This window comes from Rhinatrema bivittatum, chromosome 1, assembly GCF_901001135.1.
Source record: "Rhinatrema bivittatum chromosome 1, aRhiBiv1.1, whole genome shotgun sequence".
Taxonomy (NCBI): Eukaryota; Metazoa; Chordata; class Amphibia; order Gymnophiona; family Rhinatrematidae; genus Rhinatrema; species Rhinatrema bivittatum.
The window spans coordinates 278501253-278605032 of record NC_042615.1 but is presented as its reverse complement, the minus strand read 5'-3'; the positions used below and the strand labels follow the sequence as shown (position 1 = coordinate 278605032).

Here is a 103780-nt window from a genome sequence, read left to right as displayed (position 1 = left end):
GAGATTGAAGGATCTATGTATACACTGGAGGAGAGAAGAGACAGGAGTGATAAATACAGACTTCTAAATATCTGAAAGGTATTAATAATGGGAACCCCCCCCCCCCCCCCAAAAAAAAAAAACTGTAAACGTAGGGGTCATAATATGAAGCTCCAAGGGAATCGAGTCAGGGCCAATGTCAGAAAGTATTTCTTCACGAAAAGGGTGGCGGGTGCATGGAACATCCTCCCGGAAGAGGTTGTGAGGACAAGGATGGTAATGGAATTCCAAAGGGCATGGGATAAGTACAATGGATTCCTAGTAGGAAGAGACGAAGAAAAAGGTAACTTGTGTTGATTGAATACCCTACACAGAGCAACAATACCCTCAGAGATATTTAAAAAAAAAAAAAAAAAAAAAAAAGCATGCTGGGCAGACTGCATGGTCTCCTTGAGTCTTTTTCTGCTTACATTTACTGTTACCAGTTCAGTTGGCACCGTTTTCTCCCATCTAGTCATCCAAGTTACTTGTGCATACTGGCCACTGGAAAACATGCAGCACAATAACTTTGTAAAATTTTACAATTTTCTGATTGCAATTTTTCTTTCCTTGCCTGGAATTTGCTTGCTTGTAAAATTACATTGTACCCTTTTTATATATGTTTGTAACTTTAGAGAAAGTATTGTTTCTCAGCGTAGATCTTCAACAATGCTCAGCAGACATTTTACATATAAATAGCAATTTCCTTGTGGTTGTTTTCACACACACACCAAACCGTTCTGTTTTTTCTCTCTGATTCTTCCTACTTCATCTCAATACAGAAGGCTGGGGGAGAGGAAGGGGTTTGAGATACCCTTTGGACAGCTCAGGATTTATATGCACTATAGGCTTTGTCCACACAGCTGTTGTATCCATTTGTGGTATATGTTCCTTCAGGCAGTTATATCTTTTGTTTGGAATCTGCCACGGCTGCTTGAGGCAGCTGGCTCTTCATAATAGAATAGGAAAATATTTTAAAAACAGGCAGAACATACAAATTCATTTTTTGCAATATTTTACCACAAAATATTCAAAGACATAAAATGTTGACATAAGTACAATGAGATACGAGTTTTCTAGGCAGTGGGGATACCAAAAAACAAGCTGCACTATCAATGTATCAATACCATGACTGGATAGGTTTTTTTCTAACTCAGCAGTTACAAAACTACAGGTCAAAAGGGAATATTCCATGAGCTCCCAAGAGGAAAATCCACAATATAATCCCAGTCTTAATCCCTCTCCTCCCAGTCTGATTAGGGCTTAAATGCAACCACCCACACATGTGCCATCTAGAGTGCCTCTCACATGTAAATAGCTTGACAGCCACTTGAACTGGAAGCAGAAGCTTTTCTTTGCATTCCTCTAGCGTGAAAATGGGGATAAGGAACAATAGAATTGTTGACCACTTCAATACAGAGTAATGCGCAAAAAAAAGCAGTATGTCTGTTCTGCAGGAAATCTTATAAATCTCTATTGTATCTATAACAGAGTCATTAGGAATGGAAAGATTCTGCAGGAAAAAATAGAGAAACGTGCATGAAAAAAAATTATAATGGAGGCCACAGACTCGTATATATTGACATAGTACAGGAACTCTTAGCAATCTGTGTTAGATGCAATGAAGAATATGGTCTCCAGAAAAATCTGAACTTAAAAAAGCAAAGTTTATAACTTCTTTCTAGAAAAGCTGCTTCCCTGACTCCCAAATTAGGACAGTAGCTCATCTCCTTATCACCCTCCAGATACCAGTCAATCATAAATGTGCTAGAATCATTCAGTGGCAGAGTACTGCTTGCAGTTTTTTATAGCAATTTGTTGATTAATTAGCAATTAGATCCAGAATAGCAAAATTTGTTCTTACCTGATAATTTTCGTTCCTGTAGTAGCACAGATCAGTCCAGACAAGTGAGTTTATGCATCCCTACCAACAGATGGAGGCACAGTACAAAACTTTAAGGCACTGCTACTTATCCGAGAGTGCCACCTGTAGGCCCTCAGTAGTGACCAAGATGATCAAATTAACAAACCCTAATCAACTAAGGGCGAGCAGAGAATAAAGTTGGAGTCCCCTACAACTAAGACCCTTTGCATCAAAATCCTAGGAACATATTAACTTATGCACACTTTCAGTACCTCTGCATGTGTCTACATACTGTCTCAACATCATCCAGAAGCGAGAAAGTCTTTCGAAAGAAGGGTATGGATCTCTAGATTGATCTATGGTATCACAGGAATGAAAATTATCAGGTAAGAACACATTTTCCTTTCCTGTTCATACGCCAGATCAGTCCAGACAAGTGGGATGTACCCAAGCTCTCCTACATTGGGCGGGAACCCGAAAGACCTGTGCGCAACACACTTTCCCCAAAAGTCACCTCATCCGGTGCCCACACATCCAAGTGGTAATGTTTGGTAAAAGAGTGAAGCGAAGACCATGTCGTCGCGTGACAAATCTCTTACGGATTAACAATTGACACTCCGCCCAGGAAGTTGCTTGCGCCCTAGTAGAACGCCCTTGCAACCCTTCCGGAGCTAAACAACCCTTACCATAAATAAGTTGAGCTTATATAGCCTCTCAGCCATCTCACGATCATGCCCTTGGAAGCTTTATTTCCCTTCTTTGCCCCACTAAAAAGGACAAACAGATGATCCGACCTCCGAAAGGCATTTATCACCTTGAGATACTGCAAGAGCACTCGCCACAAATCCAAGAGATGCAACTCCTTAGCCACAGGATCGGTCGGAGACAAATTCAGAAAAGCTGGAAGCTCAACCGTCTGGTTAAGATAAAATGATGAAACCACTTCAGGCAAAAAAGAAGGAACCATACACAACACCACCCCATCCTCCGAAATCTTCAAAAAACGATTTCTACACGACAGCGCCTGTAGCTCAGATATCTTTCTGGCTGAACAGATAGCCACCAAGACGACAGATTTCAAGGTTAGATCCTTCAAGGATGCCCTTCTAACTGGCTCAGAGGATCACAGAGAACTCCAAGCACCAGGTTAACGTTCCAGGCCGGCAGACCTTCCGGACCAGAGGAAGTAGATGTTTCGCCCCTTTCAGGAAACACACCACATCCAGATGAGCCACCAACAACCTTCCCAGCACCTTACCTAGAAGAGACCCTAAGGCTGCCACCTGAACCCAGAGGGAATTATGGGCCAAGCCCTTAGACAGACTGCTTTGCAAAAAAGATAAAACTTGCGGAACCTCCACCCTTAATGGTTGCCAACTATTCTGCAAGCACCAAGCTTCAAATACCCTCCAGACTCGTACATAAGCCAGAGATGTGGAAGTCCTTCGCGCTTGCAGCAAGGTAGTAATCATACATTCCGGTACCTAAGCCGCTAGACAAAAACAATCTGCCCGGTTTGAAAATATGGGTCCCAGCCGCAACAAACCCGGCAGATGTGCTAGACACATGGGTCCATCTACCGCTAGATGAACCAGGTACACAAACCACGGCCGTCATGGCCACTCAGGTGCCACCAGAAACACTCTGCCCAGATGAAGCTCAATGCGACAACACTCTCCCTACGAGACACCTCGGGGGGGGGGGGGGGGGGAGAAACACGTACAGCAACAGCCCTGTTGGCCACAGCTGAACGAGGGCATTGATGCCCTTTGAAGCTTGCCTCTCTCCTGTGACTGAAAAACCTGTCTGCCTTCGCATTTCCTGGAACAGTCATGAGGTCCAATTCCGGCCTCTGCCGACAGCTCCCACTGCCCAGGATGCAGTTGTTGTCTGCTGAGATAATCCGCTTGTACGTTGTCCACTCCAACCACGTGCGATGCAGCTATTCGTACTAGATGGTTCTCTGCCCAGGCAGACAGGTCTTATGCCTTCTGTGCTACCTGCCAACTCTTCGTCCCGCCTTGATGATTGATATATGCCACCATTGTCGCATTGTCTGAGAACACCCACACTGACCTTCTGTGAACAAATGGGAGAAATGCAAGCAAGGCTCTGTGAACTGCTCTTGTCTCCAAACAATTGCTGAACCAAGATGCCTCTTTTGGCGACCACTGACCCTGGGCTGATCATCCTTGCAACACTGCCCCCCATCCTTTGAGGCTGGCATCTGTGGTCACAACCACCAGCTGGGCACCTCCAGGTCCATCCCTCTCTCCAGATTGGTCGGAGACAGCCACCAGGAGAGACTGGACCTGGCATCCCCCTGAAGCGGTAAAAGAAGCTGAAATTCCTCTAAAAGTAAATTCCAACGGGATAACACAGCCCTCTGCAGGGGCCGCAGGTGAGCAAAGGCCCATGGATCTAACTCCAGCGTAGACGCCATAGAACCCAGGACCTGAAAATAGTCCCAGACTCTGGGAACCAAAAGCCGCAGAAGTCGGAGCACCTAACTCTCCACAGACAGAAATACCTTTCCTACCCGAGTATCGAACTGAGCCCCCAAATATTCCAACGACTGGGAAGGCTCTAAATGATTCTTTGCCAGATTTGTAACCCAGCCCAATGAGTTCAGGAGCTGCATAACCTGAACTGACCGACAACACTCTACTTCTGAGTTTGCCCCGATGAGCCAATCGTCCAGGTATGGATGGACCAGGGTTCCCTCTCTCCTGAAATAACCGCCTCCACTACCATCACCTTTGTGAATGTCCATGGAGCCATGGCCAATCCAAAGGGAAGAGCCAGAAACTGGTAATGCTCCCCTAGAACCATGAATTTTAGGAACCTCTGGTGATCTGCCTTTATGGGAATATGGAGATAGGCCTCATTCAGATCTAATGATGCCAGAAACTCCCCTTTGCGCACTGCCGCTATCATGATCTGCAAGGTTTCCATCCCAAAACGTGGCACCCAGAGGGCAACATTGACCCTTCTGAAGATCGAGATTGGGCCGAAAAGTCACCATCCTTCTTGGGCTCTACGAGATATACTGAGTACCTTCCCTGCCCCCTCTCCTTAGGGGGCACTGGAACGATCACTCGCAGAAGCTGCAACCTTTGTAGTGTCTCGCACTACCTCCCACTTGGAACGGGAGACACAGCAGGAGATCACAAAGGTATCCCTTAGCGGCTGAGAAAATTCTAAAGCATAGCCATCTCTCACCACCCTTCAGTACCTACTGGTCTGACGTGATCCTGGTCCACTCCTTGTAAAAAAAAAAAGGGACAAAACCTCCTTCCAAAACTGCCAGAGAGGAGCGGACCAGCTGGCCTTCATTGGCCAATTTTACTGCCGCCTCCCCCCAGGGTGCCACCATCCCTGGGAGGCTGACATTGCATTCAAAAGGACCATTTACACGAATCCTTCTTTTGTGCTGCGGGCGCAGAACTCCTGTTTTTCCAAAATCTCCTTCTGTCTCGAAAACGAGTACATGGTGGAAAGGACTTCTGGTCGGTCTTCTTGTCCTCGGGCAACTTATTTCCCTTCGACTCCCCCCCCCCCCTAACTGCTTTATGAGTTGTTCTAAATCCTCTCCAAACAGCAGTTTGCCTTTGAAGGGAAGGTTACACAGCTGGGCCTTCCACCACACGTCCGTGGACCAATTTCGCAACCACAGTAGCCTTCGAGCTGCAACAGCCAAGAATCAGTGGAACCCTGATCCTGATCAGCATCCCCCTGTGCCCCCTCCCCCTCCCTGACACTTACAGGCACCTGATCCACTGGAAAAAATTGGGGGAGAGGAATACTGATGCTCCCCACATGGAGCTTGGTTCCTACCACGAGGAGCTAAAATGGCCACCGTCTCTACAGGCCCCCCCGGGGCCTCCTGCACCAGCCCCAATGACCTTGAGTCAGCACAGACTCCAGCAATCCTCATGGAGGTCCCAATCCCCCCCCCCCGCCGGAGACGCAAGCAAAGCAAAACGCAGTCGCGCTGAGGCACACCCACTTGGCTTCACAGCCACGGGAAACTTTCCTGTATAGCACCTAAAAATAATCCAATTGTAGCACTGTTGGCGGCGCTGTCCAGTGCTGATCAAGCATCCTGCCCCAACAAACGCGTGGATTCGGTCCTGCTCACCTGGAACTGCCTCCCGGCAGAAAAACTGCACTCAGCTACCCTAGCTAGCACTGCCTAAAAGCTGCTCCTGTCGCTTCTTCCCTTTTCTTTTTTCTTAAAACTAAATCAAAGGGACACACACCAAATAAACAGAGAAATAACTGAAATACTTCCCTGCTTCTGGTGAAGGAGGCTGTGCACTGGAGGTGGCAGGGACCCAGAGGGGATGAGGGAACCGGAACCACCAGCAATCACCCCCCTAAAAACAAGAGCCGAGCTGGCACAGGGATCACCAACACCCCATTCACCCTGCTCTACCCGAGGGATGGCCCACGAAGGAATCTAACACTCTGGGGAGCTGTCTATTTGGGAGTCTTCTTTCTTCCTATTAACTCCAGACTGCAGGTTTTGCATCTCTACCATCTGCTGGAGACAGAAATACTGAGGGACTGTAGGTGGCACTCTCAGATATGTAAGCCTCAAAGTTTTGTTTTCTGCCTCCTCCTGCTGGTAGGAATGCATAAACCCATTTGTCTGGACTGATCTGGGGTATGAACAGGAACTTTTCCTCACTATAACAAAAAAAATAAATAAAAGCTATAGTTAGGCCAACTTAGTAGAAGTGCTGTGTGCTACCATGCAGAAAACCTGGATTCAATTCCCGAGCCAGAATTCTACTCCCAGGGTTGGTCTGGTGGTTGCAGAAGTGATGCTCACAGCCCCTGAGGGAAGGGAACTTCTGTCACCACTCAACAGCAACACCTAATGGCTGGACTTAGGATTCGCAGTAGTGGAGATCTGAAGGGAGCCATGGTCTGTGGTCCTTGGCCAAGAACTGTCACTGCGACGGCTGGGCTTAGTTAGATGGGAGAAAACCGCTGAATAGTTACAAATGAAAGAGACTGATACCAACTGAGCTGAAAGCCCAAACTGCCAAGCCAAAATGAAAAAAATTGCATCCAAGTTACCAAGGCTAGAAAACAAAGGGCATTTTTAGTGCAAAAGGCCATCAAAGCCCAAAAAATGATTCAGTTCCAAATAGGGGGTACATAAACTTTTACTTCTGAAATTTATGGAAGAGAACGGCAGCTTGTAGAATTAATGTTACCATGAGCCTGAGTATACAGTAGTGTGTCCTGCAGCCTAGACCTCATTAAATTTTGGTATAAGGTACACCTCTACGGAGCCAGTAATTAGGATTATTCCAGACTAACAGCTTCATCTCAAAATGATTCTCTTTAGGGGGGGGAGGGGGGGAGGGAAACAAAACACCTTCTGTGAATAGTATTCAATGAAATACAAGAAACCTCATCCTTCAAAGTCCTCATAGTTCGTTACTAACATTTTTATTATTTGATGACTGCAGTTATCCTGCAGCTTGCTGCAGTAAGTTTTTCCTGTAGCATTCCAGGCTGCACAGGGGCACGCCCGTTTTAGAGCAGGAGTACCTCTTCAGATTTAAGCAATTTCCAACTCCGCAAGTCATGGCTGCTGGTGTCAAAACTCTGGGCTCAGATGGGATGGGAGTGGGGACACCCAGGGGAAAGGAGACTGTGATTCTCTCCACACTGTTGGAGTAGCGAATCATCGGGCACTGGGCTTGCCTCGCCTTCCTCTCTCGCAGAGTCTTCACCTTGGCTTTGTTGGTTTTGGTTAGACGCTCAATGGTCTGATTTTTGTTCTCTTCTGCTTTCTTGGCAGCTTGCAGGCGCCGTTTCCGTGCGCGCTCCTCCCGTTTTATCATCATCTCCTCGGTCATCTCTTTCTCCTTGTAGCCCATGGGCAGCTCCAGCAGGGCAGGGGGTTGCTGGCTCTGCTGTTTGTGCAGGAGAGCTCTCTGAGGAAGGACAATGCACACCAATCACTCTTTCATTCCATTCACCGTTTCATTTATTTTCAGAAAATAAGAGAATCAAAAGGGAGAAAATAAAAGCATTGGCATTACATTCACATCCATAGAACAAAGAAGACTGCTGCTATGCTGGTGGGCCTGCTGGTCACATAGCACCTGAGAGGAAGTGGTTACCTAGTGCTGTCTGAATATGCCCTTTTGGGGGGGGGGGGGGGGGAGGGAGGGAGAAAAAAAATCCCCCCCCCCCAAAAAAGCATAGTTCTGATCATATTTCCCCTAGTTGCATTCAAGTCCCTTTCACCCCTCTGACTGGAGGCATCACCCTTTACTTCTAACCGTAGGCCCTCAAGTCTTCCCATTCTCTTCCTTACTAGTTGTGGCTGGAATAGTCTCCTTATTCTCACCTGCCTGGCTGTGAGCAGTGACTCATCAATTGTTTTCTTCAGTTCTCCATTATCATCCAGCTCGCCCTTCTCCAACGCATCCAGCCAGCGCTCCTCCTCATCTTCCTCTGGTCCCAGAAAACTCTCTGAGTCCATGTCTGGGAGTGGAGATGGGTCCAGGTTACTATCTTCATCTGAAAAAAAAAATTTCAAACAGGGTCTTCATTTCAAAGTAGGCCTCTAAAGGCCACCACAGAAATTGAACTATGAACTGTCCTATCACCTTGCCTGTGTGTAAAGAGGGTGAATGTACCAGGAGTGGCTGGAATGAGGCAGTGGGTAAGGTAAGCTGTCAGGCCTCAACTTGCAGAGGCTTCATTAGACCAGTGGTTCAAGATAAATTCAAAAAACAGTGTAATGTAAGTTGAGGTGGAACGACATTGGCTGCTCAAGGGTTAATGCACCTCAGGGTTGCTTCTATTTAATAGGTAAGGCCCGAGTACAAAGTTGGAACGCAAAGCCCCTAGAAAGTTGGAAAGAAACAAATGAAAGTGTGTAAGAACATAAAAATTACCAAGCTGGGACAGACCAAGGTCCATAGAGCCCAGAATCCTGTCTCCAAAAGTGCCGACCCCAAATAGTTGTTCTATTTCACGCCCAGAGATAAGCGATGGCTTTCCTAAATCTACCTGGCTAATAACTGTTTATGGACTTTTTCTTCAGCAAATTGTCTAACCCTCTCTTGAATCCCACTATGCTAGATGTCTTGACCACATCCTCTGGCAACAGATTCCATAGGTTTTTAGTTACTAGTTTCATGGAGTGTCCCCTAGTTCTAGTGTCATCTGAAAGGGCAAATAACCACTCTCTATTTACCCATTCCACCCCATTCATGATTTCATACATCTCAATCATATCCCTACTCAAGCATCTAGAGCGTTCTAATCTGTTCAGCCTCTCTCAAAAAGGGAGCTTTTCCATCCCCTTTATCATCATTTTTGTTTCCCTTTTCTGACCTTTTTATGCCTATGTCTTTTCAGATGGGGCAACCACAACTCAAGGTACAATCGCACCTTGGATCTATACAAGAGCATTATGCTATTCTCAGTTTTGTTCTCTCTTCCTTTCCAAATAATTCCTTTTTGACCACCGTCACCCACTGAAATAAAGATTTCACACTATTGTCCCCAAGGACTCCAAGGTCCTTTTTCCTGGGTGATGACTCCTAATATGTAACCCAGCACTGTGTACCTGTAGTTGGGATTATTTTCCCCTGCATGCATTACTTTGCACATTTTCACATTAAATTGCACTTGTCATTATGCAGTTCCTCACAATCTGTGGCTGTTTTAATGATTTCAAACAATTTTGACACACCTGAAAATTTGGTCACCTCACAAAGTATTTGGTAGATTTTTACCAATACGTTTGTACAGATGAACTCTCTCAAACAGGAAAAGCTAAGTGAAAGCGATCTGCCGAACACTCAAGCACACTACCCCAAGCTACACGGTTATATATTCTACTTTTGTAGTTAAGTCTGTATAAGCTCTAGATTTTAAAATCTGTTACAATAAAGAATGGACATGATATAACACTGCCAATTATGAATATTTTATGAGCTATGTTACCGTTAAGTCTTGGCACTTGTTTAGCACTAGAATTTATTTTCTGTTTCCAATATTAATATTTGTGCATTATTGTAAACCGTTAGGATGGTACCTAGCTTAATGACGGTATAGAAAAGTTTTTAAATAAATAAATATTTCAGGCTGCTGAGCAAGATTTTCTCTTCCCTATCCATCCCTGCAAGTTCTCAGCTGGCGGAGGAGGAGAAAAGGGGAGCATTTACACTAGAACAAACCCCAGAAACTCTACCCGCCGCTAGGTATAGAAAGTGCAGGCTTTTTCTGTTTGTTAAAAGTAAGGTCAGGAACAATTTATTTTACTTTATTTAAGGTTCCTACCAGTACAGACTATGAAATATTTCTGATTTTAACTCACATTATCATAAACCAAACAAACTCTGACCACTGATATCTTGATTCTGCTACAGGCAAAACATGCACAGAGCAACTGAAAAAGGAGAACAGAGAGACTAAATCCCAATGGCCCAAGAGCTCATGGTGATTTTCCCTTTAGCGCAGCTAGAAGCTTTGGCCTGAGTAACACATGATCTCTATAAACCCTCCCCCGATTCAATTCCCAACAAGCCCATCCGCAAAGACTGTCAAACAAACTGGAAAAGTATTAAACAGCTCAAGTGAAAAATCTCCCCCCCCCCCCCCAAGTCGTCACACGTCAGTTAAGGAACTCCATAGGATTCAGATCACTAATCACAGACCCAACCCAGCTTCAAGTGTTTACATTTCTCCTCCTGTTTCCAGCAGCAATGAGGCTGAACGCTAAAGAAAACAGGACATTAACACATCAACATGACAAGTTGTGTGGGGGTCACAACAGTGAACCATGGATGGCAACTCAAGACCCCCCTTCTGCTTTTTAGCTAGTGGTGACATTCCCAGCCCTGGCCATTGCAGGGAGCAGAAGCTGGGTCCAAGAAAAGAAACCCACACTCTGCGCTGCTACTGAGCCTCCAGGCTAGCCAGAAGGGGTTTTTTTCCCCCTCTCTTTTTTAAAGAGAGATTCCAGTTTAAATTGTGGTAACTGGAAAATTGGACCCAAAAGGAGAGAGAAACTAAGCCAGCAGCATAACTAATCAGAGTTAATATGAATGCCTCTTTAAGGAACTAAATCTCAGGGTTAAACTGAAGACCAGCAGGTGTGATTTACCTAGCCCCTCCTGCCCATTACAGCTCCAGAGTCAGCGCTTCTGGTTCTGGAGTGTCCCCTCTTCACTCGTAGGATGCTGGTAGGAGGTGCCATTCAGCTGCCAGCTGTGGTGTCAGCAGGCCAGTCGTTGCATGCCTCCAGCTGGAGAGGAAATTGTGGTGCTCTCTCCAGAGTCATGGTGGGTGGGAGGGTGGGAGACTGGGGATGCCAGGAGGGCATCACAGGAGGGATTTGGTGGGTCAAGGGGAGCCTTAGGAGTTTCATTGGGTGCTGGAAATAGGGAGGAGGAGGAAAATTGGAGAATTTTTTTCTTGGTGTATTGGGATAAGGGAGGAAGGATAGCCAGCTCCAGGGGAGTCTGTCTAAGGCTTTGCCAGTTGGTGCTGATTTTCAGCACTAACTGAGTAAGTCTGGAATACAATCCAGCACACAAAGAGCTGTGAAAAATCTAGTCAGTAAGGTTCAGCTGAAAACTGCCCTAAAGATAACAGGGTAAAATTAACCAGTTACCTTTGCTTTTCAGCAGTTTTTTTTTAAAATTGACCTGTTTGGTTTCAATCCTTGGGGCTTCATTTACTAAGCATTTTTCTCACAGACACAGAAAAAGCCTTAGTAAATCAGGCCCTTGGATTCCCTCCAGAGGAGCTATTCCAATATGTGGATAAGGCTATATTAAAGCCTCCCTGCCCTCACCATTCTTAAATTACACAGAAGCAAATTCTGTTTTATAAGAGTATTGTACAGAATTGCCAATGATTTTAATTTGTCCCATAAATATTCACAGTTGTCATAGGTATCTGATTATTGTAATGACAACTTAGGAATTTACATCTCCCCTGTTTGTCCCTTTCTATTGCATTTACCATACTATTTGTTTAGATATCAACACACCCACTCTCTCAAGTGGTGAAAAATCTTCAGGATAGCAGTGTTAGTCTGGAGTACCAAAAATGACAGGACTCGGGTGGCACCTGACGATGTGGACTCTGTCCTCAAAAGCTCATGCTTCAATAACTTTAGTCTATAAGGTACCACCCAACCGACTCCTGTCATTTTTGCCACTCCAACAAGTCATTCCTTCCATGTTTTTAAGAGGACATAACATCTGTCCTGTAGTGCAGTAGTAACCAGCTAAAAGGGTAGGAAACAAGAACTAGGTCCAAATGGGCAGTTTTTCCATTGGAGAAATGTAATAGTGGAGTGCCCAAGGAATCTGTACTGGGGCCCAGTGTTTAACTGGCACATGTCACCACGGCACAGCAGGCAGCAATCTGCAGTGACATAGCTGCCACATCAAATGACTGTTTAAGGATGGATTCCTGATGCCTGTCCTGGGCATCCTTGAGTGCTGCTAGTGCACTTTGTGACCGCGCAGACCATGGCGTCCACTTTGGGAAACACCAAGCGTTCTTTGGCTGGGGGATCCAGTGGGTATAGGGCTTCTAGGGCCTGTCCTTTCCAACTGGCCTCCGGAGCATTCCATTCCAGGTTGAACAGTTGTTGTACGGCTTGTAGCAACGGGAAATAGCGTGAGGCCTGACGGAGCCAGACCAAAAGAGGGTTCTTCTATGGTTCCGCCGTGGAGCTTGTGCCTGGGATGGCCAGCGTCTTCAGGCTCAGAGTCACGAGGTCTGGTAGCTCGTCTCTGGAGAAGAAACGCATCATGGCTTTGGTTTGGTTCTGTTCCTGGAGGGATTTCCCCCTCCTCCAGGAGGTCTTGATCTTCCTCCGAGGTGTCCGTGTCCCTTAAGGTGAGGCTTTTGTCCTGGGGGGGGGGGGGAGCACATCTCTGGGAAGCTGGGAGGGGCCGGGTAGGTTTGGGTCCTCTGGTGGAGGCTGTGGCTGTGTCCCCGGTGGCGCCGATTGCACCTGGACAAAAGGTTTGCAGGCCTTTAAAAGAATTCCACCCAGGAAAAGGTTCCTGGGTCCATATTGAACCCAGCGGCGTTCCCCGAGCGCCCCATGTGAGGAGAGACCGAGCTGGGGACAGAGAGGTCCAGGAGCCGGACACCTGTACTGGCGGAGGGGAGCCTTGTCCTGGTTCCCCCAGGGCCGCCTCACACTGTAGGCACAGGGCAGTATCCTCCTCGTGTTGCGCAGCTCTTAGGTGGCAGGCTGGGCACAGGAATTGTGCCTTGGCTTTCTTGGCCGGTGGTGCCATGTCGTTCGAGACTGGCCTGTGCGTTTATATGCGCGTACTGGGTGGCTTAGATATGCGCTCCAGAGCGTCAAAGATGTGCGTGCAAACTGCGAAGATATGAATGCAGACCGCTATGTGTGCTTATGGAGATGCGCGCACCGCTGTACGCACAACTAGGTTATGCGTCTGGCTCGCTGCTGTGCGCACGGCTCAGTTAAGCGGACAGTATGGCGATCAAGGGGGGGGGGAAAATGGCGCAGACGACCACGTGGGCAAGATGGCAAGCCCCCCCCCCCCCCCCCCGAGGGTCTCCACGTGGGAGGACCCTCGTACCGGATCGGGGTCTAGCCCGTATGGGGCTGATCAACCCGATAGGACAGACACCGGCTGGCGATCTGTGCAGCTATCCGAGCCTCGGAGACCGGAGACTTTAAGAAAGTTTTCTACCTTACCTTGTCTCGGCGTTTCCCAGTCACAGGCTGGGCAGTCTCCAGCTGCGGGGGGAGGGAGGGAAAGGTACCTTCACCGCCGTTGCTCGGTATTGCACCCGCTGCCTCTCAGCCTCTCCCGTTCCTGGGGGCTAAGTCCACACCAGGAACCGGCTACCGGACCGAGGCTTTACCTCTGAGGGATCTCAGAAATCACCTTAGGAATTCTCGACTAGGAGAGGGACCCTTAGGTATCGCAGGAGAGTGGGCTCGTCTGTAGAGGTAAGATTATTTCTTCTTTGTTTTGGATTTTCTAACGCTGTGCAAGCGTGTGTATAGTCCCGAACTGCTAAGGAGACAGAGAAATACTGAAGAGCAGAGCTTCCTGCACAGGTATATGTAGTGCTGACGTCAGATTGAAATCTGACTCAGTCTCCAACTGCTATCAGGAGCACACTATACCCATTGGTCCTGAGTCCATCTGCTACACAATAGGAAATGTTAAATTAGATCCGCTTAGGAAAGTATTTTCAGAAGAGCTTAATAAACAGTGTAGAAGATGAATCATTTTTAACTTTTCAAATACATTATTTATAATTGTATGTACCTTTTCCCAGAATTCCCTCATTTTAAGACAGTGCCAAATCATATAAATGAGAACCTTTAATCTTTTCTCTCATTTACCATACAAAGAGGAGGGTAGAAATAAACAGAGTCTATAATAAATCCTATCTAACAATTTAAAGCAGATTAATCTAAGATAAACATTGATCACAATTTGGGGCTTCCACATAACACAAGAAATTGCTATGCTGGGTCAGACCAAGGGTCCATCAAGCCCAACATCCTATTTCAAACAGAGGCCAAACCAGGCCACAAGATCCTGGCAAGTACACAAACACCAAGATCATCCCATGCTACTGATGCCAATAATAGCAGAGGCCATTCCCTAATTTCAACTTCATTAATAGCAGTTAATGGACTTCTCCTCCAAGAACTTATCCAAACCCTTTTTGAACCCAGCTACACTAACTGCACCAACCCAATCCTCTGGCAACAAATTCCAGGGCTTAATTGTGCGTTGAGTGAAAAAGAATTTTCTCAGATTAGTCTTAAATGTGCTACTTGCTAACTTCCTAGCTGATGCTGCAGTAGGTAGCCCCAGTCCACATCTGGAAGACTGAAGTCCCTATTTCTTTGTTTCCTAGGGAAATCTCTCTTGATCTCATGGGCACTTAAACTGGTTAGACTGCAGCAATTTATTGCCACCAATACAGTTATGCTGTGTACTTCTTTCAGATTTTCTCATGAAAAATAGTAGGTATTTTATGGACATAGGGTGCCACCTTGCAGACCTAGCCCTTTGCTTACAATCACAGAGTTACAAAAGGACATGCCCCATTCCAGGTTCTGCTGTATAGGAGAGTGGTAAGATCCTGCTGTAGGGCCACCACAGACAAAGCACTTTCATCAGCTGCTCACCCAGTATGGAGGCCGATCGCCTGTACAGGGCCTTGGAGGTAGTGTGAAACTTGGTTGAACGATCTGCTCTGCCTACTGCAGGAGATCCTGAACTGTTATACTGCAAGACTCAGCACTGCAGCCCCCAATGCAGCGTGGTTCAGCAACTGAAGGCAGAGAAACTGTGGCTATGAAGGAGAGAAAAACTTTACTCTGGACCTAATTTCAACTCCAGAGTGACAGAAAGATTGCAGACTGCATTCTTAGAACATACAGAAAACCTTACAAAATTAAACCAAAAATTTACATAAAAAGTAAAAATCATAAAAATAAGTAACAGTCCAGAGGGAGAAATGAAAAAATTCTAAAGCAACTGCATTCTCAGCTTGTTACCTGACCAGGATGACATCATAATCTTGGTGATGCAGTAATTCTGGGAGATAGGAATCTAGAGTTTTAGATGTTTCTGGTTGACTTTATCAATGCTGCTGCTTTGTGTATATGTGGGACTATTATTAGGGTGGATAAGCAGAACACAAGGGAAGAGCAGTTATCCTAAAAGTGAACTCTACCAGTTTTTATGATTTTAGAATATTTTTAGGTATATTCACATTTTTATAATATTTGGATTACTTTTATGGTAAAATGACTAAAGATAAAATAAAGCCAATCATCAGCTTGTAAAAGGTAACTATTTTTCATTATCAGGTTCCCAAATTGCCAGCAGGCTTCACAAAGAATGGAGAAATTACTTACCTGATAATTTTGTTGTACTTAGTGTAGACAGATGGACTCGGGACCAATGGGTTTATGCTCCCCTGCCAGCAGATGGAGACGGAGTCAGGTTTGAAAGCTGACGTCACCCTAGATACACCCCTGCAGTGACCTCAGCCCTTCACTATTCTCTTCAAAAGCCACTGTGGACATACTATCGAAAAAACTTGATGAAAAACGGATAACCGTAACTGTACTCAACCAAACACTGAACCCCAGTAAGATTATAGATGCCCTGATCTAGGGACTGGATGACGGCTCCCCCATAATCTCTTGAAATCGATATCCACTCCACAGGTGAATCCTTTGCACCATTCTTGGGCAGCCAGGGGCGGGCTGCTGAGTCCATCTGTCTACACGGAGGAAAATGAAATTATCAGGTAAGTAATTTATCCATTTCCTAGCGTGCAGCCAGATGAACTCAGGTCCAAAGGGATGTACAAAAGCTACTCTGATCAGGGTGGGAGGCTGCCTGCAGTCTGGTTAATATCGCTCTTGCAAAGGCTGCGTCTTCTTGGGTCTGTACGTCCAGGCGACAGAACCTAGAGAAAGTGTGCAAGGAGGATCAACTCACCGACTGGCCGATATCGACAGGGGACAGCAGTCTAACTTCCGCCCATGAGACTGCCTCAGCTCCGGTGGAATGAGCTTAAACCTGAGAAGGTAATGGCTTTCCTGCCTCCACATAGGCTCCCGTAATCACCTCCTTAAATCCATTGAGCTGTGGTAGCCCGCAAAGCTGGTTCGCCCGCTTCCTTCCACCATGAAGGACAAACAGGCGGTCTGTCTTTCTGACTGGTTCTGAAACTTCCAGATACCGCACCAAAGGTCTACAGACTTTCAAATGACGTAGGAAGTGGTATTACTCTGCATCCCTGTGCTGAACTAAGGAAGGCAATGAAATGGACTGATTCAAATGAAACTCTGAGACTATCTTGAGCAAGAAGGATGAAACAGTACGATGCTGTAACGCCCCTGGAGTCATCCAGTGGAACGGTTCCAGACACAACAATGCCAGCAGTTCAGAGATGTAACATCAAGTATATAGCTACTAGGTTAATAAATGCAAGAAAAGACCGTGGAGCGGCCAAAAGGATGGCCTTACCAAAAATTGCAACCCTAGATTAAGATTCCACAAGGGAACCGGTCACCATAGTTGTGGTCAAAGGTGCTTCACCCCTTTCAGAAAATGGGCCACGTTCGGATGAGCCAACAGGGAGGTTCCGTTCACTTCGCCCCTGAAACAGGAGCGAGCAGCTACCTGCACCTTCAAGGAGTTAAAGGCCAAACCTTTATTTAAACCAATCTGCAAAAATTCCAGAATAAGTGAGATTTTGACCACCCGAGGAAAGACCTCGCTCCAGGCCTCAAATACTCTCCAGACTCGCACCTAAGCTAGGGATCTACAGAACTTCCGAACACGGAGTAAAGTGGCAGTTACCACCGCAGAATATCCTCGCTTCATCAGACAAGCCCTCTCAAGGGCCAGACCCTAAGATAGAATCGAGTCGGATCCTCGTGAAGGACTGGTCCCTGCTGTAGCAGGTCCCTGTGCGGTGCAAGGCACAGGGGGGGGTGTCTCCAACTGGAGTCTCCACATGTCCACATACCATGAACGCCTGGGCCAATCTGGAGTTATTAGTAGAACTAAACTCCTGTGGTGCTCGAATCTGCGAATGACCCTGCCCAGCAGGGGCCTCAGAGGGAAGGCGTATGACAACTCTTCTTCCGGCCAGGTCTGAACGAGAGTCTATCCCCAGGGACCACGGATCTCTTCTGCGACTGAAGAATTGGGGAACCTTCGCATTGTGAGTTGCGGCCAGCAGGTCGATGGATGGGAGGCCCCAGCAATCTACTATCAGTTGAAAAGCTTCAGCCGACCACACCCTCTCCTAGATCCAGAATCTCCCTGCTTAGAAAGTCTGCTCTGACGTTGTCTTTTCCTGCGATATGTGAGGCTGATATCATCTGTAGAAGTATTTCCGCACATTCCATAAGAAGGTCTGTCTCCTGAGACACCTGCTGGCTCTTGGTTCCTCCCTGGGGGTTGATGTAGGCTACTGACGTTGCATTGTCCGACATTATGTGGACCGCTTGACCCTGGAGTCTGTGGCTGAATTACAAGAACGCCAGCCTCACTGCCTGAGCTTCCATGCAACTGATGTTCCAGAGGGCCTCTTCCTCCATCCAACATCCCTGGGCCGTGAGTTCCTGACAGTGAGCTCCCCAGCCCGAGACTTGCATCTATTATAAGAACTAGCCAGTTCGGGGAGGACAGGGACACCCCCCTGCTCAGATGAGCCTCCTGCAACTACCACTTCAGGTGAGAGCAGACTCCCATCAGTAAGTGGAGCCAAATCGAATAGACTTGAGACTGCAGGTTCCAACATTGACAGCAGCGAGTGTTAAAGTGGGCACATGTGTGCTATTGCCGCCGGCACTACTTCCAAGGTTGCCACCATCAAACCGAGAACTTAAGATACCTCCACACTGTCAGGTGAATTGTGTTCATCAACTGACACACCTGGGACATCAACTTCTCTATCTGTGTGGTTGGGAGGAAGACATTGCCCTGCCTGGTGTCGAACCGGACTCCCAGATACTCCAATGAATGGGAAGGTTTGAGACTGCTCTTGTCCAGGTTTACTACCCAACCAAGTTCCTGAAGCAAGGAGGACTGCCTGTTGGTCACCCAGAGACTTTCTTCAACAGACTTGGCCCGGATCAACCAGTTATCCTATAGGCATACTAGGATTCCTTCTCTTCTCAACGCTGCTGCCACAACCACCATAATCTTGGAAAATGTTCTTGGGGTTGTGGCTAGGCCAAAACGCAGTGCCTGGAACTGATAATGGTGACCCAGTACGGCGAAGTGTACGAAGCTTTGGTGTACTTGATGGAGTGCAAAATGTAGTTAGGCATCGGATAGGTCCAGGGAGATTAAGTGCATTATCACGGAGCATAAGGTTTCCATGTGGAAATGAATCACTCATAGGTGATGGTTGACACTCTTGAGGACCAGGATGGGGTGAAAGTAACCTTCCTTATTGGGTACGATGAAACAGATGGAATAACACTCCCTATTTTCCTGGAGCATAGGTACTGGGATTTCAGCCCTCACCCTGAGGAGCCTTAAAACAGTAATCTCCACTGCCTGCTTTTTGTGCTGGGGGTGGCAAGGAGACATCATGAATATGTCCCGAGGAGTACTGCGAAATTCCAGCGCATATCCTTCTCATATGACTTCCAGTACCCACTTGTCTGAAGTGAACTCGACCCACCTTTAGTAAAAGAGAGACAATTGACCTCTCTCCTCGTTCTGAAGATGGGTCAGTAAAATTTCATTGGGAGGTTCAGGACTATCCTGAACCCGAACCTGCCCCTCTCTTGGGCTGTCGACTATGAAAGGTCTGAGTTCTTCCAAAAGGCCGAGACCTCTGAAATGTCGAGTTTCTGTAGAGGTGGAAACATTGAGAGCTCCTGGACTGGCCCCTCATAGGTGAGGGGCACTGCAACTGCTTCCTCATCTTCTGGTAGCTAGGGAACTGGAGATCTGCCCCATTTACTGGCCAGTTTTTCCAATTCGTTTCAGAATAGGAGTGATCCTTTAAAGGGCATCTTTGTAAGGTTAGTCTTGGAGGTTGCGTCAGCTGACCAATTCTTTAGCCATAGCTGTCTTCTGGCCGCTCCCACTGAGGCCACTCCTCTGGCTGAGGTACGGACTAAATCCAAACCCGTGTCTGCTAAAAAAAAGCAGCGGTGGGTTCCATAGCCGCTCTGGGGTTCACCCCCAAGTCATCCACCTCCTGGGAGAGAAGTAGACATGTACACGCTACCAGGGCACAAGAAGAAGCAATCTGTAAGGTCATTGCTACTGCGTTAAAGTCTTGTTTAAGGATAGATTTCAACAGTCTATCATGCGCATCCTTTAAGGCCGCTCCTCCCTTCACTGGGATAGTTGTTCACTTAGAGAGAGCGCAGAACAGTGCATCCACTTTAGGGAAACCGAAATGTTTTCTCACTGCTGGATCCAGCGAGTATAGAGCTTCTAATGCCCGGCCCCCTTTAAAACTTGCTTCTGGGTCATCCCATTCCAGGTCAATCAACTCCTGAATGGCTTCCAGTACTGGGAAGTAGCAAGAGGCTTTGCGTAAGGAAATCAGAATGGGATTCTTCTTTAGTTCCGTCTTAGATTCCGCTCCAGGAACTTCCAGCGTTTTCAGGGTCTGGGAAACCAAGGCCGGCAATTCATCTCTATAAAAGAACTGTAACATGGTTCGATTCGGTACTAATCCTGGGGGAATTTCCCCCAATTCCAAGGGATCTTGCTCTTTTGTCTGTGCCATCACGGTCCGCACTAGGGATTCCCTTGGTCAGGCGGGGCACGCTTCGAGGTCTGCCAACAGGAAAGGGAGAGGGGGCCGGCTGGGGTTCTGTCCAGACAGGGGCAAGCAAGGAACTAGACTGCACCTGTACAAAGGTCTGTAGTCCCTGGAAAACTTCCACCCAAGAAAAGGCTGCCGGGTCCATGCCTAGCCCAGGGGGAAGTGGGGTGGGCCCAGCCAAGTTTCCCTCTCCCATGGAAGACCCAGCCAGGGGGTTACTCAAAGTACTTCCAGTTAAGGCTGCCAATTCATCATCTGAATGAGAGAAGCCGGGCTCAGCAAAATCTGGGGAGGCCAAAACCGCTTGGGCTTCCTCACAGTGCTGACACAAGTTGGAATCCAGGTCAGGCTGAGAAGCCCTAATATGACAAGCAGCGCAAAGAGCAAGGTGATGTTTTTTGGCTGCCAGCGCCATTGACAGTGGGAACTGTGCATTCAATTGGCTCGCGCTTAAAAATTTATGCGCACAATTTTGAGCGCCAAGGCAGGGCACGGCAAGGTGCATACACAGCCCGTGCACCCAGCTTTTCCTGTATTCTGCGCTTTCTTTATTGTGCGCATAAATACACACACGTTATGCGTGTGGCGCATAAACAGAGCTGACGTCCTATGGAGGGCAATACGAGACGCACAAAGATGTGCGCAAGATGGCACCGCCGCAGTCTACCACATGGTGTGCTGACCAAACTTAAAGCTGGGCTAGCCCACCGGGGGGAGGCGCTCAACTCGCTTGTAAGTCCACTTCTCTATGTCCCAATGGAATTGGGAATGATATCAGTACAGCGTGCCGAGCAAGGAGACCGAAGGAAGTCTTACTGAAACCCCTCTTCTCTGAAGGTAAATCTTCCTTTTCAAAAAAAACAAACAAACAAACAAAAAAAAATCTTACATGGGCTCAGCGCTTACTGGCTGAGTGCAGAGATTGTCTCCAGCTGTGGGTGGGGAGGGCTTTGGCCATCACCACTGCACTTGGCTTCTTGCACCCACTGCCTTTCAGCTGCTTGAGCAGCAAAGTCCATGCCAGGAACCAGCTATCGGACCAAGGAACACCTCTGAGGGATCTCGAAAATCACCTCTGGAATTTTCAATTAGGGGAGGGACCTTTAAGTACAGCGATCCCCATAGGGATCGCTGGAGATGGAGAAATACTGAAGGGGCTGAGATCACTGCAGGGATGTAGCTAGGTGACATCAGCTTTGAACCTGACTCAGTCTCCATCTTCTGGCAGAGGAGCCCAACCCATTGGTCCTGAGTCCATCTGACTACACGCTAGGAAATTCTGCCTTTACAGAAGGGGAAATAATTGCCCTTTGGCAGTGGGATTAAAAAAAAAAAAAAAAAAAAAAAAAGACAACCATGTAGCAATGCTCAGGGACAGTACTATTAAATCAGAGCCTAAAATGTATTTTGTTTCTCAAGTACACAGAGATCCGCTTAACTCATCCTCTGACACCTACGTCCTAAGAGGGTGTGATGTGCGGCGGTTTTCAACACTGTTCTCAGATTAGTGGACAGATTCCTCTGCTACACAAAGCTCTCCACTTCACCAGAAGTTACAAATGCTACTTCAGCACTCCAGTTCTAGTAGCCTGAGCCCAAGTAACAAATCAAATGCAGCCACTTGGCAGAAAAAAAATGTTAAGCCAAGATTTTCTGCTATAGTGCAGAAATTACTTACCTGATAATTTTGTTTTCCTTAGTGTAGACACAGATGGACTCAGGACCTGTGGGTTTATGCTCCCCTGCCAGCAGATGGAGATGAAGCAAGCTGCCATCACAGTATACATAACCCTCTAGTGATCCCAGTCTGCTTTTATTCTTTTCAAAAGCAACTGTGGACAGACTAGCAAAAAACTTGATTTAAAACAGATAACCAGAACTGTACCAACCATAAAAACTGAATTCACGTAAGATTCTAGGTATCCCAAGCTAGGGACTCGATGAACACTTACCGGTAATCCCTTGGGACCCAGAGCCCCACAGGAGGACTATTGACACACACATGAGGCAGCCAAGGGCGGGAAGCTGAATCGATCTGTCTACACTAAGGAAAACGAAATTTTTATGTAAGTAATTTCTCCATTTCCTAGCATGTGGACAGACGGACTCAGGACCAGTGGGATGTACCAAAGCTACTCCCCCCAACAGGGTGGGAGGCTGCCCACGGTCCAGTCAACACCACACATGCAAAGATTGCATTCTCCTGGGCCTGCACATCCAGATGATAAAACCTGGAAAAAGTTTGTAAGGAGGACCAACTCACAGCTCGGTAGATATTGACGAGAGACCACAGACTAACCTCCCCCAATGACACTGCTGAGCCCTAGTGGAATGAGCCCTAACCTAATGAGCCCTAACCTAACCTGAGTAGGCAACAACTTTCCAGCATCCACATACGGGGCCGTGACCACCTGATTAATCCAACGAGCTATGGTAGACCCGTGAAGCCGGAGCGCCCTGCTTACTCCCGCCATGGAGAACAAACAGGCAATCTGTCTTTCAAAAAGATTCATGACAAGACGCTTAACAACCAAGGAGTACAAAAGGCAAAATTCCTCCACATCCCTGACCTTATCAAGGGATGGCAAGGAGATGAATTGATTCAAATGAAAGTCCGAGACTACCTTGGGCAAGAAGGTTGAAACAGTAGGCAGCTGTAACACCCCCAGAGTCACCTGAAGGACCGGCAACCAGCAAGTCAGGGTCTTGTCAGAAATCGAAACGCAGAACATAAACCCACCAGGAATACAGTCTTCAAAGTCAAAAACTTAAGGAAAGGCTATGCAGTGGTCGGAACGTAGGGCCCGCCAAAAGGTCCAGCACCAAATTAAGACTCCACAATGGAACCGGCAACCTCAAGAGAGGCCTAAGGTATTTCACTGTCTTCAAAAAATGGGCCACATCAGGATGAGACAAAAACACCATTCACCAGGCCTATGAAACAGGCAAGAGCCGCAACCTGCACCTTCAAGGAATTAAGGATCAAGCCTCAGAATGGCTCACGCTCAAAAATGAAATGCACCCAAAAAACAAGTGCCTAGAAAAAAGCGTGGCAAGGCGCACACACAACCTGTGCACCAAGTTAAATGCGTAAAAAAGCAAGCCCAAAAAGCGTGGGTAGAGCCGACACACTGCGCACCCCAACGGCCTATAGAGGGCAGCAGAACATGCACAAGAGCGTGTGAAAATGGCCGCCACAGCCTACCATGCAGCGTGTAAGAAAAAAAGCCTAAGTGCGGGGCCTAGCCCACCCTGGGGCCACTCAACCTGCCAGGTTTCCCAGTTCCCTAACCCCAACAGGAGCGGGAACGAACGTTGGCACAGCGCACCGAGAACGGAGACCAGAGGAAGTCCTGAAACCCCTCTGTCTCCGATTCAGGAAAAACTCTCTTTTTTTTTTTTTTTTTTTAAACCTTACCTGAGCTCAGCATTTACCAGCTGAATACAGACATTGTCTCCAGCTGCGAGGGGAAGAGGGCATCTGCCATCACCGCCCCTGCACCCGCTGCCTTTCAGCTGAACTAGCAGCTAATTCCACACCAGGAAACCAGCTACCGGACCAAGGTACACCTCTGAGGGACCACAGAAATCGCCTCAGGAATTCTCAACTGGGGGAGGGATATTAAGGTATCACGGCAGGAGAGCAGGGCTTTCTTTTCCCAAATTTAGAATTTCAAATTTCTCCTTTCAAAAAGCTCAAAACAATCCCCAAAGGGAGACGCCTGTTTACCATCTGCTGGAGACGGAGAATACAGGCTGGGGTCACTGCAGGGTTATGTATACTGTGATGTCAGCTTGCCCAGTCTCCATCTGCTGGCAGGAGAGCATGAACCCACTGGTCCCAAGTCCATCTGTCTACACGCTAGGAAATGTTTGTTAAGCACAGGTGGTAGCAGCAAGAATGATTAATCTACCTCGGGTCATATACAGAAATCAACTAATAAGCAACTGAAATCATCTGAGATAGGCAAATTAAGAACCCCTACAAATAATCTGACAGAAATAACTATAGTATAGCAGTATAACACTCTATGCTGACACTGCTGTGTAGTACCTATGGCAAAAAACATCACCATAAGTGGCAGCTATGTCACAGGGTGTCTGGGTGAATCCAGGTGCCAGTTACCTAGCCAGGCTCGATACTGCTCAATTGGAACTCCCTCCATCGGCTCGTCGTCATCATCCAAAACCATCAGGGGTGACGGCGATTGTGGAACCTCGGGAATCACAGTGAAGGTCGGAACGCTGGAGGAGGGAAACAGTAAAATAGTGTGGATAATAACAGGTGAGAAAGAGCTGCTCCAAAGGACATCCGATGATCAGCAACAACATACAGTGAAAAATGTAATGTATCGCTCCTTTCTTTACAGATACCCACCTGCACTTCTACATCCCTCTCCCTGTCCTGCTGGAACTGCCTCGTCTTCCAGCTCTCACAACACTCTCCCTTTCTCTACTTTTCCAATGATGCTACTCATAAAAGTACAGGAGGATCCACTCCTACTGGAAGGGTAATGGGAAGGGCTGCTTTTCTGTGTACCCTCAGACTTAATATCATGGCGAGGTCCCGAAAGTTAAAAAAAAAAGTAAAAAAAAAATTTTAAATGGGCCCGCGGCTGTCAGGTCGAAATCCGGACGCTCAATTTTGCCGGTGTCCGGTTTCCGAACCCGTGGCTGTCAGCGGGCTCGAGAACAGACGCCAGCAAAATTGAACGACGGCTGTCAAACCCGCTGACAGCTGCCGCTTCCATCAAAAAAGAGGCGCTAGGGACGCACTAGTGTCCCTAGTGCCTCTTTTTACCGCCGGGCCTAATTTAAATAAATTAAGATACTGTATCGCGCGCACAGGAAAGTGGCCTGTTCGCCTGCTCTCCCGCGTTTTTACTGTATCAGCCCGTTTGTGTAACTACAGCAAGAGTTATTTTTCCCTACATACATCACTTTGCACTTGTCCATGTTAAATTTCATCTGCCATTTGGAAGCCCAATCTTCCAGTCTCACAAGTTCCTCCTGTGGTTTATCACAATCCACTTGAGATTTAACTACTCTGCATAATTTTGTGTCATCCACAAATTTGATCACCTCACTTTTCGTACCCCTTTCCAGATCATTTATAAATATATTAAAGATCCCTCAGGCACTACACTGTTTACCTATTTCCACTGTGAAAACAGTGTCTGTTCCCTGTCTTTTAAATAGCTTGCAATCCACAAAAAGACATTGCCTCCTATCCCATGATTTTTTAGTTTTCTTAGAAATTTAATGTGGATAAGTGCAAGGTGATGCATATAGGGAAAAATAACCCATGCTATAGTTACACAATGTTGGGTTATAGCACCTAATATGGAACCTAAAAAAGAGATCTAGGCATCATAGTGGATAACACATTGAAATCGTCGGTTCAGTGTGCTGCAGCAGTCAAAAAAGCAAACAGAATGTTGGGAATTATTAGGAAGGAAATGGTGAATAAAACAGAAAATGTCATAATGCCTCTGTATCGCTCCATGGTGAGACCGCACCTTGAATACTGTGTACAATTCTGGTCGCCGCATCTCAAAAAAGATATAATTGCGATGGAGAAGGTACAGAGAAGGGCTACCAAAATGATAAGGGGAATGGAACTGCTCCCCTATGAGGAAAGACTAAAGAGATTAGGACTTTTCAGCTTGGAGAAGAGACAGCTGAGGGGGGATATGATAGAGGTGTTTAAAATCATGGGAGGTCTAGAACGGGTAGATGTGAATCGGTTATTTACTCTTTCGGATAATAGAAAGACTAGAGGGCAATCCATGAAGTTAGCATGTGGCACTTTTAAAACTAATCGGAGAAAGTTCTTCTTCATTCAACGCACAATTAAACTCTGGAATTTGTTGCCAGAGTCTGTGGTTAGTGCAGTTAGTATAGCTGTGTTTAAAAAAGGATTGGATAAGTTCTTGGAGGAGAAGTCCATTACCTGCTATTAATTAAGTTGACTTAGAAAATACCTTTGCTAGTAATAGCAGTGGCTAACAAGGAATAGACTTAGTTTTTGGGTACTTGCCAGGTTCTTGTGGCCTGGATTGGCCACTGTTGGAAACAGGATGCTGTGCTTGATGGACCCTTGGTCTGACCCAGTATGGCATGTTCTTATTTTTTTCACTCAGCACACAACCAAGCTATGGAATCTATTGCCAGGTGATGTGATAAAGGCAACTAGTATAGCGGGATTCAAAAGAAGACTGGACAAATTGCTGAAAGAAAAGTCCATAAATAGTTATTAGTCAGGTAGACTTGGGAAAGCCAGTGCTTATCCTTGGGAGTGAGATACAAAAAAACAGATCAATAACCAGGGACCTGCCGGATACTTGTGTCCTGACTGGCCATTGCCAGAGGCAAAATGCAGGGCTTGAAGGACCTTGGTCTGACCCAGCATGGCACTTCCTATGTTCTCTTGTCCTTCCATAAGTAAATCATCCAGTCTCTTATGATCCTTTGAAGGGCTGTATGATTAGAGTTGCCAATTTGGTAATAGTAAACATCCAGTCACTGGACAAATTTATTTACATATGATAGATAATCTGGTAAAATACTGAAATTCATGTCAATTCTGTTCATCATTCCAGAGGGCCAGCAGTTTCACAGTTTGTTTCTAAAACTTTCAGAGCAACCTTTGAAAGATATAGTCCACTGTCATTGCTGCAAAACTTCACTACTATGGTATTAGAAGAGGATGTCGAAGTGCACTGCTTGCAAACACAGGGCACCACTCTCGATTGCCAGCGTTTCTAGTTTTCTACATTCAGGAAAAACAAAAGAATGTGGCATACAATGTTCCCAGGACCCATGCGATCTTATTTAAACAGTATGTTTCTGTGCATAGACCAGGGCACTCCGTCCTGGAGTGCCATAATGAGGTCTGGTTTTCAAGATATCCATAATGAATATGCAGGAGGCATATTTGCATGCACTGCCTCTGCTTTATGTAAATCTCTCTCATGCATATTCACTGTGGATATCCTGAAAAACAGACCAGTTTGTGACACTCCAAAGCTGGAGTTGCCTACCCCTGGCATAGATTATGACAGTAGATAAAGACCCTACATATGCGACTGCTACTATTATCTTTGTGGAAAGCTTTGAGTTTTAGTGCACAACTATCACTGGAGTGGTCTGTGTATTGGATCATGTAGCACAATCACACTATCAGAGTACAGAAAGTCCACAGCACAAACAGGAGTAAAACTATGCACACAAATTAGCACGTCTCCATGCCAATCTCATGTTCTTGAACTAAATGTCATGACTACACCTGAAAGCATCCAGTGGCAGCATCCAGATGAAAGTGCACAAACAGTACGGGTATGACACCTCTCCCCCTTTCAAATATAACTGAATCTGAAGCACAATGGGAGGCATACATTTCATATAGCAGAAAATTATAAACATTGTGCTAGTCTCTGTCCACCATTCAAAGAAAGACTACTGGAGTAGAAATATATTACCGAACTCTCTACTGATTGAAAAATCCTCTCTGTAATCATCTCCTTCTTGTTACGGATTAACAATTCTTCAGATAAGAATCAGGCAAATGCCGATTTTATTAACTGTTAAGGCTAAGGGGTTTTTTCAGTGATACCCAAGGACCTTCAACAACATACTGAATGGTTTGTGTGCACCATATGCTCTGATCTTTGTTGTGAAAAATGAGATCCTTTTACCAATGCAGTTTGCAGCACTAAAGCTGCACTTTAAGACCATTGGATGGCTTTGCATCTGCCCGTTTGCACCACAATGGCCACTACCTATCTACTGCATGCTATAAAATTATTTCAAAGCAGTATCTCTTGGCTTTAAATATTTTCCAAACTTAATGGATAAGCTGCATCTAAAGCAAAAAACTTTCACAGGGTGGCTGATGTCAAATACCAAGATATAGTTTTCTTCAAGACTGAAAAATGAATAAGGCGGGAAAGAATACCTAACAACATCCAGGCAACCCCTCAAAGAGAGGACGATCTCTTTCCAGACGGAAAGAAAAGTCCAATTCCTTAACTTATAAACATATTGCAGAGGGAAAGGGTTAAACCAGCTTTCCTTTTCTGGTATTTTTCTAAAACCAGGACAGGGTGGTGGCTCCTCAAAGACAGCAACACCTTCGTTTGCCAGTCACTTTTGTCCAAAGCCATTGTTTTTCAATTTATGGCATTAATGCCACATCTCTTAGGGTTTCCCTTTCATATATTTTTTTTTTTTGTAATTTATATTTTTATTAGTACCAAATTGTTTACATAAGTGGGAAATGCTTCCCAAATACAGAGGATAGCAATGGACATGATAACATACATTACTCAACGCCACTAGTACAGGACAATATGTGTCTTCAAAGACAGTCTCCAACCAGTGCCGCACCGCCGCAGCGCTGGGTGGCACAATATGAGCATGTTACAACAACAGCATATTCCCTCTCAACACTATAATGTACAAACTAAGTGGTAACAAATTGAAAATAAAAACTTTGAGAACACTAAATGGATGCTTCTTGGTTATTTCCCCTCAGAACCACCGCCCCCCTTACCCTCCCCCTTCCCTCCCCCCCTCCCACCCCGCCTAAAACCTTTCCAAGCCTTGCACCAGGGAGAAGGTAAACCTAGAAGTGAAACATGGTTGAATAAGTAAATTGTCAGAGAGAGAGGAGAGTACGTCTCCCCGAAAATGGTGTCAGTGATATCGAAAACCTCTATAACAACAATAAGAAGGCTTCCGGAGCTTCAGTCCTTGAGGATCCCCTTTATGTATGGAGCCCACACTTTCTGGAATTTAGGGAGCTGATCATGCCTAGTAGCGGTCAGCTGACACATAAGATACACTTTATCTAATCTGTTCAGGATATCACGTAATGCAGGGGTCTCAACCTTTTTCCACCAGAGCGCTATTTCACATCTGGTAGCTAAAGCCACCTGCGTCACCAAAGCTCTCTCCCAGCTGCTGCCCTCTCCGGAGTCCACCTGTAATAAACAAAGCTGGGGAGTTAGAGGAATTTTGAGATTTAAGGTATGCTGAATATAATCCTGGATGTAAGCCCAAGTCTGGGCAACGCTAGGACATTCCCACCACATATGAAAAAAGGTGCCTATATTGCCGCACAACCGCCAGCAGTTAGCATTCGGGCGCAAGGACATCCTGTGTAATCTATCCGGCGTGCGGTACCATCTATAGAGAAGTTTATAGCCATTTTCCTTCAAAGTGGCTGAAATAGAACACCTAGATATGCGCTGATAACACGTTTCCCAGATCTTCTCAGTCATAATACCACCCAGATCAGAGTTCCAGTGAACTAGATGCGTGTCAGCCACACCCGTGCCCCTATTTAAAAGAGCGTAAACCCGAGAGACATGTCTCTTAACCTGATCGGCGTTCCTACAGAATGTGAGAAAAAGTGGCTGTTCCTGAGAGAACAGCTGAGATAGCCTGTAAGTGGAAAAAAGATGGGAAAGCTGCAGGTAGGTATAATGGTCTGATTGATCTAAATGAAACTGAGCCTGTAAATCGGGGAAAGGTATGAGTAGACCACCCTTCCAAAGTTGCCCCAAAGTGGAAAGACCCTTGTGCTGCCAACGTCGAATGAACGCTGCGTCCAGCCCCGGGGGGAACAATGGATTATGCAAGAACGATGTATGTTGGTACATCACCAGATCACCTACAAGCCGCCTTTTCCAAGACTTCCAAGTGTCCAGCACCACCCGGGAGAAAGTTGTTAGTCCGTCCCCTGTCGGAGTGTGTGGGGCCCAAACCCTGGTAGTCAAGGGAGGAGACCCTGCAATCGCCTTCTCTATTACTATCCAGGGCTTGATCTGACTGTGACAGTGCCAATTGATAATCACAGCTAATAAATTAGCTACGTAGTACCATAACAGATTAGGGAAATTAAGACCCCCCTGTAATTTAGACTTATATAGAACTGACCTAGCCACCCGTGGAGGCCTTCTCTTCCAGACAAATCGAAAGAGCTTTCGTTGCCAAAGAGTCAGAGCTTTAAGAGGGACTTTAGCGGGCAAGGTCTGGAATAAATAGCAAAATTTAGGGAGAATCGTCATTTTGACCGCCGCAATGCGCCCCACCCAAGAGAGATTCATTCTGTCCCATCTATCCAGGATAGACTGAATGGAAGTGACAAGCGGGGTGTAATTTAGGTCAAATAATTGCCGCAGATCCGGGCAAATCTTGACCCCCAAGTATTTTATCCACTTTTTTGCCGACTTAAAGGGTAAATGTGCAGCCATCCTTGAGTACACTAAATCGGGCATAGAAATATTAAGCAACTCAGATTTGTCCTCATTCATCTTGAAGCCAGACACCCTCCCGAACAATCTAATTTCCTGTGCCAAAGCGGATAATGAGGAGTCAGGATTGGTGACCGTGAAAAGGAGATCATCCGCAAACAAGGAGACTTTGTATTCAGCCCCTCCCACGGAGATGCCAGTAATGGACTGCGAACCGCGAACAGTCTCCGCCAGAGGTTCCAATGTCAAGGCAAACAACAGGGGGGACAGGGGGCAACCCTGCCTCGTGCCCCGCCTGACCTCAAAAGGAGAGGAGTATGCTCCATTGATCTTAATGCGGGCCTGGGGGTGGTCATACAATTTATGAACCCATGACTGAAAGTTCGTTCCCAGCCCCATTTTGGTCATTACTTTAAATAAAAAAGGCCAGTGTACTCTATCGAAGGCCTTCTCAGCATCCACGGATAAAAGAGTGGCCGGGATATCATGGTTCTGGACAAGTTCAATCAATTCAACAACCCGCCGTACATTATCGGAAGCCAACCTCCCTGGAATAAACCCTGACTGATCTGGAGCTACCAGCAGATGGGCCACACTCCCCAGCCGTCTGGCCATAATTTTTGCCAGTATCTTGAGATCTAGATTAATAAGAGATATCGGCCTATAAGATCCGCATAGGGTGTGATCCCTCCCGGGTTTAGCCAAGATAGTAATTCCCGCAGTGTTGGCTTGTTGGGAGATTCTGCCAGTATCCTTCAAGTCATTAAACATGTTGATAAGGGGTGGTGCCAATAGGGCCCCGAATACCTTGTAGAACTTCCCAGAATACCCATCCAATCCCGGGGACTTGCCCAGTTTGAGCTCTTTAATAATCTGAAGAGCTTCCATTTGTGACACCTCCTTGTCTAGCCTCTGTCTGTCCGCCTCTTCCAGGGCGGGCAGGTGAACACGCTCCAGGTAATTAGCTATCTCAGGGTCTAAGATAGTTGGGTCAGAGTCATACAGGTCTTGATAAAACGCATTAAATCTCTGGCCTATTTCCCCTTGCGAGTGAATGTATTGCCCATCCGAGGTTCGGATTTTTGTAATATGAGTGGCTGCCTCCTTTTCCCTTAATTTCCGTGCAAGTTGCTTGCTCGCTTTATTGCCATATTCAAAATGTTGTTGTTTGAGAAGCTCTAACTGGTGCGCTACCCTTCCCATCTCTAATGCATGAAGAGCCCTACGTTCCTCCCGCAGCTGTTGTGCAATGTGGGTCTCCATAGTCCGTTTATGACGGAGCTCTAAGTGTGCGATAGATTCTAGAAGCTGGAGGCGTTGCTTAGCACTGTCTCTTTTAACATAGACCGCCCTAGAAATAAATAAGCCTCGTAGAAAGGCCTTCAAGCTCTCCCATAGTGTACCGGGGGCCACCTCCCCATTATCATTAATAGCCAGAAAGTCCCGTATGGCCTCATTAATCTTTTCAACAAAGGCCTTATCATCCAGTAAACTTTCGTTGAGCCGCCAGAATCGCGTCCCCTGGTCCCCCCCACACCGCCGCAGCGAGATCCACACCGGGGCATGGTCAGACCAGGTGATACTACCAATATCAGCGTCCATGACTTGGCTGACCAATGCTTTGTCAAGGAGGAAATAATCAATCCTAGAGTAGGAATGGTGCGGGTGTGAGAAAAAGGAGTAATTTCTAGCCGTGGGGTTTAATAGTCGCCAGATATCTGTAAGGCCCCTATCATCAATCAGATGTTTGAGGGCTTGTCTCTCCTTACGTCTCCCTCCCGGACTAGAGCCCGTGTTGTCAAGGTAAGGGTTTCTAGTGAGATTGAAGTCCCCACCAACAATTAAGTGCCCCTCCGCCCAGTCTCCCAATAACTTGGATAATTTCCCATAGAAAGCTCCCTGGTCACCTGTGGGTGCGTAAACATTAACCAGCGTGTATTGTGTGTTGTATAGCTTCACCTTCAGCATAATATAGCGGCCCTCTACGTCCCTTAAGATCGTGCCCACCTCTGGGGTAACATGCTGGGAAAACAGGATACCAGTCCCACAATATTTATCCCCTTTAGTTGCCGCTGAATGATAGAAATGAGGGTAGTCCCTAGCAGCCAACAGCTTTTCATACCGCTTGAGCAGGTGCGTTTCCTGACAAAACACGATATCAGCATGTAACCTTTTCATATCCTGAATAAAGGTTTTCCTTTTCATAGGCGAATTCAAACCTTTCGTGTTCACAGAGATTAATTTTAGACTATCCATCTAAAAAATACATAATAGAAAAAATCTCTTCCACCTCCCTACAGGTAAACACTGACCACCCCCCCCCCCCCCAAACCATACCCAGCCAAGGAGCTGTAATCTACCCCCCTCACCCGAATGCAATGCAAGGAAGAAAACATCTAAGGCTCGAACAGTTCCCCCCCACCCCACCCCACCCCTTATGCGCCCACTCAATACGTGGGCTTGAAGCATGGAGAGCGATGCCATCACCGAGCAAGCTCCATCCCCCCTTCCGCTCGCACAGGAATAAACACAGAGAAACAACGGTTGCCCCATCAACCTAAAACGTAGAAAACAATTGAACCTGGCAATAAACCTCAGCCTTTGTGGATCCAGGCGTGACACAGGCCCCGCACAAAGCTAGAGTCCGCGAGGAGGTGTCCCTCCTCGGAAGTCCCGCCCCTCATCCTGGCCCCTTGGAGGCATTAGAGTCCTCAGAGTTCCTTCGAAGCCGTTTACCACCCTTGGGCACCCGCTGCCACTTTGGAAAGTCTCTCCTGAGTGGTGTCTCCAGTGTACCAGTCCTCGCCGGTCTCCGTGCCTCCGTCAGGAGGCCTGCCGTGCGCAGAATATCCTCGGCCTCTGCCACCTTTTGAACCCTGGAGGAGATACCATTAATAGAAAAGCTCAGTCCAAAGGGAAACAGCCATCGGTATCGAAGGTTCTGATCACGCAGGACCTGCACCACAGCCCGGAACTCTCTCCTCTTTTGAATGGTGGTGAAGGACAAATCTTGAAAAATTTCAATCTGGTGCCCCTGCCATTGCAGGGAGCCGTGAGCCCTGGCAGCCGTCATCACCCGCTCTTTCACCTGGAAACTGTGAAAGCAAGCAATGACATCCCTGGCCTGGTTATTTCTGGGAGTCCCCAGGGATCTGTGTGCTCTATCTAAAGCAATAGATGTCTCCTCCGCTGGAGCCGTCTCGGGATGAAGCAGAATCTTACAAATGTCCTGAACCACCTTTATACAGTCTCTATTATCAGGGGTCTCTGGAATGCCCCTAAATCGTAGATTAGATCTTCTTAATCTATTTTCCAAGTCTTCCACTTGCCTGGATAATACGTCCTGGGCATCGATGAGCTTCTGCTGGTCCTCACCGAGAGTGTGGCTGTAAGTCTGTTGCTCCTCTAGGCCCTCCTCCAAGGTCTCCACTCGGTGTCCGATCTCTGCTACCTCCGTTTTTAGGCTTGACATGATTGCCTCCATGTCCTTCTTATTCTGTGCCATATCGGCTCGCAGCGCCCCAAACCACGCTGTAAACTCGGATCGGGAGGGCATTTCGTTGTCTCCCCGCTCTGGGGACCTTGGGGTCACCTCCCCCTCCGCCTCGGGAGAGATTCCTGGCCCGTCCGCCATTTTGGCCACGCTGCCCGTGTCCAGCTCGGCCGCACCCGCGGCGAAAGAAAATTTTTTTAAATCTATTTTTTTCTTGCCAGCTGCCATAGCAGCACTTGCTGAGGCAAATCCTCGTTTTAGGGCAAAAACCGAGGCCTCCGGGCGCCGATGAAGGCTGATGCTAGGAGCGGTCGGGGAGCAGCCCGGGATCAGCCGTCCGACCCGCGCGGTGACGTCATCCGCTCTCCCCCTTTCATATATTTTTAAAGCATTTCTTTTGGCCTCAGTTTTGTCAACCTTAGCAAGTTGGGCATACAGCAGTTGTTTTGGTAAATGTGCATCAAATATGCATACACAATGACCACTCCACATCAGGAACTAAAAGATCAGGGCTTCAGTGCTAAGAATATTGGTCTTAATGTAGTAATCACCCCCATTTTACATGGAAGATCTTCCAGGAAAATGCTGATGTGGGCATGCCAAGGTTTTTCAGAGGTCTTCTATAATTCACCCAAGACTCGCAACTAAAGACATAAAGGCAGGGCTTACCACTGCTTTATAAACAAAGTCTAGTGCAAACTCTATTACCATGATCAACACAGCCAAGACAGATCTTTGTAATTCTGACAGGTGACACCAGGAAAAGTGCCAAGCCCCCCTTCAATAGTTTGCCAGTCTCTGTTGGAAGACACTGTGCCCCTTCTCTGATCAGCAGTCCTTGAAACATCATACCGTGGTCCAAGAAGTCATCATCTACATAGCATCATCTACATAGCATCATCTACATAGCACATTATCTCTACTCACACACTGAAAAGTGATTCAACTTTAGAGGCAATAAACTAATGGTATGCAAATACATTGTGAGTTAAAGCAGACTAACCTAAAAATATGTACATAAAAATATACATAGTGTGCATAAAAATGTATGCAGATAAAACATGAACATAAAAATGAAAATGTGCACAAGATAGGTATAAAGTTGAAAAAAAAAAAACACTGCTTCTTTTTGGAGCAGGCACTTAACACAATTGTCATCATGGTTCCAAGTCCCAAAGAAAGAAGGGAGACATTTGTCCTTACCTTTTGGTGCCCAGAATCTGCCCACCCAATTTGATTTTAAGCTTGAGTTGAGGTTTCGGAAGGCCAGAGTCAGATTCCAAAGTCTCAGAGGAGAAGCCATGGCTAGGCTCGTCCTGGTGGTACTTCTTCTTGTGTTTCTTGTGCTTCTTGTGTTTTTTCTTATGGGACCCATGTGTGCTCAACTCAAAGTCAACTCCTGCAAAACAAAGAAAGCATGCGTGAGGAAGTTGCCAGGAAAACACATTCATTTTCAGCTCTATCTGTACAAAAAATAAATCTCAGGCCACATACATCCCCTGCTTTAAACACGGAATATTCAACATGAGAACTATGAAGGCCCTGGGGCATCTTACTTTCCAAATTTATGGTGATGGCCACATTGTAAGAGGTGGGATACAAAAAAAGAGGGACACATCAAAACTATGTCCTTATTAAGTGCCTTTCAGGCTGATTCAAAGCATGCAACCTGTGTGATGTGCCTCGAGGATCGATCCTTGGGCTGGTTCTATTCAACATTTTCACCAACGACATAGTGGAAGGATTGTCAGGAAAGGTCTGTCTCATTTGCAGATAATACCAAAATCTGCAACAGGGTAGACAGCCAAGATGGTGTAGAAATCATGAGGAGGGATTTAGCAAAGCTCAAGGAATGGTCTAGGGTAGTGATCGCAAGCTCCAGTCCTCGAGTGCCACAAACAGGTAAGGTTTTCAGGATATCTACAATGAATATGCATGAGAAAGATTTGCATGCATTGCCTCAAAGAAAATAGACCTTAACCTGATGTGAAGCCATGAATATCCCATGTACCTTACCTGTGAAACAGCCCAAAGCTGTCAGTTGGTCCCTTTCGCAAGACTGTTTTGCAAAAAAAAAAAAACCAAAAAAAAAACACACACACACACAACATAGTGCAACATCCTCTCTGAGACACCATGTCTCAAAACACCTCACACATCCTAAATATGGGCCAGTGAATGGAAGGTCCCCTAGCTTGCAACAAGGTGGTAAGTGACTATTTGGAGAAAGTCATTAACTGGAAACGGTTCCAGTCAAAAACTAAGCTGCAAGACAACAGCAAGCTGCCCGATCCAGGAAGATTGATCCTTGACAAAGTAACTTGGGAAGATGTCAGAGCCTTAGAGTACTGACTGCCGACAGATTTACCAAGGCCGCAAACCACGAGCGACGCAGCCACTCTGGATCTCAGAGGATCACTTTTCCCCGAGTGCACCCTCTCTATTAGTAACCAAGGAGGAAAGACATATCACAGAATCCCGCGTGGCCATAGGGGAACCAGAGTGTCAAGTCCTTCCACTCCAACCTCCTGCCTGTGCCTGAAAAAGAAGGATGCTTTGGCATTCTACTTCAATGCCTTCAAGCCTAGCTGCGGAATGCACCATGGAGCAAATGAGTGCCATCGCCTCTTCTGCCAGCTCCCATTCTCCAGGGTCTGGCACTGGTCGATTTAGAAAGACCGCCTGAACATTGTCCACGCCGGCAGCAAGAGATGCCACCAGTGCCACCAAATGTTACGCTGCCCAGTGGAAAAGCTCCTGAGCCCCTCAAGAGACCATGAGACTTCTGGTCCCTTCTTATCAGTTGATCTATGTTACCATCATTATGTCCGATAGACCTCTTACCACTGGATTGCGCAACCATGGAAGAAAGGAAAGTAATGAATTTGCAAACTGCCCTCATCTCCAAACAATTGATCGATCATAATGCTTCCTATGCCATCCACTGATTCTGTGCTATTTGATCCTGGAAAATGGCTTCTCAGCCTGTCAGATTAACATTGGTGGTCTCTACCACCCAACTCTGGGATCTCCAAGTCTTCACCCAGCTCCAAACTCACCTGAGGAAGTCTTCAGGAGAGACTGGACCTGGATTCCCCCTGTAGTTGTAGCTGCAGTTGTAACTCCTCTGCTCTGAAGGTTCCATTGGAACAGAAATACAATCTGAAGAGGCCTCATATGTGCGAATACCAAGGGAACTAGATCTAGCATAGATGCCATAGAACCCAGGACCTGTCAGATCTTGGGTACCAAAAGCCGCAATAACCAGCGGACCTGTGACTGCAACTTTAGTACCCTCTCCTCCGAGAGAAACACTTTGCTGAGTCTGGTATCAAAGCGGGCTCTTGGTACTCCAGAGACTGGGTCGAAACAAAGTTGCTCCTTGCCAGATTCACCACCCAACTTAGGGTCTAACACCTGCATGACACGTTTAAATGACTGATGATATAGTCCTTTGACTTTGCCTGAATTAGGCAGTTGTCCAGATAAGGAAACACTAAAAAGCCTTCCTTTTGTATCGCTGCAGCCACTACTACCATCACATTGATGAATGTCAGAAGTGCCTTTGCCAAACTAAGCAGGAACACTCAAAACTAAAAAAAACTAAAATGGTCTCTCCTGATGGGAAAATGTAGATACTCTTCTGTGAGATCGAGAGAAGCCAGAACTCTTCTTTGCGGATGGCCATAATCACCAAGCATAGGGACTTCCCTTTAGATATGTGGCACTCTCAGAGCCGCATTTACCTTCTTCAAATCTAGAATGGGCTGATAGGTACTTTCCTTCTTTGGGACCATGAAATAGAATACAATCCTCTACCCTGCTCCTCTGGGGGCACCAAGACAATTGCCTCCAGGTGTTGTAGGCGATCCAGTGTGAAGCAAATCGTTTCTCGTTAAGTGTGGGAGGCACATTAGGAGCGCATATAGACTTCGCGGACCAGGCGAGCAAATTTCAAGGCGTAGCTGTCTTTTAAGACTGTGAGGACCCACTGGTCTGTTATCATGGTCCACTCTTTGCAAAAGAGGGTCAACTGTCCCCCCATGACATCTGGAGAAGAGTGGACCAGCCACACTGCCTTGCATGCTTTTACACTCTCCAGCACCAGTACCAAAGCTACCAAGGATGAGCTTATGTGAATCCAAAAAGAACTGCAGCTCGATAGATGCCTGCCTTTCCTGTTTAGCCAATACTCCTCCCTTGGAAGCTCTTCTTGTTCCTCTCGGGCTCAACTTTGGGTAATGGACTAAACCGGTGTGATATCTCAATTGAGATCGAATTCAGTATATAAAAATAATAAATAAATAAAATAAATAAAAATCCAAGTGCTTCAGCTGTTCCAGGTCTTTGTCAAACAAAAGCTTGCCTTTGAAGGAAAAACTACAATTTGGACCATAAGAGACATCTGGCCGAAACAGCAGAACTCAAATTTCTGGCCTGAAAGAGCACAGCAAGGTATTTTAAATTCTTTACATAGCACATAAGCCAAACATAGTACTATTTTGATATTAAAAAACTGAACACAAATCATTAGGCAAGGAATTCCATAGGCTTGGGCCAATGATAGAAAAGGCTTCTTAGTAAAGCTTATATTCCTTTATTGATGGAATAATTAACAAAAGGTCATTTTATGATTTTTTTATTTTTAGTTGGAGTATACCATGAGAGTAACCCAGACAGATAAGATGGACCCTGACCTGAAATAACCTTAGAGACCAATAAACATTAAATTTAGTTCTCTGCTGAATCAGTAACTAATGCAATTTAATTAAAGACAATGTAGTGTGTTCACCATGACACACAGGTAAAATAAACATATGGTGGCATTTTGAAGTAGTTTAATCGCTTTACCTAAATCTCTTTTAACAAAGAATTGCTACAATCGACTGTCAACAAAAATGCTTGGATAACATTTCTAAAATTAGTCACAGATGGAACATTGCATAAATGTTGTAATAAACGTACTTGAAAAACCCAGCTCATGTTAACTTACGAATATGGGATAAAACAGCGAGATTAGATCAAAATAAAAGCCTAAATTTCAAACAGAATCCACAGCAATTCCATCAATCTCCGGTGTCAATTCTGTTGTTGGTGGAGGAGTGTAAGAAATCCATGTGGCCTCAGGTTTAGAAAAATTCAGAACAAAATGATTCATACAAAGCATCCATAATATAGCGTACAACCTCCAAATTCTCTGCCTGCTGGAGGCTCCCACCCTCTTTACCTGAAGCTGCTGCACGTAGCTGTTTGTGTACCCAAGGACAAGACCAAAACATCTTTTGAAGAAGCATTCCCAGGCCGTAATTCCAACCCCCCCCCCCCCCCCCCGGAGAAGGGCCCCGCACTTTACCCCAGGTATCCTCGACAGCCATGCTCTCCTCAAATTGAAACAGACATCTTTGAAAAAGGCTATGAAACCTCTTCAAGCAGGGGATATGGGTACACCATAGCTCTCTCTCCCTTCCTACTCTGCATTCAAAGTAAACCGTTCCACAGATACCTATGGAATGGGAAACTCAATGGGACCCTAGGCCTCTCCAAAATAGGCCCTTCCCCATCCTCTTCTGACTCCACTCTGCTTGCCATACACCCTAGTGCGCTAGGGACTGCACTAACAAAGGGTAAGACCCCTTCTCCTGAAAAGCCAAACTATTTCGGAATCATCCCCGTTAGGCAACACGTTCCTCCCACGTGATAACCCCATCACCAATCCCAGAAAAATAGCTCAGAGTGCCTTCTTGAAAAGTCAGCCCTGAGCCAAAATTCAATGCAAAAAAACAGGCTAATGCGTTTTTTTTTCTTCTGGGGACAGCAAGGCATTGCAAGAGGGCCAGAAGCCGTCTCATAGGAGTTACCTCCAAAGAAGGCCCCTTAAGATCAGCATTCTAAACACAGAAAATAGTTGCAGCATAAACAAACCTATTTCCTGAGCACTGTTAAGGAGAAATTACTACTCACCTGATAATTTCCTTTTCTTTAATGAGGACAGGTGGCTCCAAAACCAGTGGGTTATTCACCTCCACCAACAGATGGAGACGGAGCAAAGCTGACATCACAGTGTGTGTGTATATATATATATATATATATCCCTGCACTGACAGCCCGTCAGTATTCTCTGCAACTAACAAAACTTTGTTAACAGATAACCATTCCAGCACTTAGCTAACAGGAAAACACTGAGCTGAGACAAAGAGTATAACACTTACCAGTAACCCATGGAACATGCAGTCAAGCAGGAGGACAACAGCACAAATATCCGGCAGCCAAGGGCAGGAAGGTGGATCCACCTGTCCTAATTAAAGAAAAGGAAATTATCAGGTAAGGAGTAATTTCTCCTCTCTTAGCATTCGGACAGGTAGATTCAAAACCAGTGGGATGTACCAAAGCTACTCCCGAACAGGGCAGGAGGCTGCCTGCGGTCCGATCAACACCGCACACACAAAGGTTGTCTCCTCCCGGGCCTGCACATCCAGGTGGTAATGCCTGGAAAAGGTGTGTAAGGAAGACCACATCGCAGCTCAGCAAATGTCGAAGGGAGACAGCAACCTAACCTCCGCCCATGACACTGCCTGAGCCCTAACCTAAATAACGGCTGCTCAGCATTCACATACGAGGCAGTGACTACCTCCTTAATCCAGCAGGCTATTGTAGCCTGTGACACCAGCTCACCTTGTTTACTCCCACCGTGGAAAACCACCAAATACCTCAAGAAATGCCTCTTGACAACCAAGGGCCGTAACAGGCGATATTACTTCGCATCTCTATTCCTGTCCAGAGTCGGCAAGGAAATTGGCTGATTTAAGTGAAAATCTGAGACTATTTTTGGCAAAAAGGAAAGAACAGTACGCAGCTGAATTTGTCCCTGGAGTCACCTGTAAGAAAAAAGGCTCCTGACAAGGCTGGCAGTTCAGATATTCTACACACAGAACAAACTGCCACCAGAAACACCATTTTCAAGGGCAGTAACTTCAAGGAAGGCTACGCATTGGTCGACAAGTGGGGCCTGCCAAAAAATCCAAAACTAGATTGAGATTTCACAAAGGCACCGGTAACCGCAAGGGAGGACGAAGATGCTTCGCTCCTTTTAAGAACGGGCCATGACTGGATGAGCCAACAATAGTCTACCATTCATCTGATCTTGGAAACAGGCAAGAGCCACCACCTCTACCTTTAATGATTTAAGGGCCAACCTTTTATTATACATCCTGCAAAAATTCCAACATGAGCGGAATTTTAACTGAACAAGAACCCCTCGATGTTCACAATAAGCCTCAAACACTCACCAAACCTGCACATAGGCTAAGAAAGTGAAGAACTTTCTCGCTTGGAGTAAGGTGGCAATCAATGCAGTAGAATATCCACGCTTGCGGCCAAGCCCTCTCAAGGGCCATACTGTAAAACAAAATTGAGTTGGATCTTTGGGAATAACAGGCTCCTGCCGTAGCAGATGCCTTTGAGACAGAAACCAAGGGGGAGAATCCACTAGGAGCCTTCGCAAATCTGCATACCATGGTCTTCTGAGCCAATCTGGTACCACCAGAAGCACCATACCTGTATGACTCTTGGGCTACAGGGGAAAGGCATATTGTAACCTGTCCTCTGAGCACTCTTGCATGAGGACATTGATGCCCAAGGACTTTTGATCTCTCCTGCGACTGAAGAAGTGAGGAACCTTCGCATCGCGAGAAGTCATCAGCAGGTCCAGAAACAGAAGGCCCCAGCAATCCACTACTAGCTGAAATGACTCTTGACAATTGCCATTGGCCTGGATCCAGACTATGTCTGCTGATAAAATCGGATCTTAATATTGTCCTTTCCTGCGATGAGTGAGGCTGCCATCTCCTGAAGATACACTTCCGCCCATTCCATAAGTTGGGTTATTTCCTGCAACACTTGCTGGCTTTTGATTCCTCCGTCCCGAATGATGTAAGCCACTGTCCTTGCATTGTCCGATATTATCTGGACTGCTCGACCTTGCAATCGGTCACAGAATCGCAAGCATGCCAACCGGACCGCATGGGTTTCTAGCCGACTGATGGTCCAAAGAGACATTTCTGTACTCCAGTGCCCTTGCGCTGTCAGCTCCTGACAGTTAGCTCCCCAACCCTGGAGGCTCGCATCTGTCATGAGTACTAGCCAGTCCGGTGATCTTAGGGAAACACCCTCTCTTAGATGATTTGCTTGTAACCACCACTTCAGGTGTATGCAGACCTCAAACAATAAGTGAAGCCAAATTGAAAAGTCCTGAGACTGTGGGCTCCAACAAGACAGTAGAGTGCACTGAAGCAGACACACAAGTGCCTGCCTTTGCCCAAGACGCCACCTTCAAGGTCACCGCCATCAATCCAAGTACCTGTAGATAAGACCATACTGTCGGACATATTATGTTCGTCGACACACCCACACCATCAATGTCTGAATACTGCCCTACAGCAGGAACATCCTACCCTGCTTCATGTCAAACCAAACACCAAGATACTTTAATGACTGTGATGGCTGAAGCTTGCTCTTGGCCAGGTTCGCCACACAAACTAGCTCCTGCAACAAGCGGATCAATTTGCACGAGACCCGGAGGCTCTCTTCCAGATTCTTGGCCTGAATCAGCCAGTCGTCTAAGTACGGGTGTACCAGAATCTAATCCTTTCTCAACTCCACCACTACCACCACAACCATAATCTTGGAAAATGTTTTGGGCACAGTGGCCAAACCAAAAGCTAGCGCTCGAAAGTGCTAATGACGCCACAAAACCATGAAACACAGAAATCATTTGATGCTCTAGCTCAGTGGTCCCCAAACCTGTCCTGGAGGGCCACCAGCCAGTCGGGTTTTTGGGATATCCACAATGAATATGCATGAGAGAAAATTTGCATGTTATGGAGGCAGTGCATGCAAATTTTTTCTCATGCATATTCATTGAGGATATCCCAAAAACCCGACTGGCTGGTGGCCCTCCAGGACAGGTTTAGGGACCACTGCTCTAGCTGGATGGGAATATGCAGGTATGCCTCAGACAAATCCAGAGATGTCAAACTCTCCCAACTGTACTGCCATTATCACTGAGTGCCAAGGTTTCCAGTGAAAATGAGTCACACGCAAATGACGGTTGACCCCTTTGAGATCTAGGATGGGGCAAAAAGAGCCCTCCTACTTGGGCACAACAAAATAAATGGAATATCAGCCCATATTTTCTTGAGATGTGAGCATTGGAACCACAGCCCGCAGGCTGAGGAGTCTTGACAATGTACATTCCACTGCCTGCATCTTCTGTGGAGAGTTGCAGGGAGACACTATGAAAACATTTCAAGGAACTCTGCAAAACTCCAGCACATAGCCATCTCTTATCACTTCCAAAACCCAATAGTTGACAAGATTTCAACCCATCTCAGATTAAAAAAAAAAAAAAGGGAGGCAACCCTCTATCTCCTGTACCCAGGGGTGGGTCGGCACACCTTCACTGGGAGGCTCGGGGAGCTCCACTTCCCGAGCCTGCGCCCCATCTGGGCTCCCTTTGAAAGATCACTCCTCTGTAGGGTCGAAAAGTTTTGGATCCCCTAGTAAGACCTCTCATGCTGCAGGAGCACAGTGTGTTTCTTATCCTCTGGCAACCAAGGAACGTGGGACTCACCCCACTTATTGGCCATTTTTCCAGCTCACTCCCAAACAAGAGTGATCTTTTAAATGGCAATTTCGTAAGATTAGACTTCGAAATTGTATCGGCCGACCAATTCCTGAGTCACAGCTGACGCCTGGCCGCTATTACCAAAGCCATCTCTCTGGCCGAAGAGTAGACCAAATCATCTGCCAAAGTGGAGGCTGCAGGTTCCATCATTGCCCTGGAATTCGCACCATATTCATCGATCTCCTGAAAGAGCAGTAAACAAGAGTGAGCAACCAGGGATCAACAGTAAGCTATCTGCAAATTAATTGCCATTGCTTCAGAAGCCTGCTTAAGGATAGCGTCAATTCTCCTATCCTGTGCATCCTTCAAGGTCAGTCCCCTTTCTACGGGAATAGTCATCTGCGTGGTAACAGCACACACAAGCGCATCCACTTTCAGAATGCGCAATTGCTCTCTCGCAGCTGGATCCAGAGGGTACAGTCCTTCCAAGTCTCGCGCCCCCCCCCCCCCCCTCCTTTAAAATTAGCTTCCAGGGTGACCCACTCAAGACCAATCATTTCTTGAATGGCCTCCATAATAGGGAACAAACATGAAGTTTTATGCAAAAAAAATCAAAATGGGATCTATTTTTGGCTCAGACATGGATTCACCTCCCGGTACTCCCAATATCTTCAATGTTTGGAAAATCAGAGCCAGTAACTCATCACTATGAAATAATCACAACATAGTTCTATAAAGCTCCAATCCAAGAGGAATACCCCCATCCTCCAAGGAGAATTGGCTTCATTATCCATACCATCTGGGTCCCTATCAGGGAGACCCGCAGCAGATCTAGGCATACTCTGACACTTACCCGCAGCACCAGGTGGGCGGTATGTTGCCGCTTGCGATCCTGACCTGTTAAGATTGGCCGGGGCAGAGGACTGCACCTGAAGAAAGGACTGTAGTCCTTGAAACAATTCTATCCAAGAAAAGTCAGAGGGATCCATGCCAAAGCCAGGGGGCACCTGCCCTGTGCCCTCTGAACTACCTTCCCCCACTGACAAACCAGTTAGAGGAGCTCCAAAATCAGATGACCCCCTCTGGCAGCTCTTTTCCCCAATCCTGCATCAGGCTGGAAAGAACTAGGCTTAGTAAAATCAGACGAAGGCAATTCCTGAGCCTCCAAAACAGCGCTGACACAAGCTAGAGGGAACGCCAGGCTGGGGTGACCAAATACAACAAGCAGCACAGAAGGTAAGGTGCTTAGGTTTCTTTGCTATGGGCACCATCAGTCTATCAGTACGCTTTAAGCGGAGTCTTAAGAAGAGCGTGTCCAACTGTATTCGCGCCGCAAAAAAACTAAGCACCCAAAATTTAGGCATCCCAAAAGTAGGCACTCAACACTGTGCCTCAAAAACTGAGCTCCCATGAGGCTGCTCAGGTAGCGCGCGTAAACGCGCGAGTATGAATGCTCAGGTAGACGCTCCTATGCGCCCAATTAGGCGCACAACCGGATGCACAAGCATAGACAGACAGAACTGAAAAGGGCAATCTTATGCGCGGGAAAAATGCCGCTGCAGCCTACCACCCAGCAAGGGAAAGACCAAGAGCAGGGCCTAGCCAAAATGCTGCTCAGCCCGCCAGGCTGCCGATGTCCCTTAAGCTCCCCTGGAGGCAGGCAGGAACGAACATCAGACTGGCACACCGAGCATGGAGACCGGAGGGGAGAGGAATCCCTACAAAACTCCCCTTCTTCTTTCCTTTCAGCTGTTTGTGGTTTGTTTTGGTTTGGTTTTTTTTTGGGGGGGGGGGGTTACAGCCAAGTCCACGCCGGCTGAAAAAAACAGCTACCGGACCAAGGCACTCATCTGAGGGAGGAATCCAAAGATATTACCTCAGGAATTCTCAACTAAAGAAGGAACCATAAGGAGAGCGGTACATAAGTCTCCTTTTCTCCTTTGAAAATTTTGTAAGCAATCCCCAGTAGGGAGATACATATCCATCATCTGCTGGAAACGAAGAATACTGGTGGGCTGATGTCAGCAGAGGTATATATTGTAATGTCAGCTTTGCTCCATCTCCATCTGCTGGTAGAGGTGTAAAACCCACTGGTTTAGGATCCACCTGTCTATATGCTAAGAAAGAGGCATCCGCAGTAGGAGCCATTTACAGAGAAGCCCACTTTCCCTTGTGAAACCCTGCACTGCAGGAATGCAAGCCACAATGGCCACCTCTCTCACGTGGTGGGGAAAGCCCAGCACTGCTGGTGTCTGCAGTCCACAGAGCTCACCTCCTCCCAGCTGACTTCTTTATATTGCCAGTAATACTCACATTCCCCAAACTGCTTTGATCGCCATCCACACTGGCCCTATGCAGCTCCGAGACATCAAGACAAGCTGTCTCCCTCCATGCCTCACCATGCTTTTCACGCTCAGTGGGAGCTGCCATGATGAGTCCCCAGACCAGCAACCGCTGCAAGCCGTGCTTTGCACACTCAATGGGAGCTACTGTGATGAGCTTCAAAACAAGCCATTACTGCCAGGAACCGCTGTAGGCCTCACTTATTCAAATCGCAGCCGTCTCTCACTAACCACAGTTTCCCAGGCTGCACCACAGGCCAATCCCACCTTGCAATTCTCTCTCCCCAGGAACTGAGCTCTGCTGCCACACTGGAGCAATGAACTGTGTCACTCTGCCCACGGCAGCTTGCCTTTTTTGTGTTTTTTACAAAGAAAACTCAAAGGAACAGCTCCCCTTATAACAATAAACTTGAAAGCAATACTTTCCTGAGTGTCTTGTTCCACACTGGAAGGGAGCTGGAGGGAGCGAGGGGAGGGGGGGGGGGGAGGGGAGAAAATGAGGGAGCCAGACCACAGGCTATCAGAATCATCTCCAAAAAGTGGACATCAGACATTCAAAGGCCACCAACCCTCTGCCAGGGAGATGGTCCCCAGATAAGACCCAGCACCCTGGGAATAGACAGTCATCTCCAACATCAGACAGCAAGTTTTGCATCTCTACCATCCGCTGGTTGCAGAGAAATACTGAGGGACTGCAGGTAAAATGCTATCTTAAGTAGCAGGGTCTCAGTAAAGTTTTTCTTCTGTCTCCATCTGCTGGTAGGAATGAAAAAACATGCATCTAGACTGATCTGAGGTATGGACAGGAATCCATGCTTTCTGGACTTCAGATACCGTTTGTGTCTCTGTAACGTTCACTGAGAAGTCATTCCATGTATCCACCACCCCTTCTGTAAAGAAATATTAGTTGGGTGGATGGGCAGATTAGATAGATCACATGATCTTTTTTTTTTTTTTACCATATTTCTCTATTTCTAAAATTGAGCTCACTTCCTCATCCACCATCCTTTTACAACTCTTTACAGCTGTGAAAACAAACGCCAATTAGTATATCTAAAGCTGATATGGATCTGCTTCATGCCCACTCCCCAGTCAGTGCATACAGTGTCTGTGTCCTGAAAGCCAGACTACGTGAGGGGCAGGGAGAAGAGAGCAAAGATAGTTTGAGAATCATTAATAAAAACTACATTCAGGCAACATCTCTGGCGCATTCTGCACTTAACCAGCTGATCTCCTGAAAGCTGGTCACAAATGTAATTGTTAGTCTAATAAACCGGCATCACCCACAGTTTATTCTGAACTTTACTTTATATCCGAGTGAAGTAAGAGAGTAATCACACTACGTTAAACCCCTACGTGAGACATTCCCCCAACTGGTTAAGCCACCTCCGTCTCATCCTCACCTGGTCCCCCAACTCCCTCCAATGTCCGGCTCCAGCTTCTGTCCATGAGGACCAGCCGCGCGATTCCCGCCCTCACTGCCCCCCACCCCAAACACTTTACGCCGGAACAAGAAGCCCTGCAGTAAGGCCTTGAAAACAAAGCTCTCCATCCGCCCCGCACGGTCTGACTGCTGCCTCCGCTCTAGTTTGACTAGGGGAGCGTTTGGCGGCCATTTTTGTTGGGGGCAAAGAGTTTGCAGTACAGTACGAGCAGGAAACACACAGCTGTCTGAAGGAAGCCTCGTAAGCACACCCATTACTATTGGTTTTTGTCAGCCTACCACCAGGCTATTTTTCTTGTTGCTGGGGGGCTGAGCCAATGAAATTCGCCTAGTATAAATCTTGTGGGCGGGCCCAAACGCTGGTTGGAGTTTTAATTTGATCTCTGGCGAGTCTCGAAAGTAGAAGTTGATCCTGATAGGCTAGAGAGGCCACCAGTCAGAGCGCGGGGGGTGGGCCAAGCCCGCTCTTTGTCTGTAAGTCCTGTTGTTTTTGGCTTTTTCTAGGTGAGTTAGAGAACAACGGTAGTTGATTGGCTCAGGGATAGAAAGGGAGACAGGAGGAGCGTGTACCGCCTTTCTTTTCTCTGATTGGCCGCAGCAGTCCGGAATCATGATGGATTGGCTGCGCGCGGGCCGGCAGCTCGGCTGCGATTGGCGGAACAGCGGACGGAAAGGATGGGTGTCGCTGCCGCTGGTGGTTTGGGGGTGATGGCGGCGGCGGTGGCAGCGGGAGCAGCAGTGATTGCGGCAGAGGAGCCGGCCAGGGGAGGGATGGTGGTGGTGATGGGGACGGCTGTGGCGGTGCTGGCGTTGGCGGATCGCGGGCTGTAGTGGCTTGGGGAGGGGACGTAGGCAGGCAGGATGGAGCGGTCCGGCGCTGGCCGTGGGAACAGTAGCGCGGAGACCCTGGCGGAGGAGACCTGGGCAGCTGTCCTGGCCCGGCAGCAGGTAACGGACCGGAACCGGAAAGAACTATGATCTGCGGGGCGGGGTTTCGTGAATATCAAAAATCACCTATGTCACGATAGTTGGAAAACAGACGCGTCTCTATCGTGATAGTTGTAAAAGAACTCTGTATATTAAAGCGTAATATTAAGAGTATATGACATGAACTGCCTAGAAAGTGGAAATTAGACTGCACGCGCTTCCTGTTCCTTCTTGATCCCGTGTTGGTTTTCAATTTTCCGTAATAAAAGAGGCAAGTATTGAGTTTATGCTTAGATTAGTTTGCGCCAGTGCCTGTCGCGATACAACGACGGACAGCCTTAACTATCTCGGGGGAAATAGGGATGAGTTGTCCCAGGTCAGCAAGCGTACCTGACGAATGACCAGAATTACTTGAGAATTTAGTATAAAACTGATGGCTGTGTAGTTGCCATGGTTTATTTTTCTGTTGAAGGTCTTTTCGTAAATTCACAAGGTTGGCTGCAGTGAGCCAGGAAATGCGCTAACAGTCGGGGCATGAACTGAGCCTAATAGAAAACCTTAACAAAGAAAAAAATCATTTTTTTATGTTCATTTCTGGTTTGCTATTTTTTCTTTAGTTTTGCTTTCTTTTCACTCATGTCAGTTCATTGTTCTTACTCGTCTTTTTTTTTTCTCCTCTTCGTTCATTTTACGTTAAATGTTTGTTTCTTTTATTTTCTACAGTATGTCTCTTCACTGTGTGCTGTTTATATATACTGTATTATCTTTTTCACATCTTCTGCATCTTTCTTGTTCCCTTCTGGCTGATGACTTTGTCACTGGCTCTCTTTTCAGGCTCTTTCTCTTGTCTCGCACCTCTGCGCCTACCTACAGATGCATTTGCTTTCTATCGTCTTTCTCATTTTCCCTTGTAAGCTTGTTCTTTGTTTCCCAAGAGAGATGAGTTCCCATACCAAGGTTATTATAAAAGGGTTCATTTACTCACTGGTAGGTGTTTTTGATTTGTTACATATAAAATTGTTACACTTTCTGTCTTTCTGTAGCCCTTTTACTACAAATGACTTTAGCTTGGCTTATGTTTTGTAAGCCTATCTAGAAGGACCTTGAGCTGAGTGGGACCCCTGGTTCAAGCAGGGTTTGAGCTTGTTGGAGCTCACCTATTTATGAGGTCAGATTCTACGTGTGCTGTTTTAAGCTGGGTGATATCCCTGAAGTCAGCATTCAAAGGATTCATCTAGCTGATTTTGGAGTTAGCTGGACGGATACTGACATTTGAAGTTCCGAACCAGATTTGGACTGAATTTAGCAAATAAAATAAATACTAAGTGCTGAAAGCTATCAGTTATACCAGCACTTAGTATCCAACTGAGTTGGAGGAGGTAGGACCTCTCCTCCTTCTCAACTTGGGTTGGAATTTGGAAGGGGTGGGGTTTCTCGGGAATGGGGTGTCCCCACTTTTCTTTTCCTTTCTTTCCTTTTTTTTAAAGAAGGGGGGGGGAGGGAATCAGTTCCAGCTGCAAGATATATATCTTTTGAGGAGAAAGAGTGCTTGCCTGCCTCTCCGCTCCCTCAGTGTGAAAAGCATGGCCCCAAGGCAGGGAAATCAGTCCCATTCTTCCCTGCTGCTGTATGTCTGAGGAGAAGGAAGGGGTCTTGCTGAGGAGGGCATTTCTCGCTGTTTTGGTTTTTTAAAGAGGACTCAAGTTGATTAGTGCCAGATCCCCAGCACACTAAATCTAGTCAGTCAAATTTTGACTAGCTTGATTTAGCCAAACACCTAGTCAGGTTCAACTTTTATGGTTAAAGATACCTGAGTAAAATCTGTTATCCTACCCACTCAGTGGGTCTTTGTTATAAAAAAACAAAACCCAGAATGTTGGGGGGGAAAAAGTGGAGAATAAAGCAAAGAATACCTCTTTATTCTTAAAAAAAAAAAAAAAAAAAGACTAGGGACACTCCATTAAGCTATTAAGCAGCACAGTTGAAACAAACCAGAGAGAATATTTTTCACTCCATGCACAATTAAGCTCTGGAATTCATTGCTGGAGGATGTGGTAAAAAGGTAGTTAGTGTAACTGGGTTTAAAAACAAGTTTGGACAAGTTTGTGAAGGAAAAGGCCATAAACATTTATTAATCAGGTAGACTTGGGGAAAGCCACTGCTTACCACTGGGTGTTAGCAGCATGGATTCTATGTACTATTTGGGATCCTGCCAGATACTTGTGTCCTGAATTGGCCATTGGATACTGAACTTAATGGCTGGACCTAGTATGGCAGGTTTTTTTTTTTGTTTTTTTTTTAGTAATATTTATTCAGCAACAAAATGCACATGGAAAAGTTTTGATACATTTCAACACAATTTTTTCATATAAATATAGAGCTAAATTTAAAAATAGAAATGTGATTAAAAACCATAACATCCACCACCACGAATTCTAAGTGCACTCTGCTGCTTGTTTTTCTGTATGTATGTACAGCTCTCATTCTTGTACTCTTACATGGCAGTTCTTATGTTCTAAAATATGCAGGCCTACAATGGTGTAAGTAGAAAAGCGATGTTTTGGAGGCAGACTACTTGAGTGTTTTAAAGCTAGTTGGAATTGCCAAGTTAGAAAAAGTTAACCAAGATGAGTTTCCAGATATAAAGGAGGAAAGCTGGGCCGATGAATGATGCTGGGCTGGCAGGAATTCTTTGGAGAATTCTCAAGATGGCATGGCCAGAGATTCTTGGGCAGGAAAGAAGGGAACGGCCCAGTAAGCCATGCAAATGTTTAAAGTTAGAAGTGCCCATCCCATGTAAAGTGGTATCTTCTCAGGGACCCTTCAAAAAGGAGATCAGAAACCAGTCCTTCAGAACTGTGCTAATGGAGGCAGACAGTCCATGCTCTTGATCACTGACTCTAAATATTGTAAAGCTGGCCAGTTTTGTCCGTGTTTACATAGAAATCTGATCTCAGTAATTTGGAATGATTCACCACAATAAAAAAAAAAACCTTTATTATGAAAGGCAGCTTGGGTAGAAGTACAATGGAGCATTATTATAGTGATTTTCTTTGGTATTAAATATTTCCAACATCTTTTTTTTTTTCCATACACTGTGTTTTCAGTGGCATAAAAACTTTAAATCTGAAGGGCTCGCCTGTCCTCGGCAGACACTGGCTTGCACTTTGTATGAATATTGCATCAGTGTGGACTGTGAATGTACCAAGCTCTCTTTCTTGTTCCAATTTATTTGAATACAGAATGCAACAGAGGTCAGAAGGGAAGGGTGGGGAGAGACGGGGATACTATGGGTGCCAGCTGATGAGAGATGGTGCTCAGTATTGGAGTAGAAAGAGAAGTACAGTGAAGCCTCTTTATTAGGCAGACCTTTCTGCTAAGACCAAGGTGCCTGACCCTGCAAAAAGGAATCGCATTCTCAAACGTTTCAGCAAGTTGTACTGGTAGGCTCTGTTCCCTCTTAGCTCCATAAAACACATGGAGGATGCCAGCAATGCTTCTGAAGTCCTGGTGCTGTGGTGGAGCTCTGCTTGGAACAGGAGCTGCTATTGGAAGGAAGCATGCAAAGGCTAGGTGCCCCGTCACACTCTGCGGCTTGAAATGTTTGCAGAACAGTTAGGGTAATGGGGTGGATTTTTGGGTGGGAGGAGGCAGCAGAAGGAGAGCGCTGGGTTGTGAGCGATGTCAGCACGCCCTCTAGATTCCAGCTCAGGTTGGTGCTGCGGTTGGCCACGCTTCCATGATTTCATTATTGTAGAAGTAAGGGAGCGTCGTGGCTTTCTGATGGGCTGTCCTGTGCCTGTATTTTTGGTATTCTAGGGTGTAGCCTGGAGGAATACGAAGGAAGCCTTCCTGCCTTTTTGCTGCCTGCTGACATTCTGTTCAGATAAGGATGTCTGTGATTTTGGAGGACAAGACAGATGAGAAATAACAAGGAAACACTGACATCATTTCTGTTTTTCTAACTTCTCTCTGATAGTGTTCCAACATGCAGTGCAGGTTGCCTTTAAGATGGCACTCGGATCTATACTGTTTGTTCTGACACAGATGTTAGCAGGCCTACCTCGTAGATAAAAGCTTCTCGGGCTGGGAGAATCCAGCTTCTTGACCTTGGCCAGGGTCCCAGTCAAGACAATCAGAAGGATGCACTGGACTTATTCAGTGCCCAAGGGAAGCCTGAGGTGTTAATGATATAGCTCCGCTTCCAGGGGAACGAGCTGAGGCAGTCCTGCTTTTACCCCATTGCATACAGGGAAGTGTAGTCCTGCTCTTCTAATGGGCCTCAAGAGGGTCATTGGAACTACTTCTTCCTGCTTTCAGTGGGGGTAGAACAGGACTAGCTCAGCTTGTGCCCCTGGACATTGAGCTTTATGCTTGCCCCATTTATGGGACTGCAGAGAAAGTTCCATCATGGCTTCGGTTGTCTTAGAAAAAGCTAAAAATTAGTGTTTCCTTCTTAGGGGGGTCATTCATCAAAACGCGTTAGGGCTATTAACGCCCACGATAATCACTTGCGATAAATAATGCATCATGAGGTACGTATGCAAATGTTTAAAATTTAGTCAAAAGGAAGGAGTTTGGGTGGAGTTTATGAAAATGTGGGGTGCTTAATGTTGCGTGCGATAGCGTAACACAGGTTATAATGCCGGAAATAACGACACCTGTTTTCTTGGCGTTATGCTGCATGATATGTCAGAACCTGGATTTGCGCTAAATATCACAAATCCTGTTTCAGGCAGGAGAGGATTAGGGGAGAGTGGAATGGAGTGAAGTAGTGAGAGAGACAGAGAGCCTCTGGGGTGGCAAACATATTAGTCAACTATATTTATACCACTGTAGGAGGGTCAACTAGTAACTCGAGGTGCGGTTTTGGTGGGCAGTTTTATATGCACAGAGGTACGAACAGTGCAGTGCACATCAGTGAAGATTTGATGTGATTTGGAGTGAGGAAAGGTACCCAAAGATGAGATTTGTACAATGTACTCTCGACCAAGTTTGATGCACTCTCTACCTAACTGCTATCAAGCTAGGGCGAGAGTACACTGTGCAAATCTCATCTTTGTGCACCTTTCCTCCCTCCAACTCACATCAAATCTTCACTGATGTGCACTGCGCTGTTCGAACCTCTGTGCATGTAAAACTGCCCCCCAAACCCTAGACCACCACCAAAACCTCACCTCGAGTTACTAGTTGCCCCTCCTACAGTGGTATAAATAGTTGACTTATATGAGAGCCTTATAAAGAGACTCATCTCAAAAATTACCTTAACCATGCCCCTTTTTTTTTTCTCGTGGGCATTATTCATGCGAGATTTATAGCAAAATGATGAATCTAGGTCTAATTTTGGCAACTTATATGTTGATCTGAAGATCGCTGTTGCTTTAAAACTACTTTTTCCTACGGGTAGGCAGTCTCTTTTCATGTTTCAAGATGTTCTCCTTTGCAAGTCCCTTACTTTTGAGTCTTTATTGTTTAAAGATGCTTTGATTGTGAAGTAAGTCGAGTGGTTTGCCCTGAAATTGATTGTGCCGTTGTTAGCCCAGCTGTGACCTGCGCTTGCTGCCAAGTGAAATCTCTCTCCAGTGGAGTGGAGGTGGGGCAGAGAAGTCTGCACAGGCATGGTGGGGGCATTCGGGTCAGCTGGAGTTGAGGCTCGCATGGGAGGTTCCTGCTGGATTCTTAGTATCTGCAGCATTTTTTCCCTTCTTTGTTTCCCCATCAACTGCACACGCACATCCCGAAGGGTGATGAAACAATAGAGAAAAGCCTCTCTCTGTGAGCTCCCAAATGGGTTATTAGTCTAGCAAGGAGCCCCCCTGTTAGTGGCATGCAGCGGGACTGCTGGGGGAGGGGGGGGGGAATGGACTAGAACTACAGTGCCCAAACTCCTCCATTCAGGACCTGCTGTTGAGCTCTGAAGTTCAAAAGGACCAGCCACAGAGACACCTACTTCACAATCCCAGCAGTAGGGAAGTGCTTTTCCTTGCGAAAAGGCTGTGGCGTGCTTATAAACACTCCTGATTTCCTTGACTGAAGGATCCCTGCTAGTGCAGGATCTGCTGAGCAGTCTGCAGGGCTTCCATCATCCCTCCACTAAGTTACTCCAGAGCCAGAGTCTGGAAACTCCTGAAGTGGGGGCTGGTCTCAGCTGGGGCTCTCCTTCCAGTCTTTGTGTTAATTCTGTCTGCATATCTCATCACTGGGAGAGAGAGCAACACAGAGCCAAATGATTGCTTAACATGCAGGTCCGCAGCATTGGAAGAGCGGTTTTGTTTTTTTCTGCCTCTGCTGACTGAATTTCGATTTCTCTTGCTGCCAAGACTACAAACCATTGTGTTATTTGCAGGCAGACCTGTTTTTGGAGCCTGTAAAGAAGCCTTCCTGCGGTCAGGGCTCCGCCTGGGATAAGCTTCAGCTCTGAGCCGTGTGCACCAAGGTGAGCTGGAAGGCTGAGAATAGAAAAACTGGAGTTGTTTTTCTTCCACAGCAAAACCTCAGCACACTACCTTATGGGAGGGCCCAGTGCAAGTCACTGAGGATCCGGCCAAGGAGACTGACGGTGTTTATTCCCCTACAGCTGCTGGGGAAACGGATGACGGTTTGAGGCAAAGCCAAAAGGCATCGAGCCAGCAGAAGCCAAGGTGGGCAGGCTGTGCTTGTCCTGGCTGCTGGAGGGAGGGTTGAACAGGCTGCTTCTGATTCAGGCCTGTGTTAAAACCTGTTCCTTGAACAGAGAGGCAGAGGCTGCTGTTGCTTGTAGGTTGGTAGGATTGCGGGTGCTTTTCCTTCTGTTTCCTTGTCGGCACATTGCAGGCTCCCTCCCACTTCTTTATTTTGTCAGGGGCCAGATCAGCTGTATTCTATCACATGAACCATTTTACCAGAGTGTAAATGAATTGGAATGAAATTTTGGTCCAGCGCAGTTTGACATTGATGAGGAGACAATGTGCAACCCAAAGGTGAAGTCAGAAAGCTTGAGTGATTGCCCTGGGATGAGAAGCTTAAGCCCCCCTGGATGTCCCAGCTCTGTGTAGCAGCACCTGGGAGCCTGGCGTTTCTGCACTGGGAGTGGCAGAGACTGGAAACAAAGAATCCTTCCAGCATCTCGTTTTATTTTAAAATATTTAAGTGTGTTTTGCAGCCTATTAACCACTAGGCCACACCCTCTTCCTGACAGAAGGCTCTGTCTGGGAGAGGCTGTGAAATAGTTTATTAAGTAGAACTTGAGTATTGCCAAACATTTGTGACCCAGATGGGACTGGAACTCGCAATCCCCAGCTCCAGAGGCTGCTTCTCCTATCCATGTGTTTATTGCATCACCACATAAGTTCCATACAGAAGTGAGGCTATTTAGGAGTGCTGGTGAGGGAAGCCTACCAGCCAGGGCCCTTGGTATTTCCACCATCCTTGCTGATTTATATTTTATCTTGTATTCAAATTTGTTCTCACTGTTAGTCCATAAAGTCTCAACAGTTTGTTTACTTCTATGGGTGAAGGATTTGCTCATACACTCTGGTGTGTGTGGTGTTGTGTTTTTTTTGTTTCTATACGATCAGCACTGTGGTCATCTACCATGAAAGCCTTCTCTGTTTTACGGGACAAGTATATTCTCACGGCAGACAAAAGCTCAGGTGCACCAACCAGGAGCAGGTCTGGCAGAAGCCATGGCAAAAGAATGAGTCATTTAAAACCAGTGTGAAGAAAGGAGCTACTCCTAGGAGACATTTTCAGCTTCCTTATCACATGTTTGGCCTTCGGATCAGGGGGCAAGAGTCAACTGGGATTTGTTTTCCCGTGTAGAGTTGTAAATGTTGCCATTTCTTTCAGTCATGTATGATAATTTGGCACTGGATGTAACTTGACCAGGGGAGAAATTGGTGCTGCATGGTCTCTCTGAAAGGGCTGGTTGCCGCATTGGTTGCCTCCCACTGTTAGTGAAGTACAGTGCTGCAGGGATCTTTGGCACCACACCGATGGAGTACAACGCCTCTCCTGCAGTGCCGGTATTCATGGGAAGTTTCTGCTGTTAGTGCAGTGTGGGAGGGATGCACTGAGGCCTGTGAGAGCACTGGCTGCCACATTCTGCCTCTGGTACCAGTCCATTTACCAGTGGCTTTCATTTTTGTTCCCAGTTGAATTCAACCCCTTGCACGGGAGTGGACAAAGGCTGTAGCACACTTCTTGAAACTGATTAGGTTCAGCCATGCATCAATAGACTTCTTTATTTAAAATATTTGCTTACTCTCCTCCAGTGCCCAAAGTTCCTTTGTCTCATTTTTTTCTCCATTTCCCTCCCTCTTTCCATGTTTGTTCTATATTTCTTCAACATGTTATGAGGTTTGTTCTTCTTTAAATTAAAATTGTCTTAACTTGTTTTTACCTAATAAAATTATAATTTGTAAAAAGTACTGGTTGAGTGGTGCTTCCTGGAAATACTGCCAGTGCTGTGCTGCAATCTGTCATAGCAGCAGGTTGGCCTGGCGTTCGTATAGCGCCCTGCTGCTGATGGGACTGCCTAATGGAAGGGCTTTAGTGGTGCTGCATCTCCACAGTTTGCTTGGTTTGTACCTAAAGAGGTTGGGACTGGGGTTAGGGTTAAACGTGGATGGCCAGTCTCTGGCTCTTGATAATGAATTTTGTGATTTTAGTTTTGAGGGTGATATTTTATCACGTGGTCATTCCTGTTTGGATTATATATTTGAGGTTTTCACAGCTTCAGATGATTTAACAAAACCATAGTTGGTATATAAATTATAAAAATTAAAGTGCTAATCATAACATGTTAAATGCGATGTTCGGTGGCAAAAATGTTAAGGCTTCCTGAAGACTGGCGTGTCCTCAAAAGCAACAGTAATACAAAACTGGTGACCCAGCTTTAAAATTGAACACCGCTGATGTCATGCTTTGCTTCAGATGGTGGTTGTCGCAGGTTTCTGGCAGATGAAATCTTCGTTACTTTTTATTTTCCTGTCACACTCCACCAAAAACCTGCAATGCATTTCCCACAGTTGGTTGCCCTGCACTTAAGGTTGGGTGTCATAGATCAGCCTATGGATTAACATAGTTGGTATTGGAAGGGGCTTGGTGATACTGGGTCTGTGCGATGTGTTTTTGTATATAAAGAGGTTGGGGCTTGGATGTGGGTTAGACTGGGTTGGATAATATCTGACTGGGTTGGGCTTGGGCGGGTGGGTTCAGAGACTCTGTATGGGTTACTTGGGCTTTTGACAGGTGGTGCACAGGCAGGCAGAGATGGACAGTGTCCATTGTTGCTGGCGTGCGCTCTCGTGACAACTCTTGTTTCATTGCAGGATCGGGAATACTGTCCAGGGGTGAACAACCAGCCGTACATGTGTGAAACGGGTCACTGCTGTGGAGAGACTGGTTGCTGTACCTACTATTATGAGCTGTGGTGTAAGTCTGACATTGCCGCTCTATCCTTCCCATCACGAGCATTTCTTGCCAAAGTTTGGATTGAACTGTAACCTGGAATACAATCTTATCTTATTGGGAAAGTGCTCAGGAGTCACTGTTGGGGATCTCAAGGGCTCGATTTCTTTAGCAGAAGTCGCTTAGAGTGGTGACTGAAACTTGCATGCAAGGGAGGGGAAGGGGGTTTATGCATGTATTTGCTGTTGCTTTTCCGAAGTATTCAGTATGCGTTGCACACAGTGTTGTACTTATGTGAGAGTATGTGTTGATACCTATCTAACGGGCTGATTCAGTAAAGTCTGCGGGAGAGCGGGCGTTTGCCCGCTCTCCCGGCGCGTGCACAGGCCACTCGCCTGTGCGTGCAATTCTGTATTTAAATGAGGCCCGGCGGTAGAAACAGGAAAAAGGAGGCGCTAAGGACACTAGCGCGTCCCTAGCGCCTCCTTTTGGCCTGGAGCGGTGGCTGTCAGCGAGTTTGACAGCTGATGCTCAATTTTACCGGCATCGGTTCTCGAACCCGCTGACAGCCACGAGCTTGGGAACCGGACGCCAGCAAAATTGAGCGTCCGGTTTTCGACCCGATAGCCGCGGGTTGACTTCAAATTTTTTTTTTTTTTTTTACTTTTTTTACCCTTTGGGACCTCCGACTTAATATCGCCATGATATAAGTTGGAGGGTGCACAGAAAAGCAGTTTTTACTGCTTTTCTGTGCACTTTCCCGGTGCCTGAAGAAATTAGCGCCTACCTTTTGGGTAGGCGCTAATTTCTGAAAGCAAAATGTGTGGTGTGTTGGACGTGCTTTTTCGGCCCCTTACTGAATAAGGGGTAAGGGAAACGTGCGTCCAATGATGGGTTAACTGCGCTCCGTTGGAGCGCACTGTACTGTATGGGCCCGACAATATTGGAAGTATAAGCTCATTAAACACCCCCTTTTTCTTTTTCCTTTTAAAACTGCAAGGTTAATACAACTTGGCGAATGCATAACTTGGCGTTTTTGTTGCTTTATATAGAAGTTATTCAAGTATTTTCATACAAAAATCTGCAGTATAATTTGTTTTGGCCAAAAATGTAGTTGAGTATGTGAAGGCTTTTAACTCTAGGTAGGAAAATAGTTCGGCAGATGCTACAGGGGTCAGAGGGAATCGTGGCACCCGGAAAAAGCTCCACATGGAGGATAATTTGCAATACAAAGGAGCAAGTACTCGAAGTAATCCAGATGCTAATATCTAGGTCTTGACAGGGAGCTGCTCCCCATTGAAAACAGGAGAGATGTTGCTGCCGAAGACACTTTGTGCAGTGTTTTGTTTATTTTCTAAATGAAAATCCCATGGCTGCAAAACAAAGTCTAAGCTGCTTTTAGGAGAAATTGCATCTTTTCAAGAAGAGAAAAATGGTAGTGCAGCTGACCGCTCACACCAGCTAAGCAACCTGATGGGATTCAGAACGAATTCAAAATAACCAGTGGGGGCAGTCTATATAACTAGTGGAGGCATTCTGTTTTTCCTTCTGATGGTATAAGGGCAGCAGTGTTTAAAAAGCAGGTGTATAGTGTTGACGCTGCTGACAGCAGGAAGATAACCCAACGCACGGGCTTATTTGTTTGGTAGCATTCCCAAGCCAGGGTGCAGACAAGGGATTCTAGGACTTATGCTTGGAAACGCAGAGAGCACTCGGTATTATGATCAGAGGCAAGTTTATTATAGGTTAGCTGTTGGGAAAGATGCCATGCTGCTGTTGTTGGCTAGATTATTGGCCAAGTGAAAACCCAGCTACTTTCACTCTCTTATTTTATATCTTGATATTGCTAGTTTGGATTTGCCGCTTTGCTCTTGATGATAACTCAAGTTCCATATGCAAATTAATGTTGCTGAAATTAAATATAATTGTAGAGAGAGGCAGAAAATATCTCGAGACAAATGAGTTGATTGGTCAGAGTTATGTTACAAAATTTCCTAGTGCACAAAATCAGGAGACAGTAGTGTAAAGGACTTAGTACACCAGGGATCCGTCCCGGGACTTGTGATGTTCAACTCACTCAATAGTGATCTGAAAAAGTGAGTGACAAGTAAAGGGATCAAATATGCATACAACACAAAGATATTAAAAGTTGTTAAAACATAAACAGACTGTGAGGAACTGGGGAACAGGGCATCTAAATGGCAGATGAAACAATGTGGGCAAGTGCAAAGTGATTCACATAGGGAAAAATAATCCTAGTTTTAGATACCCAATGTTGGGTTCCACAGTAGAAGTAACCACTCGGGGAAAAGGATCTAGGTGTCATTGTGGACAATACATTCAAATCTTCTGCTCCGTGTGTGGCAGCGGTCCAGAAAGCATATAGAATGCTAGGGATTATTAGGAAAGGAATGGAGGATAAAACAAAATGTCATAATGCCTCTGTAAAGCTCCATGGTGCGACTTCATCTTGAGTATTGTGTACTGGTCACTGTATCTCAAAAAAGATATAGCAGAATTAAGCAAGGTACAGAGAAGGGCGACCAAAATGGTGAAAGGGCTGAATATGGCCCTCCTAGTTAATAACTACTTCTGGACGTCTCCAGAAATTTGTCCAAACTCTTTTTGGCCTTCTTCTGAAGAAAAGCTTAAGGTTAGGGCTTTCCAGGTTGGAGAAGAAATGACAGAGGGATATGATAACAGTTTTATAAAATGAGTAGAGTGGAAAAGAAAAATAAAGAACAATTATTTACTCTTTCCATTAATACTAGGACCAGGGGACATGCCTTGAAGCTAACAGGTGGTAGATTTAAAATAAACTGGAGGGTGTTTTTTCATTCAACTTTCAATTAAGCTGTGGCATTTTTTGCCAAAGGAGGTGGTCACTTCAGCAAACAGAGTGGGGTTTAAAAAAGGGTTTGGACAAATTTCTGTAGGAAAAATCCATAAGCAGTTATTAACTAGGAGGTCCATATTCAGCTACTGTGTGGCTCAGCTAGTTAGCAGCTAAACCTAGCATGAGCATGTTGTAAAATTGGCACATCTATGTGTGTGTGCGCTTCTTTTAAAATCTACCCCTAAGTTGGTTTGGGTTTTTTTTTGCTTTTTTTTTCTTCCATTTTGTGTCTATGGGAAAAACCATTAGTGAATCAGGTACTTAGCTGGCTGGCTATTTAGTTGGATACATAGTTATCCGACTAATTGGAGACCGCTGATCCCGGGCACATATTCAGCTGCTGCCACTTAGCCAGATAAGTTTTGACTTATCCGGCAAAGTGGTGCTGAATATGGATCTCTAGATGACTCCAAGAAACCAGTACGGTTTGCTGAGATTGAGCAGCAAGAAAATGGATCACATTTTGCGATGAACCACTGTTGGGAGACTTTGGTCTGACCCAAAATAGCATTTCTTATGGTGGGAGCAGTGTTACTGGACTGGTTGAAAGCAAGACAAGTAGGATTTCAGTATTTGAGAGTAACGTTCGGCACCCTGTGTAGGATTAAAGTCTGCGAGTACAAAGTTTTAAGTTAGCTTTGAAAATTCCCAGGTTGGGTCCATGTGTGCACATGGACAGAGTGCAAGAAGTTATACCTGCTCCTGTGCAGGTGCAAAATTCTGCATGTAGGTTTGCTCGTGCACTTCTGAAAATTTGAAACTGTGAAAGTGTTATCCCTGCCTCAACTCCACCTTTTGGAACGCCTAGCACAAATGTAGTGAAAAAATGTGCACAAAATGAATGTCCTTATCCTCCCCAAGACCAGTCTAGATAGATGAGTTTTTTTTTTCCCCTACCAGCAGATGGAGACGGAAGAAAATCTTTATTGTATTATTGATACAAAAATAGTGTGCCACCTGCAGTCACTCAGTATTTTCTGTCTCCAGCAGATGGTAGAGGTGTTTAACATGCAGCTGGATTTGATTTCCAAATTGCTCCCAGGGGTGTTAGATCCTGGATTGGGGCCATCTTTCTGGTAGAATAAGGGTGAGCAGCAGCTCGGTGACCTTTGTCTTAGCTGGTGCCTGTCCTGGAGGGGGATTTTGATAGCCAGTGGTTCTGGCTCCCTCAGTCTCTGCTCTCATCTTCCTCTGGCTTGCTGATCCCCCTTTGATCCTCTGGCTATTTTTTTAAATTCTTTCTGGCTGACTTGGTTTGGAAGTGTTGTCTCTTTAAGACTTTTTGGGGGCAGAGGGGGGACACGAAAAGAGGCAAAGACACTGAGTTCACACCAGTAGGCATCTCCTTCCATGCAAAGGGAGAGTTATGCAGGCTATCGGTGATTGAAGTGTGAGCAAGGTCTGCAGAGGCTTTCTAAATTTGTCTGTCTGGGCGGTGGAGAGGCTGCTCTAAAGCCTCTGTTTCTGCATTGGAGGTAAAGAAGGTAGACACAAACTGCAATCCAGAGGCACTGAGGCAGGCAGTGCAGGATATTCTGGCAGCACTGGTACCACGACCATTTTAGCTTCCTCTCCCACGCTTCAGGGGATCACGGGGAGCATATCTGCTGATCCTTCCTCAGTCTCCTGTGCTGGGGGGGTGCAGATTTTGCCTGGGACAATTCAGAAGGATTGCAAGAGGGGGGATTCAGAGTCCGAGGGGCCTTTTTCAATAGAGTTTGTCTTGCTCCTTCATAAGGCCGCTTTGGCTAAGAAGGAGATTGTTGCAAAAGGGTGCCGTCAAAAAGGGCCTCTCGGGTGGTCTTAGTGGGCTTGCTCTGTCCAAAGAGGAGGAAGCTGGAGCACAAACTGGATCCGTATTTCGATTCAGGAGCTTCAGAAGCAGTGTTGCCAACCTTGCTTATTTACTGCAAATTTGGGCTTGTGGTTTTTTTTTTGTTTTGTTTTTTTCCAGAATCGTCTCTTTTTTTTTTTTTTTTTTTTTTTTTTTGCAACTTGTTGGTAGCTTATTTTAGGCCTTTTCTTTTTCCTACCTTTTTTTTTTTTTGGGGGGGGCGGGTTCGTTCCCTGCTGTTCCTGTCACCTCTGATTGGCTGCTGTTCAAAAAGTAGAACCAACAGTACATCAGAGCTGAGCTGCAGCCCTCCCTGTGCTGTGATTGGAAACTGTGAGGAAAGAGGGTGGGATCTCAGCAAGCACAATTTTCCGCTGCTTTCTTGTGGTCCTGCCCCTGCCTCCTCTCTAGTGCTATGACCAGAAGCATGGGATTAGGGAATGGGGCCATAGCTCAGACATCCCAGCAACAGCTACCTCCTGCTCTAATTTTTGCACCTCAGGTGGTCTAAATGCAAATGTCCTCTCCATTGTTCCCACTGCCTTCGGAGAGGTGAGGGCCAAGAGCTGCTTAAGTCGTAGAGGAGGGATAAGAGGGGGACAGAGGAGAAGGAAGAGAGATAATGGTGGTGCAAGGAGGCATGTTCAGGAGCTGAGGGGCAAATGAGATGGAGGCACACCTCCCCCACATGTCTAGTCCTGGTCTGTGGAAAAGGTGTTTGTGGGTGGGTGGAGTGCGGGTTAGGAAATGGCCCAAAGCCAACATGGGAATTTGCATAGTGGACCTGGGGGGTGTGGCGGGAAGGAGACCACTCAGGCCACTGTAGTCTGCAACTTGTTTTAATGCTTTTGGTGGAGTGGTAGGTGATCATTATGCCTGATATGCTTTTTACTTTGGGGTGGAGGATCGGGCCTGCTGACCTACAATGAATAACAAAGATATTAGGTTTCACAGAACTAAGTGTAGAGCCTTAATTTGCAATATGATTGCACCCTGTTTTTTTTCCTCCATTACATTCACGAAAGTGTTTTCTGTGTATAACTACTTTAAAAAAAAAAAAAAAAAGTTTAAATCTTGCATGTTTTTTTATTTTTTGGCAAAGCATTCTTGTTCTTTCATAACTACCTGGCAACCCTGTTCAGAAGGGTACATGGAGGAATATCCTCCTGATAACCATCTAAGGGATGAGGGCAGGTACAAAGACCCCTTAGAAGAGGTGAAAAATTCCAGTGGCAGAGGGGAAACGACCCTAAGGTGGTGCATGTCTTTCAGAGAGCAGAGTTACCCTCCATGATTTTACAGGTTCTAGTGGAGCTAGGAATACAGGAGGACGTAGCAGAGCTGAGCATGACGTGGAGGATCCCATATTGGAGGGCCTTTGAGGTCCTGCTAAGGCTTTTCCCTTCCATAGAACGATCAAGAACCTGGTGTGTTAAAGACTGGGATTCCCCTGAGGCAGGTCTGAAGGTGAGTAGGGCCATGTCAAAGGACGCCTTGGAGCTTTTGAAGTTGCCCAAGGTGGATGCCTTGATATCTGCAGTTACTAAGAAGACCACTATCCCGGTAAAGGGTTGTGCAGCTCTTAGGGATTCCCAAGATTGGGAAATGGAAATTCCATCTCGAAGAGATGTCTGAGGTGTCAGCCTTAGGAATCCGAGCAAGGATCTGTAGTAGTTTCGTGGCTTGAGCCTGTTCACGTTGGGTGTGACAGATTCCAGTGGTAGATATTGAGGACACTGTCGGAAAAGGAGGCAGAGCCTTTGGAGGCTGGATTGTCCTTTAAAAGCAGATGCATTATATGATTTGTTTTGAATATTAGGCAGAAGTATGATGTCCGTGGTATCATCTAGACTGCTTCTCTGGCTCTGCATTGGGCAGCTGATGTATGGTCCAAATCTTAATTAAGCAACTTTCCTTTCAAAGGGAAGCTGCTGTTTGGAGAAGATTTGGAACGGTTAGTCAAATGCCTTGAAGAGACAAAAGTTCATAAATTGCTGGAGGATACGCCAGGGGGTGGAGGGTAGAAAGACCTTTCCCAGCAAGCAGAAGTTCCGAGAGGCCAGGCAGTATCGTCCAGATAAAGGATCCTTTTCGCATTGGCCATATTCAAACAAATACCAGTCATTTTCAGAGGAACCATAAGACTTCACATGAGGGTTCAAGGCCCACTTCAGAAGGACTTAAGGGTATGTGATGAAGTTCAGTTGGTCCACTTTCCATCTTGTGTGCATAGGGGAGCAGTTGGTCCACTCTTTGTAAAAGGCAAGCCAAGATAATAACAGATCAGTGGGTCGTCTTCGTTGTAAGGGACACTTACACCTTAGATTTTGGTTGGCTGGTAGTCAAGGCTTTCATGGTTTCGCTATGTGCTTCAAAGGGGGAAGATGGTCGTCATAAGATCCTTGTTAGACTGACTTCTGTTTGGAGCAGTGGTTCCAGTCCCAGAGGCAGAAAAGGGTTGGGGAGATATTCTGTTTACTTTGTAGTGCCAAAAAAGGGAGAAATAAGTGCATTCTAGACCTAAAGAAGGTGAATGTATCTTTATGGGTGACCCACTTTCGAATGCAGTTAAAGGGAAAATTCTTGGCGTCTTTGGATGTCAGAGGCTTATCGTCACATTCCCATTCAGAGAGATCATCAGGTCATTACTTGGGTTTGTGGTGCTTGAAGGGCATTTTCAGTTTTAGGCACTTCCCTTTGGGCTAGCAAGAGGCTCTTGCATGTTTTCTAAAGTAATAGTGGTAGTGATTGCCACCTTATGTAGAAAAGCCATTCTAGTTCACTCCCTTCTTGGACAACTGGCTTATTCAGGCAGAGTTGTGGGACAATTGCCAGCAGTGGTTTCAAAGGGTGGTTTAGTTGTTGCAGACCTTAGGATGGGTTGTTGACTTTGCCAAGAGCAAGGTACTTCTGTCACAGAGTTTGGAATACCTAGGGGTGTGTGTTGTCTGAGGATGGCGACATTGCAGAGGCAAATTAGTCTTTTGTTCTGTCTGAGAATCCCAGACCCTGGGACTTAATCATCAGGTCCTGGGTTCCATGATGTCTGTTGGACCAGGTTCCTTGGGCATTTGCTCATATGAGGCCATTACAGAAAGCCCTTCTGTCATGGTGGAGTCCACAGTCTGAGGAATTTGAGCTCAGATTGCCTCTGCTTAGGGAAGCTAGTTCAAGTCTCTCCTAGTGGCTCTTGCAGGACAATTTGTCCAGAGGGGTAGAGGTGGAGATTCTGAATTTTGGTTATGGTGACCTAAGTTGCCAATCTGAAAGGCTGGGGAGCCAGTTGTCATGGACAGATGGCATAGGGCCTTTGGTTGGCATCAAAAGCCTCGTAGTCCATGAATCATTTAGAAACCAGGGAGATCAGGAAAGCTTTAGGGTTCCTTCTTTTGCTAGTTGGAAACCAGGTGGCGAGAGTATTGTCAGACAATGCGATGGCAGTAGCATACATAAATAGACAGGGGGGGGGGGGCACCAAGAGCCTAGCAGTGTCCTTGAAAGAGGGGATATTGTTCCATTGGGCAGAGCAGCATCTGAAGGCCTTGTTGGTGTCTCATATGACTGGGGTAGAAAATGTGCAAGTAGATTTTCTTAGCAGGAGAAAATCCTGAAGAGTGGGATTTGGCACAGAAAGCAGTGCACAAAATCAAAGCCATTTCAGGGGGTTCTCCAGTTGGATTTGATGACTACACAGCAGACTACAAAGGCCCTGTGATTGTTCAGTAGAAGAAAGGAGAAAAGGGTTGGAATGTCTCAACAATCTTTCCCAGCTGTGGCCTCGGGGATCCTGCTTTACGTTTCCTTTGTGGCCTCAGATAGCAGGGTTCTCAGGTGCATAGAGAAATATCGAGGGAGAGTGATTCTGTCCCAGGTGAATGTGGTTTGTGGAGTTAGTGAATCTCAAGTTGAAGGGACCCTTAAGACTCAGTCACATTAGAGTTTACTACATCAAGGTCTGATTGTCTTGGGGATTGCTTTTGTTTTGCTTTTGAGAGGAGAAGGTTGAGAGTTAAGGGTTATTTGGAAGAGGACATTACAGCCTTGCTTCAGGCAAGGAAGGCCTAGACTTCCTTGGCATATGTGTATGTTTGGAAGGTTTTTAGAGTCCTGGTTTCTCTGCTTCAGGTCTCAGTTCCAAGAGTCTTTCACTTTTTGCAGTCAAAGTTGTTAGAAGGGTCTAGCCCTAAGCTCTTTTAAGGTGCATGTAATGATGTTTGCCAATTACAGGGGGGAAAAGTACATAATGCATCCTTGGCTTCCCTTGTAGGTGATAGATTTCTATAGGGGATAAAGAATTTGCAGCCCCCCAGTGGTTCTGCTGTGGAATCTTTATTTGGCTCTGACAGCCTTGTGTAAGCCCTCGTTCCACCCTCCTAAGGAGGGCGTTGTTGAAGGATCTTACCCTGAAGACATTCTTTTTGGTAGCTATACAGCAAGGCGGATTTCAGAGTTGCAAGCTTTTTTATGCAGGGATCCCTTTCTTCAGTTTTTGGGGGACAGGGTTTCCATTAGAACAGTTCAACCTTTTTACCAAATATGGTTTCTTCTTTCCGTTTGAGTCAGTTTGTAGAATTGCCTGCTTTTCGGAGATCAGTGTCTTCGTCTGAACACTAGAGAGCTGCATGTTTTGGATGTGTGCAGGGTTCTCCTAAGATATTTGAAAGTAACAAATGACTTTCAAAGGTCCAATCGGCTTTGTGGTATTCAGTGTTGCAACAAGGGAGAGAAGGGGACAAAGGCATCCATTGCCAGATGGATTAAGAAGGCGATAGCTTCTGCATACATTTTCAAGAGTCTACAGGTGCTGTTGGGCCTTTGAGCTCATTCCACTAGAGTGCAAGCTGCATCTCGGGCTGAATATCAGCTGATGTCGTTGCAGGAGATTTGTAAGGTGGTGACTTGATCTTCTTTGCACATTTTTACCAAACATTATAAATTGGACGTTCAGGCTCTGGTCGCAGCTTTGTTTAGCAAGTGAGTCTTTCATGTTCTGACCCAATTTAGGGAAGCTTTGGTATATCCCATTCATCTGGACTGGTCTGGGGGATAAGGAAGGAAAAGTTTGATTCATGCCTGATAATTTTATTTCCTTGAGTCCCACAGACCAGTCCAGAATCCCACCCTGATTTTCTGAAGTCTGCTCTTATCTGTGTGTATAGATATAGATCTATATATGGTTTATTCTTTTGGAGTTCAAATTCCTCTGGTTGGAACTCCAAAGTGGATACGCTTGCAAAAATGGATTTCAACCATACTAGAGGACCAACTTGAACTATCTATGGACTTTGCATTACTTCACTATATGGATAGCAAAGACTTGAAGGAGACTCAGCTGTTCGGTTTACAAGCTTGCATAGCCATGCGCATGGAGATTGCCAGTTCATGGAAGTCATCACAAAGGCCTCAATTTACGGCCTTTTTGCGCACGTTGGATGTCTGTACAATGCAAAACTTACAGCGGCTAAAAGACACAATTTCCAATCTTTTCATCGCACATGGGACGCATACCTTAAATGGCACACATCTGGATCTGGATGAGGCCTTCCTGTTGATCGGATGTGGCAGTCTCAGACTGTTATAACCCACAGACTCATACTAGACAATACTCAATAGTTGGTGGGGGGGAGGGTTTAAACTTGGGTTAATAATGAAACCTGTGGTGATGTATTGTTAGCAGTTTGTTGGCATTGAATTGTTATTTACTCACCAATAAACATATAATCACAAAAAAAATTCCTCTGGTTGGAGGGGATTCTCTAGTACAAACTGGGATTTACCAATAGTTGTATCCTTCCCCTGCTTGATGATATGGGGGGGGGGGGGGGGTAGTTTGTTGGTTTAATAGCTTGGTTACAGACTACACTGACTGACTATAGGTGGCACACTATCTTATGTGCCAGTAGTACGATAAAGCTTTTCTTCTCTGCTCCATTTGTTGAGAGGGGAGAAAATCCCTTTCATCTGAACTAGTCTGTGGGACTCGAGGAAATAGCAGGTAAGAACCAATTTTTCCTTTCATGTGTATTTATTTTTACTGCACAAAACTCCCCTCTACCTGCTTGTTTTTCAAAAGGCAATTTGCACAAATCCATAAAGGTGGGGAGTGAGGATTAAAAAGGCACATAAGCAGGTGTATGTTTGGCCCATGGCACAGTAAAGAGTGCAGTCTGTGAGAAGCAGGGAGATTTGTGGGGAAGAGTGGAAAGGTACGGTATTCACAGCATCTTCTGCCCTAGGCAACTCCAAGGAGTGGAGGACCTGAGCTGGGATTTGAACCCAGGTCCCCTCAGTGTGACAGGGCATCCCACGGTCACTGAGCCACTTGGGGCCAGCCTGAAGCAGAGCTATTTGACTGGGAGCCAGTGTATGGCTGCAAGAAGAGGCAATGAGTGGGAGTGGCAAGGCAGTTGTCAGAGAAGTCTGTTTCCGACAGCATAGTTTTCTCTCCCTCGCTGTGCTGCCATTCAAACTGTTTTATACAATTGGTCCAGTGACTGGGCATTCACATCTCAAGAAAGTATCATTGAGCAAAGATTGACCCTAATCAGTATGGCAGTGGACTTAGAACCTCCTGTCCACTGCCCAGATTGCCAACTGCTTTTTTGGAAAACCAAAAAGAAACGGATGCCACAACTTACAACTGAAGACAGTGCATATATTTAGAAGCACTATAGAAATGGTGTGTAATAGATGAAGACTCTACTTCCAATGAGTTAAACAGCCTGCGCAGCTATTGACATCTTAAGAATGGCCCATTGCTTCCATTAGCTAGGACTATGGTCAGCACTCAGTCTCTTGGTCTTGTGTTTTGTTTGTATAATGTTAACATGCCTTTTATGTATTCTTGTATTTTATTGTGCATGTGATTTTGTAATCTGATAAGATTCTCGAATCAGCAGAATACAAGTGTTTTTTTTGTTTTGTTTTTTTAAATAAACAAATACCCAAGCTGAGGAGGATCCTACCCTAGCTTGCTTTAGGACAATGCACCAGCATTGATTATTTCACTCCCCCCTACCCCTTTCCTCTCCAGTACTATGTATCTGTGCTAAAATCATAATTCTGGCCTTGTTCCTGGCTGGTATTTGGCTGCCATTCCTCAGAATATGTCTTTAAAAGTCTGGGTGTAGTTCCATTCTCCGTATTATAATAAACTCACTGCCTTGCTTTGTTGCCTGTTAATATCAAAACTTACAAAACCCAAAAGCAGTCCTCTCTTAATATAATCAAATTACTAACAGAGGACCGTGTATTCTCTTATGTACCTGGATGTCCGGTACTACTGAATCAGCTCCACCACAAATAGGTGATCGGTATTCACACTAAAAAGACTATCACCTATTTGTGGTGGAGCTGATTCAGTAGTACCGGACATCCAGGTACATAAGAGAATACACGGTCCTCTGTTTGTTGGTAATTTTGCCTGTTAATATCATCCTGATACCCTACTGTAAGCTTTTATTTAACTTTGAGTCTGATGTTCTCATTTTAATTTTAGTTTCTGCACTGACTTGCTTCAAAATGTCACACATTGCTCTCTGGAAATCCTTTCAACAAAATAGTGTTGGGATCTAAAAAGAGCAAGAATATCTGAAAAACAGCTCAGATGTATATAAAATAGAATTCTGTTACACTACCAAGGAGGCAGTACCCATGGCTCTGACTATTGGGGACTATAAGCCACTTCCTGCAGCCTTTCTCAGTCATATGCTGGTCTCTGATTGTGAAACGCATGCAGCAAGCAACTCTGTAAGTATTAGTTGCTTCAGTGTGTAATAGTTAAAAATCCCCATTATATACATGTTACATCTTCTGCTCCATCCAAGGTGCTGCTCAGTGGCATGCAGTCATCTAAAGCTAAGCAGCATGGTCCCATGAAGGTCTCCCCCCCCCCCCCCCCCCCCCCTCCCCAAACCCACTGAAGGCAGTAGTACAGTCTGGAGTAATGGCAGCCCATGCCACCAGTGTGATCCTGCAGAAGATGGGCCTTCCCCCTCCATTACGGCAGCCATTTTGTTAGGAAAACTGTGCTCAGGGCTGCCGTGCCATCTTGAAGGGCCCAGAGCCCTTACTCCCTTTTGCAGATCCTCGAAGGTCCTTCATTTGGCATGGGGTTAGTGTTGCCTGTTGAGGAAGAAGGGTTTGGGTAGCGCCCCCCCCCCCCCCCCCCCCCTTGTCAGGCTGGACTTCTTACCTCTTTGTCAGCTTTCCATCTGATTTAAGTGAATTTTATATGTAGCTGTGTTGCACAAATTTTAAGCACATTCACACTCTTAGATGCTCTGCAGCACTGGCTCTGGGCCTTGAGTGCACCCAGGTGATGCCCCCATACCCCTCACACCTGGGTGCTTCTGCATCAGTCTTGTCGTACCTGTTCTAGCAGGGAAGGATTACCATGCATTTACACCCCCGGGGATCCTGCTCCATGCAGATGGGATCATTCGGGAATCAAATGCATGTTGACTTTTTCTCTCCATCAAGAGTTGGAAAGGGATTTTTAAAATTCCATAATTTAATGATCATTTCACAATTTGTTCACCACCGTGCATAGGGTTATATTAGTTCATTGTTTTGTATCTCTTTACTAATTTGTATTTTTTCCATCCTATTAACTGATGCAGTTTCATTGCTTGGATTATCCTTCTTGGTACAAGTGTAAACCACCAAGGAATGCCTTGAATACATGATCCTCCTATCATATGCATTTTGTTAAATGTTTTGGTTTCTTATTGCTGGGACACAAGGAGATTTGGTTATTAAATATATAATCTTGCTAAATAAAATACTGAATAACCTCTCTGGCTTTTGTTCTTTCTTTGGCCCATGTTTCTGGAACATAAAACTTGTGGTAATGCAAGTTAGAAAACTATAAAGAAGGAGAGAATTTTCAAAGGGGTTTCCACACACACAGAGCCCTTTATTCTGGTAAATTGACAAGAGTACAAATCCCCCCCCCCCACTGTGCCAAGAAAGAAATTGTACGCCAGGGTTCCCCAAATCCAGTCATTAAAGGCTAAAAGCAGTCTGTTTTTTAGAATTTCTATGGTGAATATGCACTGTTTCCACTGTAGGCCTGTATTCCTCAGATATCTTCATTATGGAAATCCTGAACCCTCCACTGGGTTGCATCCCTTGAGAACTGAATTTGGGAACTCCTGCGACAGCTGTGTTCCCAGCGCGAACTCTGTGAGGTTGGCGGAGTCCCGCGTTCTCTGCTAGTCCATGGCTGCGGCAATTGCTGCAGCTGTCTTACTGCAGGCTTTTCTGTCCCTGGTGGAATCATGGGAAATGGAGCCTACTGTTCCCGTGCTACCTCTGAGATGTACCTGTCCACCTCCTTCCCTTCACCTCTGCACCCCATTTGGCATTCTCCATGTTTCCTACCCTATTTTCTGTTTCTGGTGAGAAGCAGGACTGTTTCCCCTTCTTGCAGCTATTTGGGCTTTTCTGTCACATTTCCACCCTCCACCCAAGCCTGCACTATATGCTCTAGCTTTCTCCTAACTCCCTCTCTTCCTGTTGCTTCCCATACTACCTCTCCAAGGCCCAATCCCTATGATGAGCTCTCTTCTTGATGTCACACACTACCCTTCCTTCCTATTGGCTCTGGCACTATCTAATGCTTCCTGCCCCATGTGTCCTCTTCTATACACAGCAGTCTTAACATACAGGTGCTGCTGCACCCAGAATACCCTGGTCCCAACCGAAGTGCCCAGTGTAAAGTGGCTGGGGAAGGTGGGCATGAAGGTGAAAGAGTGATGGGGCCCTTCTCCTCTGACACCACGTGAGAACGAGAAGCAGCACTTGCAGGGGCCTCAGGCACTCATAGCTATGCCAGGCTGAGGAAGGCAAGAACCCGGGTCCCACTGCTGTAGAGCATGAAACAGTCATGGGCCCTGAGACAGGGACCTGGCATAGCTATGAGTGTCTGAGGCCCCTGCAGGTGCTGCTGCTGCTTCTCGTTCTCACATGGTGTCACAGAGGAGAAGGGCTGCATCACTCTTTCACTTTCATGCTCACCTTCCCCGCCCCCCCCCCCCCCCCCCCCCAGCCACTTTACACTTGCCATATCTACTTCTATGAGGGCACTTCGGTTGGGACCAGGGGATTCTGGGTGCAGCAGCACCTGTATGTTAAGACTGCTGTGTACAGAAGAGGTAACAAGGGGCAGGAAGCATTAGATAGTGCCGGAGCCAATAGGAAGGAAGGGTAGTGTGTGATATCAAGAAAAGGGTACAGCAGGGACAGTGGGCCTTGGAGAGGGAGTGCAGGCTTGGGCGGAGGGTGGAAATGTGACTGAAAGTGGGGGAGGAATAAGGAATATGAGAGGGGAAAGGGTGGGAGGACAGCATGGTAAAGGGAAGGAAGAGAAGAGACCAGGAATGTAAAAACAGTTGAAAGAGGAAAAGAGGTCTAGTGAGACTGGGAGAAGAAAAGAGGAAAGGAAGAGGCCAAGAAATGAGTAAAAAGGGAAAAAGCTCAGAAAGACTTAACTGCCATTTGGGGGAAAAAAAAATTCAGGTCTGCCCAACAGTTTGGAGACTTTTTTTTTTTTAAAGAAATAATGTTAAAATTGGATAATTTTTCAGTCACAAGTATTATTCCACAGTATTTATCCATGAACTGCCACAGGAGCTGGGGTTATGGCCATTGCATGTAACAGAAAACAATACAGACACTAACCTAGACGCTGGAGGCAGAGGCAAGACAGGCCCTTTTAGGCATCCCTCTGACATCAACTGTAAAGTAAGATAGCACATTACAATGACAGTTTTTAGATGTATCTGTAATCCTTCTAACAAAAAAAAGGACTATGGGCTGCTCATGCCACATCCTCAAAATATAACACATGAATAAAATGTCTTATAAAGACTGTTAACAAAATACAGTAGCATAAAGCTATATCAGTGCAATAAGTGAGAGCTAGCCCTCCTCTCAGAGAAGATCAAGCAAACTAAAATCTACAACTACACTTCTACCTCAGACATTGCCTCCCAAAAACTATCTTAAGCCTCCCATTCCTCCCTGCTGGTGGGTAATTCGCATGGAGCAGTACTTACAATCCTAAGGGCAATGATACTAATGCAGCGGAATTCCAAAAAGGCTGGGGAAAGCTGCACCGAGAGCCCATGGCCAAAATCCAAACATCAGTGAGCAGAGAGAGGCTGGATATTTTCTTACTAGCAGTCTCGGAAATTGTGGTTAAAGATCCTGCCTTTTAGCAAACCTTTCAGAGGACGGGCAGACAAGAATTCTATGAAGTAGATGCCCCATGTTTCTGAAAAGGCAGGCACTAGGCAACCCCCTTCCAACTTGTCTGGCTTTTCCTCCAGAATCCTTGGAGATGGAAGAGGGAGTGGGCTTGCTTTCTAAGGTCCTTAATTAAAAGGTGGCAATGGCTCTCGATTTGCATGCATTGGAAATGGAGGTGACCTCAGATCCAATAGGGCCCACTGCGCTGTCAGTGTATCCAGCCATTTTATGGCCTTAATAAGACGGCATGGATTTACTCAGATAAAAAAGGCGCTTTGCTTAGGGCCCGGGCCAGGCTAAACAGGTTCCCTTGGGCTACGGTAGAAGCCCTGGATAATGCTCCCACTGTGGATTCTGCAATAGCAGGAGCTGCAAAGACGAGTACTGCCCTTCCCCGAAAGCCATGACACTGGCAGCACACTTTAGAGTGGACACATTGTACTCTTCTCAAAGGCCCTGGCCAGTAAGGTAATAGCAAGAAGGGGGATTGGGGTTCAAATATTGAGCCACCGATGCCTCATCTAAGCATTCCTTTCTAGATATTCACGTTACCACAACTTACAAACAGACCGACGCAATAAGGCACGGTTGGCAAAATTATGTGCACATTTTTTTGAGCACAGACTTTACTGCCATTAGAGGAAGGAGTTTTATACACACAAAATGTGCATGTAAAACTGTGTGTCCTGCTTAGCACCCTTGCATGGAAAGCCCATGCAAATGAAGGCATTAAACACCCCCAAGGCAAAGAGGAGCGCTGCCTTAGCTCAGGTTTTCTTACTGCTGGAACTTTTACTCCTGGTCAGAGATGGAGTAAAGTTTCCAGCCCTGCTATGCTGGCGCTTTGCAAATAAGTACTTCATAGAAATAATGTAGAGTCCTGCCAGCCTTTTGCTCTTGTTGCATCAGACGTCACCTCAGGAACCAAGTCTGCTAAAGGCTGCTAGCGAGAGCTCTTCCCCGAAAGAAAGGAACCGAGGGAGCAGTAAAGAAGCGCTGGATAATGACGGGCTCCATTCTGGTTAGTGATACCAGGGCCCTGGAGGCTCTGCTCTGGTCTCCCTCCGTGCAGGTGGTTTCAGCGTTTTCAGCAAGACTCAGGACCTCCCAGGCACCAAGAGATGCTCCAAGCCGTCCCAACCCCCTTTGTTTCTCCTCCCCATCTTGCCCCAGAGCAAGAAGCTCCCCTGCCAGCTCTGAGCTTACAGAGGCTCCAATGCACAAAAAATTCCAGAGCTGCCTTTGTGGGGCCCTTAGTATCCAATTTTGCCCAGAGCACGACCTGGGCATGGATGGAACGAAGGAGCCCAAGGCATGTGGCAAGCACCATTCTTTTCTCCATTCATAGGTTTGTTTTCAGTTCAGCCTGTGCTAAGTGCACATTTTAAGTCAGGTTTGTGTGCATATTATTGTTTGCACACATTTTAACTCCTGAGGCATTAGCATAACATTAACTTACAGTATTGGGAGTTAAAAAAAAATTAGCTTGCTCATTAAGAAACAGTGTGTTGAATTTCAGCGCATAGTTTTAATGATCAGCTTTTTGCATCGGCCCCACAAATAATTAGAGGCAGTAGATGGAAAGAAGGCTTTGCTAGTCCTAGATAAGGCTAAGCAAGGGTAGGCAGGTCCAGGCCTCTAGTGCTGCAAGTCATGTGGGTTTTCAGGATAACTATACTGATTATGCATCTCATGGATATTGGCCAACTTGCAGCACTCAAGGATCGGAGGCTCCTACCCCTGCCATGGTCTGTCTTCTTTCAGCCTCTCAGGAGGTAAAAGTTGAAAAAAACAATTTTTGCTTCTTCAGTGTGCTTAATCCAGGCTGCTCCCATGAAAAGTGATTGAGAAGGCCTTTTGACCAATTGAAGCCAGTGGTTTGGGTAACTGCATTATTTTATAGTCTTTTCAAATACAATATATGTGTGCAATCCATCTGAGATTCATGGATTTTTAATGTTTTCTGGTAAGATTATCAGATTTCAGTATTGTGCACACTACTGGATACCTGTGAACAACCACAAAGAGGGTTAGAATTAGAATTGCAGTAACTAAGGGTGATGCCTCCATTAATTCTCACAGATGACTTGTAGGCTCCCCAAGCATGTAAACAAGGCCAAGGCCTTATTCTGCTTCTGCAAACAGTTCAAACTATTGCCCAAGTTCTCTGTGTAGAGAGGTTTGCAAAAGTCTACTCAAATGATTTTCTGCTTTTCCCAAGAAATTGGGGGAGAGGGATTCTGACCTATTCCAAACCTGAAGAGAATGAACAGCTTTTTCAGAACACGAATCTGAGCTCTGTAATTCAAGCAGGCAGCCCAGGAGATTTCCCTTGCTCCCCAGTCATACATGATGTATGTTTTTATACATTTTCATAACTTAATGCCTTCAGAGGTACCACAAATTACTCTGAGGGAAACATTTTTCAATGCAAGAGTTTGTCCGTTTGGTCTCATCTCAATTCTGAGGATGTTCAAGTTTTTGGTGACCTCTATTGTGATGATCTGAGCTCTAAATCTATCGCTGTTCCCATTTATGGATGCCATTCTTATAAAGCCTTAGACCTATCTGGAAGGTTGTAGGGTTTGTAGTGAAGTGATTTTCCTGTTTCTGCAACACAGCTGCATTTCTCAACTGAGGAAAGAGTTCCTTGGAGCTTACTGGCAAAAAGTTTCCGTACCAACCTTCATCTGGTGAAACTTTTCGGAGGACAAGATCCTTTCCTATTAATGGAGATTCACCTGTTCACCCAACACACAGTGATAGCCACAGGGTCCTGCATGAAGATTCCAAGTCTCATGGTCTCAATAACCGTGGTGCAACCGTGGCCTATGTTTCACATGAGAGTGTTAATGCAAGCGAATATGCAGTTGTCCTAAACCCAGAGAAGACTTGCAGCATTAGTTGAGGTCACTGCCAAAAATTGAGACTTTGGCCTATTGGCTATCCAGAAAGCATTGTGGCAGAGGCAAGAGTCTCGTATACCCCGACATTCAACTTGCCATCGACATGAGCCTTACAGAGTGGGAAGCCACTCTCCTGCACCAGTCTGATCAAGAGATATGGTTCTCAAGGAGAAATCCCTATACACAAACATCTGAGAAGAGCTATTTTCCTGGCACTGACAGCACTTCAAAATCTTATTTGAAACTGGCGCTGGAGAGTTTGATCACACAATGTAGTGACACCATTTGGGGATGTAAAATATTAACAGCCACATTTTAAATCGGCCACACGCACAAATATTGTCACACGCATGGCCCAGCCATGCATATAAGTGACAATACGCGCATAAGTGCCAGGCCATGAAAATGGAGCGAGCCGGGGGGGCTGTCCCGGGGAAGTCTCCACCAGCATCTGGCTGGCATGCATAAATTACTTCTGCTCCCAAGGAGAAGCAAGTAACCAAAAAAAAAGAGGTAAGGTAGGATAGGTTTAGGGGGTGGAGAGGAGAAGGAGAAGGAAGGTTAGGCAGGGGATTAGGGAAGTTTCCTTCCAGTCCGCTCCTTAATTGGAGCGGACTGGAAGGGAAATGGGGAAGGCCCGATTGTGTCACCATACAGACTTCTCAAAAGTCCAACCCCCACCTTCTTGTGCGCGCCGCACGCACATGCGAACGTGTATTAGAAAATCCGGCATGCATGTGCACGCTGCTGCTGCCACTCCCCAGTTCCCTCCCATAATTCTAATTCTGCTGTAACTTTTTTGAGATGTGACCAGAATTGAACACACTACTCAAGATGAGGTCACACCATGGAACAATACATTATGATATTTTTTTTGCTTTATTCTCCAATCCTTTCCTAATAATCCCTATCATTCTGTTTGCTTTCTTGGCTGAGCAGAAGATTTCAATGTATTATCGACAATGACACCTATGGTCACGTGATGCGGTGAAGTGAAGTGGATGTAAGTTAGTGTAGCTCTGGGTACCGTTCCCCTACTTACCTTTTATTTTGCATTACCGCGGACACCCCCCCCCCCCGATTTAAAAGGCAAGCAGCTATACAATCATCAGGTGACCGTGTTAGTGGCATTGTCCACTAAGACTGATGAAGAAAGCTGAGAAAAAGAAGCCGCAAGGCACAAAGATGGCAGAAGCGCGTGGTGAGGAGGAGATGTGCGGCCTCCCTGAGCATATGATCTCCACCTTAACGAAGGCTGTGGTACAGGTGATAGAGAAGAAACTAGATACAAAATTAGACACCTCAACGGCTCGAATGCAGACAATTCAAGTCGGGGCTGGCAGCAATCAAGAAGTAGTGGCAAGCAAAGCTCAGGTCTGGTAGTGGAGATAGGCAAACGTAGTCAGGCAACGCAGAGGTCTGGGTCTGGAGAGAGGCAATGGAGTAGTCAGGCAAAGCAGAGGTCTGGGTCTGGAGAGAGGCAATGGAGTAGCCGGGCAAAGCAGAGGTCTGGGTCTGGAGAGAGGCAACGTAGTAGTCAGGCAAAGCAGAGGTCGAGATCCAAGAAGGCAATCCAAAGGTGGGTTGAAGAACAGGAACATGGGGACCAGGAACGGAGTCAACGAGGAACAGGAACACAGGACTGAGACGAAACTCTCAGGAGGCAACGAGTACTCGACCAGCGAGGAGACCTGTTGCAAAGGCAAAGCTGGAGAGCGGAGCCCGGGCTTAAGTACCGATGCTCCGCTGACGTCATCATCCGGGGCCGTGGCTCGGTTCCCGCCGTGGGCCCTACTTAAGCTTCAGTGATGCATGGGCATGCCTAGGGAGGGGCACAGCGCCAAGTAGCAGCGTCTCTCCGTGGGCCACGCAGAGAGGCCCGACATAAAGCAGTAGAAGTGGTAGCTGGATTGGGGACATCAGGATCTGTAGCTGAGCCGGAGGCACCAGGGGAGACCCGAGGACGGAGCTGGTGGCCTACCACCACCAGAGACAAGGAACCAGGCACTGGAGTTACTGCAGCGGGGAGAAGGCTGTGCCGCGGATCTGCCACGGACAGCACGCATAACAATACCCCTCCTTTATGCCCCCCCCCCCTTGGAGGTCTGGGTTTGCCTGGATGGGCTCGATGAAAGTGCAGGAGGAGGGTTTTATCCAGGATGTTCCGAGCTGGTTCCCACGAGTTTTCTTCAGGGCCATAACCTCCCAAGAAAGGAGGTATTCCCACCGGTGGCCCCTACAGCGGACATCGAGAACTTTGTTGACCTTATAAGTGGTATCAGTCTCACCACCAACGGAGATGGTTCAGGAGTCTTTCGTGAAGGCCAGGATAGGACCACTGGTTTTAAGAGAGATACGTGGAATGTATTGTGGATTCCCAGCGTAGGCAGCAGCCAAAGCTGATATGTAACTGGTCCGATGCAACGAGTAATTGGAAAAGGTCCAATGTACCTTGGTGCAAACCTTTGAGAGGGTATCTTGAGTGCTCAACCAGACTTTCTGGCCAGGAAGGAATTCAGGAGCCGAGCGTCGGCAATCGACAAAAGATATCTTGGCCTGGGAAGCAGCTTGGCGTAAGCGAAGGTTCATCTGTTCCCATAATGCCTTGAGGTCATCAGCAGTGGCCTGCGCAGCAGGAGAAGGTACTGATAACGGTATGGGTAATGGTGGTCACGGTTGCTTCCCATAGGCAATGGAAAATGGTGACGTATCTGTAGCAGTGGTGACATGGGAGTTGTGAGAAAACTCCACCCAAGGAAGAAGTTCAGACCAGTTGTCTTGCCGATCGTTCATGTATGCGTGAAGCAAAGCCTTGAGGGAGCGATTCATGCGCTTAGCTTGTCCATTGGCTTGAGGGTGGTAGGCTGTTGTCAGACTGATGTTAATGCCGAATTTTAGACAAAGGGCATGCCAATATCTAGCAACAAATTGTGGACCTCGATCGGAGACAATGTCCTTGGGTAGGCATGTAATCTGAAGATGTGATGGAAAATCAGGCGTGCCAACTCAGGAGTGGATGGTAGGCCCGGTAGAGGGACAAAATGGGCCGTCTTTGAGAATCGATCTATTGTAACCCATATGACTGAATGGCCCTTTGATGGTGACAAATCCATGATGAAATCCGTAATCAGGTGGGTCCACAGTTCCTCTGGAGCTGGAAGTGGCTGAAGCAAACCCCAGGGTCGACAGACCGGGGGTTTTTGTTGAGCACAAGTGTTACAGGATTCGACGTATGCTTTAGCTTCAGAGACCATAATGGGCCATCAGAAGAACCTCTGGAGCAGCGCCAAGTTTCATGCTCGTCCTGGGTGACCAGCAAACTTCAAGTCATGCGCCCACCGGAGGACTCTTTCTCGGAGTTGTCGGGGCACGATGGTCTTCCCAGTAGGGACTGGGTGAGTAGCACACAAGCAAATACAGGCTGGATCTGTTATATGACCGGGTTCTTCCGGAGTATCTTCAGGCTCAAATGAGTGGGATAGGGCATCTGCCTGGAGGTTTTTCCCAGCTGGACGGTAATGAAGTTCGAAATTGAACCTGCAAAAGAATAATGCCCATCGGACCTGGCGGGCATTAAGACGTTGGGCGTGGGTCAAATGTTCCAGATTCTTGTGATCAGTGAATACAACAAACTTGTGTTGAGCGCCCTCTAACTCCGGACACCATTTTTCAAGAGCCAGTTTGATGGCGAGTAACTCGCGAACTCCAATACTATAATTTTGTTCTGCTGAAGAGAACTTGCAGGAGTAAAATGAACACGGGACTACAGATCCCAAAGCGGAGTGTTGGCTCAGGACCGCCCCAGCCCCAATCACGGAAGCATCCACCTCAACCAGGAAGGGGCGGTTCAGGTCTGGATGGTGGAGACAGGAACCAGCTAGGAAGGCTTCTTCGAGGTGATGAAAGGCTGTAATAGCCTCCGGAATCCAGTTTTGAGTATCTTGGCCCTTATGAGTCAATGCAGTCAGAGGTGCTGCCAACGTTGAATAATGTAGAATAAAATGATGATAGTAATTTGAGAATCCTAAGAATCATTGGGGTGCCTTAAGGCCCACAGGCTGCGGCCAGTCTTAGATTCCCTTGAGTTTGGCGGGATCCATGGAAAATCCTTGTTGAGAAATGATGTACCTGAGGAAAGGCAAGCTGGACTTCTCAAACAAACACTTATCCAATTTTGCGAATAAGTGATTCTCATGAAGGCGTTGAAGGACGGTACGAATGTCAGCGTGGTGCATGGCTAGGTCCTTGGAAAAGACAAGGATGTCATCAAGGTATGCCACAACCTTAGTGTATAGTAGGTCTCTGAAAATTTCATTCATCATTCGTTGGAATACTGCAGGCGCGTTACAGAAGCCGAAGGGCATCACCAGATATTCGTAATGCCCGTCTCGAGTGTTGAAAGCGGTCTTCCAGATATCGTCAGGGCGAATCCACACCAAATTGTACGCCCTGCGTAAGTCCAACTGTGTAGATGATTAAATAGTTCTGAGATCAAAGGCAGAGGGTACTTGTCCTTGCGGGTAATCGCATTCAGGCCGCGGTAGGCGATGCACAGCCTGAGAGACCCATCCTTCTTTGTCACAAAGAAGAATCCTGCGCCAGCAGGAGAGGTGGAAGGACGGATGAATCCCTTCGCGAGGTTTTCTTGAATATATTCCATCATGGCCTTCGTCTCGGGGAGGCGTGGTCCCAGATAGGAGTTCAATGGGACAATCAAACCTCCGACGAGGCGGTAGAAGATCTGCCTTTTGCTTAGAAAATACGTCTTCAAAATCCACATAAGGAGCGGGTATACCCGAAGAGGTGGCTGCCAGAGGGACCACAGGTGGACAAGACTGATGACAGGTGGAACCCCATTCCACCAGTTGGAGCGACCCCCAATCAAATTGAGGGGAGTGATGTTGGAGCCAGGGTAGTCCTAAGACTACTGGATGAATGGATTTCTCCAGTACCAGTAATTCAATTTCTTCTGTGTGGAGGGCACCAGTACAAAGTTGAACTGGCTCTGTGGTCAGGAATATTTGACCAGGCAGCAGTTGTCCGTAGATGGAGGCAATGCACGAGGAGGTCTCCAGAGGATGGGTTTTTATACCCAGTAGTTGAACTAGATCTTTAAGAATAAAATTGCCTCCTGCTTTGGAATCCACCAGAGCAAGAACTGGAAAGGACCGGGAGTCCCAAATCAGAGTGACGGGTACAGATAACTGAGGGGCCGGAGAAGTTGCACCCAAGTTCAGGACCCCAACTGAACTTAAGCTGGGAAGTTTCCCGGACGGACCAAACAGGCCTCGTAACAGCATGTCCTGATTTATATTTACCCAGTCAATATTGGGGTAATTGAAATCTAGAAGAAGAAGAAGCATGAACCTTGCACATTCGCAAGTAACCCAAAACGCTGGTGCAGGAGAAGTCTTAAACCACCATTTTAGGTGTATTTTAATAGTGAATCCAGATAATACAATATAGTATTGCTTCTATTGGCAACTCCATAGACTCAAACAAGAAGGTATTAAACAGGTCCCCCGACAGGTCTGTCTATGGCCACAGTAGGGACGGATCTGCCGAGATTTGGAGGGTTTTGACAGCTCTCGCGAGAGTTGCCGCGTTCGCGCCTTTTTCTCATGTTTAAATATCCCACATCTGTGAGAGCCTGCGCGCTCCGGATATGACGTCAGAGGTATGTACATGGTCGAATAGGTTTTACTATGTAGCCACTGTTTCCATCATTCTGACTTAACTTTGTGTTTACTCTTTAGATTTGAATTTACCCTGGGTCCCCCCCGATGCAGCCCAGCGAAACACGGGACCGTGTCGGAGGACCTGTTTAATACCTTCTTGTTTGAGTCTATGGAGTTGCCAATAGAAACAATACTATATTGTATTATCTGGATTCACTATTAAAATACACCTAAAATGGTGGTTTAAGACTTCTCCTGCACCAGCGTTTTGGGGTAATTGAAATCTCCCATTACTACTGCACTGCCAAATTGGTTAGCTTCCCTGATTTCTCTTAGCTTTCCATCATCCTTCTGATCATTTTGGCCAGGTGGACAGTAGTATATTCCTATCACTATACTCTTACCTAACACACGTGGGATTTCTAACCATATAGATTCTACTGTGCATTTAGTCTCTTGCAAACCTCTCACCTCACCTTTCAACCATGCCAGTAATTGTTTAGCCTTCTTTCCACCTTTTCTGATGTATGGAATACATCTTTTCTGAGTTTCTAAGATGGTATTTTTAAACAATATCCATGCCTGAGCTAAACTCTTAACCTTTGCAGTTGCTCCTTTCAGTTTTTTCCTAACCATTTTCCTCATATAGTCACCTTTTTGAAAGTTAAATGCTGTCGTAGATTTCTTTTTTGCACTCCCTCCAGTTAAGACAAATTTGATAATGTTGTGATCACTATTGCCAAGTGGCTCCAACACTGTTACCTCTCGCATCATATCCTGTGCTCCACTAAGGACTAGGTCTAAAATAGTTTTCCCTCTTGTTGGTTCTTGTAGCAGCTGCTCCTTGATGCAGTCACTTATTTCATTTAGGAACTTTACTTCTTTAGAATGTCCTGATGTTACATTCACCCAGTCAATACTGGGGTAATTGAAATCTCCCGTTATTACTGTGCTGCTGATTTTGTTAGCTTCCTTAATTTCTTTTAGCATTTCATTGTCTGTTGGTTTATTCTGGCCAGGTGGATGGTAATATGCCCCCATTACTATTTTATTCCCTTTTTTACCTGGATTTTCTCTCCATAAAGATTCAGTATTGCATTTTGTTTCCTGCAGAACTTTTTTCCTGTTTGACTCAATGTTCTCTTTAACATAGAGTGCCACCCCTCCACCAATTTGATCCATTCCTATCATTTTGATGTAATTTGTACCCTGGTATCACAGTTTCCCAATGATTATCCTTCTTCCACCAGGGCTCTGAAATGCCAATTATATCCACCTCTCCATCCAGTGCTATGCACTTTAACTCTCCCACCTTATTTTTTAGGCTTGTGTAAACATTAGAACAGGGGTGGGGGAAACCCAGTCCTTGAGGGCCCCTAACCTGTTGAGTTCTCAGGATAACTTAATGAATATGCATGAATTAGATTTATATACAGCTGAGGCAGTGTGCTTTTAAACCTATCTCATGCATTTTTATTGGGGATATACTGAAAACCCAATTTCTTACGGGTCCTCAAGCACTGGAGTTACCTCACTCCCACCCCAGTAGTGGAGCAGCTTATAGGATAAAAAAGTTGGGGCCATGGTTGTTCCAGACAAAGGATGTTCCTCATATGTAAATAAATAAATAAATAAATCAAGTGATTATACAAAGTACAATTCTGTATTGAGTACTATATAATGATAATAGTTCATCTTGCACATAATTTGCAGTGTTATGGTAACCGTCTGTAACATATTCAGGTGCCATCCAAGTGGTTTAGACATCGTCTAGGGATAAGACAAGCCATTGTATCGGGGCAATATGACAGATCTTCAGAGGAGGTAACCACATTTTCGAACTGGTTGTGGATTAATGGAGTCTGTTACATTAGACTGCTGTACAAAATCACTTTATACCTTCCTGATAACTCAATCAGTGTCATCTGTATCATACAGTTAAGCTTCTCCTTCAGCAAGAAATTCCATTCTGACTCTAAAACGTATGAAGCCAACCAGAACAAACACATTCACTTTTAATCTGCATATCTGTGTAAGAAAACGTGGCCATCTCCATTAATAGAGGCCCAGACACATCTTCACTATGATGGTGGCAGAACCACTCAGTCAGTCAGTCAAAATTCTGAGGCCCACATAACATTTTGTGGTTAGCCATGCACATTATAAATTCACTTTCAACCTAAAGTTTTAGAATCTTAGCTTTCTTTGCCTTGAAATTGTAGTTCAGCTGTATTTGCTTCTAGTCGTCAAGGGCTGCAAACAGGTTAGCATTTCAGGATATCCTTAATTAATATGCATGAGATAGATTTGCATACACACAATATCAGTTGTATGCAGATCTCTCCTATGCATCCTGAAAATCTGACCCGTTTTTGGCCTTCAAGGACTGGAAGTGAACAGCACCGTCATAAATTGTTGTTTGATCAACACCATACTCTTGCACCATGATCCATTTTTTTAAGCATCCCTATTTCTGCTGATGGAAAGCACATACCTCTTTGTAGTCACAGCTGGATTTGATTTTTCAACACTTTTCTCTGAAGCATGCGTCCTCTTGGATAGCAGGCTTGCCAATATTGCTCTGCATAAAGATTTTTTTGTCTCTTTACCACTGCTAGCGTCTCTCAGAAGAGATGTAGAGGAAAATTTCTGATCAACCATGGCTGTGTCTGCAAATGACTGGCTTGTAAGCAAAGCAAGATGAAATTGAGGTGTTGGGTGTGATGTCCATGCAGTGCCAATTTTTGGATAATAAATGTTTTTCTGGATAACAGAATGTAGGACCAAAGCTCATGTAAAAATTTGTGGTTCTGATAGTCCCATTGATTTATCTGGGAAAATCAGAATTACAAGTCCTGCATGCAGGATTAGGTTAGCCTGTTCCTTATGATATGGAGCCAGGTAGCACCCTTAACTCAGACGTGGGGCCATTAGCGCACTGCCAGCCTGGAGGTTCCTGCTTGGTCGTGGTTGCAAACAGCCCCTCTGAAGGAGGAAGAGAGAGAGAGGCAATAACATCAGTGGCAAGTTAACTCAGATAGGGTTGTCAATTAAGTTGGCTCCAGATTTGCCTGGCAGGGTTGATCCTGGATTTTACCCCAGGGACTTGTAGTTCTGATTTCTCCACTACAATCCCCAAGACAAGTAAGACTACAAGTTCCTGCATACAGTGGGGTAAGCCCAGGACTGGTTCAACTTTGTTGGGCAATTCTGGAGCTAGTTGGCAACTCTAAACCCAGAAGTAGCAGCAGGAACATTGTCAACAGCTCCTGCCACTTCAGTTGTGTTCCATCAGCTCTCTGGCTGACAGCGCTAGGCTTTCTAATGTGCAGGGCGCAGATCAGTTGACCCAGTTTGTCTCCCCTCACCCCCCCCCCCCCCTCCTCCCAAGGATGGCCGTGACCCTCAGTCCTCCTTATGTTGATAAGTGAGCTCTTACTTGCTCTGTTTTGCTGTGGAAATGCGCTCAGTCTTATGATTCTCACATCAAAAGAATGCAAAACATGAGCTTTTATCAGCATAAGGGAGTGCCACTAAACTCTTTCGCCAAGGGCAGTAGAGTGTGTCTGAAACTCTGTGCAGGAGATCAAGGTAACCCAGCATTCTCAGGAAATGTTTCATGGAAACAACATTCAAAACAGTGGTGTGGACTACAAAGAACAGATACATGTGCAGTGCAACCGAACGAAGAGAGACACATTGTTAAAGTCATAATAGGGTTTTGTTAGTTTTGGTAAGTTATATGCGTCATAAGACTTTTAAGTGTTTAAGTCAAAATGCTGTCACATTTTACATTTTGGGTCTCAATTGTATTTTTCACCTTTAGAAAATGTACAGTGCTTCTAACATAACAAAAAGTTCAGAAGTAATGGAGCCTACTTTCTGGAATGTGCACCTACAAGAATCTGGAAAAAATACACATGTCCAAGTCCTCTTGGCTCTCCTGACAATTTGGTGATGATCAGATGCAAACACCAAAAGTTATTCGGTGACCTAACTGTGCATATATGTGGAATATGTGCTTCCCTCTTCTGCACCCCCCTCCCCTCCACACACATCACCTAAAATATCCCTCTCGTGATCCTTGCAGACCTCCTGACAAGCAGTAAACATTTAGCATGGATTGGATGCCTTCCTGACATGTCCTGAAAATTTGGTGTTGATAGGCCACCAAATAGGAAGTTATTGGTGGGTGGGTGACTGACACACACACACACACACACACACACTCACTCACTCACTCACTCACTCACTCTCGGTGGCTGCAGACAAGTGTGTGCATAAAGGGAAGTCACAGGAAGCAGTCACATTATGTAACTATTTGGGTTCTTGCTTTTTTGTTCTTGAACAGATACTGGTATCTGTTCCTTCCATATAACCGGACCCACTGCTGGGAATCCTAAGTAAATTGGGGTTCTCCTGTTCTATACTTTCCCTCATCAAACATCACACTTAGACATGCAGAGTACAGATATATTACAAGCAATTGAAGAAATTCTTAAAAGCAGGTAGTGTGACTCAAAAAAAAACGAAGCCAGTAAAAATAAAGGAGAAAATGTATCAGTTCAAAGAGCAGTGCTGAGACACAAGCATGTTGATATTTTGAATTTTAGCTAGTATTGCTTTATTGGGAAAATAATTTAGAGAGAGCATTTGGACCAGGAGTTTCCAAAACCAGTCTTTAAGGGCCACAAGCACACCTGGTTTTCAGGATATTTGCAATTAATATTTGTTGAATATATTTACATACACATGGCCTACTTTGCATAGATTAGTTATGCTGAAAACTAGAGATGTGGACTTCGTTTTCGGCCCACCGCGGTTCGGGCCTTTGAAAGTCGAGGTACTCGACTCCCCGTTAGTATACAGGCCCGCCCCCCCTTTGAATGATGAATCCAGGCCAGAGTTTGTACCTGAGGCAATAGAGGGTAAAGTAACTTGCCCATGGTCATCACAAAGAGTGACAGTGGGACATGAACGCTGGTCTCCTGGTTCATAGCTCACTGCTCTAACCACTAGGCTACTCCTCACACCGTGGGTGTGGGTTTTGTAAGACTATTCTGACTAGGGACTGTATTTCTATCTGTAAACTCTCTATCCCATTAGTTTCATTAGTCAAGGATTCTACTACTGCTGAGATATTACTTATGGGGACTTTAGTTCAGCTATTGGGAAACAGGGCTCTCACAAAACTATGGAATCCTCTAAGTCTTTTAGCAAGAGAATTGGCATTGCAACATTGGCGTGTAGAAAGCTTTTTGCTGTCTAAGTGGAAATGGGGACCAGTTAAGTAGATTTAGATTTTATTAATTTATGAATTGCTTAACACAAAAGAGGACTAGGTGAACAAAGGAACATACTTAATAAAATGTAAAAACAGAATAAAACTTAAATGAATAAAAAAAACAAAAATCATGAAATATTACAAGGTCAGCATAAAACTAAATAAAACAATACTAAAAACATGACTTCCAAAACAATATAAACAATAAGAAATAAAATCAGGATTAAAAATAAGCATAACTAAAAAGATAGGTTTTAATTAACTTTCTGAAATTCTTGATGGAGTCTGATTACCTAATTTCGAAGGGACATGGAGGAAATTTGCAAACCCATTGAAGATTGTCACCTTCCTCTTTGTTTATTTTCAAGCCACCCTCGCATAGTAAGAAATAGAGGCTAGATCTCTTCTTTACTTGTTATAGTACAGTTTGGGTGGGGGTTGTAGTGTTAGTAAGATGAAAGTAATAAGTTTTGTTAATGGAGCACAATTATGTGGATGTAATATCATTACAGAAACAGTCTGAACAATTCATATTTTGGTCATGCATCTGGTGACATTAGGATATATCATAACAATTTTAGTTCATTTCAGTCCAATGGAAGGCATGTCCTTCTGTGTTTCCACCCATTGCAGACACAGACTCACATTAGAGTCAGGGGGTTGCAATGGAAAATACCGGTAGCCTTTGTAATTGCAAAGGTAGTTTCGTTCATTGTCTCAAGAAGTGGAATAAAATGGCCAACAACTGTCTTGTCTACATTTTATGCATACCCAAGAGTTAGTTAAGTTGAAGGAGTTGGCCTAGCTGATAGTCAAAGTAATGTAATTATTTGCATGGTAAGAGTATACTTCCGGTATTAATCCATTAATCAGAAAAACAATATGTAGGAATGCTAAGGTAGGGCTCTAAACCATTGTACAAAACAATAGGCTGAGGAGGGGGATTATTATGCCCAAACACAAAGCCAGCGGTTTACTCTGTGTCGCTCCCTACCTCAATTATTTATCTGTTTCTGGCCTCATGTGTGTTCTCCTCTTCTCAGGAAGAGAGCCGCTTGGAGACATACAAGGTGATCTCCTTATTGCAGGAGCTCGATTGCTTTTGGTCAGGTTCACCACCCAATCTTCAACCATCCCAGTCGTCGGAGTATCTGGGGGTCTGGTTCAACATGGGACAGCACAGAGTTTTCCTACCAGAAGTTCGGATCCAGAGATTGATGTCTCAAATGCATCAGTTGATGAAAACCATGCGCTCGACGGTGTGGTCCTACCTACAGGTACTCGGCTTGATGGCAGCTACCTTAGAAGTGGTGCCGTGGGCAAAGGCACATATGCATCCTCTTCGGCGCTCTCTACTATCTCGTTGGAACCCACAGTCTCAGGATAATGGGGTTTGGCTCCACCTGCCAGTGGAAATCTGCTCCTGCCTCCAGTGGTGGTTGCGGGAGGATCATTTGTGAAAGAGAGTTCCCTTGTCTTCTCCAGCCTGATTGGTACTCACGACAGATGTGAGACTCCACAGTTGGGAGGCTCACTGTCTGAAGTTAATGTCTCAAGGGCGCTGCAATGCCGAAGAGTCCCACTGGAACATCAATCACCTGGAGGCCCAGACAGTATGGCTGGCATGCTTTCAGTTCAGCCAGAGGCTGCGGAATTAAGCGGTTCGGGTGATGTCAGACAATGCGACGACAGTGGCTTATATCAATCGCCAGAGAAGAATCAAGAGCCAGCAAGTGTCGCAGGAAATAGACCAGCTGATGGAATGGGAGGAAGGTCATCTGCAGATGATCTCGGCCTCTCACATTGCAGGAAAAGACAACATGAGAGTGGACCCAGGAGACTGAGTGTTGTCAGCCAAAGCGTTTCAGCTGATTGTGGATTGCTGAAAACTTCCGTTCCTAGACCTGCTGGCGACTTCTCAAAATGCGAAGGTTTCTTGCTTCTACCATCGCAGGAGAGATCCGTGGTCCCTGAGAAGAGACGCTCTCAAATAGCTCTGGCCAGAAGACAGATTGTTTTATGCTTTTCCTATGTGGCCCTTGCTGGGCAAGATAATTTGCAAGATCGAAGGCCACAAGGGGCTAGTACACCTGGTGGCGCCAGACTGGCCCAGGCTTCCATGGTATGTGGATTTGTGACGACTCCTGGTGGAGGCCCTCCTTCGTCTTCTGCCACACATGGATCTGCTTCAGCAGGGACCAGTTCTTCACAAGGATCCAACTTGATTCTGTCTTACAATTTAGCCCTTGAGAGGGCTCACCTATTAAAGCATGGTTATTCCTCTGTGGTGATTGCCACTTTACTCTGTGCTCGCAAGTTCTCCACTTCCTTGGCTTATGTGCGGGTTTGGAGAGTTTTTGAGGCCTGGTGTGAGGAGCAGGGTGTTAAGAACATGCCATACTGGGTCAGACCAAGGGTCCATCAAGCCCAGCATCCTGTTTCCAACAGTGGCTAATCCAGACCATAAGAACCTGGCAAGTACCCAAAAACTAAGTCTATTCCATGTTACCGTTGCTAGTAATAGCAGTGACTATTTTCTAAGTCAACTTAATTAATAGCAGGTAATGGACTTCTCCTCCAAGAACTTATCCAATCCTTTTTTAAACACAGTTATACTAACTGCACAAAGCACATCCTCTGGCAACAAATTCCAGAGTTTAATTGTGCATTGAGTGCGTTTTATTCACCATTCCCTTTCTAATAATTCCCAACATTCTGTTTGCTTTTTTGACTGCCGCAGCACACTGAACCGACGATTTCAATGTGTTATCCACTATGACACCTAGATCTCTTTCTTGGGTTGTAGCACCTAATATGGAACCTAACATTGTGTAACTATAGCATGGGTTATTTTTCCCTATATGCATCACCTTGCACTTAATCACATTAAATTTCATCTGCCATTTTGATGCCCAATTTTCCAGTCTCACAAGGTCTTCCTGCAATTTATCACAATCTGCTTGTGATTTAACTACTCTGAACAATTTTGTATCATCTGCAAATTTGATTATCTCACTCGTCGTATTTCTTTCCAGATCATTTATAAATATACTGAAAAGTAAGGATCCCAATACAGATCCCTGAGGCACTCCACTGCCCACTCCCTTCCACTGAGAAAATTGTCCATTTAATCCTACTCTCTGTTTCCTGTCTTTTAGCCAGTTTGCAATCTACGAAAGGACATCGCCACCTATCCCATGACTTTTTACTTTTCCTAGAAGACTCTCATGAAGAACTTTGTCAAATGCCTTCTGAAAATCCAAGTATACTACATCTACTGGTTCTTCCTCGTTCGGTTAAGATTCCTCTCATTCTGGATTTTTTGCTGGATGGATTAAATAAAGGCTTGGCCCTTAATTCCTTGAAGGTGCAAGTTGCAGCTCTTGCCTGTTTCAGAGCCCTGGTGAGTGGTATTTCCTTGTCGTCTCATCCTGATGCGGCCCGTTTTTTGAAGGGAGTGAAGCACCTTAGGCCTCCCTTGAGGATATCTATTCCCTTGTGGAGTCTTAATTTGGTGCTGGACGTTTTGGCGGGCCCTACCTTCCATTCACTGCGTAGCCTTTCCTTACGGTTTTTGACTTTGAAGACTGTGTTCCTGGTAGCTACATGTTCTGTGCGTCGGATTTCTGAGCTGCAGACCTTGTCTTGCTGGGAGCTGTTCCTTCAAGTAATTCCGGGGGTGTTACAGCTGCATACTGTTCCATCCTTCTTGCCCAAGGTAGTCTCAGACTTTCATTTGAATCGGTCCATCTCCTTGCCATCCCTGGATAAGACCAGGGATGCGGAGGAGTTTTGCCTTTTGTGCTCCTTGGATGTTAAGCATCTTGTTGTGCGGTATGTGGAGGGGTCTCTTGTGTCTTTTCAAAAGACGGATCGCCTGTTTCTTCTCCATTTTTGAAACCCAGATAAAATGTATTTCATGCATTAAAAAAAGGTCAAAGGAAGAACAAACAAATACCAGCATGGTTTAATGGTGAGGAAAAAGGAGGCAGTTTAAACTAAAAGGGCATCAGTCAGAAAATGTAAAGTAGACCCAAATGATGAAAATAGGCAAGAGCATAAGCATGGCAAGTTAGATGTTAAACAGTAGTTTCCTAGCATGTGGATAGATGGATTCAGGACCAGTGGGTTATGCACCTCTGCCAGCAGATGTAGGCAGAGCAAACTGACATCACAGTATATATACTTCTGCACTGATATCAGACTGCCAGTATTCTCCATCTCCAGCAGATGGTGGACTTGCATCTCCTTATTGGGGATTGCTTCAGATTTTCGAAGGAGAATTTAATAAAGAAAAGAAAAAGCCCTGCTCTCCTGTGGTGATACCAAATGGTCCTTCCCCCAGTTGTGAATTCCTGAGGTGATTTCTATGGTCCCTAAGATGTGTGCCTTGGTTCGGTAGCTGGCTTTTCAGCCGATGTGGACTTAGCTGATTGTACAACTTAAAGGCAGCCGGTGCAGGAAGCTGAGCATTTTGGTGATGGCAGATGCCCTCTCCCCCCGTAGCTGGAGACCAACCGTCTCTGTACTCAGCTGGTAGGGCTGAGCTCAGGTAAGTTGTAAAAAAATAAGAAGGCCATAGACAGAGTAGAGGTGTTGTGTAGGACTTCCTCTGGTCTGAGTGCTCAGCGTGCCATTCGACATTTGTTCCCGCTCCCATGGGGGTTAAGAGAACTGGGCAGCCTGGCAGGTTGAGCAGCCCGGGTGGGCTAGGCCCCACTGTTAGGTTTTTTTTCCTGTGCGCTGCATGGTAGGCCACAGTGGGGTTTTCACGTGCTTTTCTACACGTTTGGCTGCCCTCTACAGACTGTCAGTGTGCGCAAGTGCGTCCAACTGAGCATCTGAATTGTGTGCCCAATTTCTTTTGGGCGCTCTGCCTGTGCGGACATTCTATAAGTATCAGTTGTACATCCAGGTTTGGCGCAATGACAGTGTGCTTAGTTATGTGTCACATAGACTTGGGGCGCCTAAATTTGTGCTCATAAATTTTGAGCGTGAATCGGCTGGACGCACATCTTCTGTCGCCTGTTGAATATACTGACGAACTAATGGCGCCGGTGGCCAAGAAACCTAAGCGCTTTCTCTCTGTGTTGCCTGTCATATTTGTTATACTACCATAGCAGAGGAAAACTCGGCAATTATTAAATGCCAAACAAATTTTTATTCAATATACAAAAGGTTTTTTACATTTGTTCATCTGCACTATGTGTGGACCATTTGTGCATCTATAATTAAAAATCTAACAAATACATATTATACATCATCATTTACCACTCATTCATTCACACCATTCATTCATAAAACACATAATACATGTGCATCCATATACCTTTATACATGTAATTCTCCAACAGTTGTAAGCATAAATCCACTAACTTATTATATATTACTCCCAATTGTTCACATAAATCCACTAACACATTATATATTGTTCCCGACGAGATTTCTCGTTTCGCCTGAACTAGCAGGCTTCCTCAGGGACACTTTGTAAATTAGATATTGTGGAATTATGGGTTTAATATTAACGATGTCGAACCCTTGAATTCATCAATTGAAACGTTGGATGAATTACAGCGTGTTATGGTTGGAATGCCTCTCAATAATTCTCTATCTCACATCAAGATGCTGTCTTCAACACTGTATACTATGCACATCTCGTTAAAGTGCATATGGTCCCCACAAAGCTTTGGACTGCAATTAAAAAATATTAAATATTACTCCCAGTCTTCTTCTAATGAAAATAATTTCTAAAGAACACCAACCATTTATTTAATAGTGCCAGGAAAAATTTCTTACCATCCATATGAATATTTCATGTATATCGTGTTACCTGTCATATTTGGGCATCTCAGCCTGGACTGCCCTCTAACATGTGTCAGCGTTGCTTAGAGGCTCAGGAAGAATTATCTTCCTCTGATTTTACTAAGTCTGGTTCTGCCTAGCCTGATGATGGCCTGGTTAAGGACTTGTCCCGAAGAAAGCCTGACCTTGGAACTATCTTGACCTGGTTCCTCAGCAGGGGATAGCAGCTCAGTGGGCCTCATACAAGTGCCTTCTGGTTTTGGCATGGATCTTTCTTCCTTTTCTAGGGTAGAAGATTTTCAAGGATAGCAATCCTTTCTTCAGGAACAGTCCTTAGCCCCGTCCAATCCTGTCAGATCAGAACCTCAGGCGGTGGCCTCTCCCTCTTCTGGTAATATGTTTAAGCGACAAAGCACAACTCAGTTAGCTGCGGGTATTTCCAACAGGAATCCAGATGGAACTGTTGATGAAGCAGATCATGACTCTGGAAGATGGGGAAATTCCTCTGGGACTGGAACCGTATAGGACTATATTGCGGTTCTTTCATCGAGATGAACTGTCGGTCGTGAGGAGAGCCTGGGGCAAAGTCCATGTCTGAGTCAAAGAAAAATCCCATTTTAGTTTCCTTGCGTAAAGCCTCTTGTTTTTTCCCTGTTATGGAAGCCATTCAAGAATTAATTGATCTTGAATGGGACACCCCGGTGGAAATTTCAAAGGGGGTCGGCCCTTGGAAGGCCTGTACCTCTTGGATCAAGTGGTGAGAGAACGTCTGCGTTTTCTGAAAGTAGATGCATTTGTCTGTGCCATCTCTAAGCGGATGACTATCTCCACGGAGGGAGGAGTGGCTTTAAAGAATGTGCATGATAGGAGGATTGAGGCCATCCTTAAGCAACCATTTGACAACCATTGACATTGCAGATAACTTCCTGTTGTTCCCTGGTGGCTCGCTCTTGTTTGCTTCTCTCTCAGGAGGTTGATGATTCTGGAGTGAATTCCAGAGCAGTTATGGAACCCATCACCGACTTTTTTTAGCAGATGCGTGCTGCGATTTGGTCTCAGCTAGAGGAGTGGCTTTGGTAATAGCGGCCAGGCGTCAGTTATGGCTGCAAAATTGGTCAGCCGACACGACCTCCAAAGCTAATCTTACAAAATTGCCTTATAAAGACTCGCTCTTGTTTGGGAGCGAGTTGGAGAAATTGGCCAGTAAGTGGGGCGAATCTTTGATTCATTGGTTGCAGGAGAATAAGAAGCAGTTGCAGCGCCCCTTTGGTACAAGGGGTCGTCCCAGGGATTCAAAGCAGTCTCGTCCCTACAGAGAACCAAGCATTCAGAGGACTTGGCCTTTCAGCAGGTTTCAGTCCTTTCATCCCAGACAGCCCATCAAGGTGCGGGCATAAGTAGCAGATCCTCCCAAGCATCACAATGAATGCTGAGCCACACCTGTGAACAAGAGATAGGAGAATGCTTCTCTCTCTCTTATCAGAAGTGGGTCGAGATCGCATTGAGTCAGTGGGTCCTGGAAGTGATACGAGAAGGATATGCACTGAAATTTTGCAGTGTTTCTCGGGACATGTTCATGATGTCTCCTTGCCATTCCCTGCAGAGGAAGCAGGCAGTGCAATCTATGCTGTCAAGGCTCCTCAGTCTGAGGGCTATGGTTCCTGTACCTATGTCTCAAGAAAGTATGGGGCGATATTCCATTTATTTCATTGTGCCCAAGAAAGAGGGCTCCTTTCATCCCATTCTAGATCTCAAAGGATTCAACCATCATTTGCGGGTGACTCATTTTCGCATGGAAACCTTGTGCTTAATGATAATGGCTGTGCAGTCGGAGGAATTTCTGACCTCCCTGGATCTATCCAAGGCCTACCTCCATATTCCCATCCGATTGGAGTACCAACATTTTCTGCATGTCACGGTGTTGGGGTGCCATTATCAGTTTCAGGTGCTGCCTTTTGGTCTAGCCATCACTCCCAGAATTTTTTCCAAGGTTATGGTGGTGGTGGAGGCAAAGTCGAGAAAGGATTTCATCCTAGTACACCTGTATTTGAACAACTGGCTGATTTGAAACAAGTCTCTTAAAGAGAGTCTCCTGGTGACCTGCAAGGTGATCTCCTTGTTGCAGGAGCTCGGTTGGGTGGTGAATCTAGCCAAGAGCAGTCTTCAACCTTGTCAGTCGTTGGAGTATCTTGGTGTTCGGTTTGACACGAGGCAGTACAACATTTTTCTGTTCGAAGTTTGGATTCGGAAGTTGATGTTGCAGATGCGTCTTTTTTGATGAGCACTATACACCCAACAGTGTGGTCCTATCTACAGGTACTTGGTTTGATGGCAGCAACCCTGGAAGTGGTGCCGTAGGCGAGAGTGCATATGTGTCCTCTTCAGCGCTCCCTGCTGTCTTGTTGGAACCCACAGTCTCGTGGCTATTCTATTCGGCTCCAGCCTACGGCTGCACCCCTCTCAATGCACCCGACCTTCTGTGATCTTGGAAGTTAAACAGGGTTGGGTCTGGATGTCAAGAGACATGTCGTGCAGTATCTGGTTTCTAAACCTTTCCGAAAGATGGATTGTCTGTTTGTCCTTCATGGTGGAGGAAAACAGGATGAACCTTCTTTGTCGGCTTCAGTAGCTCAGTGAATTAAAGAGGTAGTCACGGCTGCATATGTGGATGCTGAAAAGGCCGTTGCCTACTCAAGTTAGAGCTCATTCCGCTAGGGCTCAGGCAGTGTCCTGGGCAGAGGTTAGATTGTTGTCTCCCGTCGACATTTGCCAAGCTGTGATGTGGTCTTCCTTACACACTTTCCAGGTATCGTCTGGATGTGCAGGCCTGGAAGGACGCAACCTTTGCATGTGCGGTGTTGACTGGACCATGGGCAGCCTCCCATCCTATTCAGGAGTAGCTAGGGCACATCCCACTGGTCCTGAATTCATCTATCCACATGCTAGTAAATGAGAAATTACTACTTACCTGATAATTTCCTTTTCCTTAAGGGGGATAGATGGATTCAGCTTCCACCCTTGACTGCCGAATGATTGTGTGATGGTCCTCCTGTGTGTCTATGTGTTCCAGGGGATTATTGGTAAGTGTTCATCCAGTCCTAGACTAGTGTTAATGTGCATCTTGTCTGAGCTCAGTATTTCATGGTGGCTGAGTATTGAAATGGTTATATGTTTTTTAATCAAGTTTTTTGCTAGTCTATCCACAGTTGCTTTTGAAGAGGACACTGGCAGGCTGATGTCACTGGAGGAGTTTATATACTGTGACATCAGTTTGCTCATCTCCATCTGCTGGCAGAGGTGCATAACCCACTGGTCCTGAATCCATCTATCCACCTAAAGGAAAAGGAAATTATCAGGTAAGTAGTAATTTCTCATTAGACGGGCCAAGAGAGCCTTTGAGAAAAAGCTTGCCAGTGAGGCAAAAACTAATAATAAAAACTTTTTCAAGTACATTTGAAGCAAAAAACAGGAGGAGTCAGTTCAGCTGCTAAATGACTGAGAGGCAAAAGGGGTGCTCAGGGAGGAGAAGGAAATAGAAAAACTGAATTAATTCTTTGCCTCAATCTTTATGGAGGAGGATGTTGGGAACATACCCATGAAACATTCTTTAATGGTGGAGATTCTGAGCAACTAAAACAAATATCTGTGATAATGGAGGATGTAATAGATCAGATCGACAAACTAAAGAGTAACAAATCACCAGGACCAGACAGCATCTACCCCAGATTTCTAAAAGAACTAAAACATGAAATCGCTAACCTGTTACTAATAATCTGTAACCTATCATTTAAAACAGCCATGATTCCTGAAGACTGGAAGGTGGCCAATGTGATGCTGAATTTTAATAAGGGCTCCAGGGGTGATCCAGGAAACTATAGCCTATTGAGCCTGTTGTCATTTCCGGGCAAAATGGTAGAAGCTATTCTTAAAAACAAAATTAAGTGCCATGTAGATAGACGTAGCTTAATGGGGAAGAGTCAGCATGGTTTTAGCAAGAAGTTTTATCTTACCAATCTTATAGAATTTTTTTGAAGGTATAAATAAACATGTATATAAAGATGAGATGGTTGATATAGTGTATTTGGACTTTCAGAAGGCATTTGACAAAGTCATGGAATAAGAGGCACTGTTGATTGATAAATTGATAAATTGTTGATTGATAAATGTTGAAAAGCCAGAAACAGGGTAGATCTAAATGGTCAATTTTCCATATGGAGAAAGGTTATTTTTTTAATTCTGCTTTTTGGTATTTCAAAGTGGATTGCATTTAGTTTCTGTAGGTAGTTCCCTGTTCCCAGAGGGCTCACACTCTTAAGTTTGTACCTGAAGTGACTTGCCCAAGGTCACAAGGCATTGCAGTGGGATTTAAACCGTAGTTTGTAGCCTGTGGCTACTTCTAGGGATTGGTACTGGGACCTCTGCTAGATCTGGAAAAGGGAACAAGTGAGGTGATCATCATATTTGCAGAATACACAAAATTATTCAAATTTGTTAAAACAGCGGTTTTAACAAATTGCGAGGAATTGCCGAAGGACCTTTTGAGACCAGGAAACTGGGCAACTAAATGGCAGATGAAATTTCACATAGAAAAATGCAAAGTGATTGCACATAGGGAAAAAGTAATCAAAACTGCAGATGCACAATGCTGAGTTCTGTATTGAGAGTCATTTCCTAGGAAAAGGACCTTGGCGTCCTTGTGGATAAAAGAGATCCTTGGCACAGTGTGCAGAGGTGGTCAAAAAAGCAAATAGAATATTAGGAATGGAGAATAAAATGGAAATATCATATTGCGTCTGTATTGAGCCATACTGCGACTGTACCTTCAGTATTGTGTGCAGTTCTGGTCACCCCATCTCAGGAAAGACATAGCGGAACTAGAAAGGTATAGAGGAGACAACAAAAATGATAAAGAGGATAGAGCATCTCTTCTATGATGAGAGGCTATGCAGGCTAGGGCTCTTCAGCATGAAAAGGAGATGACTGAGAGGGGATATGACAGGGGTTTAAAGAATCACGAGAGGGGTGGAATGGGTTTTTACCCTTTCACATAATGCAAGGGGACACTCTATGAAACTATAAACCAGCAGATTCAAAACAATCTTAGTATGTTTTCACTCTGCGCACAATCAAGCTGTTGAATCTGTTGCCAGAGGATGTGATCAAGGCGACTAGCATAGCGGGGTTTAAAAGAGGTTTGACAAGTTCCTGGAGGAAAAGTCTATAACACATTATTAGCCAGGTAGACTAAAGAAAGCTATTGTTTTCCCTGGGAGTGAGTAACAGGAATTAGATCTGCCAGGTACTTCTGGCCTGGATTGGCCACCTTTGGAGGCAGGATGCTGGGCTCAGTGGACTTTGGTCCGATCCAGCATTACACTTCTTATGCTCTTATAATGCAGAGCTTGTTTCTACTTCTTACTTCTGTTTTTGAGGATTATTAATGTCATTTTGCTTTATTGATTGTAGTACAAAATTTATTTTATTGGTGGAATATAAATACTATTAATAAAATAAATAGAATTTCATTTCCTAAAGTATTTAATTGTGTATGTGCTATTTTTAAAGGCTTAGATTATATTTCTGTGATGGACATTTTACTTAGTTTATTTTAGCTTGTAATGTTATAATTATTCGTGGGCTGTTATTTTGTAAATGGGCTTGTCCCTTGCTCTGATTAAAAGATCATGTGTTCCTTTTTTCTCTCAGGGTTCTGGCTTCTCTGGACTGTGCTCATTCTCTTCAGCTGCTGCTGTGCCTATAGGCATCGCCGTGCCAAAATGCGCCTGCAGCAGCAACAGCGCCAGCGAGAGATCAATCTCATCGCCTACCATGGTGCCTGCAACTACCCCCCCTCCATGCTGGATCTCCGTGAGTAAATTTGTGTTGGGACAGACTGCCCCCCCCCCAGACCCACAATACAATCCTGTCCCCAACCTTCTTTTCCCCCCTAATCCTGCTGGACTTTGCTGGCTGTTTTTGAACTAGAAATGTTCACTTCATGTCCTAAAGGGCCACAAATGAGACTTCAGGAGAGACATTTTCTACAAGCAGATTGACTGTATGCTCCTGAAAGTTTGTCCTGTTTTTAGATTGAAATCTGTCTCCTGCATCCGCATGTAAGACCCTGGGCACCTTTAAAGGCATGAGACTGAACACTCCAGATCCAAGTCTAACTGGCTTTCCCATCCCATTTCTCACCATGCATGCTGGACTTTTTAGCTCAACCCAACTGTCAGGTTCCCGCCCTCCAGTTACTTACTAGCTCAGGCAGGACTAAGCCCCAGGCATGATGTGCTCAGGCTGGATCTAGGACAGACTGGGAACAGCTCAGAGATCCAACGAGTTGCAAGCAGTAACAGTAATGGGCTTGAATAGTGCACTACTGTTGCTGGTCAAGGCTGGAGTCAGGAACGGATTCACACAGATGCAGGCATGAGCAGGACCTGGGGTTGCAGGCCAGGCACTCAAATCAGGAATACTTTCAAACGAAAACAGGCTTGAGTAGGAAGCTGAACTTACAGACGAGGAGCTGGAGTCAGGAACAGGTTCACAGGGAAGCAGGCTAAGGCAAGAAGCTGGATTTGCAGGCCAGGAATGAGTTGCAGTCTTAGAAGTAGCAGGTTCTGAGGCAAGAGGCAGGTCAGCCTTCAAGTTGCTGAGAACAACTTCCTGCTTCCCAGCCAGGCCCCAGCCCAACCCCTCATGCCCAGGGATGTGACCTGAAGGGTTACCTGAACTAGTCTTTTTTCCTGCTGTTTAGGTTCCTGGCTGGTCTACAGGTCAGGATTCCTGTCCTGAACTCCAGAGCTGACACCGTTTCAAGACCCTGTTGGGGTCTTAATTTGATGCCAACCCTAATCATCTTCCCTCTACTAATATCAGGGAGAGATTAAAGGGTAAATTACATGAGCCCTTGAATTTCTTTGTGAGTGCTGCTACTCCCTGGAGTGAAAGGCCAATGTCTGCACTATAATCCTTAAATAGAAACTGTCACTCAGAGTTCAGGTAGGTCATTGTTCAAACAGATCAAGCTGCCTGTGCTACTGTATATTAGAGTTTAGACTCTTACCAGTCCTGAGGGGGCTTACTTGTGATAAAGCTCTTTGCTTTTGCTGGGGCCATCCATTTTATTCTGCTGCTGGCACAAAGTGAATGCTCAGCAGTGACAGCAGGAAGCCAAGTTCAAAGCAGTATAGTTTAGGGCCTCATTGGGTTTAAAACGTACAGTCCACCTGAGGAAGTACTTTCATCTATCCAGAGCATGCCGCCTTCAATTTTCAGTATGAGCCACCTGTAACCCGAGTTTTCTATTGTCACTAGAGGAGTGCCAGATATATTCAGACACCCCCTGAGTAAGGTGGGCTACTAATCAGATGATGTCAGGACTTCAGGGGGAGGGTTACATTCCCTAAAACTGCTTATTCTTAACTTAGGAAGCCTAAAACAGCACATGGAAAATGTGCAGCAATATGGTCTCTAGTAGAGATGTGAATCGGAACCAGAATCGGTTCGGATTTCAGTTCCGATTCACATCTAAGATGTGAATCGGAACCAGAATCGGTTCGGATTTCAGTTCCGATTCACATCTAAGATGTGAATCGGAACCAGAATCGGTTCGGATTTCAGTTCCGATTCACATCTCTATAGATGTGAATCGGAACCAGAATCGGTTCGGATTTCAGTTCCGATTCACATCTCTAGTCTCTAGATAAAACCATAGTTCAACTTCGAAAAATCAGAACAGATCTGGACCTGTTAAAGCAGCTGGGGAACCAGACCTTCTTTACTTATGTGTTGTTTTTCTTCTTTCTACTCTCTCCTTTCCAGGGATGTTGGCTTCCTTTAAGCTGCCAGCATACGAGGAGGTGGCACATCGTCCCAGCACCCCTCCTCCGCCCTACAGCACCATCCTTGCCCAGGTGGGAGGGCCCCACACCTACCTGGAAACGAGTGCAGTAACACCCTCGCCAAGCTCGGAGAACTACAGCAGCTGCTCCTGCGAATCCAGCACCATCACGTCCCCCAGCAGCACCTCCTTCTCCCTGCAAGTCACAGACGAAACGGACACCAGCCACGCCAGCACCCCCAGCGAGGGCGGTAGCAGAGCTCCCAGTGCCGACACTCTGAGTGCCAGCCCCGGGCTTGAGGATCAGGATGTTGCTGGTGCCCCGGTAGAGCCCACCATGAAAGAATTTTCCTCCTCCAAGCAGACCGTTTTCTCCTCTTACGTGGACTTCTTTGAGGTGGACTGCCATCGCTGCTCTGACATAGAGGAGGTGGACGAAGAGGAGGAGGAGGAAGGGGATGAAGAGCATTTTCGCCACAGACGGCTGACAGGGGATTCGGGGATTGAGGTGTGCCGCTGCCAGGTGCAGGGAGAGGAGAGTGAGGAGGAGCTCCACCTGTTGCACGACAGCCCCGGCTGCTCCGGGCATGTGAAAGGGTTTAGTGACCTGCAGCGAGGAGAGACTGCACAGCCCTCCGAGTGTGAGATCCTGTGTGGACGCCCTGATAATGAGGAGCCTGGCTCTTCAGCTCAACCTGTCTGAGCAGAGAGAACAGCCAGAAGAATGGGCAGTGCAACCACTTGTGAACAGAATGGCTGAGCAAATCTAGCATCCCTAGTACAGCCAGGTCTCCCTTGAAATGTCAGCCGGCTTTCCAGTTATTTCTGTTCTGGTTCTGAGGCATAGAGAGCATTGGGTGGGCAAGCAGCTGATCTGTGCCCCAGAAAACCCGAGGCCATGCTGCATATTGTCATCATCAATAGAGACCTCACCCCTCATCTCTCGACTCACACCCTCTGTCCATTTATTCACTAAGTGGTGTCTGCTCACCCTAGCTTTGTGCACTGTATTCACTCTCATCAGAATGTCTGTCATTCCCCCATTCCCTTCCTCCTTTGTGCATTCCCTCTGAGCTAGGGGATATCCTATGCTCTTCCTGTTTGGGGGCTTTGGCTGAGCATATTGTATTCAGGGTTAACCATCTTCATACTAGACTGTCCTGCCTTTTTTTTTTTTTTTTTTTTTACAGATCCACATGCCCCCTACAATAATGGGCAAATACTTTATTCTTTCTTTCTTTTCACATCTCTTCCGTCCCTAATATTACAGAGAATTGGTACTGGGTTAGAGAGTCTTTCGCCAGCTTATCTGGTGATGGCATGGAGCCCTGTCTCATGACTGTTCAGGGTATTGGCTAGTAAGGAGGTTTCCAAGTCATGATAAAGGCCCAGCACTGTTGACATCTAGTTCCATCATAGCATAGGGTAACGGTAAAGTGGGAATCGTAACTGAGGCCCTGTGTATCTGAAGGGAGACAGATTGTCCAGGGAAGGGCTACTAAAATGATGCCGTCTCTGCACCATAATCGTGTTTTCAAGAGATTTAGGACCTGAACATGTGGCAGTGTAAAACTTTTGAACTGGCTCCTTAAAGAGTACAGAGAAACCTAGTCTTGTTCACCAGCTATATCCACAGGCCGAGGCCAGGATTAAAGAGGAATGATGTGTTCTGCCACACGCCCGAGTACAAAAGGGTGTGTCGGTCTCTTCGTAAGAGTTGTGACATTTTAGAAAGAGGCAGAGAGAAGATGGAGTTACTCGTTTTGGACACCTGAGTGAGTAGCTCAAGTGAAAGGAAGGGGGTTAGGGGAGGGCTGCAAGAGTGCCTCTAATATGTCTTTTTTTTCCTATCTATGCCGTGTGAGTATATATTATCTATAATCAGTTTCTCGTGATTATAAAGACACCTGTTCCTTGTCATTTGTTTCATAAGACGTGTTGAAATTAAGGACTGAAGCAAAGGGGGGGGGGGGGTTTAGCAGCGTGCTATTTTCCTTTCTGGGATTGGATTCCAGTGGACAAGCACTGTGGTCTATTTCGTTTCTCTCTTGCAACATGGGTGCACTTCTCAGAGACTGTTGTGTGAATTTGAGGAGTAGGGAGCAGACATGGGTGCAGTTGCTCCTGCCCCCTTCCCTTTCTTGCAGTGATCTTCAATAGCACTGTCTTACATGCTGCTCAGATGTTCTTCCTATGGATGAAGCGATCCAGCTGATTGTACCTGCTGCTGGACGAATCAGTCACAGGTATGTTTCACCAGTGCAGGGACTTCTCATGGACACTAGAATCGATTCTGACTTTTATTCTTTACTCTGTGCTGTGGGAGGCAGTCACTTGTGTAGCATTATCTCACTATTAAAGAGATGTCTAAATAACGTGTGCTTGGTGTCATTCGGCTCTGCCTTTGTCTTGTGAGTGTACAGTCCTCTGCAGCTAAGAATGATGATATGGGAGGGAGGTCCTTCTGCCTTTTTAGATACGCAACCCCGCTCTAGTGTGCGAGCACCTATTGTCCACACTCGAAATGTCCATCCATCCATAGGCATCTTAACAACCCAACAACCAGACAAGGACCTAGACAGGTTG

General features: G+C 45.8%; 2 protein-coding genes across 3 annotated transcripts; one reads left to right on the top strand and one right to left on the bottom strand.

The window, feature by feature from the left end:
* Positions 1-1017: 1017 nt before the first annotated feature.
* Positions 1018-47596, bottom strand: INO80B (INO80 complex subunit B). Its single transcript, XM_029595560.1, has 5 exons — positions 47338-47596; positions 35174-35369; positions 24345-24463; positions 8259-8431; positions 1018-7839 (listed from the first exon to the last, which is right to left on the bottom strand). The coding sequence occupies exons 1-5, from the start codon at positions 47381-47383 to the stop codon at positions 7369-7371; spliced, it is 1005 nt and encodes a 334-aa protein (XP_029451420.1). The 5' UTR covers positions 47384-47596; the 3' UTR covers positions 1018-7368.
* A 465-nt stretch (positions 47597-48061) lies between these two features.
* Positions 48062-103571, top strand: WBP1 (WW domain binding protein 1). Of its 2 annotated transcripts, none has more exons than XM_029595539.1 (4): positions 48062-48326; positions 57617-57719; positions 99055-99216; positions 101176-103571. In XM_029595539.1, the coding sequence occupies exons 1-4, from the start codon at positions 48240-48242 to the stop codon at positions 101895-101897; spliced, it is 1074 nt and encodes a 357-aa protein (XP_029451399.1). In that variant the 5' UTR covers positions 48062-48239; the 3' UTR covers positions 101898-103571. The 2 variants fall into 2 exon arrangements, with proteins under 2 accessions (XP_029451399.1, XP_029451407.1); XM_029595547.1 differs by lacking the exon at positions 48062-48326 and adding an exon at positions 48415-48576.
* Positions 103572-103780: the final 209 nt, after the last annotated feature.

Excerpts from the sequence above, each read along its gene's own strand:
- INO80B (XM_029595560.1), bottom strand. The coding sequence starts at position 47,383 with ATGGACAGAAGCTGGAGCCGGACATTGGAGGGAGTTGGGGGACCAG. Across the intron at positions 35,370-47,337 it reads GGAGGGAGTTGGGGGACCAG|GAGTTGACTTTGAGTTGAGC; the intron begins GTGAGGATGAGA and ends TTTGTTTTGCAG. Across the intron at positions 7,840-8,258 it reads CACTGCTCACAGCCAGGCAG|AGAGCTCTCCTGCACAAACA; the intron begins GTGAGAATAAGG and ends GTCCTTCCTCAG.
- WBP1 (XM_029595539.1), top strand. The coding sequence starts at position 48,240 with ATGGAGCGGTCCGGCGCTGGCCGTGGGAACAGTAGCGCGGAGACCCTG. Across the intron at positions 48,327-57,616 it reads CTGTCCTGGCCCGGCAGCAG|GATCGGGAATACTGTCCAGG; the intron begins GTAACGGACCGG and ends GTTTCATTGCAG. Across the intron at positions 57,720-99,054 it reads CTACTATTATGAGCTGTGGT|GGTTCTGGCTTCTCTGGACT; the intron begins GTAAGTCTGACA and ends TTTTTCTCTCAG.